Genomic DNA, 105,365 nt, shown 5'->3' with positions numbered 1-105,365 from the left:
CACTGTCCAGTGACTCCTGTCCTTGCCTGTCCATAATGCAGAGGGAGAAAACTTTTAGAAGCCAGGACAATAAAATAGAATTCCTAGCACTCCTGCACCCCTGGCCCCTGGCCCAGGGGGATAGGAAAATGCCAATGGGGCTTCTTTCCCACCCTAAACAATTCTTGATAATAGTTACCAGAGCTATTTATTGAGGGCCTACTATGTGTTCCCTTATTCTTGCCAATCTTCACAGTAGGCCTGCAATACAAGTGCTACTTCCCCGTTTTACACATGCAAAAACACAAACAAATGGAAACATCAAGGTCTCTGTGAACAGCCCACAGCCGAAGGCAGGATTTAATGCCGGGGAGTCTAACAACAAAGGTTTCCTCCCAGCCTGACTTGAAATTGCTCAGTGTTTCCATAATCAGTGATTACAACTAATTCAATTTCAAGAATAATAAATTTGGAGTGTGTCTGAAAGGGAGTTGAGCCGCTATAAATAAATACTCATGTCTATTTCTCTTGAGTAAAATCCAGTAAATTATAAGGAGCCACCGTTCTACCTGGAATCCATTTTTCATTCTGGACACAAGTCAGCAGTGGGCGGATCTTTCTCTGGGCTTCACAATGCAAGGAGAGTGAAACATTTCCTTGAATCCTGCTGCGCGGTGGCGATTTATTCTAGGAACCGCGCTGCAGAGCATGGCCCAAAATAGAAAGGCAGGTTTTGTATATTTCCATTCTCTAATGCTAGCACTTAGAGCCTGTCCATAGTGGGCTGGCATGGCTGCTGGGATTAATCAAACTTTATGGACACTTGATGTGGCTTGAAATGCCAGGTGCCTCAAAGGTGACAGTCACCTTCTGAAAAGCGCTTACGTCAAAGTCATATTTTAAGCACAATTAACTTCATTTGATGGCGTCCAAGTTTCTAAACCTCAAGATATTTAGGACTAATGCATTCGTCAAGACTTGGGCCATGGTCAAGCACGGGTTTTGAAACAGTGAGGCTGACTGATTGAGGAGACTTAAAATGGCCTTGAACAACAGGCCCGTTTAGGTCAACTCCTGAACTTGATGGTCTGGGTGGTTGATTCCAGTGATCAAGTCTTCATTCCCACAACAGCCAGGAGCTGGAGGCAGATGAAGCTGAGCACCTGAAGCATGTGGAGAGCCAGTGGTGAAATGGAAAGCAGAGCAGCAAAGAAAGCATGACATTGGGTCTGTCCCCACTCAGCGCCTGCTGGTGGCTAACTTCCCACCCTTAGGTATCCATCCCTTCTAATCAACGCAGTGCTTCACAAACAGCCATCACAGGCCAGCAGAGAAATAAAGCTGGTCTAAACTACTTCTATTCCTTGTAAAAGACGACCCTTTATTCTCAAATTCTACTCTTTCCACTCTTTGTTGCCTTTAAAATATGCTTTCTTTTAAGAAATATTGGTGACATTGGGCAGGTACTTGTTTTCTTTTCAATGTTATCACTTAGAAGAATAAAAAGTAAGGACTCTGGGAGTTTCCGTTGTGGCGCAGTGGAAATGAATCCAACTATGAATTGTGCGGTTGTGGGTTCAATCCCTGGCCTTGCTCAGTGTGTTAAGGATCTGGCGTTGCCATGAGCTGTGGTGTAGGTTGCAGATGCAGCTTGGATCCCAAGTTGCTGTGGCTGTGGTGTAGGCTGGCAGTTGTAGCTCTGATTTGACCCCTAGCCTGGGAACCTCCATATGCCGCAAGTGTGGCCCTAAAAAGCAAAAAAGAAAAAGAAAAGAAAAATTATAGTGGGCACTCTGTTAGGGGTTGCCAAAATGTTTGGAATTTTTACTGGTCTAGAAACCTCTGCATTAAAACATTATTCTCAAAAAGCTTGCCTTAGGATGCGGACAGTGTACAGTCAGTCCAGAATAGGCTGCAGGAAGGAGCTTTTGGGTTCCTTTCTCTTGTTCAAAGAGCATTGAGCAAAGCGGAGCAGGGAAAAGACTTCAACCTGGGAAGGGGTCAGGCAAAGGCATGCTGTGTTTCTTTTATAATTTTGCTAAGGCTCTTCCTAGCTGCCTCTCCACCAAACAAAGGGGAAGAAAAGATGAAAACAAATCCTCCAAGGAGAAAGGAGAACCGAGCAGACTATGATCTGAAAGGGCAGTTTTATTACAGATGACTTACTGTCCTCCAAGAAAGAGAAGTTATTATCAGGGCATCTCTTCTCAGCATTCTCCATCTCTCCCAAGTCTTCCGCAAGAGGAAACTGACTCAAAGTGAAGCAAGAACGGCTCTAGTTACTTCTTGCTGTTCCTCCAGCCTGGAAAGCTCTTCCCTCACCTTCTCTTTTTCAAGGCCCCAATTCTACTTCTTCCTGATACCTGTGCCCACTCCCCTGGGTGGGCCCCATCCTTGCTGTCTCCAGGCTCCCACGGTACTCTGCTCATACTCCTCACACTGCACTTCTCAAGGGGTATTTTCCAATAGGCCATTTCATTCTGATTATGAAAACGTAAGTTAAAATGTTGAAACTTAGATGTAATGAGAACAAAAACAAATTTATGCAAGGTGCATGATGTGCCTGGCTCTCTTGGAAGCAGTTCACGGGTATTAACTTCATTAATCCTCACAATAACCCAATGATGTCGCCCTACTTTCATAACCAGAACAGGGTCCCATTGATCTTCCTGCCTCTGGTGCCTGATCCAGTGCTGGCCGCATTTGAATTTACAAGGAAGACAACAGTCTGATCTGCCTATTTCAAATGTTACCAAATTTAGGACTATGGGCTGGTCTAGATGATGTTTGAGAGCTTCCTCCAGCTGTTTAATTGTGGGAACCCATAATTAATTCGCATACTCCACAGTCATACTGAGTGGAGAAACATATCAATATACTCATAATTTACCAAGGTATTGACCACTGACTGGCAGCTCTCAGTGGGTACGTAATTCCACCATTACCTTGAACGTTCTTAAGTTATGTGGGTGTGTACAAAATTAGTTATATGTGTGTGTGTCCCAAAAGGATTAGCAAATTAGTACTTTGTGCCTGTGTCAACATTTCTATTTTTAAACTATTTACTTACTTAACTAACTTTTGGCTTTACTGACAGCTGTTAGTACAGCAGACTGGTATTTAATGAAGCAGGAAAAATAATAAACCATGCTGATGTTATTTCTCCAAATAACTGCTTTTTAAAAACATCTCTTTGCTGGGAAGGCAAAATGGAGCTGGAACAGATCCAGAGAAATGCAATTATATGGTCAAGAAAATGGAATGGTTCCTTTAAAGCCAAAAAACAAAACAAAACAAAAACACAACACCAAACCAAACCAAACAAACCCAAACAGGTCTCTTTTTCCTGGAAAGATGAGTGATGAAAGAAAATGTGATTAAAAAGCTATAAAATTGTGAAAGGAACAAAGGAGATAGACAGAGAATCTGTCCCATACCCACCCACCCCAAAACAGAATTACGTTTTCTTTCTACCTTGGAGATCAAGGTAAATTTAGGTGTATAAAAGGAAATACCATTCTCTATGCATTGGGTAGGAAGATACAAAGAAGCACTGTTTTGACACAGTGACACTCAGGAGCCTTTAAGAGGTGTGTGGACTAAGGAACCATCACTGGTTATTAATAAAGATGGGAGGTGGGGGGGGCGAGGGATTTCCTAAACTGGTGAAGCTGACATAGCAGCCAATAACTATGCCCGCCACCAGTTATGCCATAAACCAAATATTATGCTGAGGGCATCATGAATCAATGTCTAAACATTTGTTTGAATGTACTTTTTTTTTTTTTTTGTCTTTTTGTCTTTTTAGGGCCACACCCATGGCATATGGAGGTTCCCAGGCTAGGGGTTGAATTGGAGCTGTAGCCACCGGCCTACGCCACAGCCACAGCAACGCCAGATCTGAGCCACGTCTGTGACCTACACCACAGCTCACAGCAACACCGTATCCTTAACCCACTGAGCCAGGTCAGGGATTGAACCCGCAACCTCATGGTTCCTAGTCAGATTCGTTTCCGCTGCACCACGACAGGAACTCCTGAATGTACATTTTTATATTTCCTGTTGTGTTTGTGTAGCAGTTAGATGATGAATTTGATTTTCACAGCATGATAAATGACTAGTTTCATAGCATCATTATTATATAGGAACAACTATCCCCTAATGAGAGGCCTTGTTTTCGCAAGTGATAATCCTTCCTAAGAGAACTACCAGCAGGACACTAATTAAGCTGAAGACTGTTTGGCTGGTCTCGTCAACATCAGCCCAAGTTCTGCCTTCAGCCACAACACATCTCTCTCCTTCTAGTGACTCCAAATCACTGAATTGCTGTGCCTTCCAGACATGACAGCCATGGAAATGATCCCTCTGTTGGTAAACTCACCTGGGCCTTGGGATGCTGAGTCCTGGGACCCACGCCATAGAGGGTCCCAGAGGGACATGTTCTAACACACAAGAGTGGATGATGAAAAAGGGTTGGGACCCTGTCCTGAGTGTTGGTTCAGTATGCTGTTGCCACTCCTCCGGTTTCTCCTGACAGAACCTTCACTTAGCAGATAATCACAGGTCACCCTTTAGAACATGTGATTTCTATTAACATTGCATGTTGCCCAGCCAGGCGGCCAGCTTTCCTGTGGCTGCTGGATGCGTGTGGTGCATCCACAGAGCAGGGGTAGCGCCAGCCTGCTCGGTTCCAAGTAAAATCTTGGCGATCTTGGCCTTAAATAGTAATTATTCTGGCAAAGGTCCTTTGTACCTTGCCTTAGATGTTATCCCTCCCAAAGCAGAAAATGACTTTGTGGGAAGTCTTTCTTGTTTTAAAAAGTTTTAGCGAAGGCACAGCAGTGTCAGAAGTGGAATATGTATGTTTTTATAGGCCATTATGAAATGAACTTGCAGTAACAAATAATTATTTCACACACCCATTTGCCTTTTCCAGAGACCTTCCAGAATTCAAGATCCCAAACCAAATACAGCCTTATACGTTCCCAAATTATTTTTTCTAAGGGCTAAAGAGAAATTCCCATGAAGCCTCATTTTTCCAGGATGCAGCACCCTGTCCATGCCAAAGGAAAAAACACTCTTAAAACTCTTTCTCAATATTAGGGTACATTATGGATATGATTAGTCCAAATCCCCTTGGTCATATAAAACATGTCACATAATTATATTTTTGGTCAGGGAGGAGTGTTACAAAATAAATATTTCCCCATTAGAGCGCACTGGGAAATGTTTGCTGACACCTACACTCAAACCCAGCAGGTTCCCTTGGAAGAGTCTGGCAAAGAACAGGCCCTTCCCTAATGAGGTGCTGGAAGTTGGCTGAAAATTAAATATTAATTTTACCAAAAAAATTTGCATCTTAAAAATCAAAACTGAGGCCTGCCCTGTGGACGTCCACACCTTCTGCATTCTCTGGCTTTAGGTCTGTGAAATGTCCTGGTCAACCAAGGATCATCATCTTTTACTGAATTGCATCATTCTTTCTCTTTCTAGAGCAGTCTGTGGAAAACATCGAGAAATTTTGGGTTTTTTGTTTTGTTTTGTTTTGTTTTCTTTCCCAGAATTTTTTTCTTTCTCTCTTTCTCCTACTGGAAAACTCTTTCTGAAACTGTTGATGGTTTGTTTCATTTGATTCCAAGGGAGTCAGAGTTGTGAGGGCCATGGGAGGGCAAATCAATTGGTGTGATAATTTCTGGTTCCTCTTAGAGACCTTTTTCCTCCACCAAACATTCTACAGAGTCCTTGCTTCCCGGCCATGCCCGGCGGCCCTGAGCAGTCTTGCCTGCCCCAGCCCTGGCCTCCTCTAGCTGCCAGAATGAAGAGTGATGACCACAGAGGTGGCCATGGGGCTTTCACTGCCCCAGCCACCAGGAGGTTCAGCATCCTCATTTTCAACAGGGCTCTCAGTTCCCAATCCAGAGGTTTCCCCTCAGGCTCCCATGTTCTTCACAGAATCCCTCTCCTTTTCTTGTCACACACACACATTCACTCGATTCACCCAAAACTTTGTGTACTATTGACAGAACACTGTAAGCCAACGATAATGGAAAAAATAAGTTATTTAAAAAAAATTTTTGTGTACTGATGTGCCCTTGATTTGTAAGAGGAGTAATGGTTGCAAATTAGTTCTTATATTGGCCCTTCCAAGTCAAGGGCATACATTTTAACCCCCTAAGGTTTTGGACATATTTCTCTTACCTCTAATTGGTAATTTCAAGACACCAGAGCAGATGAGTAGGATTTAGAGGCTGGTTGGCCTTGGAGGATTCTTCCAGTCACTATACCTGCTCTGCCTGCTACGGTCAGATCTTGGGGGTGGGAGTTTCAACACTATATGGGACCCAAATCAGTCTACATATTTTAATACCATTTCCATCCTAAAAGAACTGGTTTTGGGGGAACAGGATGGGAGATGAATAGCTTGACAAAATGATGTTAAAGTATATTTAAGAAGATAAATACATGAGAATAGCCAAGACAGTTTTTGGAAAGAATGACAGGATACATGCTTGTCTGGATATGAAAACACATGAGTTTCACTCCTGCCTAGTATGTAGAAAGGTGAAAAAAGTGTCTCTTCCATCCTTACAACAAAAGAACCATCAGTGTTCTTGAACCCATCAGAAAACCAAGGTAATACAGGATCAAGAAGCCTGAAATCTGTGGACAGACAACCCCTCCAAGAAAAAAATGAGACTTAACAAAATTTACTTTTAGTTGAGTATATAAAGAAGAAGAGGCACTGGGTACCATACAAAATAAAATAAAATAAAAAGAATTCTGCTAAAAATTGTAACAAATCACGAAAGGACAAACGTGGACTAATAGGAGAGTAAAACACATCCAGAAGCTGCAAATACACGAGGAATTCACACCCACTTGAAGGCTCTTCTCTGTAAACTTCCATGCATTGCTCGAGAAAGGACTGAAATCAGGCAGGAAACCAAAGAAGCCTCCCTCCGTGGTGAGGCCTGGAGAAGGGGAGCAATACTGCTGAGGGAAAGGCATAAAGTTACAGCTGGGCCCTTCTCCCCCTAAGCCACTGGGGAAGGGCAGTAAACTGTTGTAGTTGGCACAGGTGAAGACCCATTGTGGCTGGAAAAGGGTAAAAGAAAAAAACAAAACAAAACAAACACCTCTATTCCCCATAGAGTGAACAGGAAACCGTCCTGGTCCCAGGATCCTATAAGATGTCTCCTATCAGAGGGAGTCGGGCAGGACATTCTCTTTTGCACAAGACAGAAGACAGAGTTCAACTGCTTACAGAGGCGAGGGACAGAATTTCTGAGAAAGCCCCACTTCTGAAACCCAAATACACAGGGCCTGCCTATACCCGAGACTGTACTAGTAGGAAGCATACCCTGCATGCCCCAGTAACAAGTGACAAGCAACAGCAGTACACCCCACAGGCTGGGAGCAAGGACTTTTCTCAGACACAGGTACAGAGTAAAGGGTGGAATCTGGAGACATATTTAATGGATTTAATCCTTTAAAATATTAGATATACACATAAAAAGAAAGCATAAACACAAAGTAAAAGATAAATGGATAAAAATAAAACAAAATTATGTTGATATTAAAAATTGGCAGTTTGGAGGGGGAAAAGAATAATACATCATGAACAAATGGGGTTTATCCTGGGAAAGCAAGTTTGGTTCAATTTTTTAAATCAATCAATGTCTTTCACCTTATTAACAGCCTAAAGAAGAAAAATCACTTCATCATATCCAATGGTGCTGAAAAAGCTTTGTCATATGTCAATATCCATTCATGATTTTAAAACACTCAGCAGAATAGAAGGAAGTTCCACAAATTGATAAAGGATATTTACAAAAAAAAAAAAATCTGTAGCTAACATCATGCCTAAAGGTGAAATAGGAATGCTTTCTCTTAATACTGATAATCTCTCTCATCACTCCTATCCAACATCTTGCTGGAAGTCCTGGCCAGTGCAATAAGGTAAAAAAAAAAGAAAGAAAGAGCACACAGTTTGGAAATGACACGAAGCCAACGCTGCATAATTTGTGGGCATGGAAATGTAATGCCATTATTCACTGTATCGCAGGCCATTTCAAAGGAGTGGGTAATTCAGCTTCCAAGCAATTGTTGGATTTGCCACGATGCTGGTGAACCTGTTGTTCTGCCTGTCACAAATGTCTCCCTGATTTCCAAGGCCTCAGTTTCTCTAGAACATATTCAGCCCTCTCTCATGCCAGCCTCTTCATGGGGCCCCATGAATAACACAAACCCAGGAACTCTGCATCCAGGCTCCATACAAAGAAAGGGACACAGGTAAGGGTAACTAGAATAAAACCTCCCGTGTGGTTTATAGACTCTTCACTTTTACTAGTCTCTGTAGCTGTCACCTGCCCAGTCCCAAACCACAGATTCAAATGGGAATTACCAGGAGGCATTTCATGACTCAAAATTCTCTTCATTTGGCAGATCCCTACTCCCCTGGCTAGGAGTAAGAGCCAGAGAAGTTATGATCAGAAACCTCTCCTTAGCTCTCAAAGATATTTCAGAATCTGCTGCTAACACAATAGCTGCCCACCAAAAATCCATAGACTCTCTGGCCAAAGTTGTCCTTGATACTTGATTAGCCCTTGATTATCATTTAGCTAAACAAGGTGTCCGTGCTGTGACCAATACCACTTGTTGCACTTGACACTTCTAGGGAAGTTGAAACCAGCTATGTGAGAGCGCTGAACAAGCCACTGGCTTAAGAAAGTGACGCCCTCAGCAGGGTCTTTCTTTGACTTACTGGATAGCTCTGAAGTGCCCTCTAGACACCGAGAATTATCCTGCTTGTAATAATCACAGTAGTCACTCAAAAGCTTGAAATGCATGTTCACAGCTGCTAACCACAAACCAAGTGATCTCCCTAAGCATAAGATGGCATCAGGAAAAGAACAAAGAATGACCAACTGGAAGAATGTGAACACGACATCACGACCTGTAAATATCACACAGAGATTCATCAAAACTGAAAGACAGGCAGAGTGGTAGCTGGGAGCAACATTAAGGCCTTACTTTTTTTTTTTTTTTTTTTTCTTTTTAGCACCGCACCTTGCAGTACATGGAGATTCCCAGGCTAGGGGTCAAATCAGAGCTACAGCTGCTGGCCTACACCACAGCCACAGCAACGTAAGATCTGAGCCACATCTGCAACCTACACCACAGCTCACAGCAATGCCAGATCCTTAACCCACTGAGCAAAGCCAGGGATTGAACCGGCATCCTCACAGATATTAGTCAAGTTCATTAACGGCTGAGCCATGAAGGGAACTCCAGGCCTTACATTTTTCATCGTATCTTTCAGACTGAACATCTAACCAATAGGGGAAAATTGTTAAAAATCAAGACAACAGGCCCCACTTGGGGTCACACTAACCCCTACATCACCAAACCAAGACTTAACTAGTTTCAGCTCTCCCAGAAATGGAAGCTTAAGAGTAGTCAGTCAGGAATCACCCACAGAGCACTAGTCAGATAACCTGCCTGACTTCTGCCATCCAATCCCTTAAAGGGAAGCGACCTTGCGAGAGCCAACCTGCTTTCTTGCCTGATCCAACTTCCTTGTTCCTGCCCACAGCTCCTCGGAGCCCCCTTTTATGTACTAGACTGGTTGCTGCCCAATTCATGAATCATTGACTAAAGCCAATAGGACCTTTACAATTTACTCAGTTGAATTGTGGTTCTTTCACATGCATGATATGAGGCCCTTAAAACAATATATGGCCAATTCCTCCATCCCAAACATTTGTGCTCTTCCACATTTCACCTTTACATTTTGTACACACATAATATGTTGCTACAACTTTTTACTCTTAACATTCATTTCTCTTTTAGGACAATTTTCATTTTTAAGTGTATTTTCTTTTACCTTCATTGATTCAACTTCCACGGCACCTCCACCTTGCACCACACCTTCTGGCCTGAAGAACGTCACTATTTCTTGTAGTGCTTATTTGCCAGCCATGAAGTCTTGAGTTTTCCTTTTCCAAATCCTTATCCCTTCATTAGGATGGAAGGCTTTTGTTTCCTTGTCTCCTTCCCCCAGTTTTGCCATTGCTCCAAGGGAAACGGTTTTGCCCTTTCTTCTGCAGATTCAGGCTTTTGTTCCAGAGAGGAGGTGTGTATGTGTGTGGGGGGGTGTCCAGTGGGGTTTTGTGCCCCTATCCCCTGATCTGCACTGCAGATGGAGTCTTTTCTGTAAGTGCCTGGTGCGCTCCTGGAGAAAAGCCTTGGAGATGCAAATCTCCTCCATAGGTAGTCTCCACAGGCTCCACACTCCCTCTTCAGCCCACACTCAATCTCCACCAATTCTCTAGCAACTCCAGATGAATCCTTCCATTGGCTGCATCTGCTCTCAGCTTGTGTTCCATGCTTCCCTGCAGGCCTGCACTGATCCTTAGATTTCAGGTGAGGTGACTGCCCTGTGATGTGACCCCAGCTTTTTGATAGCTGCCAAAGAAGTAGTAAACTTGTAGCTGGAGCTTTTTAAATAACAGTGAGGGTGACCCTCTTCCTAGATCCCTATTTCTTGAGCTTTTTATTCTCTTTTCACCTGGCTAGCCTGTAGGGCCATGCATTCTTCGGTGTTTTTTATATCCCCGTAAGAATGCCTTAGTGAAGCCACAGCTGATGAGAATTGCATGGAGATGATAGTACACTAACAAGAAGCTGCTCCTATTACCCTGGGGCAACATCCTTCCAGGACTTAACTGCTTCGTGGAGAGCCAGAGGTCCACCCTGGGGAGGAAGCCTGGGGTCTGCCCCATGCTGGGAAGTGCCAGTAGACAATCCAGCTTGCAGAGAGGGCAACAAGAAGCTACCTCCACCCCTTTGCTTTCCGGGTCCGTCTCAGTCTCCATCTGGGAACTGCCCCCATGCTAGCAGCATCTCTACGTGTGATGGCAGGATCTCCCTCTTCTCAGCTGTGGGGGACAGTGAAGATCATTTCGGCTTTTGCAGGTGAAGACAACATGGTTGTGAGCCTCATTTATGGAAACAGAAACCAGGACCTCGAAGGCACTCTGTCCTGCTCCACACTGTGTGTCTTTTTAGGTGTGTGAGCTGCTCTGGCCTCCAACTGGTTCATTGGCCGTCACCTTCCAACGAAAGGCAGGGATAGGGTGAAGAAATACATTTACCCACCTGTTGTGCATATGGGGTCTGCATCCGTGTGAAATAAAAGTTGCTTCCTTTCTTCTTAATGAAGAGCTAATAGGGAGCTGGTGAGCAAACAGCAGAGCCCCCTGCCCCCGTGACCCCAGACTACATTCAGGGCTGTCTTTTGTAGTAGAAATCATAGTAAAAATCATCATTTTCATGCCCTCAAGGATTGTGATGCTTTGTGAACACTCATCAATGAAACTGCTTACAGATGTGCTACAGAAGAGCACTGGTTCTTTGTGGGATTCTCATAGTTAATTCACGTGTTCAAAAACACTCACCTCAAAAGCCCCCCAAAGTGGTAGCTTTTGTCACCTGTGCTTTGCAGATAGTAAAGTTGAAGCTCATAAGGAATGACTAACCAAAGTCCCTTCGCTCCAAAGGAGAGGAAAAATCTTAGGAGTAGCACTAGAGTATCTGGGTGGGCTTGAACGTTGAGGGGATGTGGAGGAGCCACCTTCGATGATACACTCTCTTGCCTTTGTCACTAAGCCCTCCCATTGGAGTCTAAGCTTGTATGTCACTCGGAGTCCCAGTAAGAAACAGATGAAGTGCTCAAAAGGAAAGTTTAATAAAGGGACTTACACAAGGTAATAAGCAAACTTAAGAAAATCTTCGGAGTTCCTGTTGTGGCTCAGAGGTAACGAACCTAGCTAGTATCCATTAGGACATGGGTTCGATGGCTGGCCTCACTCTGTGGGTTAAGGATCATGGCAGCTCTGTTTCCATGAGCAGTGGTGTAGGTCCGGCATTGCTGTGGCTGTTGTGTAGGCTGCCAGATGTAACTCCAATTCAACCCCTAGCCTGAGAACTTCCATATGCTGTGGATGCGGCCCTAAAAAGACATAAATAAAGTCTAAAAAAAAAGAAGAATATCATCAAAGGACGGTGAGGTGCCCTCAGGGCTAGTGTATTAGTTTGCTAGAGCACCCATAACAAAATACCACTGACTGAATGGCTTACACAACAAAGATTTACTTGCTCATGTTTCTGGAGGCTAGAAGTCCAGGATCAAGGTGCTGCAGGTTTGGTTTCTTCTGAGGTCTCCCTCCTTGGCTTGCAGACAGCCGCCTTCTCACTAGGGCTTCACATGGTCTTTCCTCTGTACATGAGCATCCCTGGTGTCTCTCTGTGTGTCTCAATTTTCTCTTCTTCTAAGGACACCAGTCAGATGGTATCAGAGCCCAGTCTAATGGCCCTATTTCAACCTAATCACCTTTAAAGGCTCTGTCTCCAAACACACTTACATTCTGATGTACAGGGGGTGGGGGTTAAGGGCTTCAACATATGAATTTGAGGGGACATGATTTAGCCCATATCAGCTGGTAACAATGGAGGGGGCAGCTATTACTACCCTGTGTCAGGAGAGGCAAGAGAAAGGGGAGGTTACCAGGACCCCAGTGTTGGTAAGAATGGCTACATGGTGAGGCTACCTTACAGGAGTAGTGTGTTTGGTAAGGAGGTGCAGCCGACAATAACCTGGAAGGGAGGGAGTGGGGGTTACATACCCTGACATCATCTTCCTCCCTCTCCAAGCTCCCACTGGTGCCACTCTTTGTCTGAACTCAATGGGGCAAGAGAACCTACTGACACAGTCCCGTGGGGTCAGCCTCCTCGGCTTAGAGCGGGGGTGGGAGGGAGGTCTAGAGAGCAAGTACAGACACTCAGTATGGCTGGTAAACTGAACACTGTCCTGCTCTGTTGCATGGAGATTTATGACTGGGGCATATTCGATTGCCTGATTTTTCAATTAACTCTGGGTATGTCTGAGAACCCGAAGAAACAAACTCATGGACATGGAGAACAGGCTTGTGGTTGTCAAGAGGAAGGGGGAGGGACTGGGACTTTGAGGTTGGTAGTATTGCATTTGGAGTGGATAAGAAATGAGAACCTGCTGTATAGTACTGGGAACTATATCGGATCACTTGTGATGGAACATGATGTGAGGATAATGTGAGAAAAAGAATACATATATCTGGGTTACTTTGCTGTACTGCAGAAATTGACAATATTGTAAATCAACTACAATAAATTTTTTTAAGTTAAAATAATACTGTCTATAGGGTCATTCTGAGGAAATATGTCCTAAGAAAACAGTCTTCAGAGGCATCTTCTAGGTCAGGTATGTCATCCACATTGCTCAAATGGAAGTCAGAGAAGGGTCAGGTATGACCTGGGTTTCCACCTCCTCCTCCCCAGTCACCGAGCCCAGGAGTATTCACAGGAGCACTCCATCAGGCCTCTAGGCTTTGTCCATGCTTCCCCTCTGCCTAGAGTGCCCCTTAAAACACTTTCACTCCTTTTCCACTCCCTTACTTACCCTTCAACAGGTGCCCACTCCTGAAACCCTTTCCTGGACTCTCTGGCCCAGGTCAGGTGCCTTCCAGTGTGCTCTCATCGAAGCTAGTACCATCCCCATCGTAACACCTGTGTGCCTGACTGAAAGAGAGACTCATCGAACAAAGAAGCCACCATGGCAATAGGCCTTGGTCTAAATTAAAAAACAAAACCAAGACAATCAGCAAGACTAAAGGACATTCTCTGAGCTTCCTATAAGGTGACTTATTGGAGATATAACAGGCAGAGCAATTTTAGTGTTTTATCCATGTGTCAGAGGACAAGAGCAAGTGAGGGGGTGATCATCCAAAGATATGAACATTTTAGTATGTTCTAGGTAGCACAGTATCTTAAGTGAGGGTGGAGGAGGGCTGGGATCCGTTCACCTGCCCAAGTAGCTAGGAGGTCAGGGGAGAGAAAAAGCAGAAGTGATGGCCCCTGGCCTGCAATGATTTCCAGGCAGGCAGCAGACAGCACACTCACACGTGAGGCCTTAGACAACACTGCTGTGGGCCTCTGTGGCATCTCCCTGAGGCGCAGGCTGTCTCTCAGGCTACTGCACTAAGTACCACAGGCAGTGTAGCACTGCCACATAGTTAGAAGCTTCCTCCGATGGTTCAGGCTTTGGAATCAGTCTTCCGTTCTGACTCTTATCAGCTCTGACAGTGGACACATTATTTAATCTCTCTGGAGCTATTTCATCATCTGTACCATAGAAATAGCGCCTTCAGCGTCAGATTGATGTGAGGGTAAAATGAGCTAGTAGCACAAATGCAGTGCTTGGTAATCGTTAGTCGTCTTATTTTACTGACAAAAGTACTCAGACATTGAGAGAAGTCACTGTGGGCTGAGGGGCCAGAAAAGCCTTCACAGGATACAAGAGGCTTGAAGTGGGCCTGAGAAGGTGGGTTTTGCCTTTCTGTGGATGGTGAGCAAAAGATGGCTAACATGACAATCCAAACACGGGCCAAACAAGAGTAATTCCTGTGGCCTCTGGGCTTAGACCTTGTCCAACCTACTTTAGTTGCTATTCTTCAATCAAGCCTTCCACCTCAATCAAACACCCCATCCCTGGCCCCTGCTGGCAGGTCTGGCTCATTCCCCTCCCGCTCAAAACCTCCATGATTTGCTACATGCCATGTGGCCCTCTAATTCCATCCCAAGGCTCCAGAGGTGCAGATCTGCAAACCAGCATGATTAGCCACCACTGCTAGCTTCCCATTCAGCATATAAATCTAGTGCCTGGGATTACCTCATGCCAGAAAACTGAAATCCAAGTCAGATGGTTAAGGCATTAATAGCAGTGAGTGTTGTAAAGACTCAACAATGTGAACCTTCCCAAAATGAACCATCCTGACCTCCCTTGCGCTGACAATGCGTGGGTGACATCATGTGTAAATGAGCCTTAAATTTGAACCAGGTGCCGAGAGCTGTCTGGCGTCTCCTGGCTGCTGTATTAACCACTAACATGCACTGGGGGATTCTGAGGCAGTAAAATGGAGCGAAACCCATGGCAGCGACCAGCGCCGGAGGCAGCAGCTGTGGCAGTGAGCATTCAAATCATGCCCACCCTGTTGGGCCCAGGCCCCCAGGCCCTGTCAGGCTGATTTCCGGAGGGCTGGGGAGCCCGGGGGATTTGGCTGGCTTCACTCAGCAACAGCAGCTCCTCCATGCAAATCCAACCACTCTGACTTGCTTCCCAGACTTGATTCTGAGCTCTCTTTTGATTTGCATCCATGAGGTGGGACTCAGAAGCTCAGCTGGTGACAGTCAAAGCCAATGCCTACAGGAATGAGCAGTCGAAGACATATTTCTGGAGGGCACAAGTGCCAAGGAAGAGAGCCGGCACAGAATCCTCAAGTGCTAGATCTCACCAGGCTGCATCTGCAGTTAAAAGTGTAACTTTGTCCATCTGGCATCACAGATTCCCTCAGCTGGGCCGCTCCCCACAGCAGGTCAGATGACAAATAGGCCCTAGAGAACCCTAAACAAAATGTGGAGGGATGGAATTAGGTGTGTACATGGGGCAGGGTCAGTCACAGGTATGAGAGAATAAATGAAGGGTAGCATGATTTAGGATAAAAATAAGAGCTGCTGTTTTTTTAAATACCCACTGCTCATGTCCAGTCCCAGGTTATTAAGAGCAGGACCATGTTAACAGCCAGTATTCTGATCCTCACTAGCAGACCTATAGAAACTGGGCGAGGAAGGACATACACGTAGTGATTCTCTCTTGGTGGGATCTATTCCAGAAGCTCTGCACATGCTGGTGAAAAGAAGTTTCTTGGAGCCAAGGAGTGGTGGAAACCCACAGTCCACAGATTCCACAGGACTTCAGCTCCAAAGAAATCCTTTGTTGTTCAGGGTAAGCTCTCCAACCACCCATACCCACCAAGGGCCCTGCACTGCCCTGTTGAAGTGGGGTGCAGTGGGGTGGGCATGAGGCAGGTCCTGGATGGAGGATGTAAAGGGGTTGGTAGGTGTAGTATCTTTCCTAAGGGTTATTAGACATCAAAATACAAGACTTTGCATATTTTGTAAAATGTGATATGAAAATGTTGGGGATGGATTTCCCGAATAATGTAGCAAACAGAGTTACATAAGGTCATGGTCTCAGAAATCCTTCCAGAGGAGGTGAATGTTGAGTTCAATTTTGAGGAAGAGGAGCCGCTTTGAAGAAGAAAAGGAATACAGCATGAATGGCTTGTGTAAAAATGCGGAGGCACAAGCTCATGGAGAGTCCCTTGAGATGCCAGAGGTCTTAATCGGATCTGAGGGCATGAGCAATTTCCCCGAACTCCAGAACAATTCCTCAAGCTCCCTGGAGCTGAGACTTTGGAACAAATTAAGGGTAGGTTTTTAGGTGACTAGCCCTTAAAGGCTGAAAGTAGTTCTTCTCATGAGGTTTTGGAAGAAAATGTTGATAGTCAATGCAGAGGCAATTAATGATTTTTTTCTATCACCATTTTTGATCTTGCTTTTTGCTCAAAGACCTTCAACCAAGACTCTACCTTTTGTTTGATGTAAAGTCCAAAATCAGCCTAGCTTTGAGCATTCTCTACAACCAGAACCCTATCCTTCAATTTTATTTCTCAAACTGCCATTATATCTTGTATATTTATTTTCTGGTAGGAATATCTTCCTCCCATTCTCCTTTCTACTTCAGTTATCCTGAGATTTTACTCAGCTGCTACTTTCTCCATATAAACTTCCCCACTCACCCAGTAGGCAGCAAGCCTCCATCCCTATGAAGCTGTCCAGGAGAGATTTTTACTGCTCATATCACTCACTGAGCTATGTCATTCTTTCAACAAGGGTCCACTGATGGTCTAGTGTACACATGGCAGACACTGTGGCCAAACCTTGTCCTTCAGGATGTTAAAATCTTAACTATGGGATTATAAGCTCCAGGAGTGGTTGATCAACTAAGAACAAATATTATATATACTGAACAACGCCGTAAGCTATGGGACAGGCAAAATCATCCATTCACAAATGAGGTTGGAAATGGAATTCAAGAACTTTCTCTCACCAGAATAAAGTTCTAAGTTGCTAGAGAATGCCTCTCTGATTTACTGAAAGCAAGTTTCTTTTTGTTTACAATATAGAAGTGACAATACTGCAAAGTATTTAAGTAACTTAACCTGAGAGTGACTAGACATCTTTTGGGGGATTTGAATGAAAAGAAGGAAATCTGAGAAAATCATTTTTACATTGACATTATAATGCCGAATGGAATTCTACTTGTTTAGTCTGGTTAGCTAATAATTTGGGAACTATTTTGGGTGAGTGAAAACAAAGAATTTATTTGAATGCAAATGAATGACAAATCTTTAGACAGAGATATGGGGAATTTCCAAATATTCTGCTTCCCTGTGAAATGTAAATATTGCCATGGTATAATTATTACTGATTAACTTTTGATGTACCATATAAACCTGTGAAGTCTTACAGTAGAAATGCTCTGCTTTTATTCTAAATCCTGAAATCTGGGCAAAATTTGGTAAATTTGTAAGCCAGGAATCAAATATTTAGATATTTTTCCTGTCCGAAGTTTAGGATCGGCAGTTTTGGGGGGAAAAGCTGATGAAGTCACTAATCTATTTCTGTAACTAAGATCTCTTTTTCTATATACTTCCTTCCAAATGTAAGTCAAGTCAGTGAGCATTAGAGTTGCAGAAATCTCTACTGAATTTTTGAATATAGACTGGTTGTTTAGACAAGTAGTTTTCAAATGTTGACCCACGGGAAAATTCCCATGGTCCTTGATAAGAAAAACAAGGAATTCATAGCAAACTTTATAACAAATCTAGAGCTATTGAATTTAAAGGACTGTATTTTATTAAGATATGGATTTCCTTGCTTTTTCATATTAAAGGATTATGATGAATGGAGGCAAGTTCTTTTTAACAGCCTCAATCAATCTGCCAAACAAAAAGTTGGTGATCTTATAAATATTCCCAAATTTATTTTGAAGTTTATCAAACTTCCAGAAGAAATCCAGTTTTAGAAACAATGAATTAGTGTTGATGGTCTAAGCTATGTTTGGATTTTTAGAAACTGTACTTGTAGAGAGTCACAGAACACAGAAATGGATTTCTGTTTTTCAAGAGATCCAAGATTTCTCCAAGTCTGGTTAACCAATTTTGGAACACATATCTTTCCTTTGCCCAGAATCTCCTCTGAAATACTTCACAATAATGCTATGGCAATAGACCATGACTCAGAGGACACACAATGGGCCCAAATGCTGTCTGGCTGGTGTGATTCAACAAAGTTAGACTTTATATGCAACACTTTAAGTGAATAAAGCAGCCTTCAACACAGGTAGTACTGACTCCGCATCTACAATGAGCAGAACGTTTTTGTGGGAAAAGCTCCAAAAGTTGGCTATACTTAACTGTTAGCATGATAGTTAAGCACACAGGATTTACAGTCAAACTTAAGTTTACATTCCCGCATGTGTGACTGGGGACCAGTCAATTAACTTCACAGCCTCTCTAAACTTTAATTTCTAACCTATTAATTGGGGGACTATAACCTGACCTACCTCTGATCACATGAGATAACATACTTGCCATGGTGCCTGGTCCATACATACAAGGGTGTGCTCATCACTGTCATTTTATGAGACCTACAACCTTCCAGTCATTTAAAATACCAAACTCCTCTCAGATGTGAACAGAGAACTAACTAAGGGAACTAGAGAACTCTAAAAATGGTCTTCTCTCTTTCCCCAAGGGAGTGCCCTTCCCTAGGGGCCCCACTTCCTTTGATTTCTTTGTCTTTTAAAAAGAGGCATTTCCCTGAAGTACAATGGATGACTAAATCCAGAATGAAATGACACTTTATTTCCAGTGAAATGACAACTAAACTCGCCCGCACTTTGAGAGTCAGGCCAAGTTGGTTCGATCACATCCTGGTATGAGGACAGTCCCCTAACCCTCCTCGTGTCCCCAAGGACTCCAGGGAGAAGCAGTGGCATACCAGTATTCTGGTCATTTCTGATGTCCTCAAGGACTCTGGGAGGAAGCAGTCGTGTACCAGATCTCTGGCTCTGCAGTGCACTTTTTCTGAGGTTGCTGCATCACCTGGCTGGCACACATGCTACTCTTGCTCTGCCCTGTGTGGCTCCAGAGAAGGGTTTACACACACAATCCTGCTCACACATGACACATCTGTGTATGGCTGACTTTTATTGGTTTCAGGAGATGGAGGCAGGCAAAATAAAACTGAATATTATGCTCTTAAAATTCTCTTTAGTTTCATTTCCTCAGTCTATAGATTCCCACCCTGGCTTAGCACCCACCGCCCCTTTCCCTCTGCTTCCCCTCAACTCCCAAATCTACATTCTTTTCATGAAGAGTGCTTTAGCTCTCTCTCACTTCCTCTTCTCCTGACAATTCATTCCCATAGGGTCTCACTTTTTTTTTTTTTTTAAATCAAGGTGAAATTCACATAACATAAAATTAACCCTTTTAAAGTACATAATTCACAGGCACTTAGTATCCTCATATTGTTGTGAAATTATAGAGTTATACTTTTCATCCCCAAATGACTTACCAAGATATTTTCCTAAACAAAAACAGTATGGAGGTTCCTCAGAAAACTAAACATAGAACTACCATATGATCCAGCATTTCCACTCCTGGGCATATATCCAGACAAAACTTTCATTCGAAAAGATTACAGGCACCCCTATGTTCACTGCAGCACTATTCACAATAGTTAAGACATGGAAACAACCTAAATGTCCATCAACGGATGAATGGATTAAGAAGATGTGGTACATATATACAATGGAATACTCCTTGGCCATAAAAAGGAACAAAATAATGCCATTTGCAGCAATGTGGATGAAACTAGAGATTCTCATATTAAGTGAAGTAAGAAAGAGAAAGACAAATACCATATGGTATCACTTATATGTAGAAGCTAAAATATGGCACAGATGAACCTGTCTACAGAATAGAAACAGACTCAGCACACAGAGAACAGACTTGTGGTTGCAGAGGGGGAGGGAGTGGGATGGACTGGGAGTTTGGGGTTAGTAGATGCAAACTATTCCATTTGGAATGGACAAGAAATGAGGTCCTGCTGAACAGCACAGGGAACTATATCCAGTCTCTTGTAATGGAACATGATGGAGAATAATGTGAGAAAAAGAATGTATGTATGTATATGGTTACTTTGCTGTACTGCAGAAATTGAGAGAACATTACAAATCAACTATAATAAAAACTTTTTTTTTTTTTTTTGGTCTTTTTGCCATTTCTTGGGCCGCTCTCGCGGCCAGGCTAGGGGTCCAATCAGAGCTGTAGCTGCCGGCCTACGCCAGAGCCCAGCAACTCGGGATCCGAGCCTCATCTGCAACCTACACCACAGCTCACGGCAACGCCAGATACTTAACCCACTGAGCAAGGCCAGGGATCAAACCTAGTCAGATTCGTTAACCACTGAGCCATGAGAGGAACTCCAATAAAAACATTTTTTTAAAAAAAGATCCTCCCCCCCAAATAAATAAACTGCTGAAAGAAAAACTCCAAAAAGGAATTCCATATCTAGTGCAATGATCTGTGAAAATAAAGGAGAAATAAAGATTTTCTTAGACAAATAAAAATTAAGGACACTTTTTGCTAGTTGACCAGCCTTGCAAGTAAAGTTAAAAGACGTTCTTTAGAGAAAAGGAAAACGATATGGTCAGAAAATCAGATTACATAAAGAGTGTTACAGAAGGAATAAAGGTAAATACAATTTTTTTAAAAAAAAGATATTTTCCTAAACAAAGACATTAAAAGATATTTCCCTTACTAAAAGAAATTCTCATATAAGTTGCTCATCCCCCACTTCCATTAAACCTTGTTCTTCTATGGATATAAGTCTGGGCATTTGAGGAAGAGATGCCAGGTGATTTCAAACAGCTTTTTATCCTTTTGTAGAAGAGGATGTAATTTTTTTTGTCTTTTTGTGTGTGTGTGTCTTTTAGGCCCACACTGGCTGCATATGGAGGTTCCCAGGCTAGGAGTCGAATCAGAGCTGTAGCTGCAGGCCTACACCACAGCCAGAGCAACTCACAACCTGGGCTGCGTCTTCGACCTACACCACAGCTCATGGTGACGCAAGATCCTTAGCCCACTGAGCGAGGCCAGGAATCAAACCTGCATCCTCAGGGATGCTAATCGGGTTGGTTAACCACTGTGCCACCACGGGAACTCCTGTTTTGTTTTGTTTTATTTTGTTAAAGTTGTGAAACATTTAAAATAGATTTGTTCACAGAAGGTGATATTTATAAAACTAATGTTCAGCTTTATTTACTATTCAATGGAATATCAGCTACTTATTTGCAAATCATTCAGCAAATACATACACAAAATGAACAAATGTTAAATTTTACTAGTGGGTATATGGACATACTATTCCAACTTATACTTACGTTTGAAACTTTTCATTAAGAAAAGTTGAGGAGTTCCTGTCGTGGCGCAGTGGTTAACGAATTCTACTAGGAACCATGAGGTTGCGGGTTCAGTCCCTGCCCTTGCTCAGTGGGTTAACGATCCAGCGTTGCCATGAGCTGTGATGTAGGTTGCAGACACGGCTCGGATCCTGTGTTGCTGTGGCTTTGGTGTAGGCTGGTGGCTACGGCTCCAATTAGACCCCTAGCCTGGGAATCTCCATATGCTGCGGGAGCGGCCCAAGAAATAGCAAAAAGACAAAAAAAAAAAAAAAGAAAAGTTGAGTTGGCCCTTTGCTGTACAACAGAAATTGACAGAATATTGTATATCAACTGCAATAATTTTTTTTTTAGGTTGGGTTGGGTAAAACTCATGGAGTAGAGCTTTTTCATTTAGATAATTTATAAAAAATGGTATAAAAATTATTCACTAAGTTTTAGGACAAGTTTGGTGTCAACTACAGTCCTTCTGCTGAATTATTCAAATTTACCCAAAATGTTAATAGATCCAAAGGCTGGTGGATCTTTCTGAGACAACGATAAGAAAGAATCCTGAAAAAGCAACTGTAATGGACAGTATCTCTCCTAAGAATATCACAGAGGTCACCTCCTTTCCTGGGAATAGCACACATGTATAGTGGACAACTCTCACATGGCATTCATCAGAGTCATAAAAAAAACTCCCTTAACACACAATAAAGTTAAGATTTAACAAATATTTGCAGAGCATCAATGAAGTGAACTTAGTGTCAGGTGTTGTGTACACGCTAAAATGTACAGAATGTAGTTCCTGTCTTTGGGTTGATTACAACTGCATCAGGGAGAGAAGGTGTTTAGATGGGAAAAGCTAAATAACACCATAAAATTTAAAGAGAAATTACTACATTGTTGGTGGGAATATAAATTAGTAAAACTTTTAACAGAGGGCAATTTAGTAATGTCAAAATTAGAAATGCACACACATACCCTTTGACTAAGAATGCCTGTTAAGTGGGTAAACATTTATCCTACAGATATAGTCATGTATGTGCTAAATAATGTATGTATAAAGATAGTAATGGGGCACTATATAAAACAGCAAAATTAAAAAAAAAATTAAACCCTAAATATCCACTGATGGGAAACTGTTAATTAACTTATGGTGATGCATTAATGGAATATTATGCAACTATTAAACAGAGTTAGGCTGCCTGATATGTATTGACACGGATTAATCTCCAAAATATAATGTTAGAGCAAAAATAAGTAATTAGAACTACATCAAACTTAAAAGCTTCTGAGAGGCAAAGGAAATAATCAAGAAAGTAAAAAGTTGACCTGCAGAATAAGAAAACAGTCGCAAACCATAAATCTGACAGAGTTAATATCTAAAATATATAAGAACTACAATTTAATAACCCAAAACCAAATAACTCTATGTAAAAATGGGCAAAGGACTTGAACAGACATTTTTCCAAAGAAGGCATACAAATGGCCAATGGGCATATAAAAAGATGCCCAACATTTCCTAATTATCAGGGAAATGCAAATCAAAACCATAATGAGAAATCACCTCACACTTGTTAGGGTGGTCATTATCAAAAATAAATAAATAAATAGAAAACATCAAATGCTGGCAGGGATGCAGAGAAATTGGAATCCTTGTGCATTTTCGGTGGGACTATAAAATGATGCAGACATTATGGAAAATAACACAGAAGTTGCTCAAAAACTGAAAAATAGAACTACCATATAATACAGTAATCTCATATCTGTGTATTTATCCAAAAGAACTGAAAGAGACTTGCATGACCATGTTCTTTGCAGCATTATCCATAATAGCCAGGAGTTGGAAACAATTTAAATGTCTACTGACAGTGAATGGGTAAAAAATCGTGGTACGTATACACAGTTGAGTATTACTCAGCCTTTGAAAAGAAGGAAATCCTGCCATATGCTACAGCATGGATGAAATCTGCAGATATTATGCTAAGTTCAACAAGCTAGTCACAAAAGGACAAATATGATTCCATTGTATGAAGTAACTAAAGTGGTCAAATTCATTGAAGTAGAAAATAAAATGGTGGTTGTGAGGCTGGGAAGAGGGGAAAATGGGAGTTTTTGTCTAATGGGCATAGTTTTAGTCATGCAAAATAAAAAGTTCTAGGATCTGCTGTATAACAATGTACGTACAACTAACATTAGCATTGTGCACTTAAAAGTTTGTTAGGAGGGTAGATTTCCTATTAGGGGATTTTTTTAAACTTCAATTTTAATAAATATATATATTTAATAATGTATACAGGTACTATGCCAACGTGTATGTGTGTATTCTAATAAAAATATGGTTAAGTAGGCTTGGAATATATTTGCAAGGATACAGAAATGTGTAAAACTGGTTGCTTCCAAGGAGGAAAACTGGGAGTTAGGCAGAAGCCAGAGGAAAGCACTTTTGTAAATTTTGAATCTGTACTTGGGGCACATTACCTATTAATATATCAAACACAAAAGCAATTTAGTGAGTTCCCATCGTGGAGCAGTGGAAACGAATCTGACTGGGAATCATGAGGTTGCGGATTTGACCCCTGGCCTCCCTCAGTGGGTCAGGAATCTGGCGTGCTGTGGCTGTGGCGTAGGCTGGCAGCTGTAGCTGTGATTAGACCCCTAGCCTGGGAACCTCCATATGGCACGGGTGTGGCCCTAAAAAGACAAAAGACAAACAAAAAAAATTAGGAAAACAACAAGAAATACATTACAAGATACTAATGCTACATACCAAAAGAATCCTATAAATAGTAGGGGTAGGTTGGGTAGAGAATGAAGTATTTACAGGGTGGGAGTTGAGCTGGATCTTGAGGAATGTGAAGTATCTGGACAGACAGGTGAATATGTGAAAGTCAGAGTGGGGAGAGAAGGACAGTGGAGGTAAAAATGTGGAAGCAGAATGAAATGAATGATAATGAAAGGTAAATCAAGGCCAGACAGCGGAACATTTGAGTGTAGAGTAGAATGTAGGTAACAAAACAATGAATCAGAGTTGAGTAGATGGAGGCAGGAGAAGGCGGAATTAATGTGGTGGGTGGCAGGGAACCACTATGGACTCTTAAGCAAGGAATGCCTACTATGACAGTAGGAGTCCAAGGAGATAAGTGGATAGCAGCAGACAAAATGGACTGGAAGACAGGCATCTTTAGTAGGTTGATGCAGCCCTTCTGGGGTTGACCATTAGAATCATCTGGGAAGTTTTAAAAACAGCTTAGTGCCTGGGTCCTGTCCCCAGGGGTTCTGATTTAATTGGCTTTGGGTGGAACCCAGCATTTTTTTTAAAGCTCCCTGAGTGATTCTAAAGAGTGACCTGGGTTGAGAATCAGTGTAATACTCCAAGCACAAAGAGACGAAGGCTCAGATTTACATGTTGGCAGGAGGGTGGGGATGGGATACACGCAAATCTAGGAGATGTTTCAAAGGAAAAAGAGATATGGTGACAGACTGGAGGTAAAGAGTGAAAATATATAGTCTGCTAGATTCCTTTATGTATTCGTTCAACAAATATTTATTAAGCCACTCCCAAGTGCTAGGTAGCATACTAGGGGCTAAGGATTTGGTGATGAGCAAGACAGATGATTCCCAGTTCTTATGAAATGTGCAGTCTGAGCACAGAGATAACAAACAAACAAGGTCTCCAGTAGTGACCTGTAAACAGGGTAAAGTTATAAAGCATGACTGTATGCTGGGGGCTGCTATTGACATTATTCAGTCAGGGACAGCCTCTCTGAGTGGGTGATATGCAAGCTGAGGCTTGAATGATGAGGAGCCAAGCTTGCAAAGGTCTTTGAAGAGAATGGTCTAAGTAAGGAAAACAGTAAGCACATGGCAACAAGCTCACTGTGTTCAAGGGACAGACAGGCCTGTGTGTGGGAGAAGAGTGAAAGACAGACACAAGGCAAGGTCAGAGAAATAAGGGAGCTACAGACAAAAGAGAACCTCAGAGGCCACAGAACAGCGAGATGAGAAGCCATGGGAGGAAATTAAGGCACAACCTGACTTACATTTCTAAACAACTACTTTGGCTGTACTGTGAAAATGGATGGCAGGTGGCAGGGATGGAAGCAAGAAAACCAATTGGGAGGTCAGATTAAAACAGTGGGGCCATGGACAGACATGGGGAAACTGTGGCGGGAAATAGATTTGAAATGTTGAGCTTGAGGTTACTGTGTGGAATCCAAGCAGAAGTGTCCTAGAGCAACCGGGACTATGAAGAATAGGTGAGAATTTAGGTTGTACCTATACTAACTCAGAAGATTCTTCCAGGCAGTCTGGAGAAAAGCAGGTTAGATGATGCTATAGGAATATAACAACTTCATCCAAAGAGGCAATTAATAATCACTTGGAAGAAAGGTTTCCAGTGGGGGGCAGAAGGCTCTATAGTTACTCTTGTGTAATGGGACATTTTTATCTGTGAATGGGATGAAGAAGTGGCAGGATAATGAAGAATGTCAAAAAGGAGAGAATAATAACTGATGCACTAGAATGAAGATTCAAAATTCTCATCTGCTGGAAGGATGAGCCAAAGCTAACAAGATGACACTTAACAGACATAGAAGGATAACTGGGAGGGGTGTGTGTGTGAATGTGTGTGCGTGTACGCACATGTGCGTGCACACACATGCATGCACACACAAGAGAGACCTGGAGCTTTTGTTAACCACATACTTTATAAGCTTAAAGTGTAATGTTACTGTGAAAAAGCTGATATAAAATCAGAGTATGTTGATAATATTTACCAGTCAAAAATGATTTTAGACTACATTGGTCAGGATTATTTCTAGAATATTATTTTCTTTCTTCTCCCCCTGCCCCCGGCTTTTTTTCTTTTTAAGGCTGCATCTGTGGCACAGGGAAGTTCCTGGGCCAGGGATCAAATCAGAGCTGCAGCTGCAGGCCTATACCACAGCCACAGCCACAATGGATCAGAGCCACGTCTGCAACCTATGCTGCAGCTTGTGGCAACATCCGGTCCTTAATCCACTTAGTGAGGCCAGGGATCAGAAAGCGTATCCTCACAGACACCATGTTGGGCTTTTAAGCTGCTGAGCCACAACAGGAACACCTAGACCATTATTTTCTGATCAGTCTGCTGACTAGATGGCTAAATCAGAAAAGGGAGAAGAAATACGTGGCTTGGAAACTACGTGATTTGAGGAAAACTGCTGAGCCACAACAGGAACACCTAGACCACTATTTTCTGATCAGGCTGCTGACTAGTTGGCTAAATCAGAAAAGGGAGAAGAGATACGTGGCTTGGAAACTACTACGTGATTTGAGGAACAATCAAGTAATGAAACTATGTATATTCAATTCAGGGCTTAACAAAGAATTCGAGCTTTTCCCAAATATCACATAATCTAACTTAAAAGACACAAGGTGTATTTGCCCCGTTAAGAGAAAACTCAGTCTTTAAATATTGAAGGTCTTCAGAGAATTAAAGTAACTTGTCCAAAATTAGACAGTAAGAGATAAATTGGGATTTGAGTACAATTTTGACTCCAAAATCTTTTATATATATGTATGTACATGTATATATAGCTGTGTATACAGATATATACATGAAATATATGTATATAATTTTTTCTTTGGGTTAAACAGTTTTAATTATCACGTCTATCTGAAAAGGTTCAGAAAAATCCAAGTTGTATCTAAGCTTTTTCTCAAGCAAGAAATGTGCCTTATTTAACTTCACACCTTTAGGACCAGCAAGACTCTCAGTACATAATACATGCTCTGTAACTGTTTGCTCAGAGAATCAGTGGCCCCTTTGCTTGTGCTGTGCATCAGTTCACTGATCAACATAAGATAAAACATATACACAAACAAGTGGGAAACATTTCTCCGCAAGTCTTATTTCTTTATAGCATCCCATATTACGCCTTTTAATCCATCTGTCTTTTTTTCACCTAAACACAATTTTCCTCTCCACCATTTACTTTGTCCCACAGGCCAATAAACCTCTCACTCCCACCTGTCCACCTGGCTATCGGCCAAGATGAGTCTTCCCACGCCTTGTAATTGCTCATTCTGATCAACAGCCGGGCGAACTAGGATAGTGGATCATGAGAGCACAAATGTATAGCAGATTGTTGACAAAGGACAAGAAACAAAGAATCCCAATCACAATGAAGAAACCTCATGCACAGTATCTTTACTCACCTCTTCATCAAAATTTTGTTTTCCCATTTTTCCTACTTCATTATGGAAAGGCTATCTAAGATGAAAAAATTCTGTGTTTAAATTAGAAAAGCTAATTTCTCATTCTATAGAAGTCTCTTGAGAAGTTCTTAAACCAAAAATTATGATACGTAAGGTCTAGGTAGAGTAATTTGCAGGAAACAAAGTATGTTTCCAATAGTGTTAATTCTAACACAGCCATAGAGTACTGTCAATATGCCAAGAAGAAAAACAGGTAAATTTAATGCCATGAGTCCCTTTGTTTCTAGCATCTATTTTCCACCTCTACTGCACTGGCAACATCAGCTCTGGAGACTCAGCCCAAATGGAAATACTCTCCACACTCAGCCACCCACAGATTATCTAGTAACCTGATCTGGCAAATACACAGGGCAGAGAATGCAGAAGAAAAAAACCTGTGCACCTTAAAAAGAGACCTTCCAAATTTATTAGCATCTCTTACAATGTCACCATTTTATTTGTGTTCACATAACCTTCTCAGGCTCTAAAATGAACAGTTTCAGGGTCAAATAGCTACAGCACTTCCACCAATGAGGGGGATACATATTTCAAACACAAAATGGTATAGGTGCAAAGGAAACATTGAGAAAGAACTGAATTTTTCCCAACTGATCTCTGGTCACTTCATCCACCACCCCTTCCCTCCCAAAAACAGGGACATGAAAGATTCTTAAAGGTAGATGCTTTATATGTAGGCAAATATAGAACATGAGATTTGGCAAAGATGAAAACGTTGTGGGGAGCATGTGAAGGCCAATGATTAGCTCATAACCCATCTGAAGGCATGTGTGAGGTTTACCTGAAAATGAATGGTTTGTTTCTGCTTTTCCATTGGTGAATATACCAGGGTACTAAACTTAAATTTACAAGGTGCCATGGTAGAGAGAAATGCCGAGTATAGGAGCAAAGCCAAAGAGGCTGGGCTGACCTGGTAACTTGCAACCCAACAAATGCCAGTTGGGAATTTCCAGAGACTTTGAAGACTTCAGTTCTAAACCAATACTGTGCTGAATTTTGGATTCTCCTTCTAGATGGAAAAGAAAAAAAAAAAAAAAAAACAACAACAAAGATTTCCAGACCTTGGGTGTTTAAAGGGCCTTCACACACTAAATCAACCCAGGGCTGTCTTGTTTTCTCCACAGCCAGACTGAAATAATACAGCGCCAGCAGAGGTGTGAATTACCCCCATTCATCTTAATGGAGTGTTAACTTCAAAGGCTTGTTTTAACCATTTAAATGCTAAGCTCATGAGTAAACATTCCATTTTTTTTTTTTAAAAGCGCAATTTAAACATTCACCCTCAACATATGAAAGTAATTTATATTCTCAGCACTTCATCTTTTAATTTAGCAAACAAGTCTCCAAGTGTTAGAAAAATACAGATTTTGTGCTTTACTTACTTTTATTTTAAATAGTTATTACCTAATAAATTATGAACATTAAGCCCATAATGAGAAGGCCCATATTTCCCAGGAAAAATGCTGAGGAGTACTTGAACAAGGTTTTATTTGAAATCTAGTGAAGGGGGGACTGTTTTTACCAGTCATCTCATTAGCTTCCTTCAATCTCACAGGGAAAGTTACAACTCCAAACAGGCAAATAGATAAGGCAAAATATTAAAGTAAAATAAAAATAAAACTCTACAAATAATTTCTCTTGATATTAACTAAATTTGGTGCCATGTCCAATATGCTGCTTGTCCCTTTGCCAAACCTCCCATGATCCCATCCCATGAGCAGGTGACAAATGTATTAATTGATGCCCACCTGTCATCACACAGAACATTTGCCCCAGGGGGCATCCTTGCATCTGTTGCAGATTTAGGGTTATTTTGGTATTACTGCAGTTAGATTTATTTTAGCAGCTGCACACCTATTTGGATGTGGATCTATAATTTCATAAACAGAAGAAGAGGGCCTAAGAATTAGCTTAATCAGATGGATGGGCTCTAGCTGACCTGAGGCCACCTGGGAGGCCATGACTGACTGCCCAGGGACTATGCTATGTGCCCAGTTTCAGGAAGGCACAAGTAAGAGAGTATAGCTGGGATGGAAATGTGGGAAAGCATTAAAAAGAATGCACATGGGGCAGTTCTCCTGTTAGTGAAGGCTATAAGAAGATTCTGAACATCTGAGTTGTGCAAGACGGAAGATGAAGAAATTCCATGTCCCTGTCTGAAAGCAAATTCATTGTACACATCCAGCTGAAGGGATAGAAGAAAGGGGACAAGTATCTAATCTATTAAGACAGCCTGTACCTAATTTATATTAGGTCTTCTAATCCTTTCAACACAACCCTGTATAATTGGTATTGACTCCATTTAATACCTTTGTGAAAGTGGAGGCTTAGAGAAGTTAAGTAGTTTGTCTAAACTTACCGAGATTTTCATACAAGTCTTTCTAAACCTCAAAAGTTGGACATTTCCCATTACACCATGTTGATCTCATGGTGCCAGAGAAGTATCTTAACTCAAAAGGGCAGCCTAGTTGTCAATTTTTTAGTCTGTTTCCTAAGCGGGAAGCCAGAGGGCACCTGCAAAAGTGTGTATTTCCATACATGCAAATTGGCCCTTTGCATGCAATTCCCTACTTTATATGTGCACAGGTGTAGGATTACATTTTTACTGATACACCCTGGCTTTGGTAGGCTGCTAACAAGGTGCCCTTTACAAAGAACACTCCCCTGGGAGGGAAGGAGTTGGGGAGAGGCCTAGCTGCTGGTTTCCAACCAGAAATAAGTCACATCAATGGGAAGACTGGAATGATCTACAACCTCCAAACAAAATATGCTATAAATCATCAATACCTGTCTCTGTTTGCCAAGAAGAAAGTAACGTTTCAGTGACAAATGAGAAAGCTCAGAGAACTTACCAATCCATAGTCAAGCATCACCGCTCTATCTCACATTGCACAACACAGGAAAATCACAAAAGTTTCTTAGTCAGGATTTGGAGGCAGGGCAAAAAAACCAAGTGGAATATTCCCATAGTTTTGTTATTAGTGATTGATGTCGACATTAATCCACAAACTAAGATCCCCCCCCAATTTTTTTTTTTGTCTTTTTAAGGCAGCACCCGTGGCATATGGACATTCCCAGGCTAGGGGTCAAATCTGAGCTATAGCCACCAGCCTATGCCACAGCCACAGCCACACCAGATCCAACCCTCGTCTGTGACCTACACCACAGCTCATGGCAACGCCAGATCCTTAACCCACTGAGCAAGGCCGGGGATTGAACCTGTGTCTTCATGGATACTAGTCAGATTCGTTTCTTTTGAGCACGATGGGAACTCCAAAGATTCAATTTTGTATATAAACAATATATTGATTTTTAAAAAAGAAATAAAACACGACTCAATATATTTAATAACATCAAAAACTTCTCTGTGAAAGATGCTTTGAAGAGAATGATAAGGCAAGCCACAAACTGGGACAAAAATCTTTGCAAAACACATATCTGATAAACAATGAGTATCTAGAATATACAAAGAATGCTTAAAACTCAACAATAAGAAAACAATCCAATGAAAAAAAATCTGAACCTGCCCTAAGAAAATATACGGATGATAAGTAGGCACATAAAAATATGTTCAACATCATATGTCATTAGGGAAACGCAAATTAAAACAATGAGATAAAACTACACATCCATTAGAATGGTGAAAATCTAAAACACTGGCAATACAAAATGCTGACGAGGAGGTGGAACAAGAGGAACTCTCATATACTGCTGGCAGGACTGCAGAAAGTTACAGCCACTTTGGAAGGCAGCGGGGCAGTTTCTTACAAGACTAAATTTTCTTCCATATGAAGTGGGAATTATGATCTTTAGTATTAACATAAATAAGCTGAAAACTTATGTCCACACAAAACTCTGCATACAAGTGTTTGCAGCAGCTTTACTCATGAATACTGAAATTTGGAAGCAAAAAAGGGGTCATTTAGCGGGTGATGGAAAAATAAACTGGGACATCCACACAATGGAATATTACCAGTGGTAAAAAAAAAATAGCTCTCATGCTATGAGAAGACATGGAAGAAACTTAAATGCATATTGCTAAGTGAAAGAAGCCACTTTGAAAGGTGAGATACAATATAAGTCCACCCAATGACATTTCAGAAAAGACTCAGAGGGAAAGGCTCATGGTGTTTAGGAGCTAGAAAAAAGATCAGTGGTTGCCAATGCTTGTATCAAAAGTAAATCCTAATGTATACTATGAACTTAAGTTAATAATAATGTATCAATACTGGCTCATCAAGTGTACCAAATGCATCTCACCAATGCAAGATGTTAGTAATACAGGAAACTAAGGGTGTGCTGGGAATGAAGGGATATGTGAGAACTCTGTACTTTCTGCTCAATTATTTCTGTAAACATTAAAACTACACTGTAAAATAAAAGCTATTAATTCAAAAAGACAAAACAAGAAACCCAAAAACAAAAGATGTTCAACATATTTAAGAGCATTTTGAGATTGTTTCTTATTTTGATTAAGACCACTATGTCTACTTTCCCTTTTGTTGTTCTTTTCTTGTCAATCTTTGCAAAAATGTTAATCCATATAAAGAGGATTCATCCAAGGTGCCTTCCAGAATATTTCTCTTTTGTATATGGAAGTAAATTATTCTTTGGAAGTAGGAAAATATTTGTCATTTATTAATCCAATTAAAAATAACAAGTGCTAAACTGAAATTACCAACCAAAATACCAAAGATGAGCAAAACAAATGCCTGTGGGAATAAAGAAAAAGATAAAGAACAATTAGAATATTTTTTTAAACCTCCACCCTCTCCAACAATGTACATTATAGTTTAAAATATATTAGTGTTCTTGATGTAGATGAAATAATTATAAAATGACAAATTATTTCTTAAAATAAGATTCTTAAAAGAAACAAACAAAAAACAACCTACCCCCAACTTTTTCCATGAGAGAAAATCCTCTCTGCTCAGTCTAAGATAAAATAGCCCCGGGAACACAAAAATCAAACACGTTGATGTACTGGAACCTTAAATGGGGTGGAAGAAAAATAATATTGTCAGATTCGGATGTGATTCTGGATGACAATTTTACCTAATTTATTAAATGGATTTTTGAAAAAGAAAACTCACCAATTACACCAAATACATTCCTAATGTCAGGAACATATATTGCAAGTAGAACAATGATAATATTGAGGGCTAGAGTGATTAAAAAATGGCGAATCCATGAGAATGGAAAATTGGAGAAAAATATCATCATTAATGCTTTCCTCGCCTGTACAACAGAAAAAGAAACAGATTTAAGTAAAGAAAATGTGTCAAAGCCAAACCACTTGCTTAGGAGAACACATTTATAGTACAGTTACCATGATATTCTGTCCCCCCAACCAATCAGTCTTCAAAACTACAGCAAAGCGATGACTGTGTTTATTGCACATAAACTCAGAAATATACCTAAACTCAGTGTGAGCTTCATAAAAATTAGTTTTGCTTTAATTCTCGAAAAAATTTCCACATGCAAATTCTTTAGATTGCATAATTTTCAAAATTACCAATACTAACACTGTGTGATGAAATCTCAGAGTATCATTTTCATGAAATTCAACAGATAAAAGAACAAATGGTTTAAAACAGAAAAAAGAAATCATGCCATGGGAAAGAAACACCATTTACTGTTTTATGTTATATTATCTGTTTCACAGCATGTAAATATGAAAAATAGTTCAGGATGATTTCCACCACTAAGGCAGGCACATCCCACAAATGTTTATCCAGCCCCGCAGTACTTCTGGCCACAGCCAAGGCATATGGAAGTTCTCAGGCTAGGAGTCCAATCAAAGCTGCAGCTGCCGGCCTACGCCAGAGCCATAGCAACATAGGATCCGAGCCGCGTCTGCAACCTACACCACAGCTTACGGCAAATGCTGGATCCTTAACCCACTGAGCGAGGCCAGGGATTGAACCCACATCCTCAGAGACACTAGTCGGGTTCATAACTTACTGAGCCATAAGGTGAACTTCCCATTTTCTTAGAAATTCTTAAGATTCTTATATATAGCAACTAAAAGAGTGAAGATCTGTTCCACTCTTAAACTATAATTCTAGAGCAAATAACATTTGTGACTAAGATTAAACTAGAATGTCTAAGTGAAAATAAATTTCCAATAAACCAGACATTTATTTTTGCTGACTTGACTTTTTCCTCTTCATGCACATTCTTTTGAATACAGAATTAAAGGGGAGAAAAAAACCCAAAAAACTTTAGAAGAACTATAGTCCCTAAATTGGAAACAATGCTGTGGGAAAGCATAAATCTAAACTAAATCTGAAAAAACACAAATTAGCTTAGTGGTTCACTGTTTTTGTGCTTTCATGGGGTCATATGCAAGTATGAGGTCTTTGATCAATTACTTGACAAATGAATAAGATATACTAGACTAGATGTGATTCAAACATTCTAGTCTGTAAAGAATTAGTGGTGCCGTATTAGGGAGCTGCTACACTAAGCAGCAAAATCTTTTAAGAGTACTTACAGGGAAGTGGATTAGAGGGACTGTCAAAAGCACAGCAAATAGTATGCATAACTTCACAGTCATGACAACAACATCATGTGGCAAGTATTTACTATAACCTTGTAGTAATTCTGACGCCACATTGTCTGCAAATTTAAAAAAATCATAATAAGAATCACATTATAAACTACTAAGACATCAATAATAGCAACTTTATTTTCCTCTGCACAAATGGATCTTAACAGATTTGAATTCCCAGTACCAAATTCATCTCTGAAATTTTTCCTATCCTATGAAACACAGAGCCATTATTTAAATATCTTCTTGAAACCTACAATCCTTTCTTGTAATCAAACTAGAAATCAGCATTGGCAGAATCTCTAAAATTACCACAACAAATATATATTTTAAAAAATCTCCTTAGAACTTTTCCACAGTCTGAAGGTTTTGAACAATATTTACAGTATTTCGTAAAGTGCTTTCACATGTACTACCGAATTTGGTCCTTACGATAACAATATAAGATAGGCAGCTAGGTTAAAAAATATTAACGGATGGAGTTCCCTTGTGGCACAGTGGCTTAAGGATAACAGTGGCTGTGGCTGAAAGAGTGTACTGTAGAGCAGAGAGAGCAGTGAGTATAAGGCTGGAAATGCATTTAAGACCCAGTAACAGAGCTGGGTCATAGGGTCTGAACTCAATCTGTTGGCCAGAGATGCAATGACTTCTGAAGCACAGTGTATAATGTGCTTCCTGCCTAACCAGGAAGATAGACTGGAAGAAAGAGACCCACAGAGGGACAACAGTTAGAAGGCTACCAGCATAACTGCTGACAGGTAATGAGAATTTGAACTAGATTAGTGACAATGGAAATGGGAGAGAAACTAACTGTTGAAAGTATCAAAGACATGCTTGACATAATGTGGGACTAATGGGCCAGCTAAGACATTAAGAAGAACCAGGAAAACTGGATTCTAGTTCCAAATATGTGAGATACTTGTGAGTCTTTGGAAAAATATGGCAAACGATCTTATTTCTACTTTCTGAATCATGAAAATGAGCTATTAACACTTATTGTTTAACAACTTTGTAAACTTCTGAAAATGGTCTGGTTCTTATGTAACATTTGGGTATTGGCGTGGTTCACCAGAGGAACACCTTTTATTCCTCACCTTATAATGCTTTAACACCTGTAATCAGAGCAAATGTTATTAAAAGGTACAAACGTACTGGTCCCTGTCATCTGACAAAATTCAGATATTAACTAAACCTTGGAGTACTGAATAAGAGGATCCCAAGCAGCTCCAGAAGCCTGAAGAACTAGATTTTTTACAAATTCAAAATATGTTCCATGTCTATTTTTTACTTTCCCAAGATAAAAACCTCTCTTCTGAACCAATCAATTCTGTGTTCTTAGCTGAGCCTTAACATATGTAAGGGACAGAGTACAACATACTTCTCCAGATTCAGGCAAATCTCTACAAATCTATCTCTGCAAGTTATATATTCTAGGGAAGTCAGGAGGCTGTCCTGTTTAATACACATTGCCAAGCAGGGTATGAAATTTATAAAGATTACTGCAGAAAAACAGAAAGATCACTAGGTTAATATTCAGGAACATGCCACTAATTTTGTGACAGGTCACTTCACCTCTTGGATTTCAGCTGCTCATCTATAAAATGAGTCGAAGGCTTTAACTTGTGACAAGCCCTTCTGATGAGGTCTCGAGATCCATCAGCAATTTGTTTGTGTAAGACTGAGAGCTACTGCTCTTCCAAAAGAAATACACTGTGAAAGATTTTCATCTCCCCAAAAGAAACACCATGAATAGCAAATCAATATCTGAATCTTCTTCTGTCTCTGGAGAAGAACACCTTTTATATCACTTTCTTTCCTGCTCCCTACCTCTCTCTCTGTCTCTCTCTCTCATCTACTTACCTACCTACCAAGCTATTATGAGATTTTTCTTAGATATAATTTCTCCATTATATACAATGTGGATATTCTGAGGAATCTGCATTGATGGAGAAGGGTTAAGTCAGAGACAACAGCTTTACTTGATAAGCAGGAAAATCCCTGTGTGGGAAACATTTCCTGTGCATGATGAAAATATTTAGCCTCTGTGTTCAAGCAAAGATAGATAGACAGACAGAGAGACACAAAGAGATGCCTTTAGCTTAAGTGTGCCAGGTTTTTTCAAAAAGTTCACTTTGAGAAAAACTTGGAATGAAGGGAATCTGGCCTCTCTGGCATAATCCTTATGGCAGCACAAGTTATAAAGGCATTGACTCTGGAGAGAGTCAGAACTGGATTCAAATCACAACTCAGAGTCATTAGCTACAAATCACAACACATTCGTTCATTCATCGGCCAAAGTGCCCAACCTATCTGAACCTACACCTTGCAGAGCTGAACCTATACCTTGCCTGAGTGAGGCAACATGTATAAAGCACCTGGCACTTATATAAGAAATGTTAGTTCAATAAATGTATTGCCATCAATCCTTCCTCCACTTCCCTTTCAATCTAAGCTTTCTTCCAATTTAACACAGCTGCTAGTATCTCCCAGTAATTTTTATGTAACTATTTTTCAGCTATCCTGGAATTGGTAGGCCATTTGAGGTTTATTCCAGATAGCTCTATTTAACCACAAGGAACAAAAGGGGTCCATGTTTTGGACTCTTCCTCAATTTTTAAGACCCCTATAATGTAATGGTATTTGTCCCAGGTGACAATTTTTAAATTACAAAAACATGCAGCTATTTTGCTGTTTTTGCTGAATCCCAACAGAGACCCTGCTATAATATCTTCTTGCTCTAGAAGTCTTACTGAGCTCAAGTCTGTACAAAACAAACCCAACAACCAAAACAGATTATTTCAAGAATTTTTGTTTTATTAATGATGATCAAAAAAGTTTAACAATCTGTTTTGGAGTTCCCATCATGACTCTCTGGTTAACGAACCTGACTAGTAGCCATGAGGACGCGGGTTCAATCCCTGGCCTTGCTCAGTGAGTTAAGGATCTGGTATTGCCATGAGCTATGGTGTAGGTCACAGATGTGGCTCAGACCCCATTTTGCTGTGGCTGTGGTATAGGCCAGCAGCTACAGCTCTGATTCAACACCTAGCCTGGGAACCTCCACATGCCTCAGGTGTGGCCCTAAAAAGACAATAAATAAATAAATAAATAAATAAATAAATAAATAAAAACCCACACCCAAAAAACAAACAAACAGAAAACTGTTTTAACTTTCTTTGTAGTATATCCATGCAAAGTAATGTTCTTCCTGATGGTACACACAGAGCTCTACCACCCTAATGTGACACTATAAAAATGCAAGAGCAGATTTAGATCAATCAATTGCCTTTATTACTGTGGAAATGCCATAGAGTTAGCAAGGAAAGGACTATATAGAGCAATGATAATTTTCTCATATGCTGAAAGCTCCAAGATAATATATTGTATACTGAAAGTTACTATATTTAAATCAAATTTCATTAACAATAGTAAGAAGTACAGCGCTGAAAAACAGAACACCTGAAATTATGAAATAATGACAGTAATAAAGACAATAATGCTAACCCCCCACCAGCAGTAGCTCTCCTTTGTGGAAGACTGCTGTGTGCCAGATATTGTAAGAAGCATTTTACATATAACTTATTTCCTTCTTAATACAACTCTACACAATTATCCCTGGGATACAGATTAGGAGATAAAGAGGGGGCAAGGTGAAGTATCCTGTTTCAAGGTCAATGATTAGAGCAGGGTGGTTGTTTGAAACATATTTGCTGGATTTCAAAACCCATACTCTTTCCATCGGGTTTAGGAAAGGTAGCTACTAAGCAAGTAAATGATGTCCAAAAACCTGTCAGACTTGGAAAAACTCTAGAAGGTAAGCAAAGCACCCAGTACAAGTTATCATGGATGTCTAAAACCTGAAACATCTGCACAAGGCTACCATGAAACGAGTCAAAACAGCTAAATACCATGAAAGTAGTAACAGCCATCTTGGAGTGTTGTTATAAAAGTATTCCTCAACTGAAAAGTGTATTCAAGAATTTGACAAATTGAATGTAACTTGTCATAATGTTTGCAAATTGTGTGTTTGCAAATTAAACAAGAAAGCTTAAAACTTTTTTTCTTGTTCTAGACTTTAAGTTTTATTTTTTCTTGAGGCTCTCATTAGAAGAGGAAAAAAACAGAAAACACCACGCATGTAATTTTTCAAAAATAAATAAAAAACATCCTTTTATTTTATGAATTTCAAAGAATTCTTTAGAATTTTAAGGAGAATGATCACGGTAAATCACAGCATGTACACTGCAGACCTGTGCAAATTAAGTCTGACATCTAAGTGTACAACTATATAGTTCAGGCAAAACCCCATTTCTTTCTTGACTTGTTCTTTTGCAATTAAGATGACTGATTCCCTCAACCTCCCAAACTGATGAACTAGAGCCTAATATATTGAATTCTCAATTAAAAAAATTAAAATCATTATTGTATTTCTTTTTTTTTCTCATAGAAAGACATCAATGTCCCTACACCTGAGATTTTACTTAGGTATTTAAGAAAATTTTCCCATGAAGTTATCCATCTTGAACTTGATCTACCTTTTCAAGAGAAAGAAAATCAATTCTTTAAGGCCTATAGAGCCACCACAGTAGTACACTGACTTCTGGCAGCCTGAACAAATTGACTTATTAAACAAAGTCCATATTCAGGTGTGAAATCAGCTACAGAGCAATTTATTTTGTCATCCAAAATGAAATAATATACTTACCATAAAAAGTAAGGTACCCAAAGAGTGCAGATATAAAATAAATGAGAAAACTTAAAGCAATTGCTGTATTGGTTACATTCTGCATTCTTTTCTTTGAAGGGCTAAAAGACAAAAATGCAAAAGTAGTATCAGTGATCTGAATTACGCCAAAATAAATACCTCGCAAGTTATTCAAAAGGATGCCTTAATCACTCAAGACCTAGTTTATTCATAACTACACACTACAATTCCCGATTTGAAATCACTGCATAAAGGATTATGCTTCCAAGAAACAGTCTCAACTTGGTAAAAACTAATTTTTTTTTGTCTTTTTGCCATTTCTTGGGCTCCTCCCGCAGCATATGGAGGTTCACAGGTTAGGGGTCTAATCGGAGCTGCAGCCACCGGCCTACACCAGAGCCACAGCAATGTGGGATCCGAGCATTGTCTGCAACCTACACCACAGCTCACAGCAACGCAGCAGGATCCTTAACCCACTGAGCAAGGCCAGGGATTGAACCCGCAGCCTCAGGGTTCCTTGTCGGATTTGTTAACCACTGAGCCATGATGGGAACTCTGGAAAAAACTAATTCTTGGTTGTTTTAGTTTGTTTTAAACTAACACCTAGAATCCAGTGATGGGGGAAGGATTCAAAGAAGAGAATGTCATTTAATCTGAAAGTCCTAGAAGTAAAGAGACATTTTTAATACATTTAAGATATCCCAGGATTCAACAGTACCTTTGAAGTTCACAATATATGGGCAATATTGAGGTGTGGCAGAGAAATGAAAAAGCCATGGTTGGTATGGCATAAGCACTCTGAAAAAAATTTTTTACAAGGTGAAATTATTAAATGCTACTCCGTTGAAACCACTACTTCATCTGACAATAAACTCAGTTCTCAAAAAAAAAAAATCAATTTAAGTTTATTTCATCTTTCATGAATTACCTGTTTGTAAAATAAGTTTTTTTTTTTTTAATTTTAAATTTTTTTTTTTTTTTTTTGTCTTTTGTACTTTTTAGGGCCACGCCCGCAGCATATGGAGGTGCCCAGGCTAGGGGTCTAATTGGAGCTACAGCTGTTGGCCTACACCACAGCCATAGCAATGCCAGATCTGAGCCGCATCTGTGATCTCCACCACAGCTCATGGCAACGCCGGATCCTTAACCCGCTGAGCAAGGCCAGGGATCGAACCCGTAACCTTATGGTTCCTAGTTGGATTTGTTTCCATTGTGCCACGATGGGAACTCCTGTTTGTTTGTTTTTTTTTAATCAAAGCATACACTTATGGTCACCAGCAAACATGTTACTTGAGAGTTGCATTGCTTGTACTAGCCAAGGTATTTGTCGGCTGCTTACACACCGTGTTGTTTATGCTAAAATCACTGCTGCTTCTACATTATTTAGGCAAGATAAAAATAATTTAGAAAAGATAAATAACATTTAGGTAAGAATAATAACATTTTAGAAATGACCTTATTATAATTCTCAGTCTTTCCTAATGAATATATCAGGAAACTTAAATATATCTTATTACCCTGAGCATCAATAACATTTAATGCTTTTGAACTTGCTTTCATCAACTCAATCTAAGCACCAACTTAATCTAAGAGGATGCTGAATATATTAATCACATCTTAGCATCTTTGACTAGGATCTCTTTCGATGGGAATGAACATGATCTATTTTAGACCAACAAATTCTTAGAGATCCATTGGAATATGTGACCATAAGGTTTTGGGGTTTTTTTTTTGTTTGTTTTTTTTTAGGACAGTTAAGGAGTTCCCATTGTGGCTCAGCAGTAACAAACCCAACTAGTATCCATGAGGACACAGATTCCATCCTTGGCCTTGCTCAGTGGGTTAAGGATCTGGCGTTGCCATGAGCTGTGGTGCAGGTCAAAGATGAAGCTCAGATCTGGCATTGCTATGGCTGTGGTGTAGGCCAGCAGCTGCAGCTCTGATTTGATCCCTAGCTGAGGAGCTTCCATATGTGGCCCTAAAAAAAACAAAACAAAACAAAATAGTATCATTAAGAACCAGAGGAAGTTACATAGCAAACAAAAGTTATCTTCTAAATGAAAATACTGTCTTTACAAAATGGATGGTAATGATATATTTTGTCTTTTCTACTCTAAAAAACTGCCCCTTAACTAACTAAGGGATCTTCAGCAAAAGAAGTTCCAGAAGACCTATCTCCAGACATAAAGCGTCCTAGAATGTCTGAAGAGAGCTGGGAGGAAGGAAAGCTGCAGTGTTTCCTGAGGCTGGATTAAGGGAAGAAGAGTTTAATTCACAAATTCTCTTTCATATATTGCTCAATTTCCTGGCTTGTCAATTATCCTACCTAGATCTTTGAGGCCCATGGAGGCCTTGACCATGTGAAAGATGTGGTAACCTCCCTTCTGGGGCCAGAGGGACATTTCTCATTTGAAAACTGGGGGTAAAAAGGAGAATTCTGCACTTTACACCCTAATATCCTATGGTGTACAGGTGGAGGGGATTCTAGTATCTGGGACCTGCATTTCAGCAGAATCAAAGAGTGTACATGAAGACACCTACAGCAACAGGGAAGCCAGGGGACTCTTCTAGAATGGTATGGCAGAATCATCCAGAGCATACTCCCTGTCTCCTCTGCCGATGCACAGGGGCTTTTTCAGGCATTTCCAGTATCCCAGGGCTCTCAGAGAAGCAAGGGGACTTGGCCTCTCAGCCTCCGCCACAGGCGCCATAAATTTCAACTCTGGAATGTCGGCCAGAAGACATATTGGCAGTGCTCAACTGCTGGTCCAATGATGAGGCTGTTTAGCCACAGACCAAGGTTCTACTCACAGGGGAGGAGTTTCCGATATAATTGGCTATTTAGCTTTACAAGTCCAGAGGGCAAGAGGAAGTCTGTATCCACAGAGGACCGTATTGGCCAGACCAGACATTCGGTAAATCTGTTCTTTTAGGCAGTGGCCCATTTAAAACAGGCTCCATTTAAAAGCATGCCAAAAAAAAAAAAAAAAAAGGGGGTAGCTGTTTCATAATGGGCCACCCTGTGTTAAATAATATTATTCTTCTGGTAGGCAACCCTATACTTAGCACTTTCATGAAAATTAATTAGTTACAGGTACAAAGACCTAAGAGACCCTGTTACACAAATCTCTTAAAACTTGAAATGTGAAAAATCAACCAAAAGTATCTGTTAATAACTTACATACCTCTTTGGAGAAATGAAAGAGCTTTGGTTTACAATCATCTGTAACATTTGAAATCTGTTTAAGAGGATTGAGGCGAAAGAGAGAAACCAACAGTCATTACAAGTCAGAATACATCAAAAAAACGAATTTATTATTACTAGACTTCCAAATAAAAATATTTCAAAATAAAGTTCTAAAATGCAATATAGCCATTCCTTTTTTATTAATTAGGAAAAAAATCATTATTAATCAGATTTTTTTCCTTTTTATCTTAAAAAAAAAAGAAACAAACAAATCTATTACCTGGAAATATCGCTCTATGTAATTTAATGTCAGAGGACAGGGGATGGACCATTTTTTAATTATTATCTGTAAGAAGAAGCAGAATCAGCATACAGATTGTTTCTTACAAAATTCATGACAAGAAATTGATTTCAGCTAGGTCAGCATTATTTCAATTAATCTAACACTGAACCAAATAATACGCTAACTAACAGAAGATTCTTCATTCCTATGATTTTTTTCCCCAGTTAGAATGGAGTGACCATCTGACATGGTCACCTACAGTGGGGAGGGTAGGTGTGCTGCATATCTGTTTAGTGGAGATCTCCCCCATTAAAGAATGAGAGTACTCTCGTGTCAACTCTCAAAACTTCAATAGTATCAAGGCATTTAAAAAAGGGCAACTCAAAATGGGAACATAATGTTTTAAGTGACAATAGTATAAGAATATATAGCTATTTATAGACCTGGCATGTGTAGCAGATAGAGAAATATTAATAGCAGTTTTGGAAATGGCCACAGGCAGATGCAAAGGGGGAGGCTCAGAGATATCTGCTGTATGAACACTATTCCTCTTTGCTTTTTGTCAGATGCATATTACTTTTGGTGAGTGTGGATGAAGCCAGCAAAGAAGAGCACATGGCTAGGGAACTACAGCTGGTAAAAATGAATTTTTTAGGAGGTCCCTGGTGGCCTACCAGTTGAGAATTCGGCATTGTCACTGCTGTGACTCAGGTTTGATCCTTAGACTGGGGAACTTCTGCATGCCATGGGAATGGTTAAAAAAAAAGAGAGAGAGAGAGAGAGAGAATTTTTTTTAAAAAATTAAAAGAAATTCAGAGGAATGCTATTTTCCAGAAACAATCAATGGAAATGTCAGGATTTTAGTCTTAATTGTGACCATCCTATTCCTAGACCTACAGTTGGGTTGTGTCAACATTACCATTGTTGTAGCTGCTTCAGGGCACGTAATTACTCTATAAATACTTGCTGCAGGTTGAAACCCAGCAGACAAAAGGGAAAGGGAGAATAAAGGAGGCAGAAGTCTGTCCTTGCAGAAGACCAATAAGTAAAAACTATTTCTATTTGGTATTTCTATAGTTTTGGGTTTTTACTAATTCAATCAAAATTTTACATAGTGATAAAACAGACCCATGGAAAACATATACTTTTAGTATTAAGTTAGTGAGTGAACTAAAAATTCCTCTTAATCAAAACCCTCACCAAGAAAAAAAAAAAAAAAGAAAGAACTATAAGGATAAACTAGGCAAGTTGCTTTGACAATTCTAGGGAAGTTTTCAATATGGAATAAAACTAAATGGTCAACTTACCAAGTGGAAAGAAAAAAATCAAAAGCAGTAATATCACTTTTTTTTTTTTTTTTTCTTATGTTTTCCCAGAAAGGATGAGAATGGGGTGAGATAGAAGCAAGGTTGATACTGGTCTCTCTTTTCAGCTCCAAATTCAGCACCTCACATTTCCCCCTGACTAAAGAATGGTGGTGGCAGCAGCAAAAACCATTTACTGATTGAGCACTAGGTATTGATTGTGTATAAGGTCAGTATGTGAGCTGCCTCATTTATCAGCTGCTATTGCTAGCCTTGCAAATCAAAGTATTTCAAAACAATGCTTCAGATGCAATATGATTACTTTTCAATAATTAGAAGATATCATTCATAGTCTGATTTTATAGTAACATAAATTCAGTTATTACAGCTAATATTTCTGCAGAGACCCAACCCAACCCCAAGCCTGTGAGTGGGGTTGGGTGAACAGAAGTGTTTTCTGATAAAGCAGCACGACAGGATAGGAATGGGAGATATCCTATCACAAAGAGTGACAGGGAGTCCTTGCTCAGGCTCAAGGCAGAACCTGGTAAGAAGATAACTCCAGGGGTCAAAAAGAAAGACAAAGGGAAAAAGAAGATTAAGCATTAAAAACACTCGTTCACGTGAACAAAAGGTCCTTCCTTCTCTCTGCTTCAAGTTCTTCTCATCTTTCAAGGCTCAGCTCTAGTTTTACCTCCTTCCACATTCTTCTTCTTTTTTGTCTTTTCTAGAGCAGCTCCCACAGCATATGGAGGTTCCCAGGCTAGGGGTCTAATTGGAGCTGTAGCCGACGGCCTACGCCACAGCCACAGCAACACGGATCCGAGCCTCATCTGCGACCTACACCACAGCTCACAACAACGCAGGATCCTTAACCCACTGAGCAAGGCCAGGGACTGAACCCTCAACCTCATGGTTCCTAGTCGGATTCATTAACCACTGAGGCACGACAGGAACTCTTCCACATTCTTCTTTATTCTAGAAGAATATCCCTAATGCTCCTCTCAACTCTTGTAATTCCTATTCTGAAGCAAATAAATCAATACTTAATTGTGTATTGACTATATTGTTTGCTATTTTTTTCCTAATAAATTTATCTCATCTTCCTGACCTGACTGATGGACCCTTAAAGAGTAATGTCCTGGTTAAACTCCCACAACTCTATAATGCCTACCATAGTGCTCAGTACAAGGAAATCCAAATCAGAAGGAAATCCAAAATCCATTCAAATAATTCTTTATTTTCCTTACTGACTTATTAAAGTATTACTTCCAATATTAGTATTAGAATACTAAATCTGGGAGTTCTTTTGCAGCACAGTGGGTTAAGGATCTGGCATTGACAATGCTGCGGCTTGGGTTCCTATTGTGGTGTGGGTTTGATTCCTGGACTGGGAACTTCCACATGCTGGGGGCATGGCCAAAAAACCTCCACCTGAACAAAAAGAATACTAGTCTGTACCCAGGACAGAACTTTTAGAAAGAATGACAATTCATCTGTGTTAAAAAAAAAAAAAATGGGGAGTTCCCATTGTGGCTCAGTGGTAATGAACCCGACTACTATCCATGAAGATGTGGGTTTGATCCCTTGCCTTGCTCAGTGGGTTAAGGATCTAGTGTTGCCCTGAGCTGCAGTGTAGGTCAAAGATGCAGCTCAGATCACATGTTGCTGTAGTTGTGGTGTAGGCCGGCAGCTATAGCTCCAATTTGACCCCTAGCCTAAGAGCTTCCATATGCCTCAGGTGCAGCCCTAAAAAGATAAAGGAAAAAAAAGGGGGTGGGGTGCCAGAAAAGCTACCATCATTCTGAGCCACTGCTAAAACAAAATTCATTTTTAAAATTTTAGCTATTTCAGGAGGGCCAAAAATTTATGTTAAAATTTTTAAGCAGGACTTGACATCGTGGGTCAGTGGTTAACGAACCTGACTAGCATCCAAGAGGATGTGGGTTGGATGCCTGGCCTCACTCAGTGGGTTAAGAATCAGGCCTTGCCGTGAGCTGTGGTGTAGGTCGCAGACGCGGCTCGGATCCCGTGTTGCTGTGTGTGGCTCTGGTGTAGGCTAGCAACTACAGCACTGATTGGACCCCTATCCTGGGAACTTCCATATGCCATGGGTGCAGCCCTAAAAAGACAAAAATATATATATATATTTTTAAGCAAAATAAGGATTTCAAACAAAAGATAAGAGTCTAGGTTTTAATTTGCATAATTTGAGAAAATAATAGTTTTCTGGACTTACTTTTTTAAATGTAATATAAATATACAGATTTACAGAGTTCCCGTCATGGCTCAGTGGCTAGGAACCATGAGGTTGCGGGTTCGATCCCTGGCCTTGCTAAGTGAGTTAAGGATCCGGCATTCCCCTGAGCTATGAGCTATGGTCGAAGATGTGGCTCAGATCTGGCATTGCTGTGGCTCTGGTGTAGGCCGGTGTCTACAGCTCCAATTAAACCCCTAGCCTGGGAACCTCCATATGCCGCAGGAGTGGCCCAAGAAATGGCAAAAAGACCAAAAAAAAAAAAAAAAATACAGATTTACTTTATTGATAAAGATAATCAATGAAAAAATTGAAATCCTTCAAAAAAATTTGGGTTAATTTATACATTTCCTTTCTCTAACCACCATGTATTTTAAAACTTAATACTTAGAAAGTCTAAAATAAGTATAGGGATACCTCATTTTATTGTGCTTTACTTATGCTCAATCTACTCTGCCTGTGCTCTGTAAATGGAATAACAAAGCCTATATGTCAGCACCTCCATTTATAATATGGTTTAGTGACCATTTTAAGCCCACTATTGAGACCTACTGCTCAGAAAGATTCCTTTCAAAATATTACTGCTCATTGACAAAGCAAGAGCTGAGATGGAGGTGGACAAGATGTCATTTTCATACCTCCTAACAGAACATCCATTCTGTAGCCCATGATCAAGGGGTAATACTGACTTTCAAATCTTATTTTTTAAGAAACACATTCCATAAGACTATAGCTGCAAGAGATGGTGATTCTACTGATGGATCTGAGCAAAGTAAATGGAAAACCTTCTGGAAAGGATTGATTATTCCATCTTTTTTAGTTTATGCTGGATCCTTAACCCACTGAGCAGGGCCAGGGATTGAACTGCATCTTCATGGATACTAGTTGGGTTCATTACCATTGAGTCACAAGGGGAACTCCCAGACTCATCATTCTAGATGTTGTTAAATGCATATGGGCTTCATGGAAAGAGGTCAAAATACCAACATTAACAGAAGTTTGGAAGAAGTTGATTTCAACCCTCATGGATGATTTTGAAGGATTTAAGACTTCAGTGGAAGAAGTCACTGCAGTTGTGGTAGAAAGAGGAAGAGAACTAGAATTAGAAGTGGAGCCTGAAGCTGTGCTGAATTGTTGCAATCTCATGATAAAACTTGAAAGTATGCAGAGGTGTTTTTTAAAGATGAACAAAGAAAGTGGTTTCTTGAAATGGAATCTATTCCTGGTGAAGATGCTGTAAAGATTATTGAAATGAAAACAAAGGATTTAGAATATTATATAAACTTAATTGATAAACAAGTGGCAGAGCTTGAAAGGACTAACTCCAATTCTGAAAGACCTTTCTATTGTGGGTAAAATGCTATCAAACCACTGCATGCTACAAAGAACCCATTCAGGAAAGGAAGAGTCAATCGATGCATCAAGCATCATTGTTATTTTACTTTAAGAAGCTGCCACAGCCACTCCAACCTTCAGTAACCACTACACAGAGCAGTCAGCAGCCATCAACATCGAAGCAAGATGTTCTACCAGGAAAAAAGATTACAATCCACTGAAGGCTCAGATGGTAATTAACATTTTGTAGCAATAAAGTATTTTTTCCTTTGAGTTATAGTTTATTGCAAGATACTGACTATATTTCCCTCTGCTATATAATAGGTCTTTGGTGTTTATCTATTTTATGTATAGTAGTATGTATCTGTTTATCCCAAATTTCTAATATATCCCCACCCCTTTCTCCCTTTGGTAATCACAAGTTCATCTTCTATGCCTGTGAGTCTGTTTTGCTTTATAAATAAGTTCATTTGTATTATTCTTTTAATTCCACATACAAGTGATATCAAATGATATTCATCTTTCTCTTAGTATCATAATTTCTAGGTTCATCCATTTTGCTACAAATGGCATTCTTTTATTTCTTTTAAAGCTAAGTAAGCAATAAAGTATTTTTAAATTAACGTATATACATCATTTTTTAGACATGTTATTGCACACTTAATAGATTATAGTGCAAACATAACATAACCAAAAATTCCTGTGACTCGTTTTATTGTGATACTAGCTTTATTGCAATAGTCTGGAACTAAACCAGCAACATTTCTGAGGTATGCCCATACGCTAGTTAAAAAGAGAATTAAGGAGTTCCCATTGTGGCTCAGTGGGTTAAGGATCTGACGATACCTCTGGGAAGATGCAGGTTCGATCCCTGGCCTCACTCAGTGGGTTAAGGATTCAGTGTTGCCACAAGCTGTGATGTAGGTTGCCATGGCTATGGCATAGGCATCAGCTGCAGCTCTGATTTGACCTCTAACCTGGGAAATTCCATACGCCATAAATGTGCAGAAAGAATTTTAAAAAGTTAAAAAAAAAAAGTAAAGAAAAGAAAAAAGCATGCAGTGTCTTCACTGTCTATTATACTTTTTTTTTTTTTTTCACCAAACCCACAGGATGTGTAAGTTCTTAGGACAGGGATCGAACTTGTGCCACAGCAGTGACCAAGCCACAGCAGTGACAATGCCGGCTCTTTAACCTACTGGGCTACCTGCCCTATTGTAGACAAAACTTAAATTGTGTTCATAGGTAAAAATCTGAGCTGATGGTTTGTAAAGCACGATAGTAAACGCAGAATAAGGGTATTCTTTCCATATGATGGCTACAGTAGGAATCTACATCAAATTAAAGAGTATCTGCAGTGACAGAAATGAAAACTGTGAAAACCACAACAGACGTGTCGTATCAATACATTTTACCTGTTTCAAACTATTGGCTATAAAACCAAATTACACCTAACTATGCAATGCTTGGGCTGTCAATTATCTGTTAGGAAAATATTCAATGTTATCTACACTGACTCTCTTTAATATCCATATGTTCGTTTGCAAATACAGGCCACTCTTAACCCTGTAGATGCTTCCAATAATCAAATTATGATGAAAATATTTGTTATTTCCCTCTAAATGTGGCATTTAAAAAGTGTGTTTATGGATGTGACGTGAAATTATTTTGGTAATCATTTTGCAATACACATCAGTCAAGTCATTATGCTGCACACCTTAAACTTATTCAATGCTGTATGTCAATTATATCTCAATAAAATAGAAATAAAAAAGAATGTATGTTCAATTCACTTGTAAGATACAAGTCAAACAAACTGTGGGGGGATTTTAATGTTGATAAATTCAACAAATGTTAAATGTAAACACTGTTAAGTATTTTTAGTTTTAAGAGCATTCATTAAAGTATAAATATTTCTGTCTACTTGAAACCAGGGTAACTTTCGCTTCATTTAAATAATCTAAAGTTCTTTTGTCCTTGTATCCCAGAAGATAGTTTAGCCTAAGTTAAATGTATCCTAGATTGTTTTGACAGCTCAGAAGTCTGGCTTTATTAATATGTTTAAACTAATGATGTGTTGTCTTGATCTTTTGGATGGCATTTTTCTTTCATGCATTTCTCAATAATAAAGGATGGTTTTATCAAGCTTATGATGTTGAGTTTAATCAAGCCATTTAGATATGTTATCTTGGCAAGTTTAAAATTTAATTTAATTTGAAGTTCACAAATTTAATCCTACTTAAGTTTTGACAGGTACTGACTGTGCAAAAAGAAAAAGGACTTTTTTGGGAAAATTTCACACAAAGATGCAATCTTTGGAGTATTAAAAACTGTTTTAGAAGCATTAAAAGGAAATAAGGGAGTTCCCGTCGTGGCGCAGTGGTTAACGAATCCGACTAGGAACGTTGAGGTTGCGGGTTCAATCCCTGCCCTTGCTCAGTGGGTTAAGGATCCAGCGTTGCTGTGAGCTGTGGTGTAGGTTGCAGATGCGTCTCGGATCCCACTTTGCTGTGGCTGTGGCATAGGCCGGTGGCTACAGCTCCAATTAGACCCCTAGCCTGGGAACCTCCATATGCCACGGGAGCGGCCCTAGAAAAGGCAAAAAGACAAAAAAAAAAAAAAAAAAAAGGAAATAAGAAATCCAAATTCTCATTTACCTTCATATCAAATTATTTCATAAACATTAAAGTTTACATCTGAGATTTTTCCTAAATAAAAACGAGCTAATTTTAAAAAATATTCCACACGTGAAAAAAAATTTCTTTGCAGCATACTTTTTATGAAAGCTTAATCACACTGAATAAACCAGAACAGATAGAATTCAGGCATCCTAATTCTTACTAGATGTCCTCAATGGTTAAGCCTTTGTTAACAGGACAAAGTTGCAAAATTAAGATGACTATGATCAAATTGATTTTACAGATTAAGGCCAGTCTGCTTACCATGCTTAAGTACCCCCTCCAAGCACACACACACATACACACACAATAGTGTACATAAATAAATGGATACACACACTTACATAAAAAATTATTATACTCCAAATAAGGTTTTAACAGCATTGGTGCCTTCTTCTCTCTAGTTAGCCACAGGAGAAAGTGAATTTGAAATGCTATTCTGGCTAAACCTCTTCAAAACAGATACAATGAAGGAAATAGTTTTGCTATATAAAAGTGCTTTTAATAACACATTGAAATAAAGTGGGATACCTTCCCAAAACAAAACGGAGTTAAAAGAAAAAAAAAAAAGACATTAACACAAGTTCAATTTTAGTGAGGAGATAAGCAATACACGATATTTTAAACTTACCACAATAGCAAAGAACACCATAAAGAAAAATGATAAACTACTTGTGTAGCCCAGAAAGCCTGTAAAATAACAGTAAAATAAAAAGCAATTTAAAAGGAAAGTGATCCTAATGTGCAGCTAAAGCTATACATCTTGGGCATGTTTTTTATTACAGTGCTTGGTATCTGGGGTTTAGGGCTGAGAATAACAACATTCCAACTGTCTGTCACAGATCATTTATGCAGCTCTGTACAGCAGAATTGGAACTGCTTACCACTAATGGTACACTGTAAGGAAAGGCTGCTCTTTAATGTTCCACTGTAAAGATTTTATTTTAGTGGGGCAGACAAAATACTACTGCAAACCACGTAATAGGTTAACTAGGCAAGGCTGAAGGCTGAACAACCTAAAATAAGTCCCAGTTCTAAATTATTCACAACAACCTTCTGCTAAAAAATGTGTGGTAACGTGAAATTTAAAAGCCCCTTGGTATTGTTTCCCTTCTTTCTTTTTCCTTTCTTCTAAACAAATAATATTCTCTTCTATGAAGACTTACCTATTTTAGGAAGAAGTGCAAGAGGGAACACAATGCCCACACAAATGATTATTAGTAGTGTTTCACCATCAAGATACCAAGACCTATTAGGAAAAAAAGTTCTATTTCAGGCACAGGACTCCAGTGTTTGTGTTTACACACACACACACACACACACACACACACATACACACACTATAACCACTATAGCCACTCATTAGGAAAAGCCTTTTCCTTTTGTTAAAATACATTCTTGTAGGATCCTATTATTCTTATTAATGAATTTACATTTAAGAAATGTATCAAAACAAGATGCCATTTTTTCAACTACCAAATTAGCAAATATTTAAAAATAAGATCATAGACAATATGCATGAAGAATGATGAGATATAGACAAAACCAGTGAAAGCATAAACTATGTAAATTACTTTTCTGAAAAGCAATTTGGCAATGTATATTGAGAGCCTTCTAATACTTACTATTTATAAAAGACTATTAAAAATAAGGAAACAATCAGCAATAAGAACAATATTTTTGTAAAAAGATGTCTATCGAAAACATCTGAAATAATGAAAACTAGAAAAAAATATCTAGGACCATGACAATTTTAAAATAAATTATGGGACTATAGGGCAGTTATAAAAAAGAACATTTTAGAAGTATAATAATTTAATAACCAACTAGACTTCGGTAAAATTAAATTTAAAAAATAAAAAGTATTATAATGTAATGAATATATCATAAATATTTTTACTATGATAGCAATTTTGAGGGAAAATACAGATGCATTAAAAATGGAAAGGAACTGCAATATATAGACAGCTATTATTTCTGGGTGGTAGAATGATGGGTAATTTTTATTCTTTATAGTTTTCTATATTTTTCAAATTTTCAGGAAAAAGCATGAACTACCAGGAGAAAACGTATTTTATTTTTCACATAAAGGCATTAGAACACTGAATGAACAAAGGTAGGTTAAAAGAGTGATGGTGTAGGAGTTCCCGCTGTGGTACAACGGGATCGGTGGCAGCGGTGCAATCCCTGGCCCCATACAGTGGGTTAATGATGTGGTGTTGCCACAGCTGCAGTGTAGGTTACAACTGTGACTTGGATCTGATTCCTGGCCCAGGAACTCCATATGCTGTCGGGTGGCCAAAAGAAAAAAGGGAAAAAAAAAAAAAAAAAGTGACGGTGTATTTGATTATTAAAACAAAAGAAACAAAAAAACCTAGACGCATATTTTAAAAGAAAGATATACTTAACGTATCAAAAATGGGTAGTCTATGTAGCAGCACTATGAAAATTTTTTGCTTTTTAGGTCCATACCTGCAGCATATGAAAGTTCCCTGGTTAGGGATCGACTCAGAGCTACAGCTTCCAGCCTAAGCCACAGCCACAGCCACAGCATCATGAGATCAGACTGGGTCTGTGACCTACACCATAGCTCACGGTAACGTGAGTGAGGCCAGGAATGGAACCTACATTCTCATGGATAATAGGCTCATTACAGCTGAGGCACAATAGGAACTTACTAGAAATTTTTATTTTCTCTTTGTTTACATATACACGGTTTTAATTTTTCAATATAAAAATACTTGTGTTGAAGTTTTTAAAAATTAGAGTTAATTCTGCAAGACTTCAATAGTAAAGACTTCACTTTAGAACATAATAACAAACAGGAGTTCCCGTCGTGGCGCAGTGGTTAACAAATCCGACTAGGAACCATGAGGTTGCAGGTTCGGTCCCTGTGCTTGCTCAGTGGGTTAACGATCTGGCGTTGCCGTGAGCTGTGGTGTAGGTTGCAGACGCGGCTCGGATCTCGCGTTGCTGTGGCTCTGGCGTAGGCCGGTGGCTACAGCTCCGATTCGACCCCTAGCCTGGGAACCTCCATATGCCGTGGGAGCGGCCCAAGAAATAGCAAAAAGACAAAAAAAAAAAAAAAAAAAAAAAAAAAGAACATAATAACAAACAATTCATAAAAGGATTGTAAAAAGAAATACAGCTAGTAAATACATATGAAGAAAAACACAAACTCTGGTGCTAATTAAAGAAATAATAAGGCTGTTGAAATTAAAAGAGTGAAATTATTTTAAAAAATAATATTCAAGGACGTTGCATAATTGGTCCTTCACACATTGCTAGATCTTATCAATTAGCATTATCTTTTGGAAAAATATTGATAATATGTAGAAAGAGCAATTAAAATGTGGTAACTTATCCTAAGAAAATAATCTAAAATATAAAGAATTCTGGGAGCTCCCATTGTGGCTCAGCAGTTATGAACCCGACTAGTATCCATGAGGATGCAGATTGGATCCCTGGCCTTGCTCAGTGGGTTAAGGATCCAGCGTTGCCATGAGCTGTGGTATAGGTCACAGACATGGCTCAAAGCCCACATTGCTGTGCCTGTGGTGTAGGCCAGCAGCTTCAGCTCTGATTCGACCCCTAGCCTCGGAACCTCCATATGCCACAGGTGCGGCCCTAAAAAGGCAAAAAATAAACTAATTACTTAATTAATTAAAATATAAAGAATTTTATGTGCATGAAGTTGTAAATATAACATTATTATAATATTAAAAAGCTAAGGGAAAATCATACATATCCAACAATAGAAAATGTTTATGTCAAAAACTGCATACTCAATGGAATGTTAAGCAGTTTTTTAAAAAAGACAATTTAGTAAAATGGAAAATCCTAAATAAACAGAAATACAAAATAAAGATTATCTATGTTTTATTTATTTTTAATTATTTTCTTCTTTTTACAGCCATACTTGCAGCATATGGAAGTTCCTGGGCCAGGGGTCAAATGGGAGCTGAAGCTGCCAGCCACAGCCACAGCCACAGCAACACTGGGTTCGAGTCACATCTGAGATCTATGCTGCAGCTTGTGGCAATGCCAGATCTTTAACCTACCAAGTGAGGCCAGGGACAAAGTCACATCCTCACAACACTATGTCGGATTCTAAACCTGCTGAACCACAATGGGAAATCCTACTTATGTTTTAAAAACACTTTTTGGAAGAAATTCAAAGGAAATAAAATGATAACAATGATTAGGTAAGAGATAGTATTATATATACTTTTTATTTACTTTTGCTTCTTATTTTCTTATTGTAGCTGTCATAGTTGTACACTGAAACGTATGCATACATACATATGCACAATGTGTAGCAAAGTAAAATTCATGCTAATTTGAGAGCTGGGAGCATCAAAGACAATAGGTATTACTTTTTCAAACCATTTGGTAGATGCTGTCAGAATTTCCTCTTGGCTATAATGTTATCTTTTTCTATACCAGGTAGCCAAAGTCTCCCACTACTATGTTAAATTAAGAAAATGGACAAACTCCTAGAAACATACAATATACCAAACTAAATCATGAAGAACTAAAAAATGTGAACAAACCAGTGAGTAAGAACACTGAATCAGTAATCAAAAATCCCCAAAGAAAAGCCCAGAATCAAATGGTTTCACTGGTGAATTCTACCAAACATGTAAAGAAAAACCAATGCCAATGCTCTCAAACTCTTCCCAAAAAACTGGAGAGAAGAGAACACTCCCAAACTCATTTTACAAGGCCAGCATACCCTACTAGAAAAGCCACATTAGGACACTACAGATCAATATCCCTGATGAGATACTGCAAAAATTCTCAAGAGAGTATTAGCAAACTGAATTCAATAGCACATTTAAAGGATCATACATGGAGTTCCTGCTGTGGCTCAGCAGTTTAAGAACCTGACCAGTATCTATGAGACTGCGGGTTCAATCCCCGGCTTCACTCAGTAAGTTAAGAATCTGGCATTGCTGCAAGCTTCAGTGTATGTCACAGATGTGGCTCAGATCTGGCATAGATGTGGCTTCGGTGTAAGCCAGCAGCTGCAGCTGCAATTCTGACCTTAGCCTGGGTATTTCCATATGCCATATGTGTGGCCCTAAAAAGAAAAAAAAAAAAGGATCATACACTATGATTAAGTGAGATTTATCCATGGGATTCAAAGATGTACAACGCATGCAAATCAATCAATATGATACAGCACATTAACAGAATGAAAGATAAAAATCACATGATCATCTCAATAGATACAAAAAAAGAATATGACAAAATACAATATCCTCTCATGATAAAAACCCTCAACAAATTTAGTACAGAAGGAACAAATCTCAACATAATAAAGACCATATATGACAAGCCCACAGCTAACATCATACTCAACAGTGAAAGACTGAAAGCTTTTTCTCTAAGATGTGGCACAAGACTAGGGTGCCTACTCACACCACTCTTATTCAACGAAACACTGGAAGTCCTAACTAAAGCGATCAAGCAAGATAAAGCAATAAATGGCATCCAAATTGGGAAAAAAAGATGTAAATCTATCTTTATTTGCAGATAAGATCTTATACGTAGAAACTCCCAAAGACCTCAACCAGAAAACTGTTAGAGCTAATCAACAAATTCAGTAAAGGTGAAGGATATAAAATCAACATACAGAAATCAGTTGAGTTTTTATATGCTAACAAAGAAACATCAGAAGAAGAAATAAATTAAAAAATCCCATTCAAAATAGCATGAAAACTATAAAATACTTAATATTTAACCAAGGAATGAAAGATCAGTACACTGAAAACTCTAAGACTTAAATGAGCGAAAATGAAAACAAAAACAAATGAAAAGATATCCTGTTTGTGTTTGTGGATCAGAAGAATTAACACTGTTAAAATGTCCAGGAGTTCTTGGGTCTGGGATTGAATCTGAGCCACAGCTGTAGCAACACTGGATCCTTAACCCACTGTGCCAGGACAGGGATCCAATCAGTGCCTCTGCAGCAACCTGAGCCACTGCGGAAAGATCCTTAACCCACTGTGCCACAGGGGAACTCCTAAGAGACTGGATCTTAAATGTTCTCACCACAAAAAAGAAATGACAATTATGTGAGGAAATGGAAGTGTCAGCTAACTCTACTGTGGTAATCATACTGCAATATCCAACTGTATTAAATCAGCATGTTGGACACCTTAAACTTACACAATGATATATGTCAATTATATCTCAATTTAAAAAAGAAAAAAAGGAAAGAAATAATTTCCTCTACAAGGGCTTCAACTGGGGCTTCTAACACAAACTTGATGATTCATTGTGTCTCCTGCACAGTCTGGTGTATGAAGTTCTTTTCAATGTGTCTTTATAAGGTACTGTTGGGTGCTGAGACTTCCTATTTAACAGAAAAAAGGGAAGGAGCAGTAGCAGAAACACCACGATCACAGAGCTCCCTTCTCCACCCTAACTCATGTCTTTAGGAAGTGATTGTGCCAGAAACTAAAACCATGCACAAGGATTTCCAGCAAGTGGGCCAGAAGCTGTCCCAGTAACCCAAGAGGTTTTAAGAGAGGACACAGATTACAAACACAACATGATACTCCTTGGCATATTCCTCTTCTAGTCACTCTTGAATAAGTATGAAAATGGGAACTTCAAAATATCCCTCATTGAGGAACACCTGGCAATTAATTTCTGAAGCTGGCAAAAAGCCCGGGACTCTATGCCTGAAATTGCCTTCCTTCTGGGACCCAAATCAGACTCAGACAGTTGCAGTGCCAGGACGAAAAAAGGCCCAAAGGAGCACCAAAGCAAATTCCAACTGTTAGTTCTGCTATCCCTGCTGTCATGACGGAAGATTTGGGCAAAGTGAGCGTGTTAATCCTCAGGACCAAAAACCCCCTTTTCTCTTGCATAAGAATCTTAGGAACACTTTGAAATCCTAAACGTTGTAACATGTACTATTATATATTACACTCTATAACTTATACTCTTTCAGGTCACGATCACTCGTGTGCACAGGAGTCACAAATGCCCAAAGCACTGAACTGTGGGCCTGAAGGTAACTTCACCTCCTCTGAGCAGTAACTTAGAACGAGTTATGAAATGTTAGAGCCAGAAGGGATCTCAGAGATGATCGGGTTCAAAAAGTTCATTTTATATGTCAGTAAAGTCAGCAAAAGCATGATGATGATCTTACAAATAGAAGCAATGGAAATACTCCCTATTCTTGAATCTCTCTCTGAGTTTATGGGTTGTTTTTTTTTTTTTTTTTTCAGATACTGTCCCACTTTTCTCAAGATTATGGTTTCTTTACACTCTCCTCTTCACAGGATAAAACTTTCAATTCCTAATATAAAAAGAACTTCATTGTAAAAATGTAATTTCTCTATCCTTGGTTTGGCTACTGGTTATTATTAAACATTCCTCTCCTTTATGAAGTTATGTTGACATAACCAACCATAAATACAATGCCTTTCTTTACCATTCATCAACAAAGGCAACAGAGTAGCGCGTGGTAAAGTGAGTTTAAATATCATGTGCATGTCACAGTCAACTGAATTGTGTTTGGCAATGAATATTTTCCAAGGAACAGAAATGATTAAACTTACAAAATAAAACCACAGCTTGAGAAATACAAGCCAGTAAAAAGAAATCTCAAAAAGCACATAAATCAAGATTTAGAAGAATACACTAATCTTAAAATTTTTCTTAAGTGGGGAAAAAAAAAAGAGTTATCTAAGAGAACTCCTGTTGTCCTTCTGTGATCTAAATATACATTCTCTTCAGGCCAAAAGAATTTGAGTAGAAAGTTTTGTACTTCCTAGAAAACTTGTTTGATCTGTGGATTTAATCCTATATGATAAAAATGTTCCAAGTATGAAATATAGAGTATAGATCCTTAGCTGTATTGCAAATGCTTTGGCATGCAGATGTTTTTTTCCATATTTTAATGAAAACCAGATTTATTTATAAGTCGCTTTAATTTCATTCTTGAATGGAATGGAACAAGAGTATCATATGTTCTGAATTAGGATCTTACTCACATCCCATATCAATTATGTACCTCAAATGCAAGACAACTTAATTGTGTCAATCATATTTCCCCGACAAGATCATTAAATGTTAACAGAGAGCTTCCAACTTTTAACAGCCATAGAGTTTTAAAATATGTTATCCTATGAAAAATATAGATGTCTCATAAAAGTTTGATATAAGTATTATAGATTCTGACTTCTAATAATAATTTTTGAAGTTAATATATTATGATCATAAAGTTTCTTTTTGACAATATCCTTAAAAAGGCTTATTTTCTCATAAAGGTAGATCAAATCTCACGGGTAACAGAGAAAATAAGTACACCTGAAAATTCTTAACTGCAATTTATTGTCATTCAAACCCTAAAAGTATGTCAATATCATATTGATCTCACAGAAGAAATATTGCTCTATAACTCTATATAGAAATAAACCGTCCCAGATAGTGGAGCCAATTACCATAACATTTGTTTCTTAATTATTTTACAGCATTAAGCTTCAAAGAGTAATGATTTATCTGCATCCTAACCAATTAATATAATTACTTATTAACACTTTCAAAAATTTAAAATCCCAAATAAATGAATATATATTACATTTAAAACAAGATGAAGCTAGTAAAAAGATGTGCAATTTGAAAACATCATAACAGAGGAGTTTCTGCTGTGGTGCAGTGGGTTAAGAATCTGACTCCAGAGGCTTGGGTCACTCAGGAGGCATGGGTCCAATCCCCAGCCCAGTGCAGGGGTTAAAGGATCCAGCATTGCTGCAGTTGCAGCTTGAATTCGATCCCTGGCCCAGTAACTTCTATATGCTGCAAGTGCAGCCATTTAAAAAAAAAAAAAAAAAAAAAATCGGAACAGAAATGAGGCAGACTGGCCACAGTATTTTGAGGTACACAGTTTAAAAACTCATTTCTAACATGTAAAAATGACATTTTTATCACTTTTCTACTAATTGCATATGAGGGAGTTAAATATTTATTCATTTACTTATTTAAACAAACCAGAAAAAAAAAAAAACTTAACAAAGTAAGTAAAAAGTAAATGACAACTGATTTAAAATGAAGCTATGGTAAAAGTATTACTTCCAGAGAAAGAAGACCTAAGTTTTAACAGCAGTTCTATCGCTCATTATCTTAATTATTTTTAAAACTTTTTCATGTATTTTTATCCCTCATTCTTCCACAGAGACATATGACAACTAAAAAAATGTAAATAGAAGTCACCAAATTCAGGGCCAAGAAAAAGGAGAACACATGTAATAACTATTCAGATTAACATAGTTTATGTCATACATTCATATTTGACTCTGACCTTCCAGGCAGGCAGAGCCAAGAGGGAAAAAACCACCTTTAATATAGTATTACTGGAATTTTTTTTTTTAATTGAGGAATAACGGGCATACAATGTTATGGAATTTCTCAATTACCTATACTGACATTATGCTATCATCTTCCAAAAAAGCATGTGTATGTAGAATATCTTACTTGGTCATCCCAGTAACTTTGTTAAGGCAATACACCATTATGTTGGATGAAGAAACCTCAAGTTCAAAATTAAGTTATATGGCCAAAAAAAGTTAATTTTCTGAGATTACTGAATATAAAATGGATAGAACACAGTTCTCCTTACTCTTAATCTACCATTCTTTGTCTTATCTCTTACTGCCCTGAGCTCTCAGACTTAATTTATAAAAGAAATTTATCACACAGAATTTTTTGAGTAATAGAAGCTCTCCTCAATATTTTTACAGCAAATGCAGAAATGAATTTCACATGGGTGTGTCACACAGCAATTGTTTATCACAATAAGAGCATAAAACATAAAAGTAACTAGATAAAGTTATGAATAAAATAAGTTAGCTATAAGTATCAAATGTGATAATGAATGTGGAAACCCTGTAAACTGTAAAATACTATACAAAGCACAGTATCTTCCAATGTTGAAAAATTATTAAAGACCTATACTTACCTTTTTTCAATCACATTTTCTTGATGGTTCCTATTCTAAACTATACTATATGTTCCTTATAAATTTGTATTTGCAGTTGCCTAAGTAGAATTATTTCATGGAAATCAAGTCGTAAAAGCTAAAAACTCAATTCTACAATTGAGTTCAAATATTAGAGCAGAGCAATCAAATTTAAATCTGAAAGTCTGACAGGTTTTTGTTTTATAGTTTAGAAAGTATCTGAAGTACACTGGAAACAATTAAAAGGATTTATTCTGCCTTTTTATTTTTCTCAAAATTTCATGTTTTATTTAGTAAAAATATAATTAATTTTCTCCATAAAAAGAGATGAATTAATAGTCTTTACAGCCCAGTATTTTTAAAATCAGAAAGGAAAATGGTGATCTAACATGGCTTAGTATTGTTTATAATACTGTTAAAAACCAGAAAACACAATGTTGTTTTTCAAATAATGCTTTACAGTAGGAATTTTACACACCTATGCTGTATCTTTAGCACTATGGTTTGCTGAGAAGTGACAGCAGTATTATCCACTCCCCTTTGTGTAAGACCTTTACTGTCAGTATATTCAGCCTTTCTCCTTCTCCCGCTTAGTCTTCGATATCCAGAAGTTTCTCCTTTACTCCTCTCCCAGAGCTAGCTCATACTTGTCCGCCCGTTCCTGCCCCCATGGAATGCAAGGATCATGCTGGCATGTCAGAGGGTTCAAAGCATGGTGTGCTGTACATAATGGATCATCACTAGTCATCCATAGAGTGTTTTCTTCTCTATTACTACTCGGTCCCTGCCTAATTTGTAAGTGCCTTGAGGGCAGAGACTACATTTGTTTTACTTCCCACCAGGGCTTAATGTATTTATTAAACTAATAAGTGAATGGATATAACGTGAGATTTTTTTTCCTTACCCACTATGGTCTCCAGACAAAAATTCTGAAATAGCTGCAGGAAGCTCTGTTTTAATAATTAAAAGATAAGATGACATGGCTGCAAACAGAATAAAAAGAGTTCCTATTAGAATTCTATAATTTTTAACCATTTAAAGAATAATCTATCCAGAAACACAAATGTCCATTATGGCTATGTCAACATGTGAGAGATTAACTCATACTGCGCTGTTCTCAAAGACAGATACAGACCAGAAATTGAGATAAATCGCTTGGTAGAAAAGAATAATTGGTAAGCTCATTAGGTATCTTTTATTTACATTTCAAGTCACTATTTAGGTAAGAGAAAGGGTCTTGATTATAGGCCACTGATAAATGAAATTTCATTTGAAGTTTTGCAAAACTCTTAATGTTATCCTCCTGTCCAAAGTATTAGAGGTTAGTTTGGCAACAGCTGATATAGAAATAGGAGTGTAATAGGTATAGCTAATAAGTGTGATTATTTGTTCTTTCTTACCAGAGTGAAACCTCTCCCCAGAAGTCCCACTTCCTCTCTCTCCCCTTCCTCTGCCCACCCCAACACACATATTTTAGACACATATTATTATAAAACAATGACAAAATGCATGAGTTATATTTTAAATTGTCTTCTAAAACAGATGAGAAAAGATTCAACTGAAATTGACAAAACTTACAACTTTTACTCCATTTTATTAAGAGGGCTCATCTGTATTACACAATCAAAACCTGAAGTTAGTTTTAGTTCTCACATTCTACCTGACAGGAGCTAAAAAATAACAAGCTTTTTTTTTTTTTTTTTTTTTTTTTTTTTGTCTTTTTAGGACCACACTTGCAGTCTATGGAGGTTCCCAGGCTAGGGGTGGAATTGGAGCTGAAGCTGCCAGCCTACTCCACATCCACAGCAACTTGGGATTCGAGCCTCATCTGTGACCTACACCACAGCTCACAGCAGTGCCGGATCCTTCACTGAGCAAGGCCAGGGACTGAAGCTGCGTCCTCATGGATAATGGTCAGATTCTTTTCCACTGAGCCACAATAGGAACTCCAGAAATAACTAGCTTTTAGAGCATTTTAATAATGATCCCATTTCTGGTATAGCTATAAAAAAACCCACATCCTATAAACCTTCCGTCATATACTGGGAAATGTTTTAATATGGTTACAGAACACAGAACTCATTTGTGTAAATGCCTGAGTTTAAGCCTAAATGCTTAAGTATATAGAAACTCAGGTGATTTGGAGTTAGAACTTCAGTATAACAGAGTAATAATTAATCTCTCTTTCCCCCAGAGATTAAGTAAATATTAAGGAAGAGCCATAAAGAATATGTCCATGAAGAATAGAGTGTACTCTGTGTGCATGTTAATTTTATTATTTATTTATATTTCAGGAAACATTTCACTTTCTCCTTGGACTTATAAAACCTAAGAACATAAAAGAATGCCAAGTCTGAACAGCAAAGATCTAGGGAAAAACTGATTAAAAGGCCCAAAGAGTTTAAGAAGAAGAATGTGTATCCTCAATCAACATAGTCTTTTTTTTTTTTTTTTTTTAAGTAGCTGAACTTCACAATTATTACACTGCTGTTTGACTACTCAACCCAGGACAAAAAAAGGCTATGTACTAGTTTGTGTATAAATTTACATGAAGATAGGCAACACTTAAACACAGACATTATCAACTTTTTTAGTAAAACAATATGTATCTATAGCAAAGTAAAATTTAGAACAGTTGAGTAAATAGTCACTTCTCTGTAATGAAAATACACATATTCACATTTTCCAGTTTATGACTATTTCTTTTTTCCCAGCAGAAGTACAGCTGTTGAAATCCAGCTTTTTCCCCACCAGAAATACAGTATGTTTCTTCAAACTCTCTGTTAGTTATGGGACATTACAACTAATTGTATGTGAAAAGGTACTTTATGTTGTTCATATTCTCATAAGGAAAAACACTCTCAATTTGACACAGAACATGAAGGAAGGTTTAGATTAACCTTTTCCACTCAAGGATTTGGGGTCTTTGTTTATAATACTTTATCTATTCCAAAGAATCATATACATATGGTGTGATGATGAAAATCATGAACTGAATTTTCTGAAACTGGCCTAGAGCTACTTAAATATATCTTGCAAAGGGGGGGGGGGGAAACAAAAGTACCCTGAAAACAAGGAATGCAGACTTCCTACACAATGTAATTTATTATCTGCCCATCGGTCTTTCTTGCTTAGGTTAATACAATACCACATGCTTTTCTAAAGTTTCAGACATTCATCTCTTTCAGTAATTTTCTATTATTTCTTTTAGATCATTAGCTGTAAAAAGCTTCAATGAATATAAGATCATATTTCTTCTTAATATACAATCTGTCATTCTCCCCAGAATTTCTATTAGCCCCTGGCTAATCATTTGATCACTTTTATCCTCTGTTTTAGCCTTAACTCTTTCGTTTTCAAATGGGAGTCCTATTTCATTAGATTCCATTCCAAAGAATCATGTATATTTCAAGAAATATGAACTCACCAAACATATGTTTCTCTCTGAAAAAAAGACCTCAGCATATAAGATATAATAAAACGTGTAAAACATTGTTTCTTTCTTAGAGAATGCTAGTGTTTATTTACACTGTTTCTTTCTTAGACAATGCTAGTGTTTGTTTTAAGAGCTACACAATCACAGAGCTCATGATGGGGAAAAACTCCACTGATTAAGCAAGTAAAACAAAGAAAGACATTATCCTTTTCAGTTTACCTTATTTTTTCCTAACCACAAATAAAGTTCCCTGCAAGGACTACTACCCTAATATATAATACAGAGAGAAACAAAAAAATTACTAAATATACACTAAGTTAGGAATACATCTTAACTACATTTACATAAAAAGAAATATCAGCTTAATTAAAGTGGAAATGTTTTAAAGATATAAAATCAGTAGGAATGCTCACATACCCATTGTTTTTAACCAAAAGGTTCACCACCTCCAGAAGCTGCCGGCCACACCTTTCACCCCATGTCTTCCATTAATGGCATAAGGAAGTGTTTAAGGACTTATCTTAGAGACAGGTCATAAGCAAGGCTTTGTAAATGATTTTTGCTGACATCAATACATAGCAGACGCCTAATACAAGACACACCATGCTGTACTCTAAATTAATAGCTTTAACAAGGTCATCCATGAGAGCCACGGTTCTAGTTAAGTGGGTCTGGCCTCCACACCACCCAAGCTAGAATTAGGGTAGAAGACATACCTTGATGACAGGTATTCAGCCATTACAAATCATTTAGTTTCACCACATTAACTAAATAGGTATTCTTTACTCCTTCTTTTAAACATAACTAATAGAACTCATTGTATGGAAACTGCCCTGGGAAGGAAATAAAAAATCTGTCAACTTAATCAAAACACAGAAGTTGAAAGCATTCTTTAAAAGCCATGTGGAGAAGCAACTGTTATATTAAGAAATGACTAAAACAGGGTAAAATCTGATTAGGCAATAGCAAGTAGTAAGGTATTAATATTGCTTGAGCTCATCATAAAGAGAAACACGTGAGTTGGGAGAATGGTGGCTGAGGAGAGAGCTGTCAGAAACAGAAAAGGGGAAAGTGCTCTGGAGGCAGAGAACCACCAGAAGAGAAAACATTCAGGGGGCTTGAGGTGCCTAGTCCAAGTGATTTGCAAGTTCTTTCCTCGTTTAACGTTCACCACAAACCTGTGAGGTAGATAGTATTTATTTCACAGGTGAAGAAATGGAGGCATGGAAGTAACTTGCCCAAGCTGGAAACAGTCATCTGGCTTGAGATATTTGCACTGTCAACTATTACACTATGAGAAAGCACCAAGGAGCAGAGTGAAGAAGAAATCCACCATAGCAAAAGAAAAATAAGAAATGTCTATCAAAAGGACCAGTTCCCAGAATCATTCGTTACTCTTTTTTCATCAGCATTTAAACAAAAAATTGCTTCCAAATGCTATTTAACAGTTCGGTTCAAAGAAAATGAAGAACTTCTACAACACAGTATTTGTTAGAAGCATTAAAAACTTAAAATGTTCATTTCACTTTGAGATACATTTTCCTTTTTTTTTTCTTTTTTCTTTTTTGTCTTTTTATGGCAGCATATGTTGGTTCCCAGGATAGGGATCCAACCTGCGTCCTCATGGATGCTAGTCAGGCTCATTAACTGCTGAGCCATGATGGGAACTCCTGAGATACATTTTCATTTCAGTTTTATAGTTGGTTTGGTGAAGTTATTAGTCAAGATTCCTAAGACAAGCTAAGGAGTTTCATGACAGGCCTCTACTGTATTGATTCTATTGCATCTGCAGCTGTTATTCTAGTTCAGAAGAGAATGTTTCCTATTCTCACATATTTGAGATATTAAAACTACAACGAAATTTTAAAAAATCAAAACAAAAACCAACCCCTCTTCCCCCAAACCCTGTACTCTCACAGGCTACTTTACTCAAGATTCCTTAAAAAGAGTTCTCATCATGGCTCAGAAGTTAGAGAACCTGACTAGCATCCATGAGGATACGGTTTCGATCCCTGGCCTCACTCAGTGGGTTAAGGATCCGATGTTGCTGTGAGCTGTGGTATAGGTCGCAGACTCAGCTCGGATCCTGTGTTGCTGTGGCTGTGGCATAGGCTGGCAGCTACAGTTCGAATTGGACCCCTATCCTGGGAACCTCCATATGCCATGGGTACAGCCCTAAAAGACAAAAACTGAAAGAAAAAAAAAAGACAAAGTTTCACTTGGGGTTTGGGTCTAAGAAACCATTAATTTATAAAAATAATTACCCTTTTTGTTAAACACTTAAAATACACATATGGAGATAAGATTACACAGATCTATTTTTAAAACAGAATGAGGTTTTCAGCACTTGGAAGAAGTGCAGCAACTTCTTAAAGGATTAGTCAGCCAGCTCTAAACAGATGTGCTATAGGAAGAAATAGTAGGTTTGCCTTTCCTTCTAAGAGAGATTCAGTTTTACTAAACACATGCTTTTAGTTATGGATAGTAACTGGTTTATTCTATTCAATGTATCTGCTAATCTGGTGTTCCTACTAAATGTCCAAAGCCACCGAAAGTCTATCCCCACTCAAAATAGTTCACAACACAATCTCTCTCCTTTTTCAAAAGGACTTAAAGAAAAAAAATCTGAAAGGGAGTTCCCATCGTGGCACAGTGGAAACAAATCTGACTAGGAACCTTGAGGTTGTGGGTTAGATCCCTGGCCTCATTCAGTGGGTTAAGGATATGGCATCGCTGAGAGCTATGATGTAGGTCACAGATGCAGCTCAGATTCTGCATTCCTGTGGCTGGGGTGTAGGCTGGCAGCTGTAGCTCTGATTGGACTTCTAGCCTGGGAACCTCCACATGCCTTGGTACGGCCCTAAAAAGCAAAAAAAAATTCTGAAAACAATGTCATTTCCCTAATTTATGCACAAATAGAAATTAAAATATATGGAGGGACTCCCTCCACCCCCACAACTCAAGGAAAATACATGTTTGTTTTGTCATTTATCAAGATTTTAAACTTGAATAAAAAATGACCAGAATATTTACCATTCTGAAAATCTTATACACTTCAATAAAATTTTTACTAAGAAATATTTCTCAAAACTTTTTTAAAGTGACAAGTTACCAGCAAATTTTGTCAAAGGAAGTACTTGTGAGAAAGACCCTTCTTCCCAATTTCCTTTATCTCCCCCATTCTAAAACTGCTTTCTAGAATTTCTGGACAATACTATTCAAGGTCTCCAGAAGCTTGCAGATTGACTACAGATGAGCTGACCAGCAGATGGCGTTGTAACAGCACGCCCAACCCGCGTTTCCCAGGAGACAGTACAAACAAGTAATTCTTCAGAATTCACTATCCTACCAAAAATATTTTTTTTCAGAAAGTAAAGCCAAATAGTTTTTAACTTAATATTAAATCACAGTTTTCAAAAATCTGAGCATTTGAAATTTTTATAGTTCTCAGTTGAGAATGATCTTATTTATATACGTTTCTGTTTATAAGATTTAGAAACTGTGATACTTGACCACATAAAAGGAGTGCTGAGTTTCTCTTAAAACTTAGATCTCCAAACTGAGGTGTTAATCAAGACAGCTAGAGTAGGTCTGTGGGAGCTCTGCTAGTCTGGAAAATCTGGGTCATTCTAGTAATTTCAAAAGGTTTCCGTATTTACTAATGTTTAGGGTTTTCCTTTCACAATCGTATAGCTGTGATTCAATCTTTAATCTCCTTTAAAGAACTGGAACATTAAAGAACTAAGGAAAGAACATGCTATCCATAGTGGCCCCTTCATATTTTATAAGAGGAAAAAAAGGATTTAAATACTCCTAGGAGCCACTCACCTTGCATTTTGATTTGGGCAAGATATAAAACCAGAAACAACATCAATTTACTTTTATCGTATACTTCTCAGAGTTAACAGGACTTCTTCTCAGCTTAACTGAAGATGATTTGGGGTTTACTGCTTGATTTCTGGGGATATTTTAGCCAACTGAGTGGTCTATCTCAAGAGTTTAAACACATGTGAAACTAACCACTTACCTTTGTTTTTAGAAAAAGAATCTCAATGCGACACAACTGGAGGAACTATGTGGAAACTACCTGTACTTACTTGCTCTCACAGTTCTTAATCCTTCTACTTGTAGTCCACTAAATTCAAACTCTCAGCCAGAGTTCTCTTCCCTATAACAGCATTAAATATTAAAACTTCCAGATGCTGCTTTTTTGACTTTGTGTCCAAGCAGCAGAGACTGTCAGCAAATGCTCCTCCAGGGCCTGAGGCAGTGGGCAGCTGGGGGCTCTCTCTGACTTGGCCTATTTTGGGCCCCTCATTCATTAGTGCTAAGAGGCAATCAGGAATCGCTTCTAAGTAGTATTTTACTATGTGGCTCTCCATTTTCCAAAGACAACTGTTTCCCTAACTCCAGAGTAAGAGTGTTAAATTTAGTGAGTCACATATTTTTCTATCTAAAGTTTAGAGATTTTTCAAAGACAGTAGATTGTTCCGGTCTATTTGTTAGACCACATTAGTGTCCTATGACTAATACTTGGTGTGTGATTGATACAGGGGAGAAGAAAAAGAGTTTACGTCAAGTTCTGATGGTAGATTCTTCCCTAAAGAAACCATATGCTCACTTATACATTCTGTGTGGTCTTCTCTTCCCAGTTGATCTTCCTTTTAAAGGGGTACCGCGTAAGCCAGATTTGCTGGCTTTTTCTTCTTTCCCTCTAACTCTTTACTTTCTTCCTATGATAAATAAGACTTACTAGATGCCTCCTATGTGCTAGGTATTTAAAGACATAAATAAATGAGCAATCTACTCAGATATATAGAATACAAAGACGTAGGGGATAAACTGAGTCTTACTAAAAGATTCATGCAACAAATATTGATCAAGAACAATTCATGATCATCTTGATTTTAAAGGTCGCAATTTCATTTTTTCTCACGGATTTGTCAGGGGTATAGAATCCCAAGAAAACTGAGAAATGTTTAAATGTTACAAAGAATAAAAGAATTAGGAAATATTAATTGAAGACATGATTACCTAACCTAAAAGCAGATTTCAAAATACTTTATTTTCTATTTTACATATATAAGATCTAAGTAGAGTTCCCGTTGTTGTGCAACAGAAACCAATCTGACTAGGAACCATGAGATTGCAGGTTCGATCCCTGGCCTCGCATAGTGGATTGAGGATCTGGCCTTGCCGTGAGCTGTGGTGTAGGCCAGCAGTTGTAGCTCTGATTAGCCCCCTAGCCTGGGAACCTCCATATGCCGTGAGTGCAGCCCTAAAAAGACAAAAAGAAAAAAAAAAGATGTAACTGTCCTTAATATTTTCAACCTTTTAATTTTTAAATTGTTCTAAACTATAAATCATTCTATGGGCTTTCAAGTTTCTTTCCATTATTTATTTCCCAAATTGTTTCTTTGAGGCAAAATCTTAGGCTTTTAAGTAGAATTTTTTAAATTGTCCCTTTCATTCAACAAATATTATTTATTGAGCTTCTCTACCAGAAACTAGGTCAAGTTAGGAAAACAAACGAAAACATCATTCCTATTCCCAGGTAGTTTAAAAAATCCATGATATTTTATCTTTTCAGAGCTTTTCAAACATTTACTGTATCAGAGAAGAAAGAACAAAGGCTTTAGAAGTAGACAGAGTGAGGCTGAGTCCTGGATTTATTAAGGGGTAAAGGGAAATAAGTCACTTATCCTCTCTGAGCACTGATCTCATCCTCTGTAAAAAAGAGGATAATATCATCTATCCTGAAGAGATGCTGTAAATATAATTTAAGTGTCCAGTGGAAGGCTTGACCTAAAGACAGTCTATCATATTATTTTTCATTTCTAGGAAATCGCTGAAAATCTGACCATTTATACTAATAATGAATATCCTATCTTTCAAAAAATGCTCTCTGACCTATATTATATATGCAGATAAGCACATAAGAAGTGCAAAATTTTAATGTGATGCTATACATTTCATATCATCTTATAAACAGCCAATGTATTTCCAGTGAATAAAGTCAAAATCAATTTTGAAGAAAAAGCATAAGTCATATGAACAACATATTAAAAGATCCTCCCAAATAAATATGCTGCTTCCTGTCATACACACATGGTTCAGTAACTGTTACGGGCTTCCACAAACCCAACTTATATTAACCAAGAAGCTACTTAATGCTGGAGTCCCTAGACTTTCACCTCAGAGGATCGGTAGCTGCCCTAAAAGGTAGTTCTAAGAACTGAGACTCCCCTTTCTGACAAAGAACAGCATCCATGAAAGCTTTTAGAGCAATAGTTGCTGACTTGTTAAAGATACCTAAGACCAAATCATCTTTCAAACCACATGTAACTCTCTCATGAAACTTTTCTGAAATAAAAATATTTTAATGCTCTAAAGTAATTAACAAGCCTATCAAAGTGCTAAATTAGAATGTGAATTTTGGGGTAAGAAGTGACATTAAGCTCCCTGCTTTTCCCATCCCATCCCCACAAGTTAGCAAAGAGGAAACTTGAAGCTGACAAGAATTTCCCCCACACTGGCTACTCAATGGCAGAGACTGGAGTAGATAGTATTCAAGGTACCTGACTTCCAACCCAGTGTTCTGCTCACAAGAGCACACAAGAACAAGCTTCCAAGTCTATGATAACAAAGGCATGATTTCTGTACCACTTGCTAAAACAAAAGGAAAAGGGTTTGGAAAATATGTTTGTTATTACTTAGTGGGTTCTAAAAAAATAAACTTATAACGAAAATCATGAGGCCATTACTCTAAAAACTAAATCAGCATTACCAGCTTTTCTGAATTTCAGGGATATTAAAAATTGTGGTGACTTCTTATAAGTCACTTTAAAAAAAAAAAGTTCTAATACAAGGCAAGCAAGCAAATCAACAAACTAAGAGTTGGAGGTAGTGATGATTTATCTGCCTCCCAAGGCAAGAATTCTTTCTACAACATTCTGACAATTGACCAACCAGCTCTACTTGAATGTTTTCAGGGATAAGGAGCATTTTCTTTTTTTTTTTTTTTTTATTTTTTTTATTTTCCCACTGTACAGCAAGGGGGTCAGGTTATCCGATAAGGAGCATTTTCAAAGGAAAGCTGGCCATCCCCATTATCACACAGCTTAGTAACAAAGGGATTGCAAATAAAACTAAACCAGCTTCATTGTAGCCTTCTACACATTAGAGTAGAAGCCTTCAGTCTCCTTTTCTCTTCTTGATAAATATATCTAGGATATTAAAAAATACTTGGAAATAGCACATACAAATCATATTCAGCTCCATTTAGTTTAAAGAAAAAAAAAAAGAAAAAGAAAAAGAAATTCCCGTCATAGCACAGTGGAATCAATCTGACTAGCATCCATGAGGACAGAGGTTCGATCCCAGGCCTCCGCTCAGTGGGTTAAGGATCTGGCGTTGCTGTGAGCTGCGGTGTAGGTCAAAGACACGGCCCGGATCTGGCATTGCTGTGGCTGTGACATAGGCCAGCCCCTACAGTTCCAATTCAACCCCTAGCCTAGGAATCTCCATATGCTGCAGGTGTGGCCCTAAAGAAACAAAAGAAAAAAAGGTTTATCAAGTCCCAGGTATTGTGCAAGGTTCTTAGAGTATAAAAAGAAATGAGATATATTCCTTGCCCTGTAGGAACTTACAATATAATAGGGAAGAAAAGTATATACAGAGATAACTTCAATCTAACAAGTAAGTGCTAAAAAGAGTCATGTACAATAACAGCTCCACACTAAATTAGAATACAAGTGAAGGATCAGGGTGAAGGATACAGAGATACAACAGCAGGCATTTTGCCACAATCACAAATTTAGATCCAAATTCCTGGGTTGAAAATTCTACAGAAAATATTAAACAGTATTTAAACCTAATCTAAACAAAATGTGATTAATAGTTTTTAGTAATCATATAGAGAAGAAAATGAGAGATTGAATATATCAAAATATACTTTTACATTAGCTGCCTAACAAGTGCACATTTAAACAATACATATTTGCAAAAATAAAATAAATTATTCCAAAGTAGATCTTAAAATCAACCGCTTATATAGAGTCAGAAGGGAAGAGACCATTAATGTGAAGAGGGAAGTAGTGTGTGTTAGAAAGAAATCATTTGGTATGACATCCAAGGAAACAATCTCCTGGTTCAATAACATTTTTTTTTCCAACGAAAATTCAAAGAATTAAAACATGAATGTTCATTCCAAAACAATGGCAAATGTAATTTATTATTGGAATGTTAATTTCTTCCTTAACCAAGAAACTCATTAAAAATGGAATTTGGTTGAACAATACTTAAAGTGAAATAGCTCCAACCTGTTGAGTGTCAGTAAAACTTTATTAAAGCTGTCATCTTTAAATTATTGTGAACTGCTATATATAAGAAATAAGATTAAAATTTCCTCTGACCACACAGTCTTGTATAAAATCCAAAGTACAAGTCAACCTCCTTTGTGTATTTAACTTAAAACTACTCACACTTACTTAGCATTCTAGTCGATGGTAAAAGAAAATTAGAACACTGTTCAGCACTATTTAACTTCTTTACAACATATATAAATGTGATTCCCATAGTATTTTGGATTCAAATGTTTAATATTTAATATATTTAGCCAACAGCTATTAATAATTAACAGTAATTTTTATTTCTACATAGTTCTTGATATCAGGATCAGTTTTTAATGGGAACAAGATTCAAGATAACTGTGAGAATGCTTTTTATTTGTCTCAAGTTTGTTTATTTTGTAAATGACATGGTCATTTTCAATTTCCTGGGTACAATAGGAGATTGCTTGTCCACACCTGATTGTTCACAGCCCATGGAACACCATTCCCTCTAAAGCAGTACCCGCCCCTGAAGGTGAGCAGAACAAAGTAGAGAGAGGGGAAATACTTCAGAATCACTTGAAAAGTTTTTCCAAGCTACCTCACCTCTATCACAACTACGGAAAGCCAATGTTTTATGATGGATGGCAGACCTAATAATAACAAGATTGAAACAAGGGTTTAGCTGCAACTAATGTTAGACACTGTGTCCCACCAAGGTTGCTAAAAAGGGTGTTGAAAAAAAAGAATAATGAGAGCAACACACAGGGTTTCTGAGATATGTATGTCTACAGAGGTTCAGGTACCCAATCACACCCAGAGAAAGGCAAGAAACCAAAGGGGATGTCATTGCCATCACATCCATGCAGAAGCAGTGTACTTTCAATTGCTTACCGCCAATATTCTGAATTATTATAGTGCCTGCCACCACCACCTACAAAAGAATAAATGCATTCAGAAGATGAAAGGGGAAATGATATAAAAAGATCAGTGGTTTATTAAAATCCAATAATGATTACTAAAAAACAGATGCAGAATTGAATTCGAGTGAAGGGAAACTGAAAAGAATACATTTTGCCAGCCATTTGTAATACATGAAACTAATATCATCACATAAAAAGCCTTTCTTTAATAGTTCCACAGTTACTATAAAGAACATGTTTTCCTGGCAGTCATTTTTAAACAGTTAAGAGTGTTAAAAAGCTGGCAATCAATGGTTATCAAAGTATAAAAAACTGAAATTGAATCTATCTGCTCTCATTCTCCCTTTGTTACTGGTTTTAGCACATTGTTTTGTTCACTAGACTGAGACAGCTTGAGGGGTGCTGTGCCAACGCTATATCGCATAAAAGGGAATAATGTAGTCTTCAGAATCTACCAGCTTGGCATACATCAAACCTTGAACATCCCTGTCCCAGGAATTAATAAAATCTACAGCAGAATGCTCTAGAGCCCACATATTCTCAGATCTGAAAACTCAAGCAAAATGTTTCCAACTCAATAAAATGAAGTGGGCTGAGTGTAAGACAATAGGAAGTAGTAAAGACTGTAATATATCAGAGAATTCCTCTGCTTTCAAAATGGGGCAGCTGCTACACAGATCTGGCCGGTTGCTGGCATGTGAGTATGTGAATCCAATGTAGCTAAACCTTCTCATTTTTGAAGGAAAGTCAACAATTGAAAGCTTTCAAAATGTCATAACTCTTAGCTGGTAATCAGTTAAAAAGAAAAAAGATTTGAGCCAAACAAAATATGCCTGAGGACTAAGTTCAGCCTGCAGGCTTGCTAGCTTGTGATCTGTGATCAAGATTCTGGGACAACTCAAGACAGCACTTTATCCACTCTAGGTAATTAGATGTACTCAGAGGAAATGATCCACATTCTGCTTCCACTTGGGTTTTTCAATTACTCAAATCCTGATGGATCAGTATCTCCAGTGCATGTTTGGAGCTGAGTGGCTATCTAAGATCAGTCAATCCTGCCAGAACTCAGAAGAAGTCCCCCTCCTTTCCCAGGAACCACATCAGTAACACAGCATGTGCCTGTCCTGGGAACAAACTACATTACTAAGATCCAGGGGCTTTGGGGTCTGCAAGCAGGGCTAATGGTAGAAAAATATGGCGAGATGTCTTTGAAGATGTAATAATTGCCATCTAATATTTTCCAGAAAAAATCTTTAAAAATCAACCCATTTAAAAATTAGTTCCAGGGGTTCCTGTTGTGGCTCAACAGAAATGAATCTGATTAGTATCCATGAGGATGCAGGTTTGATCCTTGGCCTCACTCAGTGGGTTAAGGATCTAGCATTGCCGTGAGCTGTGGTATAGGTCACAGAGGTGGTTTGGACCCTGATGTGCTGTGGCTCCAATTTGACCCCTAGCCTGGGAAGCTCCATATGCTGTGGGTGTGGCCCTAAAAAGACAAAAAAAAAAAAAAAAAAAAAAAAAAATTTAGTTTCAAAATGTCACTCACAATTATTTCTGGAAAGACATTTTTTGAACTTTTGTTCATATGCAATTGCATACCTTTCATATGCAAGTGATACTATCAGTCACACATGAAATTTGGATTTTTCTATTATATACTGCAAAAAGCAATAATATCAACTTATTGATGACTATCTTCTCATTTTTGCCTGAATTTATAATCTAGAAAGTCAGCATATCTATTTATCTATCTTTCTATCCATCTATCTCTCTTTTCAGCACCTTGCACAGTGCATGGCACATAGTATTTGCTCAATAATTGTTTGGTGAGTAAATAAATTCATTTATAGACAAAAATTTTTCCTTAAAAAGTTCAAAACACTTCAAAAATATTTAGCTTTCAGAATAGTGTTATCCTATCATGTGTCATACCCATATTCATATCATATCTGGAAAGAAGGAAACAGGTACGTTCCAACGCAACCGTCAAAGTTGGGAGAAAACAGTAAAGAAACAAACTCATTTACAGTATTCTGTCTGTGAACCTAAGAACCACATGCATACATTAAAATGAAAACATAACTATTCTAGAATTTTAGGAAAGGGTGACTCTCAATAATCTTTGCTCTTTTTGTAGACTCTACTGCTATCCAAGAAATGCAGGAAATAGTAATGTGAAATAACAGTGATGATGCTTAAAGTCATGTTTATAGATTATATTAAATTAATTGAAGCATTTTCTTATATAAACAACATTTTGTTCTTCTCCCTTGGTTAAACTAGATACAAGAAATTGAGGGAGTTCCCATTGTGGCCCAGCAGAAACAAATCTGACTGGTATCCATGAGGATGCAGGTTCAGTGGGTCAGGGATCTGGTGTTGCTGTGAGCTGTGGTGTAGGCCAGCAGCTATAGCTCCAATTCAACCCCTAGTCTGGGAACTTCCATATGCCAAAAGAGCATACAAATACAGCATCATTTTAGATTGAAAACAAAACAAAACCCCATAAACAACAGATTTATAAATGAAAAGAAAAATTCCTGTTTGGAACCAACATGTAAATGGTTTTTGTTCTTGTTTTTTAAATTTTATAGCCGCACTTGTGGCAAATGGAAGTTCCCAAGCCAGGGACTGAATCTGAGCCATAGCTGCAACCTACACCACAACTGTGGCAATGCTAGATCCTTTAATCCACTGCACCAGGCCAGGGATCAAACTCATGCCTCTGCAGCTACCCAACCACTGCAGTCAGATTCTTAACCCACTGCAGGAACTCCATAAATGGGTTTTAGAAATATGACAGCTCTTCAGAAATAAAAAATTACTAAAGCACTAAAAATAACATTTAACTCTTGATTATCTGTGGAAGAAGACAGTGCTTCCCCTATTAAATTAATTTAGTACACTGATCATAAATGAATGCCCAATCAATACTGTTGTTATTTCTCCTATTCTGAGAAGGAAAAGCAGTAGGTTTTGAATCTAAAGTCCTGTGGTGTAACATTGGCTCTATGCAATTGTGGACAAATTGGCCCCTTCACTTCTCTGGGCCTTAATTTCCTCATCTATAAATAAGGGATAAGCTAGATCAATTTTTAATACTATTTAGCTCTTAAATGACATGATCTTCTAATTATCAGGTTTTTTTTTTTTTTTTTTTTTTTTTTTTAAATTTTGTGGCTGCATCCATGGCATATGGAAGTTCCTGGGCCAGGGACTGAGTCCAAGCCACAGTTGTGACCTACCCCACAGCTATGGCAATGCAGAATTCTTTAACCCACTGCACCAGGCCAGGGATCAAAAGCACACCTCTGCAGTGACCCGAGCTGCTCCAGTCATATTCTTAACCCAGTGCACCAAAGTGGGAACTACCCTAATTATCAGTTTTTCATGCTATAAGTTTATTTTTAAAAATTTTTTTGCTTTTTAGGGCTGCGCCTGCGGCATATAGAGATTCCCAGGCTAGGGGTCAAATCAGAGCTACAGCTGCTGCCCTACACCACAGCCACAGCAATGCCAGATCTGAGATGCATCTGCGACCTACACCACAGCTCAGGGCAATGGAGGATTCTTAACCCACTGAGCAAGGCCAGGGATGGAACCCACAACCTCATGGTTCCTAGACACATTCATTTGTGCTGCGCCACAACAGGAACTCCAGCCATGCCATAAGTTTAACTCTGTGCTTCTGTCTTGTTATGTCTTCAAGGGGATTTACTCAGACATTATAATCAAACTTAATAAGGAAAACTTAAAACAGGCCATTGTTACTGATTTAAAATTATTCAACTCATCACTCTCCTTCATTAGGATAAAAAAATACTAAAAGATTTAAATGTTGAATTAAATTAATCAATACATTTTTAGGAAAATCATAGAGATTGCTTCTCTTTCTCTTCTGGCTCCCATCATTCTTCACTTTGGTTTCCTTTTATTCCTTTAATTTCTTTCTCCTACGTATTCTTGTTTCTCCTAACTGGAAATGAAGGAAAAAAAATACCTTTTTGGAATTTGGGCAGAGTGAGGAGAAAAAAAAAATTACCTTTCCAGGTAATCCAAATGCAAAAAGTCCAAGATCTTCATAAGACGTCACAGCTATTAAGAGAAATTATAATTGTTATTTTTACACAAAACTACTTGTGTGCCAAGTCTTACAGGAAAGAAAGCTAACCCACTACTGCCTTATAACTTGAATAGTGACACAAATTTTAAAGCAGAAGTAATGACTTCGGGAGGAAACCTAAAAATTTATGATCTATAAAGATAGCATCCTTTTAGATTAAGTAGAGTTTAGCAAATCCCAAGGCTGTCTAACAATTATTGAGGCTTCATTAATTCAAATAGAATAATTACTCAAGAACAATCCATTTCTCACTAAACAGTACTTGCAGACTACACTGTCCAAATGTAAATTTTCATTAGCAATAGCTCCTGAAAACTGCAGATATAAATAAAGCCTGATAAAGTACAAAAGTTGCACTACACTCTCAGAGACATTCACTTTTCCAGCTACCTAGGATATAATAATGTGCTCATGATAGAAAGAAGACCCTAATCCTGCAATTAGGGCACACATTTTCTTTTTCATCATAGGAGTATGAAATTACATTTTCTTTCCACATGTTCAAGAACTGTGGTCACTTTTTGAAAAAGACGCAAATTAAATGGCTTATAAAAACCAAATTTGTCCTCAGAGAATAAAGCTTCATGATCTAACTTGTGATGCCACTGGTGAAAATAAAAGAAAAACATTTATATAATATTATAAACTATAAGAAAACTGAAAAGTCTTTAACCTTACAGAGCTTAACACTAAAAAAAAAAAAAGGAGATTAGCATATACTTAGGTTTGATATATTAACACACATCTTCTACTGAGTCAAAGATATGGCTCATTATTTCTTAAAGCAAGTTTCTAACATCTCCTCTCAAAATATACATATATTTCCTTTTTTTAAATTGTTATTTCCCCCAACACACTTTTTTTTTTCCCACTGTACAGTATGGGGACCCAGTTACACATACATGTATACATAATTTTTTCTCCCATTGTCGTGCTTCGTTGTAAGTATATAGACATAGTTCTCAGTACATATATTTCTTTAAACTGCCACTAAATTAACAAATTCCTCTATGTTTTTACAAACAAAGTCCACTAGGTATGTGAAACTAAGCATTTTGAAAACCATATTTAGTCTTTATATGTTGTAACTACGAAGACAGAAAGAAAACAATGAAATGCTAAAAAATTAAGTTTTACTAACAAAGATCAAAAAATTTAAACATTTTAAACTTTATAAAAAAACTTTATTATCAGAGTTCATCAAAGAATTTAGAAACTTTCTGGATGACACAGTTATTTTTTAAAAAGTATTTACATACTGCTCAACAGTGGACAATGACAATTTAGTTTTGAATTTGAAATACATAATTGAATTATAAGTAGGAATCTTTATGCTTTAACAATGAAAGACTTCAATAATAATCTAAGGGGGTAGATTGTGGATATATTTTAGAACATAAAATTAAAAAGCAGAGTTACAAAACTAAGAACAGGAATTTTTCCTCCAACATGAAATGCCAAATTTTCCTTTTCGAATATGCATATTCTACATGAAGGTCACCCCCAAAATAATTATTTTATCAGTAAATCTTTATTAGTTTAATGTCCTCAAACACAAGTGATATTGCTATATAGGGGCACAATTTCTTATTACATTCAAAGCCTTGGTATAAAATCAGAAAATTCTCTAAATGTTAGCTTCTAATTTGACATTAAGAAGGTAATTTTGTTATATATTTATATGTATATAAACCATCTCCAGGAGGTCTCTGATCTACTACTATGAGGCAGGAGATTAAAGGAACACCATTGTTCATTTTCAGGATCCCTCTTTCATAGTATAGTTGAAAGTGTTCTTTCTTTAAAAAAAAACTTTCCTTCTAAGGACTTATAGCAAGGAAGCTTTTCAGTGTTATATACGGAAAAATAACAATGAACTAGTTTTCATTTTTTGTTTGTTTTTTTAAGGCCCACATCCTTGGCATATGAAGTTCCCAGACTAGGGGTCAAATTGGAGCTGCAGCTGCCAGCCTAGTCACAGCCACAGCAATGAGGGATCCAAGCCACATCTACAACCTATACCACAGGTCACAGCAATACTGAATCCTTAACCCACTGAGTGAGGCCAGGGATCAAACCTGCATCCTCATGGATACTAGTCGGGTTCACTACCACTGAGCCACAAGGGGAACTCCAAAAAGTACAGACTTTTAAATGGAGACTGACTACTATGTTCAAACCCTAATTCTATATTTCAAGTCAGCAGGTCTGGCTAGTCATTCAACTCTGTCACATTACTGCTTTAATGTTGCAAAAATTAGAAGTATCTTTCCATGTCTGAGACATGAATATGAATAATGACTTCTAGCTTACCATCAAGGCTTTACTAAAATAAAATATGTACACAGTCAGCCAAATGCTCTATCTCCACATATTCACTTTTTAATGGTTTTCTGGATCATCCTGACATATAAACCAAAACAACATTAGTGAAACAGTTTAAAAATTCTGTTCATTTGGACAGTTAAGATGCTGGAACAGTGTAAACTGTAACTGACTTTGGAATGCAACTTCAACAATGAACTTTAAAATATTTATAACATTTGACTCCTAGTTCTTGCATCTTAGGAAATAAGACTAAAATCAGATAAATGACTATATGCAAAGATACTTATTATACATTATTTGCACTGAAAAAAAGACTACCAAAACTCTCTACAATGGTAGTTAAGTAAATTATGGCAGGTATAACTAGTAGAACAATTTATAGTCATTAAAAACTGTTTAAAATAACATGAAAAATGTCAATATTAAGTGAAAAACATAGGATTTGATTGGGTATGATCTATAAAGCAAAACACATATGATTGATGTTTCAGTATCTTATAACATGAAAGATATTTTGAGAGCTATCATATTGAAATGTGGTGATGACTAATAGCATATTCTTTCAGAAGAGGAGTAATTTGAAATTAATTTTGCCTTTTACAGGAATTCATATAAGCAGTACTTGGCACAATCCTCATTAAATAAATAACAAAAAGGACTCATTAGCAATCTATTTTAGGAAATTATTTTTTGATAAAGAAATCGATGCTGTCTTTGAAGGGGTGGAAAGGTTGTCTTAATTGAGTAAATTGAGGAAATTTTTCTTCTTTAATGTACCATCAAGGCTTCACCTCAGTGCTATTTTGGCTAGACCAAGTGTTTGACCTCCACAGGAATCATTTGGAAAGCTCATTCCCATGAAGTAGTGGAATATTTCCAGCTAGTTACTCCAGTGTTCTGTCTGCTTTGCATTTTTTCCTCAATGAAATAGGACAATTAATAAACTCCAGTTACAGTACAAAGCCCAAGTCTCAGCAGCAGCAATATTATCTTTGGAACTGGATTGAGGGAGTTATTCAAATACAGTTCAACTCTCAGAAAGCAGGCCATTTGGAATGCACCTTTATTTTGAAATTCTTTTCTTTTTCATGTTTTCCTTCATTTTCCTCTTGTCTTTTTTCTCCCTAACAGTGTCATGCAGGTCATTCATTTGTTGATTTATCATCACTTGTGATCTTCCTTAACATGTATTTAAATGTCAGTTTACCAACTAAATGTGGCATTATTTTAGAGCACCAGATGTAGTAAAAGGAGCTGGAATGCTAGAGTACTAGGATCATTCTCCTTCCATTGTCAGAGAGGCTGAGACAGTGCAGGCACAGAAAAAGTTCCAGGATGCCAACATACTGCTTCATCCTTCAGTGAACAAGACTTACATAGTCATACCCTATAAATGTTATTCATTGGTTTTCGACTTTAGACTCAGGCATAAAATGTGAATGACTACAAAACAGAAGATAAATATTGTCAACCTTGATGATGTCAGCAGTAGGACCACAGGAAACAGGAAGAGAACAGGTGAAAGAAAGCACAGGAGCATGAATACATAGAACACAGCAGAGCCAAGAGACACCAGCCAAAGTCTATGAAATGAAAATAAATGTTTACATGTATTGTTCATGGTTACAAATAATCAGTGAAAGAATTATTGAATACAAACTAATGAAAATGAGAAGGGGGAAGAATTAGCATACCCTAGCTAAATCTTCACCTTTCACAATAAAGTATCAACAGATAATCTCTTAAATCAATAAACAGCAAAAAAATACTTTTTAGACTTAGGAAGGTGACTCCACAAAAGAATTAAATACAAAAAGCCAAAACTTGCTAACTGTGGGAAATGGAACTAAAGTGGGCAAGAGAGGGTGGGGAAGAGCTGTAAGTTCTCCTGAATAAGTGCTCATGCACATACACACATGTACATACATGGTGCGACCACAATTACCTTGATGAAAATAAAAGAGGTTAATTTAAAAGTATGTTTAACCTGGAGTTCCCATTGTGGCTCAGTGGTAATGAACCTGACTAGTATCCAAGAAGACAAGGGTTTGATCTCTGGCCCTGCTCAGTGGGTTAAGGATCCAGCGTTGCCATGAGCCGTGGTGTAGGTCACAGATGTGGCTTGGATCCCTCATTGCTGTGACTGTGACTAGGCTGGCAGCTGCAGCTCTGCTGCAGCTATCCTGGGAACTTCCATATGCCATGGATGCAGCCCTAAAACGACTAAAATCCTGCAGAGATTCATGCCCATCCTTCCCTGAAGCCCAATAACAAAAAGCTACAGGAAACATTCTGACACCAAGGCATACAACCTGGGGAATCACTACAAGAGCACGGGATGCACAGAATCTAGCCTAGGGTTTCTCATCTGGGCCACTGCTGACATTTGTGGTCCAGATAATTCTTTGCAGTGGGGAACTATCCTACACACTGCAGGATGTTTAGCACCTTCCTTGGTTTCTACTCACTAGATGCCAGTAGTACCTCACCCTGCTCCCAGATCCTCAGCTGTGACAATCAGAAATGTCTCAGGAGTTCCCTAGAGGTTAGTGGTTTGGATTTGGCACTTTCACTGCTGCATCCTGAGTTCAATTCCGGGTCTGGGCACTGAGATCCAACATCAAGCTGCTGCATGCATGGCCAAAAGAAAAAAAAAAAAAGGAAAGAAAAGAATGAAATGTTTTTAGGCACTGCCAAATTCCCCTGGAGGAGAAAAGTCAAGACAAGTAGACACTACTTTCTCCCAGAAAGGCTGAGACAAGAACACCAATCCAGGAAGACAGTCACATAAGCAGCCCACTTAATTAACTGTGAGAATACTGAACCATGTTCACTAATCAAAAGAAGAAAAAGATATGAAATCATATATAGTTTGGACAACCATCATTCCAAATAAAGAATATTCACAGAGGGTGCTGAGATGGGAAATAGGAATCTACTGTCTTTCAGTTCGTTTCAATCTCCTGTGCTCTCATGGTGAGAGCATCTCACAGTGCTGGATGGGATTCGTCAGGACCTGAAAGCAACCCATATCCTTCCCACAGCACCGAGACGAATGCTGGTGAAAAATAAAAGCCTCTCAGCTTCATTGAGAAATGATATCTTAGCAACCAACATGTTGTGTAAATGTTGTACACTCTATTTTATAAACTATGCAAGAAATCTCAAAGGTATTTGACTCTGTCATTTTTGCCCTGTGAATTAATTTTGGAGCTTTTAAAATAGAATTCCTCTGTAGCTCTAACACATCCATCCATTCATCACCCATCTAACCCGCTTTAATTAACTACCCTCTTTATGTCAAGCTCAGATTGGTAGATGGTGAAAAAACAATGGTTAATGCTAAATTTTCCAAGAATACAATTACTATATAAATGGTTTTGTTTTGTTTGGAACTTTGCCCCAAACTGTTAACTATTTAGGAAAATCACATTGCCAACAGCATTTATTTTGTTTTTGTTCCTCCTTTACTTTGCTATATGGCAATATGTTATGTATAAGCAGTGTATTAGCTCTGATGGCTGCTGTAACAAATCATCACACATTTGATGATGACTTAAAACAACAGAAATTTATTATCTCACAGTTCTGGAGGTCAGAGGCCAAAATCAGTTTCACTGAGTCAATATCAAGGTGGCAGCAAGGCCACAATCCCTCTAGAGGCTTTAGAGAATATCTATTCCTTGCCTCTTCTAGCTACATGTGACACCTGGCAAGACTTGATTTGTAGCCAAATCACTCCCATCTCTGCCTTTATGGTCATATGTCCTTCTCCACTTTTGTCTGTGCTCTTTGTGATACACATTATTGCACCACTGAGTCCACCAGGATAATCTCCCCTACAAAGTCCTTTTTTGCCATATGAAGTAACATTCAAAGGGATTAGAATCTTGATATCTTGGGGGCGGGGGGACATTATTCAGCCCACGACAGGTAGTTTGTAATATCTACTTTCATTTTAGATAGTAAAGGGAGCATTTAGAAATTTCTTAAATAAAATGGGGGTGCTGCAATGCAAATCACTGCTCTAAAGGGTTTACATTAAAAAAGCAAAATGGGGAGAACAAGGAGCCATTTTATTCCTTGTTTATTTCCTCACCACTGCTAACAATTAAAATCCTCATAAAAGAACTGTAACTTTACTTTAGGAAGAGGAAGATAAGGGATTATGTTCCCTCTCAGTGGGCTCTAAGAAGAACCAAAATTCATTTTGGAAGCAACAAGTGGTGAATTCCAACAACCACCTTGATCCTTTTTTCAGCCACCTCGGTGGCTTCTCACTGCCTCAGCAAAAACTCCAAATTCCTTAGGGTATGACACCTGTCTATCTCTTCAGTTCCATTTTCTCCTTTGTACCTTATGCATAAATAATAGTAAATTATTTTTAGTACCTTGAATAAAATATTTACTATATACCTTTATATATGCTAGGATATTTTCTCTTGTCTTATCTGCCAGTCAAATTCCTTTTGAGCTCAATCCTCCAGGAGCACTGACTGGCTCTCACCACCCTGACCCAGACAAAGCAAAACATTCCCTCCTCTGAGCTATCACTGTACCTTGCACATGTTTAAATTATCACACTACTTTATAAATTATTTGCTTATGTATTTGTCTCCCCTTTTAGATGAAGAGATTACTTAAGGGAAGGAAATGAGTCTTACTTAATTCTGTATTCCTAATAGATACAATATAGGATGAATGAGTGAAGCTCTATCCTAGGCTTCAGTGCTAGGACTTGTCCATCTACTTCTACTTCGAAGTCCACATATCCACAACTGAACTCATTTTTATTTTTAATTGACATCTCTTGCTATGTTCTTATGTCCATTAATGACACTACACTAATCCAGTGGCCATGCCAGACATCTGGGAGATACCTTCAAATATCTCCTCCACAGTCAGACACCAGTTCCTCTCAGGTCTAACTTCCCCATGTTCCTTCACCTGTTCCTTTTTCTTTTATTCTCCTTGTCAATACCTTGTTTCAATCTCCCACTGTTTGATTCTTAGACTTTTTTAATAGCCAGACCTAACTGCTAACCTACCCAGGTATTGTTAGTACAAATTAATGTTAAAGAGACAAATGAGAAAGGCACTTCCTTTAGGAAGAAAAAAAAGAAAAGGGTTTCCATCTGGAACACAATCCTGAAGGCAAACAAGGCCTGGAGAGCTGACTGTGCCTTTGTGAAAGAACTGTTCCAATCTGCAAGTGGCTCTTGGATCTGGATCTCAGCTGTTGTCCTGGGAATTCCCTCTACTTCTCCCATGTGCTAGATTCCCTATTATTATTATTGTTTATTTTTTTTTTTTTTGGCACGCCCTAATTTTGGTAAATGGCATCCTCCACTGTTCATTAAGTAAGAGTGAAAGGAAATAATTTTTTTAGCCCTTGCATGTATGAAAATGTCATTATTCTACCTACATTCATAAATGATAGTTTGGCTGAGTATAGACATTTATATTGAAATCATTTTCTCTAAGAATTTTGAAGCTATTACTTTATAGTCTTCTTTTTTTTCTTTTTTTTTTTTTTTGGTCTTTTTAGGGCCGCACCCATAGCATATGAAGGTTCCCAGGCTAGGGGTCGAATCAGAACTATAGCTGCCAGCCACAGCCACAATGCCAGATCCGAGCCACATCTGCAACCTACACCACAGCTCACGTCAACACCTGATACTTAACCCACTGAGCAAGTCCAGGGATCAAACCTAAGTCCTCATGGATGCTAATCAGATTCATTTCTCCTGAGCCATGATGGAAACTGCTAGTCTTCTTACTTATAGTACTTCCTGATAAGCCTTTTCGCTATTATAATTTTTGATTATTTGTATGAGAATTTTTTATTTGCTTCTCCTCTCTCAAAGCTTTTAGTATTTTTCTTATTTTTCACAATATCTTGCAATGGATTTTTTTTTTAATGGCCACACCTGCAGCATATGGAAGTTTCTGGGCCAGGGACAGAATCCAAGCCACAGCTACGACCTATGCCACAGTTGCAGTAATGCCAGATCCTTTAACCCACTGTGCCAGGCTGTGCCTCTGCAGCAACCCAAGCCACTGTAGCTGGATTCTCAACCCACTGCACCATAGCAGGAACTCTTTGGTACGAATTCTTTTACAATTATTATAATTACTGGTTACCAGGAAGAGTCCTTTCAATCTGGAAACTAATTTCCTCCAGTTATAAAAACTTTGTTTGTATCATTTTGTTGATAGTTTTCTACCATCTAGTTTTTTTCTCCTCTCTTTTCATGGAATTCCTATTATTGTATGTTGAACGTCCCAGACCGATCCTCTCATTTTCTTTTATTCTCTCCCATTTTCATTCGTTTTCTCCCTATACCCTTTAAATAATTTCTTGTTCTTGTTTCAAAGATGCAATATCTTCTTAGTTCTCTGAAGCTATTAAATAGTCATTTTTTAAGTTTTCATTTGATCTCTGCATTCTTCTTCCTCGTTTCCTCTGAGTTTGTTACTTTCCATGTAATTTTTTTTTTTTTTTGGTCTTTTTGTCTTTTGTCTTTTTTGTTGTTGTTGTTGTTGTTGTTGCTATTTCTTGGGCCGCTCCCATAGCATACGGAGGTTCCCAGGCTAGGGGTTGAATCGGAGCTGTAGCCACCAGCCTACGCCAGAGCCACAGCAAGGCAGGATCCGAGCCGTGTCTACAACCTACACCACAGCTCACGGCAACGCCGGATCGTTAACCCACTGAGCAAGGGCAGGGACCGAACCCGCAACCTCATGGTTCCTAGTCAGATTCGTTAACCACTGCGCCACGACGGGAACTCCCCATGTAATTTTTAAACAGACTTTTACAGCGGTTTTCTGAGTAGATGGTACATATAGTTCTCATATGCCCTCTACCCCACACAACGATAGCCTCTCCCACTATCAACACCCTCCACCAGAGTGGTACATTTGTTACAGCAGTGACTCTATATTGATAATCATTATCACCCTAAGTCCACAGTTTATAGAGTTCACTCTTGGTATTGTACATTCTATGGGTTTTGACAAATGAATAATGACATAAAGCTACCAGTATAGCATCATACAGAATAGTTTCAATGCCCTAAAAATCCGCAGTGCTCTACCTATTCATTCCTCCTCCCTCCCTAACCCCTGGCAACTATTGATCTTTTCACTATCTTCATAGTTTTGTCTTTTCCAGAATGTCATATAGAGGGACTCATACAGAATGCAGTCTTTTTAGATTGGCTTCTTTCACTTAGCAATATGCATTTATAAGGTTCTTCCATGTCTTTTCATGGCCTGATATCTCATTTCTCTTTAGTGCTGAATAATCTATTCTCTGGATGAGCTACAGTTTATCCATTCACCTACTGAAGGACATATTAGTCGCTTCTAAGTTCTAGCAACTGTAAATAAACCTTCCATGTACAGGTTTTTGTGTAGACATAAAGTTTCAACTCACAAATGCTGAATCAAAGGGTAACCTCTATAACTTTTCACCATGGTCTGCACAATTGTTTTGTCAACATTTTACTTTCAAAATTATAGAACAGATACTTTCTCACATTTAAAACTTGCATTTGAAGTGTAAGGGGAAAAAAAAAGAGAGAGAGAGAGTTTAGAATACCTCCAAGATCTTTGGCCTGAGCAACTAGAAGGAAGACTTACCATTTACTTAGATGAGTAAAGAGCGGGAGGTAAAACTGGCAGTACAAAGATAGAGAGTGTGATAAATTTGAGATGTATATTAGATATCTAAGTGGAAGTGCCATGGAGGAAGTTGGATAGGAGACTGAAATTCAAGGGAAGAGATCCAAGCCGGAGTATAAATTTGGGGGCCATCATGAGCCCAAGAACATAGAAGAAAAAAGATCAGAGGAATAGTCTCAGGGTAATCCATTGTTTAGAAGAAGAGATGAAAATGATCCATCAGAAGAAAAGAGTGTCCTATGAAATAGGAAGAAAACCCAGAGAGTGTTAATAAGTGTTTTTACAGAGGAAGGTGTGATCAACTGTGTTAAATGCTGCTGAACAATCAGCTAAGATAAAGGCAAAACTGATCACTGGATTTAGAAACATGGAAGTTGCTGGTATAATAATTTCTGTGGAATAATAGAGAAAGCCTGATTGAAGAGTATTCAAGAGAGAATAGGAGGAAGGGGAAGTATCTGGAATATATAACTATTTTGAGGAGTTTTACTATGAAAGCATACTGAATGAATGTGGGGTCATTTTTTTTTTTTTCTTTTTACAGCTGTACCTGTGACATATGGAAGTTACCGTGCCAAGGGCTGAATCAGGGCTGCAGCTGCCAGCCTACGGCACAGCCACAGCCACAGCAACAATGGATCCGAGCCATATCTGCAACCTACATTGCAGCTTGCAGCAACACCGGATCCTTAACCCACTGAGCAAGGCCAGGGATCAAACCCACATCTTCATGATACTAGTTTGGTTCCTAACCTGATGAGCCACAATGGGAACTCCTGGAGTCATTTTTAAAATGGAAAGAATTATTGACTATTTTGTAAACTGATAAGAAAACAGAAAGGAACAAAGATGATGAAGAAGAAGAGAGAGGGGAGAAAGTGGATAGAGTGATGTAGCTGAGAGGTGATAGGATCACAGCATAAGTCAGGGGCTGGCCTCGGATAGGAACATAAAGAGCTCATCCAAAGTAACAGAAGAGAGGGCACAGAGGAACATGGGAGGTAGATGTGGTAGCAAGGCTTATAAAGTTCTTTTACGACTGTTTCTATTTTCTCAGTGAAACAGAAAGTGAGGATATAAGCTAAGAATGAAATCAAGGAGAATGTGTTGAAGGTTTGAGGGAAAGAAGAAATGAAAAAAAATCATCCTCAAGATAGCAGAGTAAGCAAGTGATTATGAACTAAAGAAGGTAAGAAGAATAGTATCACAGGTCCACTAGACAGTGAATTACAGTAAAATTAATCCTCATGGTTGTGGCTTTTCCTCAGGAACATTCAACTTCACAAGTGCATGTGTAAAGTAGGCAGTTACATTTAACCATGGTTGGAGTTTTGTGAGGGAAGTAACATAATGAAAAGGAGGAGCAAGGGAGGATCAAGGGAATAACATAGCAAAAACTTCAACTGGATAAAAAAGGTGAAATATGGATAAGAATGTAAAGGATAGTGCAAAGGTGGTAAATCAATGAGTTGAAGTCCTGGTAGGGGAGAAGAATTGACAGAATTGGAGTACCTGAGGGAATGACAAAAAATTTTAAAAGATAGGGGTTTTGGAGGGTAGATTCTTGAAAATAAGCTTTTGGAGGGGATGAAATTTCGGCAATGACAAAGTCAATGGCATGACCATGGAAATTAGTAGCTGAGGGTAGGCAGGGGAGATAATCATTAGAAGAGAAGAGGTTAAGGAAATAAAAGTATTGAAAAGATTATCCACATGGATATTGAATCATCCAGAATCACGACAGGGGTAATACTGCAAAAAGGAAAGCAGAAGCTTAAATGTTTAGAAAATGACAGAAAGTGGCTGAGGATTCTGTACATGATAATCATAAGGGGGCCATGGGCAACAGAGTTATGAAGGTCAAAGCTGGAGGCTTAGGGAGAGGGAGGTGGTTGAGAAGTGAAAATGAGGTGCAACCAGGACACCCATCCCATCTTTATTTTTTAACTTTTTGGCCACACCCTCAAGCATGTGGAATTTCCCTGGGCCAAAGCTGCTGCAGGGACAATCCTTAGGAGACCTCTACCTATCCACCTCTAGACCTGTCTGAAGGACGTGGAAGAGAAGAGTGGCTACTGGCGAGAACTACAAAGAAAGCAGCATCCTCAGAGAAGCCTTAGGTTCCCTAGAGTAAGAAAGTTAATGTAGAGAAAAGAGTTAAGAACACAAGGGTTTTTTACTGATGACTGACCGAGAGGGCTCACTGGAAGGGTTTTAGGAAGTGGAGAGAAGTGAGAGATAAGGTCAGAAAATGGATGACAGAGCTATACGGGATGAGTCTGGGAAATAAACAATAACCTTGGTTTCTTGAAGAGATTAACATAAATTGAGATAAATGGTTTAATGTCATTAATCCAAATGATCTCAATGCAAATAATGATGACAATGCAACGAGTGGTGGGGATCAAATACTAGGGAATGGGGATTTGACCAGATGCATACTGAGTTCTAAGACTCTAAAGACTCTAGTCCCTTCTGCTGACACTGATGTGGAGGCCAGAGGAGGAGGGCTGCCCATTTACTCCCAGAGCATAAAAATCTCCCCAAGGAATCACGGTGAGCCAGCTGTTTCTGAGACAGCAGTATGTACAACCCTTGCAATCCTTATAAGCTTTGGCCTAATCAGAATTTATAATAATAGAAACCAGCATTTACCAAGGACCTGACATTTTATATATGTTATTATATTTCATTCTCACAATAATCCCAAGAGGAAAGTATTATTACCTTTATAGATGGCAAACTAAGGCTAGAGATTAAAGTATCTTATATGCCATCTCAGCTCCTAAGAAAAGTCCAGACAGATCCTAAATCCTACATAAAATTAAAATAGGGAGTTCCTGTCGTGGCGCAGCAGAAACGAATCCAACTAGGAACCATGAGGTTGCGGGTTCAATCCCTGGCCTCACTCAGCGGGTTATAGGATCCGGCGTTGCTGTGAGCTGTGGTGCATGTCGCAGACAAGGCTTGGATCTGGCGTTGCTGTGGCTCTGGCGTAGGGTGGCAGCAACAGCTCCAATTAGACACCTGGCCTGGGAACCTCCATATGCCACGGGTGTGGCCCTAAAAAGTCAAACGACAAAAAAAAAAGAAAAGAAAACCTAAAACAGCAGAATTTCATGAGAAGAAATCCTTTACTTTTATAAAGATAAAAATTTCTCTTGCGTTCCATGCAAAGAAATGAAGAGGTTAAATTTATAAAGACTTATAAAAGAACCTTCTGACCAATGGATCCAATCTGAGCTCAACACTCCATTATTACAGCCAAATAAACTGAGGAGAAAATTTAGCTACACATTATTCTCTCATTTATTTATTTACTTACTTATTTTTTATTTTTTAAAGCCTACCTCCACAGAGAATTTTACAAGGACTGAAGGAATTCAATCAACGGAAGACAGGTGCATCAGTGTATATGTAGAACCATGAAGAAGTTAGTTCATGGACCAAGTAAGCTACAAAAATCAAAGAAAAAGAAAAAAAAAGAGAAACAGAGGTTTTCACTTTATATGTCCCAAAGGTACAGAAAAGAACAACAGTATTAGGATTTTAAAGTTAAATATAGATGAACTGAAGAAGAGCAAAACATTTAGCATTACTCAGAAATCTTTATAAATTGAACATTACTTCCAAATAATTAAAATTAATAAGGCAAGACACTTTAGTTAATGAAGACATAATTGCCACACAGTTGACTAATATATTAGTAGAATCCATGACAAATAACCTATGAAGATGTTAGATAAACTATTACTATTAAACAAAAACAAATTTTTACACAAAGAAGCAACATTTCAAAACATGTTTAAATTTTAGTCGAGTTTTGGCAGAATTTATAATTACACTCATTTAATGCTGTTACTCTTGATCTTGGAATGCTGTTGTAAACAACTTGTTACTTTGAGATTAGTATCACTGCATTGTTTCCTAGTATTTTTATCTGTCTGCACATTGCTCACGCCCTCTGAAAGCAGAGGGATATATTTGTGGACTGGATGGCCAAAAGCATGAGCACAAGTTACAGCTATAAACTGTGGATCCTAAATCAGTTTTGCATAAGAGTCAGCTGGACAACTTTTGAAAACCTAATCTTGAATCCCACATCAGGTTCTTGGAATTAAAATCCCTGAGGCTTAGAAACTTCTGTTTATAGAAAGATCTGCAGGTGTGTTTGATTCATAGATTACATTAGACTATATAACTGTGGATTTAGAATTATGTTTTGAAGAATCTTAAAATACAACAGAAATACCTGTGGGCTTCTCTCACCTGTTTCAGCCAGAATAATCTCATTTTTATTTATTTTATGTATCTCTCCTGCTTCTTAAAGTCTGAAAACTATAAGATCAGACAGAGCAAAGTGAACCCACCGACATAAGAATTAAACTCATGATTTTACCATCATAACTAAGCTAATGCAAAGACAGAAAAGACCTGACAGATAAAAAGACCAGGAATGATGGGCACAGAGTATTTGTTAATGCCAAAAGAAAAACCTTGTGAAAGCTATTCTGTAATTCATATACTTTTATTTATTGCAATGTAAAATAACTTATTTAATACATGACTGGATTGCACAATAAAGTTCCCAAAATGGAAAACATAATTTAAAAATTATATATATTTTTATATATAAAAACAGGAATCAGGGTGGGGAGCAAAGAAGGCAGTAATAGATCTGGGGAGGTGTTTTTTTTGTTTGTTTGTTTTTGGTTTTTTTTGTCTTTTTGCTATATCTTTGGGCCACTCCCACGGCATACGGAGGTTCCCAGGCTAGGGGTCGAATCGGAGCTGTAGCCGCTGGCCTACGTCAGAGCCACAGCGCGGGATCCGAGCCGTGTCTGCAACCTACACCACAGCTCACGGCAACGCCGGAGGATCCTTAACCCACTGAGCAAGGGCAGGGACCGAACCCGCAACCTCATGGTTCCTAGTCGGATTCGTTAACCACTGTGCCACGACGGGAACTCCTGGGGAGGTGTTTTTGAGGAAATGATCACTCTAGGAGAAATGTGATCCAAACGAACGCTTATCTATTACTTCCCCATAACACAAGGTCTGGATCCTTTAAACACCTTGTAGGTGTTTCCTTTAATCTACTTTAACCCAGAAAACCATGTCCTTTGTCGTAGAGAAAGGCGGGTAAGAATGCTAGTGTCCTCCACCCATTCTGTCCTGGGATATTCCCCCGTAGGACTGGGTCTATCCATCCAGACCTTTTGAAATTCTCTACTTCAACCACCTACCTAATAATGATGTATGCCTGCTGGAACTCAGACTGGAGCCAGCCAATCCAATGCATGCAGTCTTAAAGAGCTCTTAAAGTCTTAAAGAGCTGCTTCATCAAATGAATCAGCACAGTATTTTACTCACCAGTCTGAATACACATACTAAGCAGGAGATGAACTGAGTAAGAAGCCAGCAGAGCAACCATCAGCAGCAACAAACTAAAATGTAAAAGAATTCATGGTCAAATCCCCCAAAGGTTTCTTATTTATGCTATCATAAATACAAGGACAAAATTTTTTTCACATCCAAATATTCACAGGGACTGTCTCTGAGTAGTTGGATTATGATCATTAAAGAAAATAAGAAGATACTTTCTGTATTCACCAAAATTTATTCAAATGAAAATATACTGCTTTGAAATTTTTTAAAAAATCAGAAAAAAACTTCACTTAAAACAAATTTCCTTCTTTAGCCCTCTTGTCTGCTGTCTGCTGGCTCAGCCAATTATTTTGCAATGTATCCCTTTTATTATCTCTCCTTATTCTAAGTCTAAAGGGACATTTCAGTTGTTAAATATCATTGTCTTCTTTTTCCTTTCTTCGTTTCTTGTCCTTCCAATGATGTATACCTCTTTAGCATACCTTCACCTATAATTGTGAATTAACACTGCAATTCCTAGCATCTGTTAAACCCACACACTCACCAAACTAAACCAGAAACATGCAGTTAACACATTTCTAACGATGCCATTTGGAAAATGTGCAATGTAATAATTGAGGTCCTCTCACCAAAAGTGTGAACAGAAACAACATGCATAGCCCCCTACTTATTCTCAGGAAGATACTGGTAGAACAAGCTTCTAGAAAGCTGTCCCCAGTGGAGTCCCCTCCAAGCTGAAGAAATACTATGGTTGTAGTCTACTTAATACTTGCTAATAAGTAACAGAACAGAGAAGTGAAAGTACACTTGTCAACTGACTCAGAAACCTGACAAAATAACAGTTTGACATCACAAAATGGAAACTGTGATAGGATTCAGCAAGCACACATTCAGTAGTACACATCTACATATAAGACCCTTTATGGATTTTAAAATATAATTTTTCAAAGGGGACTAAAATATAAATCCTCTGATAATGTCTTGCCTAAGGTGTCACACAGGTTTGAAGTTTTAAAACTATGAAAGTTTGTGAATATATTCCATAATAAAAGCAAGTTGGGTTACTTAAAATTGGTTTGCTAATCAAGAAAATCAAAACAAGGAGTTCCCATTGTGGCTCAGTGGGTTAAGGACCCCAAGTTGCCTCTGTGAGGATGCAGATTAGATTCGCTCAGTGGGTTAAGGATCTGATTCAGGTGTTGCCGCAAGCTGCGGGTGTTTAGGTCGCAGAGGTGGCTCAGATCTGGTGTTGCTGTGGCTGTGGCATAGGCCAGCAGCTGCAGCTCTGATTTGACCCCTAACCTAGCAACTTCCATATGCTACAGGTATGGCAATAAAAATAGTTTTTTTAATTCAAAATAAGAGCAAAAATGAACCTAAATGAAACTCTCTACGTATCTTAAGTTTCCTAGAAAAAGAGGTCTGCTTCTGCTGACAAAACAAACTTGTTCATTCATTCTATTAAGCATGGTGCTAGATGCTAAGGATAAGGTATAGTCCTAAAGGATTTCAGAGTTTAGTGGGGAACCTAACTTGCAAACAAATTATTACAATATATTATAATTAAAGAACAAATATACAAATGGAATATGAGCTGAGACTTAAAAGATGAATAACTGAATATATGTCCAGCCTCAGAGGATGAAACAAGACTACTTAACAGTAAGAAGAAAGGAGTTGGGGAGAAATGAAAAGATTATGTCCTTTATTTGCACTCACAAAATTGCTATTTATTATTAATCTGCATGGCTAATAAACTCTGATTTACTTTGGCCAACTTAACACAACAAATAAGCCACTTCTTAAGGTTATAAATGTGTGGATCAAGTTTCCATTTTTTAAAATTAGCTACACTTTGGATAAAAAAAAATACAGGTTATGTAGCATCCCTCCAAGCTACAGACTAGCAGCAATATAAAAGTTAAGAAGAAAATGTTAAAAGCCCAGAAATAACTAGAAATTGTATAGTACCAGCTTCTGCAGCCTATCTCTTTGCTTATTTTGAACTATCAAAATTAAGGGGGGAAAAAAGTAATGGTAAAATAAGAAAATAACTCACCTAAATCCAAGAATGCCAGTGTGAGCCATAACATAAGCTAAGCCAAGGATGCCACTTCCCATGATGGCATTCATCAAATTAAACACTGAGAAACCAAATGAAACACCTGGGGATCCCTGTCTGTGAAGTTCCTGTAAGCACACAAATTTAATAGAGTCAAATGTTTGAATGGTGAGGTTCAAATTTCATCAAGAAATGACAGACAATGGAGGATATCTGCAAACCAGACACATGATGTGACATACCAGGGGCTCAACCAGCAACCCAGCACTGGTTTCCTTTCCTTCCCTCCTCACCTCCCCTTAGTGCAGCACCAGGAATTTGGTTTCCTAGGAAAATCAACTCCAAGCACAGAAACCAGGTCGGCTTCTGAAAAGTCATGACTAACCTTGTGACTGCAAAAGATGAAGATAGGGTAAAATGGGGGTGGGGACAGAGAGCAGGAACATGGCCCCAAGCTCACATGATTACTGAAGAATCCCTGAATCAGCATGGGGTTACTGTAGACTTCTGCTGCTCCTCAATGACTAGGACAGCAAAATTAATCTCTATTTATATACTTAATGAATTAAGTCTGCCCAACGGGAAGGATGGTCAGGAACACCTGACAATGATGATACAGTAAATAGCGATTCACGTTGCTCTGGCGAGGACACTATGGAATACTAAACAGTATGGAATACTAAAACAGTATTTGGGAACAAAGTCCTAGAAACTGACTTAAGTTAAAAGTTGAGTGCACAGGCTTTAGGGTCAAGGGGAAGTACTATGTACCTATTATCAGGCCACCTCTACTCCTTCACCATTAAGGATCTCTGCATTAAGTTATTTACAGGTCCCCAGTGACTAAGCTGGGAAAAGAAAAATCTTGTGACTCTTGCACAAAGCTCAAACGACTGGTGAAGGAAACGAGAAGCCGAGAAACCAACAAAGATGCTAAAAAACAGCAGGGAGTTACATAATCCTGGGGCTACTCCTTTAAGTGGGGTCACCAGCCTCCAACTCGCCGCTGCACCTCTTCACCTGAGCCTGCACTTCTACTTCAGCTGTTCTTTCTAGCACAGGTTAGGCTCCTATGACACTCATTAAGTCCGCCAGATCTCGGAATCTCGGCTGCTGCCTTTGGGCCCCATGCCCTAAGCCTCTTCCTCCTCCCTTCGCCTTCCCCTTTCTTTTCTCCGTCGTATTTGGCAGGAACATCAGAAAAGTGCCGGGACTCGAGTTGTGCTAACTTACGTTGCTTAGCAACGGGCTTAACTCTTCCGCCTCTGCTTCTTCTATCTGCTGGGTAGAGACAAACCAGCCCGGCTCCGCACTGATGGTCCCCCACGGCGCCTCCATGCTGCTTGCTGGCCGACGACCCAGTCCATCTACCAGCTACCACCACTGCTCTCCCGGCCAGAGTCGCGCCAGAGGCGGGGCTGCATTCCCGGCCCTTCCGGGTGCCTGTACCTCACTAGGGCGGGGAAGGAAGAAGGTAATCGACGCGATCTGATGACGCTCGCCCTTCGGCGACGAACATTGATGTTGTCATCGAGGGCCCGCCTCTCCGTCGGCGACCCATTTCCGAGCCGCAGCAGAGCATGAGGTGAGGGGTTGGTCTGGGAGGCAGCTGCTGAGCGACGCCGGTAAATGGGATGGTGACGTTGATGAGATGGTGGCCGCTACACCTTTGATATTTCGAAGGGGCTGAGGGCGTGTTGTCGGTACCGGTCAGCTCAGGGCGGCTTTCCGCTTTGCGCTGCCTAGGCGAGGTCACCCACCGCCCGGGTGCCCTGCCAAGCCTAGGTCTGAGTACAGTACCAGGGAGTGTGGAGTCTCTTTCATCTTTTCAAAAGCTTTCTGATAGAACTTTAGCCATATTTTTACACATGTAAAGCCGAGACTCACATCAAGTAATTTACCCAAAGTAAATTACACATCTGTTTACCTGCTAGACCCAATTTGAACCCTGGCTATAAATTTTGACAGTTGCTTTATAGGGTTACCAGACGGGACCCTTTCCTTTTACAGTTACTTCTTCGGTAACAAAATGAATAACTGATACTGTTAATGGAATATGAGTATAACACTTAACAGGCCTCATCCTCAAAATACTGAAACCTCTAGTTATGGGCAGGAGTTGTGGCAGTAAAACTTCGAAGACAACATAGAAGTATATTAAGAATACCAGGCCCTGGAATTTAATCCTTGCTCAGCCACTTGGCAGGAACGGGAATTTGGGCCAATTAACCTACCCTTGAGCTTTAGTTTACTCATTTACAAAATGAGAATGTGATACCACGCACACCTCTCAAGGATTGATAATGTATGTAAAGCACCTGACCTAATAGGAATCCACAAGAATTTCCTTTTAAATATTGCCATTGGTAAGGTCATAAATATTGTGACCATTTCATTTAGTGTTGATTCTTAAACTTCAGCCTTCCAATCCCAAACATGTTCTATAGAAAATTGTGGTTGGGAAGGTCCATTGACTGAACGAAGGGTGATGGATCACAAAGCCCTAGTCCTGGCAACACATGGGTAGAAGGTGCACTTTTATTATTTACCACCATTAAAGGTCATCCTGTCCTGGAAATGATAGTATTCTTCTCACACACCACTAAAAGTTTTAATCATCAGCATTCACCCATTATTTAAAACAATTTAAAATTTTATTCCCCAAACTTATTGTGAACATGTTAAGTTAGTGTGTAGCTTTATGGTATTTGTTTTAAAAAATACTTTTTTTTTTAGGATCTTATGGAGGCCATTTGGATTTGGATTCTCAAGAAGACATCTCAAAGTGGAAAGCTGTGGAATAACTGAATCAGAATCATCGATTCCATTAGCTTGGGTGTCATTGATACAGAAACCTAACAGGGCACCTGATATTTTCTCGTTGGATCAAAGAAAAAGATTCTCAACCATGCCTGAAATAGAAACAAATCAGAGAGACTCTGAATTGTTTTCACCACCCTCTGATGTTCGAGGAATGACAAAACTCGATAGAGCAGCTTTTAAAAAAACAGTCACCATCCCAGTGCTTAAAGTGAGGAAAGAAATAGTCAATAAATTGATGCGGTCCCTTAAAAAGGCAGCACTGCAGCGCCCAGGCATCAAACGTGTGATTGAAGATCCAGAAGATGAAGAAAGTAGACTAATTATGTTGGATCCCTATAAAATCTTTACCAGTGATTCCTTCGAGAAAGAAGAACTCAGTATTTTAAAGCAACTAAATGTCAGTCCACAGATATCTAAATATAATTTGGAACTAACTTATGAAAACTTTAAATCAGAAGAAATATTGAGAGCCGTGCTCCCTGAAGGTCAAGATGTGACTTCAGGGTTTAGCCGAGTCGGACACATCGCCCACCTGAACCTTCGAGATCATCAGCTACCTTACAAGCATTTAATTGGTAGGTGTGTCTTAGTGATACTCACATATTAGAAAGCAATGAGCAAGTTCTAATTTTAGTTTTAAAAAATTTTAATGCTGAATTATAAGAGCAGGACATTTTAAGTTGGATCTTAGCTGCATACTCTCTCTTTTGAGGGCCATCTTGGAATACCTTTTCCAGAGTCATAGCAAGCTCTAAATATCAGTTTAAGCTTTTGTGTATACAATGCATAGAAGTAAAAACTTGAATCACTTGCTTTGGTAGAATTCTTTGGCAGCTTGTCATTTTGGTAGCCAGGACTTATTAAAACTTTAGGACTATGTTGAATACAAGGTTTCATAAATTTGCATGTTTAGGTCAAAAGGGCAAGACACTGTTTACTCATATTTTCATTGATCAATTAATTGAACTTGTTTATGTCAGGTACCACACATTGTTTTTTAGTGCTTCTAGCCTTAGAGAAACAATGCTGTGTATGCTGTACCTCTGTAGCCCAGAATTTAAGCCTGGGTCTTTTATTCGTTGGGATAAGATAGAAGCAGAAGACTAATCACAATTGCACTAATCCTCATGTAAATATTTAATGTCTGTGAATTCTCCAGGATTAATTTTTTTTTTAATGTAGAGTATTTGTCAGAACTTGTGGGAATTATTTTCAGCTTTAAAATGTAGTGCTCAGTATTTTGCATGGGTAGGATTTCAGAGATATGCTATTAGGCATTTCCTTGGTTTTTATTGATAAAGGGGGCTGATAATGCATAATGATAACATAATAAATACTTAAGCAAATCCTTATAATTATGACTGGGTATAAATGTCAAGTCTAGGTTTTCCTATGAGTCATTGCCTATTCTAACTCAAACATTCCTTTGAGCACTTTATTTTATAAACTTTTTCATAAAGAGAAACTCATATATTAAAAATGAAACATTTCTATAAAGGGGTAATTTTAAAGCTTTTACTATAGATCTTCAGGACAGGTTTTTTTTCTTTCCTCATTTATGGTACATTTATATATCTTTAAGACTGAGTTCTGATGCATGAAACAGAATAAGATAAGAATAATGATTGACAAGAGTTTGTTGATATTATCATGTTCTAAATCAAGTATCTAATTATCAGAGAAATTGGACAAATTCTGATTGCATTTAAGCATATTTGTATAATGGAGTACTTTTACTAACTTACAAATCAAGTTATCTTTCCTTCTACAATGAGATAGCATATAGATACTTTTTTAAGTGCTCACCAAAAAAAGTAGACTTTGATTAAAGGGCATCAGTGTACAATTTTTGGTGTATTTTATCTTTGTAGCTTTTTCTGCTGTGGCACATATTTGACATAAAGAACAATTTAAGTAAATGAATGTTTTATTTAGATAAAACTAAAGAATCTATGTTCCTTTTATTTGAAAACATTATTTTTGCTGATATATATTTCCAGGGTGTAGGTTTCAGATACACAATAAAACAGACATTTGGTTTGAGGCCGGTGGGGACAGGCTGGCATTTTCTAAGGTCATTTGTTCCCATAGTCCTTCCATCTCTTCTATTGTTCCCATAGTCCTTCCATCTCTTCTATTCTATAGACCAATTCCCTATGGTCTACCTGTTTGCTTATCGTTGTATTGATAAATTTAAGGAGATTAAGTGAAAAACATTAGACCAAAACTCCTCAAAAATTTTTCTTTAGAAAGGTACCCACACATTTTTGGTGTATCTGTGTTGCGGGCTGTCAGACATTAACTTTAGTAATCTGTTGAATCTTTACACATACTAGGATACAGTTTTTGTCTATAAACCAAAAGAAAATAGAGTTCATATTCATTTCATGTTTGCTACTTATTATGAATTCTTTTCTTTTAGGCCAAGTAACAATTGACAAAAATCCAGGAATCACCTCAGCAGTAAATAAAATCAATAATATTGATAATACCTACCGAAATTTCCAAATGGAAGTACTTTCTGGGGAGGAGAATATGATGACCAAGGTATAGAGTATTTTATATTGTCTCCTAATACAGTGTGTATCAAGATCAATGTCTAAAATCAGAGTAAATGACAAAGGTGAAGAATATTTATAATACCAATATTGATAAGTATGTGAAATGTGAGTGAGCATTTACATATAGTATTATGGGAGTGCAAATTAAGTCAGGAAGAGTGTATGGTAATAAATGTATTTTGCAATTTTGAATAGATACATCGTTTGACCAGGCATTTCATTTATAGGAAGTTATCTCAAGGATATAATTTGGAAAAAAGTAATAATAAAATAAATAAAGGAATAGAAACAATCTAAATGTCATCAGTAGAGAACTGATTAAATTCTTATATAATACCACAGTGGAATACTCCATCATTAAAGATTATTTAGCTCCACACTTAAAATAAATTGTCCATTGACATATTAAGTGACAAAAAATAAGTTGTAGAACAGTATATATAATAGTTCCATTTTAACTATGATAATTTTGAATATGTAAATACACATATACCTCAGAATGTTAATAGTGACCATATTTTTATTTGTAGTTACTGATGACCAATTATAATTTATAAAGTTAAAGTATAAAGTTATCTTTATACTTTCCTACTTAACCACATATTTCTTTTATAAGAAAAATTATTTCAAAGAAAAAAATAAAATATGTAGGAATAGATTCCTGGTATAAACTAGTATCTCATCCTCCATCTCCAAAATCCTCTGGAGTGTTAGGTATAATAAACTTTTTAAAGCTAAAAGTCTTAGATAATTACATGTTAACAGTATGTGAAATTTTGTACCTAAACTAGGAAATAAGTTAAACTCGCTCCACCACTTGACAAAAGTTTGAATAGCAAAAGCTACTCCTAAAATGTTAGACATATCTTTTTATTTATTTTTTTATTAAATTTTTGTTTTTAATTTTATGGCTGCACCTGAGGCATACAGAAATTCCCAGGCTGGGGACTGAATCCAACCCACAGCTGCAACCTTAAGCTGCAGCTGAGGCAACACTGGATCCTTTAACTTACTGCTCTGGGCTGGGGATCAAACCTACCCACACCTCTGCAGCAACCTGAGCCACTGCAGTTGGATTCTTAACCCATTGCACCACAGTGAAAACTCCTAGACATATCCTTTTTTTTTTTTTTTTTTTCCCTTTTTAGGGCCACACCTGCAGCATATGCATGTTCCCGGGCTAGGGGTCGAATCAGAGCTGCAGCTACTGGCCTACACCACAGCCACAGCAATGCAGGATCTGAGCCATGTCTACAACCTACACCACAGCTCACAGCAACACCAGATCCTTAACCCAGTGAGTGAGGCTAGGGATCAAACCCGCATCCTCATGAAGGTTCATAACTGGCTAAGCCACAATGGGAACTCCTTAGACGTATCTTTAAACAGGACTTTTTAAATAAAACTCAGGAGAGAATTTATGCAAAATAATTATTTTTTAAGATTCTGGACCCCTGATGTCTTAGTGTGAGTATTTTAAGTGTAATATTTTGACAGAATTAAATAGTGTCAAAACGTTAAAATACCTACACCCTTACTGTTAAGTCCTGAGCTAAAAGCTTTAATTATAACAAATCCCAGAAACCCACAAGATAATGGCTGTTGTTATTAATATTCTCTTTATGCAGATGGACTTATAAGGAGTGACTGAGCAGGGTGTTTGGAGCCAGGCTTCTGTCTCCAGAGACCATGCACAGTCTTTGCCTGAATATTAAACCTCCACTGCCCAATGCTTGTGTATAATGTATGAGGTCTGTTATGGCAACAAGATATCAATGTGAATCCTTTGGTAATAACAGTGTTTATCTCAGCTGACACTGAGACGTACCCTGACTGAATACTGTTCATGTTCTTTACTTGGTAGTGACGCTTAGGGTAGCAGGTAGTATCATTCTTCTCAGAGAGAAGATCTACAGTTCTAAGAAACTTCTATCATTGTATAAATGCCTTGGATTGATTTCCTAAGTAAACTAAAGTTTGTTCTTAGGACATTTTATATCTAATATTTATACTATCAAATAAATGTAAAAACTCAGTATAACATCTTTGCTCCAAACAGAATCACATTAACTATAGGAGCTCATGCAGAATTTAAGTACTATGTGTGTATATTATGAGGTAAAAGGATTCCTGAGTGAATCTGCTTGAAAAGTAATATTGAGTGAGATATCAAAGATTAGCTAAAACCAGAGAGACACTTAGAATCTGATTTTTTTAAGGTAGATCTGTGTTTCACATTAAAGAGCTTAAAGGTGAGTAGAAGGATTTCAGGAAAAGCATCCCAAGACATAGTTAAACCTACTAGGTTATATACCTAGAAAGACTTTTAGTTGGCAGAATCATGAATAAACATTTCCAACTCTGGAACTTTAATAATGTGGCCAGGGCATCTGATGTGATTGGGAGGAAAAAAATATATGTGTAAATTTGGAATTAAGGTTCATGAAAAGAGAATACAGATGATATCTATCACATTTATAGAACATAGAACTTTCTGGCCTTTGATTCTTCAGCCATTAAAATAAGGGGTTTAAGATGATGGGTGAGGTCATATTCCACAACTGTAATTTTAGTTTTGTTTTCTATATTCTATCATGTTTATGATAGTCCCAAAAGAAATTGCTACAAAGTCTTAATTTTGCTCAAGAGTTAGTTAGCTTCATTGTATATATTTAGTTTATCCATGAAAACTCAGATTAGAGAAAGGAGAAAATAGGGGAATGATTTGTTCTATACACTGGCTTTAATTTATAGACATGAAAACTGTTAAGTCTAAAAACATAGCAAAACACCTCAAAATTCAATGGCACATGACATCTGTCATGCCTCCCTCTGATAAACTGAAAACTAATGAAGAAAGCTTGTTTGCTGTGTGGAAGTGCTGTCTGCAACTTAGGTACCCATCATGAAGATAAGTGTAGTATGTTGTTTGAAAATACAGGGTTTTTTTTTTTCCCTATCAGATGACATAAGAGAATGTAACTAAGAGAGAGAATATACCTAAGCCAGACAGTTGTCTTATCTGAAAAATTCCTAATGTGATTGGGGAATCACTTCACAGCCCTTTAAGATGAAATAGAGAGCCATTTGGCTTTGAAGAGATGACTTTCCTCATGAAAAAGTCTAAAGATATTAACAGGGCTCAAATATAAACATCAGAATTCTAATTAAAGTACTTTATTTATTTATTTATTTTGTCTTTTTAGGGCCGCACCCACAGCACATGGAGGTTCCCAGGCTAGGGATTGAATCAGAGCTACAGCTGCGACCTATACCACAGCTCACAGCAATGCCAGATCCTTAACCCACTAATCGAGGCCAGAGATAGAACCCATGTCTTCATGGATGGTAGTCAGATTCACTAACTGCTGAGCCATGATGGGAGCTCCCTAAAATGCCTTTAAATGCACTGTTCTTTGCTCTTAATAGTAGTAAATTTAAATGTGTGTATGTGCCGGGGTACCTCCATCCAATATCAGTTACTGGAATTTGAGACTAAGCAGTTTAACCAAAAGCATAATACCTTTTTCAGGTTCGAGAAAACAACTACACCTATGAATTTGATTTTTCTAAAGTCTATTGGAATCCTCGTCTCTCCACAGAACACAGCCGTATCACAGAACTTCTCAAACCTGGGGATGTCCTATTTGATGTTTTTGCTGGGGTTGGGCCCTTTGCCATTCCAGCAGCAAAGAAAAACTGCACTGTATTTGCTAATGATCTCAATCCTGAATCCCATAAATGGCTACTGCACAACTGTAAATTAAATAAAGTGGACCAAAAGGTGAAAGTCTTTAACTTGGATGGGAAAGACTTCCTCCAAGGACCCGTCAGAGAAGAGTTAATGCAGCAACTGGGATTACTGTCAAAAGAAAGAAAACACTCTGTGCACATTGTCATGAACTTGCCAGCAAAGGCAGTTGAGTTTCTCTGTGCTTTCAAATCACTCTTAGATGGACAGCCATGCAGCAGTGAGCTCCTTCCCATAGTGCACTGTTACAGCTTTTCCAAAGATGCTAATCCTGCTAAGGATGTTCAGCAACAAGCTGGAACTGTGTTAGGTGTTTCCTTGGAGGCATGCAGTTCAGTTCACCTAGTAAGAAATGTGGCCCCCAACAAGGAAATGTTATGCATCACCTTTCAGATTCCTGCTGCTGTACTCTACAAGAATCAGACCGAAAATCAAGGTGAGCAACTTCTGGGAAATTAAATGTAAGCTGTAATATTACTCATATAAGCATTCTTGGGCCACATATATATTTTATATTATTTTTTAAACTTGGAAATAGGTTAAACTAATTCTAGTTAGATATTTCAGTTCAAGACCCTTTGGCATTCAATTGTGACTTGCTCACAGTGTTACAGATTTTAGTATGACACTCTATTCAGTCCAGTAGAAAGCTATTTCATTAAAATAATAAATCCACAGGAATGCTATTTCATGCATCAGTTGAGTATATTAAAAATCTTTTAAATGCCTATATTATATGCTTTTTAAAAGTATTTTCAAATGTTAAATATCTTACCTAATATAGGTTTTCTGGATTTGTTACAGAGACTCATGATGATCCACCTCTTAAACGCCAGAGGACAGATAGAGACTTTTAAGAAGACAAAACACCAATTGCTTCAATCACTTAATTGGAAATATTTTCTCTATCTCCCCATTAGACCTCTATGTAGTGAAATATCATTTGTATGATTTCATATTTTAGTATTCAGTTATTTTAGTATTGAACCATTTTATATTTTGCCTTGCTGTATTACAAATCATATTTAACTTTTTGTCAGATAAATATGTTTAAATACCGTCTTTCTGTTGGGAAAATAGTTTTTGAAGGTGGGATAATTGTGCGCTACCTAGGAAAGCACTAATCATTGTTCGGTTATTCTTAGTTGAATAGTATAGCTAAGTTTTATATAGGTACTTCTTTACTATCAGTATAAAAGTAATAACAAATGAGATTAATTATATCAGAGATAGGAAAACTATGTCCAGCAGGCCAAATCTGGCCCACCACCTGTTTTTGTATGACAGGTGACCTAAGAATGGTCTTTACTCTTTTTCTTTTTTTTTTTTTTTTTTTCTTTTGGCCATGCCTATGGCATGGCAATTTCCTGAGCCAGGGATCAAACCAGAGCCACAGCAGTGACAGTATCGGATCCTTAAGCTGTTGGACTGGTTCTTACATTTTTAAATGGTTGAAAAGGTGTCAAAAGAATAACATTTTATGACATGAAAATTGTATGAAATTTGAATTTCACTGTCCATAAATAAAGTTTTATTGGAACACACCATGCTCATTTGTTTACATACTGTCTCTGGCTGCTTTCATGGTTTAACCGTAGAGTTTAGTAAATGCAAAACAGATGGGATATGATTCTTATTTCACACTGCTGCTCAGCACACTACATACCACAGTGACACAGTTACAGCTCAATAGCATTTTGAGTGCCATGTATATTACCAAGCTATAACATTTTACTATTACTAGTGAATATCCTTCATCCCAAAACAAGAAAAGTAGTTGTCCAATGTTGTGCTTTTAAGGCACAGTTAGTAGAGTATGAATTTTTTTGATATTGAATTAGATGACAAAGCAACCATACCTGAGCTAAAATACTTTGAATAAAATGTATTTCCAAAAGAAGTACTCATAACAGTATTTCCAACTCACAAAAAAACAACTGCCAGAAAAAGTAGAAATTTAAATTAGAAATATAATAGCAGAATTT

General features: G+C 38.2%; 2 protein-coding genes across 15 annotated transcripts; one reads left to right on the top strand and one right to left on the bottom strand.

Annotated features, from left to right (window-relative positions):
- Positions 1 to 31,012: 31,012 nt before the first annotated feature.
- Positions 31,013 to 95,635, bottom strand: SLC38A6 (solute carrier family 38 member 6). Of its 12 annotated transcripts, none has more exons than XM_084992333.1 (18): positions 95,479 to 95,614; positions 94,243 to 94,373; positions 92,169 to 92,242; positions 90,146 to 90,250; positions 81,599 to 81,737; positions 76,701 to 76,753; positions 72,627 to 72,666; positions 60,871 to 60,949; positions 51,157 to 51,239; positions 50,622 to 50,680; positions 42,414 to 42,479; positions 42,132 to 42,185; positions 39,665 to 39,744; positions 38,947 to 39,047; positions 34,185 to 34,309; positions 32,782 to 32,926; positions 32,584 to 32,678; positions 31,013 to 32,400 (listed from the first exon to the last, which is right to left on the bottom strand). In XM_084992333.1, exons 8-18 carry the CDS (start codon positions 60,945 to 60,947, stop codon positions 32,320 to 32,322), a joined length of 966 nt encoding a protein of 321 aa, XP_084848459.1. In that variant the 5' UTR covers positions 60,948 to 60,949; positions 72,627 to 72,666; positions 76,701 to 76,753; positions 81,599 to 81,737; positions 90,146 to 90,250; positions 92,169 to 92,242; positions 94,243 to 94,373; positions 95,479 to 95,614; the 3' UTR covers positions 31,013 to 32,319.
- Positions 95,636 to 95,785: 150 nt separating this feature from the next.
- Positions 95,786 to 104,927, top strand: TRMT5 (tRNA methyltransferase 5). Of its 3 annotated transcripts, none has more exons than XR_014820286.1 (5): positions 95,786 to 95,870; positions 96,982 to 97,643; positions 99,491 to 99,615; positions 103,232 to 103,816; positions 104,185 to 104,927. XR_014820286.1 is itself a non-coding variant. In XM_003121846.5 (5 exons), the coding sequence occupies exons 1-5, from the start codon at positions 95,826 to 95,828 to the stop codon at positions 104,235 to 104,237; spliced, it is 1,500 nt and encodes a 499-aa protein (XP_003121894.5). In that variant the 5' UTR covers positions 95,786 to 95,825; the 3' UTR covers positions 104,238 to 104,927. The 3 variants fall into 3 exon arrangements, 2 of the variants coding, with proteins under 2 accessions (XP_003121894.5, XP_013848928.3); XM_003121846.5 differs by having other exon boundaries at positions 95,786 to 95,830; positions 103,162 to 103,816; XM_013993474.3 differs by having other exon boundaries at positions 103,162 to 103,816.
- The last annotated feature ends 438 nt before the right edge of the window (positions 104,928 to 105,365 follow it).

This window comes from Sus scrofa, chromosome 1, assembly GCF_054392235.1.
Source record: "Sus scrofa isolate SSC_HxYL_T2T_F1_AM1 chromosome 1, Sscrofa_HxYL_maternal_Yorkshire_Landrace_v2.0, whole genome shotgun sequence".
NCBI classification, from domain to species: domain Eukaryota; kingdom Metazoa; phylum Chordata; class Mammalia; order Artiodactyla; family Suidae; genus Sus; species Sus scrofa.
The sequence above is the reverse complement of the archived record's forward strand: the minus strand, read 5'-3'. Positions and strand labels throughout refer to the sequence as shown.

Excerpts from the sequence above, each read along its gene's own strand:
- SLC38A6 (XM_084992212.1), bottom strand. The coding sequence starts at position 95,583 with ATGGAGGCGCCGTGGGGGACCATCAGTGCGGAGCCGGGCTGGTTTGTC. Across the intron at positions 60,950-92,168 it reads TAGTATGTGTATTCAGACTG|CCATGTCATCTTATCTTTTA; the intron begins GTGAGTAAAATA and ends TTCTGTTTGCAG. Across the intron at positions 39,048-39,664 it reads ATATATTGTGAACTTCAAAG|CCCTTCAAAGAAAAGAATGC; the intron begins GTACTGTTGAAT and ends TTTGTCTTTTAG.
- TRMT5 (XM_003121846.5), top strand. Across the intron at positions 97,644-99,490 it reads ACCTTACAAGCATTTAATTG|GCCAAGTAACAATTGACAAA; the intron begins GTAGGTGTGTCT and ends CTTTTCTTTTAG. Across the intron at positions 99,616-103,161 it reads AGGAGAATATGATGACCAAG|GTTCGAGAAAACAACTACAC; the intron begins GTATAGAGTATT and ends TACCTTTTTCAG.